Source organism: Pholcus phalangioides, unplaced genomic scaffold (genome assembly GCF_987345545.1).
Source record: "Pholcus phalangioides strain wild (caught in Gottingen) unplaced genomic scaffold, Ppha-v1.0 ptg000002l_1, whole genome shotgun sequence".
Lineage (NCBI taxonomy): Eukaryota > Metazoa > Arthropoda > Arachnida > Araneae > Pholcidae > Pholcus > Pholcus phalangioides.
In genome coordinates, this window is record NW_028301595.1 from 2,954,876 (window position 1) to 3,099,054 (window position 144,179).

Consider the following 144,179-nt stretch of genomic DNA (forward strand, 5'->3'; position numbering starts at 1 on the left):
TTCCAGGAAACAGATATTTTCGGGATATTATGCTGAGGTGAACTCGGAAAGAAAAGTCATCTTGTCTCCACCGGGACTCGAACGCAGGTCCTCTTGCACACCGGGTAAACATGCTACACTCTACACCACTGGAGACACGCCTTCCTTATTCTCTTAATTCTTCCTTTTTCCCTTAATTCTTCCTTTTTCCCCTTAATTCTTCCTTTTTCCCTTAATTCCTTATTCTCTTAAAAAGCCGTCTAATTCCAAAACTGATTAAAACTCGGAATAAATGAAATAATTAAAAAATTGATGAAAAATCAGAATTCCCCAGATCGCGGATGATAATTCAGAATTCCAAAACTGATAAATTTTCACAATTCCAGAGAGAGAATTGGTGAGAATTCCAGAATTGATTAAAAATTCAGAATTCCAGAATTGTGATGAAAATTTAGAATTCCAGAATGGATGAAAAATCTGAATTTATGAAGGAAGCTATATAATAACCGAAAACGCGTGGCCCGATGCGACCGCACCCTGTCATATACCCCACTAAGGGCAGCTGTGAATGTCCCGGACTGACATTCTCGATGATGTGCTTTTATAGGGAGCAATTCCTTAAATGCCAAAAAATTATTCGGTTACTTAGACTTTGTATGATGAAGCCTCCTCACACAGACAAAGAGACGGTAGTGTCTCACTCTACGTCTCCCTACCCACTAAGTGCAAGCTATTTATTCACTTTGAACGGGTCTGGCTCCCAGCCTGAACTGATAGAGATACACAATTGCTGGAACAAATGAATCATTTTAGAACAGAAGAGAAAGAAAAGTCGTTTATCGTAAAAAGACAAGCAAAAGATAAAGGACAATTGCGAAAAAAAAAGAAAGAAAACAGCTTTTCGCTGGGAGTAATTCGTTTTAAATTACACGGAGAGAGAGAGAGAAGCTTCCTCATAGACATTTCGGTGAGTATGGAAAATTAATATTTGCACCTAATCCATATAACTATGCAGTATATAGTATACAGTATGTGAATATTGATGTATTTATAGGAAATGTCACTAATGAAGGTCGCTGTGGTAGGAGGTGGCATAATCGGCTTGTCATCGGCCGTGAGGGCGATCGAATCCATACCAGGGATCCAAGTAACTGTTATTGCCGAGAAATTCAGTCCTCAGACTACGGGTGATGGATCGGCGGGATTTTTTAACCCTTACCTACTTGGAGATGTTGATCCGATAAAGCTCAGGTAACATCAAATATACAGGGTGTCCTGTAAGTGCTGAGGCGGCCTTTATCTCATCAACCGTCCGTCGAAGATGTATGGTTCCAATTTAAAAAAATACTCAAAAGCCGTTAAAAATTTACCCTGTACCAGTTTTGGGAGTGGAAAAAACCTAAATTTTTAGACAAACCCCCTCCCCCCCCCGTTCTATAATTTTCAATTAGAAAGTTGTTGGCCTGTCTCTTCCGAGGCAAAAAAAAAAAGCGTGTTTCTAAGTGCAATATTAGCTAAGATATTCGAATTCGGTCAACCACAAATGCAAATATTTTGCATATATGCTATTTTTGTTGGTTAACGAACCCCGAATCCCCTCACAAACTTTAATATCACGGTCGCTATTTTATACGGCAATGAAACATGTTTCGTTTGCAATATTAATGCAAGGAAATTTTTCTCAAAAGCTAAATTTTGTAATTTTTTTCCAAAAATTAACTTGTTTACGTAAAAGTGCATTTATGCAATCAGAAGTTCTTGTCTACGACCAATGGTTGAGAGGAGAAAGGTCTGAGCAATAACTTAATGAGCACGCTGTATAGCACCTATTGTACAGTATCAATTTTTTAAATGTATCAACCAAATTTTTCGATGTTCTATAAGAAAAATATTTTTATTTCTCACTGTAGGAGCTGGTGCGAGGATACATTTGAGTTTCTTTTCAACATATTCTTGTCCTATGAAGCGAGTTCCTATGGAGTGGGTCTTCTAACTGCTTATCAATTGTCGGAGCAACAAGTTGTACGTTCGACAATATTTTATTTGAATTTTGTTTTGCTCTGGGCTACTATGTACCTCGAGCATATCAAAGCATAGCGACATCTTATCAAAACCAGCCATTTTCGACCTTTCGCCGGAGAGCACTAAGCCCCCAATAATGTTCGACACTTACGCCTAGGGCCGTCGCATGCATGAACTCCTCAAGCAAAGTGGTGTTATGAAGCCCTCTATTTGGCTAGAAAGACCAACTACTAGCAGACACTTACTCTCGAAAAATCATAGCATCATATCCCATTGTTACGGTGCCTCTTATGCACCCGAGGCCTTCTGGGCCGTGTCCATGTGGGTCCTGCATATGTTCGATTTCTTACACACGGGATTTTGTCGGGTCCCTAACAGACGCGGATCCAGGACGATGAATCAGGAGAGATGATTGATCGTGTAGGTTCGTCCCACATTTTTAGGGACTTCGACTTCCGAAACCGAATCCAACCCCGACGTGTCACTGAAAAGCGATATCTGCCGTAAAAGTTTTGGGTCGGAATTTCATTATTATTCCTCTCTAAATGTTAAATTTTTATGCATAAGGTAAAAATAGTAAAGATGATAACATAAGCAAGCATTATACAACAATTGCACATCACCATATAACAATTATACCTCAATACAGTCGAATCCAGTTTTAAAGAATTCCTTTACAGCGAAAATCTCGTTTTAACGAACACTTTTCTAATCCCCCAGATAAATTTACATAGGAACAATGCTAGGTAATCTGGAATTCCTTTATAACGAATTTTCGTTAAAACGAAGTGATTTCTCCAGTATCCTGGAGTTCGTTATAACGGGATGCGACTGTATATACGGACTGATGCAAAGCGGGGCTGTGAGCGGTTCTATCAATATATACAACGTTATACAAACGGGGATTGACACATACTACATTATTCTATAAACAACATTATACATAGTGGACAATCCAAACAAACATTATACGACAATTATACATCGTTATACTGCATTATGTAAATGATCGTGGTCTTGCTGGTTAAGTATTTTATATATTATGAAGCTTTACTATATTTTTTATCCAGGGACTGTGTACCTCAATTTCTGCAGTCCCTTTGCTGCATTTGTGAAGAAGATTGCTCTGCCAGTGTTTCATATTGACAGTGTTTCACATATTTTAGGGACAGAATATTTTTTTGCCCAGATTATACGGCTCTTGGGAAAAGGGGCGATTACCCCCCCCCCCCCTCTGGATCCACGCCTTGTCTTTGATTAACTCTCCCCCAACTCATGTTGCATTCAAGAATTAGCATTACGATGATTTGTGTTGCTCATATGTTGCTCTTTTTTCCCCGCATGAGAGTGCTCTTCTTCTGATGATGAGCCCAAGACGGTGCTCGGGACACAAAAAAAAGTTTGAGACCCTTGATATAAATCATTCATTATTTGTAGGAAGAAGAAATTTTCAGTGACGTCTTCATACTGTGGAGGCAAATGACAGAGAAAGAGCACTCAATGTTTCCGGAGAGATATAGGTAAGGGATTACCGCGTATATATGCTCACTTACTTACCGAACGCGGCTAGGCTCTGTTTTTTGCGCAGTTTATAAGCATATTGCACAGGAGGGCGTGGTTTTGTGTTGAAAAAAATTCAACATACGTAGATAGTAAAAATATGCACAGATAAAGTTGCATACATACAACGAGCTAGAAAAGCAGAACATCTTGTACAAAAACATTGAAAAATACAGGGCATGTGCACTTAGAAATATCTGTGCACAAATACGTGCAACATAAAAACCACACATGAGCGAAACAGAAATGCGAAGCAAAACATGTATGAGAGCAAAAATGTTGTAAATATGTACATGCTATATATAAATGTATAGTCTGTACAGAAAAGCACTGGGGGGGGGGGGATTTCCAGCGGGAACTATGGAGATATGTTTAACATGAATATATACAGAGTGCAAAAATACATTTGTGAAAACAAGACAAAAACTTACATTACATACAAAAAATTACAAAACCTTTTTGTAAAAGGAAGACGTGCTATAGAATTTGATTGTAAAACATAGCATGTGCAAATTCACAGGTATATTACGTACAAGAAAAATTTGAGGCCCATGGCACAGGTTCCCGCGGCGGAGACGACATGTTTTAGACACAGGTACTTGAGATGTGAGGTACGTAGATGCAAAAAAAAAATAAAATAATAATATGTGCTGTAACTATATAACACTATAAGACGTGCCAGATTAAGTGGAGTATTTGCAGAGACTTGTAGGGCCTTGTCATGAATTGCATGCTTGCAGTGCGGGAAACATTTATGCAATGGTGCTACAGTGGAACCTCTCTTAACGGACACTCCCCGTCAATGGACACCTCTCGTTAACGAACAGAACACTTTTCTGATCCCGGTCCCGTTGGAATAGGACTTCACTCCTTGTTATGTCCTATTCCAACGGGTCACTCCCGCATTCACTCCTTGTTAGTGGACACTCTCGACAGAGGACAGCAAAATCAGGCTAACTCTAACTTATTAATTTTTAGTCATAAATCGAGAATTTGTCGTATTCAACTAAGATTATGTTTAATCCCAGGGCCGTGTTGGTAAATATGATAAATCGTCAATTAATTACTTAGTTAACTGAACATAAGTTACGGTCCAAGATAGCGAATTCCAATTGTAATGTTGGTTTTGCTTGTTGATACACGTGAAGAAAGCCAACATTAGATACAAGACTGATAATATAGAGAGAAACGATGTCACCCCCGCTTTTCATACGAAGTACGAAAGCCTGGATAACAAAGCGGAGATAGAGATGTTGTTCGGAAAGAAAATTCACATTCCTCTGTGGGGAATCGAACCACCAATCTCTCACTGTCCGGGCGAGTGTTCTAACCATTGAACTACAGAGGACAGACATTTTCAATCCTTAGAGCATATGTATGAATGCTAAACGGGACTGCGCATGGACAGCCTCCAAGCTCAGCTAATAGCCCTTACGACGTTAGCTGGCGACAGATGGCGACATATAGAGAGAAACGATGGCACTCTCCGCTTTTCATACGAAGTACGAAAGCCTGGATAACCAGGTTAGCAATTTACACGTATTTACAGGCTAATCAGAGAGCTAACAACTTTCTCGCAAAGTTGAAACACAACTGACTGAATCTCCTTGTGTCTCTATGAGCCTTTTCTGAGCCTGCCATCTTGTGAGCGCCGCACTATTTATAACCCCGGAGAAACTTCGAGAAAAAGAACATTTCACAAAATTCTAATTTACAGTTTCCTAGTCGACGGCGCCACCAAACGGACTGCCTGGAGGGGCGTTGAATCACTGTTTGGAGGGGCGGGACTTCCTAGATTTTTCTCTACACGCCCTGCCAGTTCTTCACCAATCACAGTCATTTCCGCCAAACCGAAACCGGTATCAACCGATTTCGATATTTCTGAGAGCCATTGAACGAATCGCGCCATCTATCGTCGATAGTTCGTAGCAATGTTAAAGTCTTATAAACGAGGTTCTACCGTATATCGTAACTCCCCATTGACGGACAAAATTCTTAGTCCGTTATCGAGAGGTTCTACTGTATTTATTACGACACGTCCATACGGTCGAATTGAAAAGAATACTGCGCGGCACCCTATGTGGTGGCATATTTTGAATAGTTGCTAATTATATGAATATGCATAAAATTTAGATTCTCATGCATGAATTATTAAAGGTACGGCGTAACCTTCACTACTCTCTACGCAGAATGTACGAAGCTTCTACCCCAGTTGATGAAGAGGTAATTCACACACGCTTCTATTTGCTGAATTTAATTTTGAGCTTTTTTTGTGGTGAATTCCCTATAAAATGATTTATTCGTATTGGCATTTTGAAGGTTTCAAGCTCAAGGAGGTCGGATCGAGAAACGACGCATTGGTTCCTTGACGGAGGTGAGAATGTGGAAAATGATTCCACTATTTATACTGCGTTTGATATATTACGGGAGTTGGGGTTTGTAATTATAGTGATAGTATTGGCTTTTTTAATGGTTATTTCTTGCAGCTGATTGGCCAGTACGACGCCGTTATCAACTGTCCCGGCGTGGAGGCAGCAAATCTGGTACATGATAATGATGTACGTCCCATCAGGGGTCAAGTCATGAGGGTAAGAATGACAATATTTTATGAGACTGAAACGAGATTGTGACGTAACACTATCATCTATTATTTGTGAACGGAGGCCAATTATCGCCAAAATTCGGGCTAGGTACGAAACAGATTCATGCTTTTCATCGTCTGTGGTCAGTAATATAAATGTTCAACACATGGGCACTAGCCAGACGTGAAGTGTCCAGCTACATACTGTGGCCCAGAGAAATGACGTAAATGATGACCCGTGGCGCTGTTTCAAGTCACTTCAACGACCTGTTGCGCTGTTTCAGATCATTTAACCTGTCTCGCAACAGTTTTAAAGCACTTAACTGACCCGCGGCACATTTACGGATAACCCAAGTAACCAGCGGCGCTGTTCCAGACAACTTCATCGAATGTCTCACGACACGTTTTCAAATCAATGAAGTGGCCCGCACTCTCCTAAATGTTGAATGCCCTTGCGCTATACGAACATGTGTCGCAACTCTTCTCCCATTTTCTTCACAAAATATTTGCCGCCCCCTCCGAGCTTGTATCAATGGGCTATAGGCCTCAGGGTTAAACAAGTGGTCACCAGTCATTTGAAACTCACACCCAGTATTATCCGAAAAGTAATTTTTGAAGGGTAATTTCACTCCTCTCCAAAATTTCAAGAAGTAATTTTGTAAAATGAGGGCCATTTTTTTTTTGAGGGGCATGAAATTTGAATATTTTTACTCCTCTATAGCCCCGTTCACATGTGCAAGATTGGGGGTCGCTTTGGTGGTAATTACCGGCCTGAAACATTTTCCCCCTCGTAGGGAAGAAAAAGGTGGGAGAGAAGCTCATCAAAAAATCAAAAAAAAGCCCATCTTTCTTGAGGTGGATTGCAGGTCAACACCGACCTTCTCTCCCATAATCCTTTGCGCCGCGAAAACTGCTATAAGCTCCTTCGTCAATCATCTTGAATCAATCACTTCCGTTCAATCTACGTAACCAGTGACGACTTCCGGAAAGAAGAGGGGGGATTACCGGCATAAACTTAACGTCATGTGAACGGTTTGTAGCAGGGGCGTCGGAAGTGTTTCGAACTTGTGGATGCTCGTCTTGAGTCCCATGTAGGAAATTTCGAGTTCTGAATCAATTCTGTGGGTGCTCGGACCCGTTTTACAAACTTCCGTGGGTGCTCGAGCACCCACAGCACCCCTGGCTCCGATGCCACTGGTTTGTAGCGAAAATCCCCGTTACCGGGAACTTCCCGGGATGTTTTATTGTACATGTGAACGGAGCTTATGAAGTTTGAAGGGGGTAAAATTGAATTTTAATGCGTGAATCACACGTCTAGATCTTAGAGAAGAAATAAGGGTAGAGAGAGGGAAACCCATATATATTTTTTCTCCGCAAAAACTCTGTTTTTTACAAAAACAGAAAAAAATTGTTTTTTTTCCCTTTAATTTCTTTTGCCACGTGAAACATGAGGTTTCCAAAAATCATCCTTACTCATTATTTTAATTAAATGAAGTTAATTTATACTGATTAAAAAAGATAATGTGAAATTTACACTAACCACAAAGAAAAACATGCTAAATTAATATCCAATTTTTTTTAAATTCTCAAATATACTACCAGTTATCATATTTAAAAATGAATATTTTTAAAATAAATTAGGGGACTGATTTGATTTGACTGTTTCTTCTCTGACTATTTCTTCTCTAATGTATAGATGCGTATTGGCGTACACTGCTCACACCTCACTAAACTCAAAATTTTGAATCTTGCAAGATCATATCATTCAACACGATTTTGTTAAGCACTAGATCAAAAAAAGTTCCATAAATTCACTAAATTTTTGGAAATGGTTGATATTTTTTTGTTAATTTATGAAACACAGAAAATAGATAAAATTATGAAAATGGGCATTGAATTAATTAATAATGGATGTGGGTATTTTCCAGGTGGACGCTCCATGGATAAAATACGCTGTTTCTGCGGATGATTTCTATGTTCTGCCGAAGTAAGTTGTTTGAATTAATAATTATATATATACAGTATTAATATAAAATATAGTTCGCGATTGAAAGAATTTCCGCTATGCCTCGCCTGATTCGAAGAGCGGAGGTGGTCCGATTGGCCAAGACGCTTGCCGTAGCGCCCCCAAGCGGTGAGGCAGCCTAGAAAGTTTTCCTACAGCAGTAACACATAATCGGCTGGTTAATAATTAATGCATTATAGACGAGGTTTGCACTGAATGACCAGTTTCAGATTGGGGTCAATCATATCTGAATCAATTTTTCACAGGATTTTGTTGACCGTAAAAATCGAACACGACTTTCACGGGATGCATATATTACCGTAAATTCGGTTATTATACATAATCACCGACCGTTTTGGTATGTTTGATAAATTTACCAAAATTTATGACTTTTTATCGGTGATTATATGCATAACATCCAAGCGTAGGTATGATAAACATGATTGATCGCCCTAAATTCATCACATTTGCGGGTTGTTATGCATAACTGCCATTTCGTATTAGTAAATATTATAAATTGATCTCATTGCCATGATAAGATTTATTATTCGGATGACAGTACGTGTGAGTCTAAACCGCAAATGAACTCTGACTTAACAAAGTTTTTTTCGAACACTCCCCCGAAATGACTCCCATAATTAACTCCAATTTGACAAATTCTGAAATCGGATCTCGATAAGAAACTTCTATTTAACGAATTTTACGACTGTGTGTACTCCGATATAATGATCTCTCATTTAACGAATTCTTCAATTTGACAAATTTACGACGAGTTTTTGTGCGTATGCAAACAGACCCCAGCCTAACAATCTCCTATTTAACGAACTACAGTCGACGCTCGATATAACGGCCCCGTCCCTCGTTACGTCGAAAACATACGTTATATTGGGAGGGTCGCTATATCGAAAAAAAACCATACATTATAGAAATTCTATAAAAACATTTGGGACTTATCTTACTAGTCATTGTAATGGAATGGGTCGCTATAACGTGGGGTCATTATAATGAGCGTCGACTGTATTACAATCGGATGCCGATATACTCGTTTGCGATTTTTTTTTTCATATTTATCAAATTCACTAGTTACACTTGGACATCATGCATAATCACCGTAAAAGCGATTAATTTCAAGTATTTATTTATTTCATCAACAAAATGTTAGGGTATTATGTATAATCATGGGTAAAAGTGATACATTATAGAATCCATCAAGTTCACAAATAACACTTGGGTATCATGCATAATCACCCGTAAAAGCGATAAGTAATTTTTGCTTATCAAATTTAACAAAAACGCTTGGGTTTTATGCATTATCGCCGGTAAAAGTGAAAAAAATTTACCAAATTTACCGAAAGGATCGGCGATTATGCATAATAACCGATTCGTCGAATTTCCCGGAATATATATTGTAATTTAATTTTAAACTCTAATTTGTATAGTATTATCGTAATTGACTGGGGACAAATAAATTATGTTATGTTATGTATTCATTAGTGCTCTCGTATAGGCATGGCCCTCCACAAGGGTAGGGCTGACAGGGCCCCGGGATGATTCTCATCGTTTATTGTTTTTACACGCTATATATTCATCGTAAAGGGACCCGTAAGTGTGGTATGGGGGTCCGCAAAACATCTGAGCCTGGGGGGGGGGGCCATGTGTATAGGTACAGTATTTTTATCTTTTCGAAATTCAGTCATGGCCCCGGACATAAATAGGGACAGAGCTGACAGAATTCCAGTACTGGGACCCCGGATGAATTCTTGTATTGTTTTTTACACTATAAATTCACTTTCAAGGGGAGCCCATGAAAAATCTTGACTTGAAGCTTGGCTCCCCGAGGGGGGAGGGGCATGATTACAGTATATAATTTTTTTTAAATGCTTGTTAATGGGTTTTACAGCAGTGACGAAGTGATCTGCGGTGGAACTCACCAAGACGGTGATTGGAACACGAAAGTCTGCCAAAATGACAGGGAACGCATCTGGCGTGGTTGTTGCGAATTGATGCCCAGTCTCAAAGTGAGTTTCATTACAGCTGCTCCAAAAAAATACTTGGCTCACTCATCCCCTATCTTTGAGCGGAAGTGTCAATATTTTAGCTCTAGTTAACATAACTGTTCCCTATCCTGCTTTTTTTTTCCTCCCCCACGATTTCCGAGACATCATTTGAAGCGGCAAACCTGTTCTCTTTGTTCAAAGATGGACGATGAGTCCGCCTCCCTTTTTTAGTTGCCTCAAGTTTAGTGACCTATAAGGTCACTATGGACAGCTTCCTATCAGGAAAAGGCTGCATGTTGTCATTAAAGACGGGGGTGCACAACCTCCGGCCCGCGGGCCAAATGCTGTCAGCCAAGGGGTTACATCCCGCCAGCGAAAGTCGTTCCGGTGGAAAATCAATACACAAGCACAACACAATTTAAATAAATAAGCTAACCATATTTCTTTAATAAAAATAAGGGATATCACCAAAAAGTTATCAGGACAAGTAAAGTTGCCAATCACAGTTGTCAAAGACAATTAAAGTCGTCATTTACAGCCAAAAGATTTGGCAGGTACAGTTGCAATTTACAGCCGAAAAATTGTTAGAAGGAACTGTCAAAGGCAAGTAAAATTGTCAGTTATAGCCAAAAAAAATGGTCAAAGACAATTAAAGTTGTCATTTACAGCCGAAAATTTTGCCAAAGGCTAATGATGTTGTCAATTACAACCGCAAAAATTTTTGGAAAGAATTGTCAATTAAGACAATTCTTTATATTGAAAGAATTGGCAAGTATATTGCAATTACTTGGCTTGTAAATATTGCTAGTTACAGCCAAAAAAAAAATTGTCAAAGGCAAGTGAAGTTTTCTTTTGCAGCCAAAAAAAAATTTCAAAAGCCGGCATTACACTATATAAGTTTTATGAAAGTTCTTTTATAAAACTTGAAAAATGCGACCAATGAGCGTATCGGTTACATTCGAGCAAATGTATATAATGGGCTCATTGGTTGTTTTTTTTTAAAAAGTTTTGAGTTTTGTAAAACATCTTTTATCGAACGTTTAAAGTGTAATTCCGGCCAAAAGGGAAGTAAGTAAAAATGTCAATCATAGCCAAAAAAATTTTCAAAGACAAGTAAAGTTGCCACATATCGATTAAAGTACTGAAAAATTGCCAGCCACGGAAAATGATGGGTACTACTAATCAAAATGTAATTTGTCAAAAAAAAAAAACCCCGGATATATTTAACAAATATGTGAGGTGAATAATAGACAGTATGAAAAAGGTCGCAACTAGGGGGGGAGGGGGCAGGAGGGTCTCTTGCCACGGGTGACCAAGCATCAAGTTGCGGCCCTGAGTATGACTACAATATCTCGTAAAATCAATTCCATTGATCACTCTTTGTTTACAGGTTTCTGACCCGCAAGCGGCAGAAATATCGCAAATGTGGCCCGCGGATTGAAAAAGTTGTGCACTCCCCGATTGAAGCGGTAGATAATTTTATGCCGACATTCGCGAGTGTACTTGGCTATGGTGGAGATGAATTGATTAATATCAATTCTTCTCCACCAGGATTATATACACTATAAAATCTTGATAAAATATCTTTTATAAAACTAGAAAAATTCAACCAATGATCGCATTGGTTACATTCGAGAAAATGTAACCGGCGATCTTACTAGCTGAATTTTTCGAGTTTTATCAAAAAGCTTTTGCAAAACGTTTATAGTGTAATATCGGCCTAAGGCCGGGATTACACTATAAAAGTTCTTTTATATAATTTGAAAAATGCAACCAGTAAGATTATGGGTTGCATTTGCTCCAATGTAACCTATGAGCTTTATTGGCTGGATTTTTCAAGTCTTATAAAAGGGATTTTACCAAACTTTTACAGTGTAATCCTGGCCTCACACGAAATTTTCACAATCTAATTTCGTCATCTTCGTCCTTACTTTTCCTGGGTTACACGGGATGTAATGTTTGTTCCTCACGTTTTTACCTCTGATTTTGTTTAGGGGGCCAAAATGATCAAGGAATGGGTCGGCCTACGCCCCGGCAGATCAAAACCAAGGATTGAACACGAATCTCTTCAAAGTCAAAGTGGCAAAAGGCTCGAGGTATGTTTATCGGATTTTTCTGCATCCGTCTATATGATCACTTTATATCCTTCTTTGGTGGACTTTTTGGGAACAATTTGGGTCGATATCAGGGATAGACTAATCTATTGCCCGACATGCTCGGAGCATGTAAAAATTTTGACCGGGCATGTATTCTTTTTCGACCACATACCCGACGCGGGCATATATGTATAAAATGTAACAATTTTTCGTTTTTTCAATTTTTTCATCGACGATGCTGCAAGTGGTTCCTACACACACACATGCGTGAAATTTCGCAGAAATGCCCTTCTTTAGCAACCATGATACAAATGTGTAGTCCAAACGTATTTTGATATATTTTCACTGGCAGTCGTGGGCAGAGGCGTACTCAGCATGTACTCAGGAAACCCGAGCTTCCCCTGTAAGCCGACCAAAAATTAGTAAAAAAAATTTAATATTTCTTTGAAAAAATTTAAATATCGAAACAAAATACTCTTTATATATGCGCTACATTAATCAATTTCTCTGTTAATTTAAATGCTTTTTAAAGGGTGGTAAATCAAAATTTCTCGGGGGAAAAATTCTTTGCCCCTCCAGCGGTCGATCCTGCGTACGCCATTGGATCATCGTGTGCTCTCGTGTACTCCAACTTGGCTCACATGGAATCATCTAAAACTAGGCTATTCTGGAAAACGGAAAACCTCACTTCCAGCGAAATAATATATCTTAATGGTATTTATGAAAGAGAAGAGATTTCTTAGTTTTTGCACAATTACGTAAAAAAATTAATTTTTCCAGAAAAACTTGTATGTAAAGTTTCCAAAAGGGATCAAAATTCTGTGATTGATTCTAAAAGTGCAGAAAATATTATATGTTGCATTCCTTTTTTTTTACACAAAAATATCCAAAAAGTTATCTATCACAAATTATGGGGTCTCTGATGCCACCTGTCAAATAAAAACTTAACTATTTTTTACAATTTAAAAAAAAAATTAAGTTAGTTGTTGGTTTCAAACCGGTATGTAGCATGAAAAAAAAACAAAATGTGTTATAATACCACATTATTAATTTTTATGCTGCATATCATTGTAAAGTTTATGCGCCAAAATACTGGTTACCGTATTTCCCTGCGTATAATCCGCTGTGGCGCATAATCCGCATGCGAAATTTGAAGAAAGGAAAAAAAAAAACATAATCCGCAGGATTTAAAAAATAAATAAAAACTTACCTCGTGTGTTTCAATAATCAATCTATTGGTACGCTAATTAACGAAATTTATTTACGAAACAATAACATTATTTAGGCCTATGAATAGTAGACATCGCAAAGCCCCGTTCCAGTGATGGTAACTTCGGCAAGTGAAATTTCCCTTTTGACTAAATTTTTCCCACACATTCCGAAAATTGTGCTGCCTTCTATCGGTGGAAGTATGTAATCAAGTATTTTACACTAGAAAAGCATTGTTTATTGTTTTACATTTATGTATATTTTTTTCAATAAGAATTCTTTTGTTTGCTGAACTCTCAAAATTTCCCATGTGGACCAATTTTTCCCACGAATATAAGAAATTTGCCACGAGTTACCATCACTGCCCCGTTCACATGGGAAATAGAAAAAGCGGATTTTAAACCCGCTTCTCTCAAGAATTTTCACCCCAATGACTGCTCCCCATTTCTTTCCTTAGGAAGGAAAAAAGTCGTCAAGCGGGTGCTAGAATTCTTCTCAATTCCAGGGCCGCAACTAGGGGCGGGGGAGGATCAATAGGGTCTCTTGCCCCGGGCGCTAGACCCGAGGGGGCGCGAATTTCATTCTGAAACCTCTCCTTCAACATTACAAGAGGGCGTCAAAATGCGCGCTTGCCTCGGGTGACCAAGCATCTAGTTGCGGCCCTGCTCAATTCTACCGCAATATTTTCACATGTGAACGGGTTCTGGACGAACAAAAATTGCGATGGAACATGGTGTCGCAAACCACGTTGAGAGGGTGAAAATAGCGAAAAGCGCACGCGCAGGCTCTGAGTCCAGAGGAGACAAAAGGTGGATGTCAGTTGATCGCTGAATGCATTCGTGGGTTCGCTCACTATATCTGACGTAAGCAGCATCGCGAAACGCATGCGCTGGGGCTGGGGTAGGATCACGCGCTGCGGACGACGCAAATTAGCGCTATCGCGGTAGTAAGCACGTGTAGCAGTTAGTTATCTGTTTCAATGACTATCGTGATGGCTGACTACACGAAAGAGGAATACGCTGATATGCATTTGATTTACGGTCGAGCAGATGACAATGGGCGCTTAGCACAGTGGATGTATCAACAGCAATATCAGCCTCAACAGCAATGAGGTGTTTTCCGCACCATATACCTTCGCATACCTGGTATCTTCGAGTGCGTCCGGGAATCGTTTTTACGCCGTTGTAGACTGTGCAATGATGTCAGCGGCCACCACTTCCAACAACTCTTGTAATAATTAATCAAATAAATTCTCTTGTAGTTATTATTGCACTTTTTGTCGCTCCAGCGTGACGTCGAGACCTGCATGCATTTTTCGCGATTTTCACCCTCTAAACGTGGTTCGCGACACCCTGTTCCATTGCGATTTTTGTTCCTCTTGTTGTCTACTAACAACCCTCTGAGTTTGTCAGTCCATTAGCAGAACAATCTGTATATATAAGCGCAACAGTTCCTCATCTAATTTGAAAGAGTCAGTGTAATCATCAACAGGATTCCATTTTCGGAGTCAGAATTACTAGTCCAAAGTTTCAAGTCCACATTTTCTGAATGAACTCTCCATAGTTCATATAGTCTATCAATCTTCCCGGGTCTCACTAACACACTGGCGTACTTCAGCATAGGAAGCTTGGCGCCTTTTGTTGTAGGAATGAATTCCTTCAGTCATCCACTTTTCCCAATAACCAATAGGCTCCAACTTTGCATTCAAACGACCTGTTGATTCCTGAATCTAAATTCTACAATTTCTTAGTCAAACCGCCAGGTATGACTGAAAGACAAGCGCCACGCCATTTTAGCAGGCGCCTTTTATGTTTTCTTGACTATGAGCTTCCATTGAATCAATAACTAGGAGAGCCATCTTTTAGCTGCTGATAACATTTTCTGCAGATTGTCCGCAGCGGTAGGTAATCCACATTTTTTAATATCTAACCACTTTTTTTAAACAGATAATCCGTGTGGATTATACGGAGGAAAATACGGTAATATATTTTTATGTTTGCCGTTGGATTACGCTTTGTAATTACCAAAACATAGTAACCGATATTTTGGCGCATAAAATTTACTCTAGAATGCACGATGAAAATAAAAACTGTAGTTTCACCACATGCTGTTCATTCTCATTCTGCACATCGGTTCATAACCACCAACCATTTTATTTTGAGAATTACAACAGATATTTCTAAGTTTATTCAATAGGTGGCAGCAGAGGTCCTAGCTTAAAGCGATTTCTCGTATTTATAAAAAGCAAAGTATAAAAACATGTGATATAAAATAAGATTAGGAACTTTTCCCCCAATTTTGTCTTCACTGATTTGCAAATTATTTCTCCCATTTTTACCAGTTCGTGAAAATTTTCAGTTAATTCCAGTGATCTACAATGAGGCAAATGTAGAAGAAAAACACATTGAACCAAACCGTACAAGGCCCAGGCCTCAGAATTCGAAATTGTTTTCTGAAATATTTTTTTCAAGATGTCCCGGTTTGTCTACCTCAAAGAAGAGGTAAACACATCGAAACGTAATATTAGTTGTGTTTTATTTCTTTTTCGTATTTTTTTTCTCAGGTAATACATAATTATGGACACGGTGGATCTGGTGTCACATTGTTCTGGGGCTGTGCCAAGGAAGCTGTTCAACTGCTGGAGCAATCTCTACGTGTACGTGCAAGACTCTAAAATCACAAAGACGTATTCTGATATTCAAGTCACAGAAAGTTTAAAGCAGGGGTGCACAACCTCCAGCCCACGGGCCAAATGCAGTCCGCCTGAGTCCCATCCGGCCCGGTAGAAAACTAGAAACATTATCCATACCTAGGCTGATCATATCTCCTCGATAAAAATATAGAAAATCGGGTTCATAGCAAAAATATTACCAAAAGCAATAAGATTCACCAGTTAGAGGCGAAAATAATTGTCAAATCAAATAAAATTTCCAATTATATCCAAAAAAAAAAAAATGCTCAAGGCAACTAAATTTGACAATTTCAGCCAAAAAAGAATTGTCAAAGTTACGCAGAATTATGGCTAAAAAAAAATTTCAAGAGCACTTACTTTAAGTTTCCAGTCATAGCCACAAAAAATGTTAAAAGCAAGTGACGTTGAAAATTGAATAGCCAAAACTAACTGTCAGAAGCAACTAAAGTTGGCAATTATAGGCAAAGTAATTGTAAATCAGATTTTCAAAGGATTATAAAGTTTTTAAATACCGCTAAAATTCCTGAAAAACATCCAGTCATAGGGAAATAGTGGGCTATATTATAATAGTACGGAAATACAAGTTAAATTGTAGCCAAAAAATTGTTATCAAAAGCAAGTAAAGTTGCCATTTATATCCAACAAAAATTTGTCGAGAGAAGTTGCTAGTTATATAGCCAAAAAGTTTCGTAAAAGTCAAGTAAAGTTGCTAGTTATATCCAATCAAATTGCCCAAAGTTTGTGAAGTTTCCAACTATAGCTAAAATTGCTGAAAAAACATCCAGTGACGGGAAGTAGAGGCATATTTCAAGTCTCAAAGAGAAAATTGAAATGCAATTCACTGAAAAAACTATTTATTTGACAAATATGTGACACGAATATATTTATATGACTGTAATGAATTATAATATAGATTATATTATGATGATTATATATGACTGTCGTTGAAATAACCCTAATTCTTAATTTCAGTAAAAAATAAAAATTTAAGCAAGCCTCGTTGAAACAACGGGATATTTTGCTCGTATGGAACTGGCTACGGAACTGGCTCGTATAATACGGGTCTCATAATCACCCCTATATATACACAGGTTTCTGGCCCGCTAGCCACCAAAATACCGCGTATTTGGCCCGCGGACTGAAAAGGTTGTGCATCCCTAGTTTGAAGGCTTTTCAAGGACATTGAAAAGAGCTCTGTATGGGAAATATTTTTCCCATTGATTTTCAAAATAAAGTCAATCGTTATTGTACTCTCTGAAATAATTTGCTATTTTTTGGTATTAATTTCTCTTTTCCCAAATATTATATCTGTTTCAGGTGACTTAGTTTTCTGCAAATAACTGAAAAATTGAACTAAAATAACCTCATGGAATTTGGTTTCTGTGCTCTCAGAATCACATGTGAGATAGAAGATAAGAGATAATCTTGAATGATGATAATTTATTATTACTAACACTGAAAAACGAAAGTTTCATGTGGGGAAAGAAATAGTTTTAATCGATAAAAATATCGATTTTTGTATATTATATCTTATCTCGTAATATAGGAAAAAAAAACAACACAAATTTCAGTTTTCATTTTGTCATTTCGACGAAAATGGCGTCGGATGTCGAATCTCGCAGCATTAAACGCAGTAAGTTTATTAGATGAATTCGATAATGTTTGGTATTTTTAAGTAAATTTTATCAATAATATTAAGTATCAATATATATAAAGCATCAATGATATTAATTATCAATGTACAGTGTCTTTATAATTAAAGTTCCACTTTGAGATGACCATAAAAGGAAAACTACTGGACAAATGTTACCAAACTTGGTAATAGTTTATAGAAGTCAGAGGATTCAATTTTCCTAAAAAAAAAAGTTCAAAAACTTAGGGGGTCATTCAAGTATTACGTCAGCATCGAGGGGAGGGTTTCGGATTTGCTGACTTTTGATGACGGGGAGGGGGGGGGGGTTTGAAGGTTGCTTACGTCATCAACCACCCCTTTCTGAAGATATGAAATATTCTAAGTTGCTGACGGGGGGAGGGGAGGGGGTGAAAATCTGCTTACGTAATACTTGAATGGGCCCCTTACCAGCGGGAAATGGTGCTGTATGCAATATTGTTAAACGAAATAATACACCGGTTTGAAATGCTTTAAATCGTTTCTAAAACGAAACTGTTTGTGAGGTTATGCAAAATCGCAATGGCTACATGGCTTACGGCAAGAGGAATTAAAATTAGAATAATTATGTAAATCACTTTTACACACGTCATTTGATTTTTCAGCAATAAAATTTAGCCTCCTCGTCAGAGCTCTCATTGTTACAAATCCACTGTGTCTGTAACCATGCAAGATATGTCTTCATGTCTAATTTCGTTTAACAATATTTCATACAGCACCATTTGCCGCTGGTGGGGAAATTTTGAACTATTTTTTTTTTTTTGCGGAAAATTGAAGCCCATAACCTCTTGTAAACTGCTACCAAGTTTTATAACATTTTGTCCAGTAGTTTTCCTTTTATGGCTATTTAAAAGTGGAACTTCAATTATAAATACCCTGTATAAATACAGTATCAATAATATTGAGAGAAAATATTTTATTTTTGTTCAAAATTCGAAAAAACTAATAAATAATTGAAAATAATAATTAATAAAATGAAAAATTACTAAACAAATAAAAATTATTTAAAAAAAAATAAAAATACTTATAAACAAGAATAAGTTTTTTATGATAGTTTGAAAGTTTTTCATAATTTATTGGGCAAAGATAAAAAATTTGGATTTTTTAAGGCATCTCATTATTATCCTTAGAAATTCTTGGGGAGTTTAAAACTTATCCCCATAGAATTTAGCTCGTTTGAAAAGTCCTTACAGTTTTGACACAACATCGATCTAAGAAGGTGATTCCTACATGAAGGATTTTGCAAGCCAAACGCAGGGTTATTACGATTACAGCGTTTAAACGCTTTAAATATAAAGTTGTAATTTAACTTATACTCAATTACATTTACCGTAATTGTCAACTAACGCTAACAAAAAAAAAAAAAAGCGTTTTAGGTAAGTAATAATTTTTCATAAAATAGACATCATAAAAATAATTACTACTGCGTTTGCATTGAAAACATCAACTGGACTTCAGAAAAATGAACATATGCAACTACTTCAGCTTTTAAAAGATAGATGGCGACTTTAGAGGAGGATTAAAAAAACGAGTGTGTATTATTATATAGTAAACTCTCGATAACAGGACTTACTTGGGAATCGAAGCTTTGCCGCTAACTGGGAATGTCTGTTAACACTCTCAGCGGCAATTATGTACAATTATGAGATATTTCACCTAACCTAATGCTTTGTATTTCGGCACAAGTGAAGGATTACAAACTAAAAAAGACTTAATTAAAAAGAAGGATTACGAGAAATTTCGCTTCGGCAATGACGAATCCAGATACTTTTTAACGAGGCTTCTTCTAAGGACATGCTTTGTATCCCTCCTCCCAGAGTCACCATTTGGGGGCGGCGCATTTATAATTTCTTTCATAGACTTTTGAAATTCCACCAATTTCGAAACTATTTCTTTCTTCTATATATTCTGAATTTTCCACAATTCTGAAACAATATTTTGCATTTATTCCGAATTTTCATGATTTTCATTTGCTGAATTTTCGATTCCCGCCTCTCAAAGAAGAAAAAAAAAATCTGGGGTTAAAAGGGGCCCTGCGCTGTGTTATTTATTTTTGCACTGGGCCCCCGCGTCTGGTAAGGATGGCCCTGCCTCCCCCCCCCCTCCGACCTGCCGATCAACAGCCAGTGGGCGGAGTCAGCTATTGTTCACGTTTTGATAACAGAGAAAAATAGACGTTGTTCAAAATACAGGGTGTTTCAAAAAGAATCACCAGATTTGAAATGCGTATATTACGAAAAATATTGAACGCACATAGACGCCATAAAGTTTTTTCTACAAACCAAATTAAAGGTGCTCAATACGTTTACATTGGAATGCATGGCATATGTCTATACGGTAGTCAAATTGGTCCCAAACCTTTGCGAGCATGGTTGCATCCACGGCTGCTGTGAAGCAAGTGAATGAACAAAATACATAGACCAAAGAAACAGGACCTAGAGAGTGACAGAGAGGGTGGAAGCTTGTGAATGACTAAAAGAATGACCAAGAGCATGAGTAAACGTGTAAATAATCAAAAAGAGTGACCTATAAAGGAAGGAACCATGTCAGTGAGCGACCAAAAGAGTGACTTAAGCGTGTGTAAATGTGAGTGATCAAAACGGTGTGCAAGCGCGTGAGGGACAAAAAGAGTGATTTATAGAGTGTGTGCGAGCATGAAAGTGACCAAAAGAGTGATTCAGAGACACGGGTGAACTTGCAGGAGTGGGGGGGGGGGGGGGTAAGCGAAGTGGGTTATAGCACAGGATGGTGAATTCGAGTAAAGAGTAGTCAAGATAATTGGACTAGATGGGAGAAGGGCGGCAAAATTCGTGTAGTCCACAGGCGGCAAAACCATAAATGCGCCTCTGTCGGCAGGGCCAAGTGATTTTTCTGACGCCCTACCAGGCAAGTTTACATGCTTACTCTTTCTGGTTGAAATTTTCAACCAGATCTGATTTTTGTGAGGACCCTCTTCTCTGGAGGGCCCCTCCCCGGATCGTGCCCATACATTAATATGGCACTGTCTGCGTAGCCACAGTGGCTACAGTACCGTAGTGAACCTGTAGCCAAGTTGATTTTGGCCCTCGAAAATTGTAATTTGGACCGCAATGTCTGAAAGTTCCCTGAAGATTCTTGGTTTTTTGATGTAGCTCGAGCTACGGAGGGTGCGCATATGGGAAAAAAACGCCTATTGTGCGTTGATTATGCACTGTTTGTGTCACATTTTATGTGTTTGGTCGATGGTGTTTTTGTGCAAAAATTGCATTTTTATTTTGTGTCGATTTTTTTTTTTTAAATTTTGTTATTCACGTTTAAAATGTGAAATGGAATTTTCGCCCACCTTGTATATTCCGTCTGTTCAGGACGAGACTTGACTCCCCGCCATATCGAAGAAAGGAAGCCCTGTTTAGTCGTGGTGATTCAATCCCCTTCCCTGATGGATTTTTTGGCTAGAAGTTACGACAATGAAATCCCCGTCTTCAAATTTGAATGCCTTTTATAGATTAGTTTTTTCAACGACATGACTTATACTGCCATCTACGGGTAGCAAAGTTAACTTCCCATATAGTAGAATTTCATCAATAGATGGCAGCATAAATTCACACCTGACAATTCTTTTTAATTTATATAATCAGAAGCGTATGTGTCACTCTTTTGAACATTCACGTGCTTCCGCACGCTCACATGCTTGCAAACTCTCTCGTTCTCCGGGCAGAAGCGAATTCGTGGTTAGAAAATCTTTCCGCTTTTCTGACTCTCATTATATGTAGGTATACTAATACCTACAAATTTTTTCTTAGCTACTCATTCCTAAAATTTAGCGCCCCTCTGAACTATATATATAAGCTCCTCCTGTAAATACGTTACGGTATATAATACATGACAAACAAAATCATTGAAATCAGTGAATTCAGTTGCATTGCGTTGCGACAATAGTTGTCAGAATCAATTTGCACATGCCCTTGCTACAGCAAGAGAAGACCATGCTTCCGATGCCCTTAAGCATGGCCCCCAACATCTTGCAGACGGGTCCTTAGGCTGGAATCTTCGACGGCCCCCCCCCCTCTAAAGTGAATTTATAGTGTGAAAGAACAAAAAAATGACTAGAATCATCCCGCGCCCCAGGGCTAGAGCCCTGTCAACCCTGGCTTTGTGGGGAGCCATGTCCTTAAGGCGACTACACACGTAATTGCAAGCTTGACAAGCATGCATGTTCAATCTTTTTATTTGTCACTATTGTATTAGTCACCTCTTTAAAAAGCCCATATGAATGGCTAGTTACTTAGTGGCCTTCTCTTGCTGCGGTACAGAAATTAAACCGAAGAAAATGTCACATAATTTACAATAGTAATAAATTATTATTAAATTATTAACACTCCCTTTACATTTATTTTCTGTATTAAGTATTTTAGTTCAAAATACTAAATTTAATAAAAATTTAAAAATTTAAATTTTTTAAAATTCAAAATTTTACTTTCAAAATTTATAATTGAAATCGCAGCTCACTCAAGAGTGAAGAATTCCAGAGCATACAGGGACAACCAATTTGCTCCAAGACAGTCTTTACTAGCAACCCGGGATAGTTCTCATCTTTTCCCAGCTCCGAAATGGACCCTCTCCAGAGAGGGGCGTTCCCATAACTCTTCTCGTGATCTGCGGACTATGTGTGTAGAGAATGAAAAGAGCCAGAGGACAGTTTTGTTTACAAATCTTTGCAAAATGAGTACTTATCGAGATAAAACACGAGACAACGCAGTCGAAAGAATAAAGGGAAAATATCATGGGAGTGGGGGAAAGTAGCTGATGATATGCTACTCAAAAACCCCAAACATTATATAATTTTACACAATCGAGAGACACCAATCAGATACGTTTAAATCAATAAAAGATGAGTTCATGCCAAAATTTTAGTGTAAACAAGTTCACTCGGTAGAACTGGCATCAGTCATAATAACTATAATCAAGAACGTCGGAGAAAAAGTTATAATGAAGACACGCTACGCACCATTTCTGTAACGTAATCACGTCAATTGCGATATAACTAGAATTTGATGCATTATTTGTTCATCCAAAAAATAAAAAAATAATAATTATAACAATAATAATCAATAAAATAAGGAAAATAACCATATTGCTGGCATTGCAAAAATCAGGAGAAAATGCTACTGCAAGCTATGCACAAAGAAGACAATGCAAAAGCAAATCATCAGAGAAACGTGAATAAATGATGATATAACTGCGATCAATCGAGGAAAAAAAACCATATAAGCGCCTCTGCATTGCGATCACAGCATCTGCAAAATCAAACGAAATTGATGTATTGTTTGTTAATAAAAATAATCATTTGAAAAAATATATATACATATATATTGATTGATGACCGCTCACGCCCAGAGCTGTTGTGCAAGACAACTTCCTCTCTTCAGAAATACAGTCGCAACGTACAAATTATATAATACACGGGAACGAAAAAGGGTAACCACACGCGAATAAGCGAGATAAGGGTTTTTTTTTTTTTTTTCAAATTAATTATATTTATACGCACAATACCCTGTGTGTATAAATATACACAGAATATATATATACAGTGTATATATAAATTTTTTCATCGATTACATTCTGAAAATCGCATCAATTCGTCACCCAATCCACGCTCAGCACGTCCAAATCGTTTGGCCTAGAGTGTACTGTGGGGATTCTAGGGTCATAATAGACAATTTCTCTAAGATGCGAGTGTTCAGAAGACCGCATCCTGTGAAATTGAGCATTTGCAAGCTCCTTGATATAGTCCAAGATTAGTGGTAGGTCAAGACCTTTTCTGGTGTTTTCCCCTCTTACATACCAGGGGGTAAACTGACGAGGAATGATGTTCTGCTGTGCCTGTAAACGTTTCATATTTGCAAGACTGGCATGAGTCCACACTGGGGCAGCATATGTCAGAATAGGACGAATAATAGTTTTTTGAAAAGAATTACTTTATTCCTCAACGTTAGCCAGGCCTGTGGGAATGTGATTCTGGATAACATTCCAACTGTTTGTAAGGCCTTATTTCTTACGTACGTCACCTGAGGAGAAAATGAGAGCGACTTATCTAATATACAACCTAGATATTTGACTTGGAGTTTTCTTGTTAACACCGTGTTGCCGATGTATATGGGAGTTCTTGTGAAACTTGTACCGTCTAGTGAAGAGAGAGAATATATTGACATTTTTGATGATCTAATTTTATATCGTTGTCTTGACACCAGTCTTCAACGTCTTCAGCTGATTCTTGTAAATTTTCACTACATTTTTCCCCCTTTTTTGTGATTGGTCAACAGGATGGCATCATCAGCAAATAGACCGAGCATTCCGCGCTGAGGAGCAGTTGAGAGAGAACTGCTATTTTTGACTTGAAACCTTCGATTGGAAAAGCAACTGTTTAAAAAAGATGATGAAATGTTTGGCAAATTTAGATCAATTAGTTTTGCCAGTAAAGTCGTGTGATTTGTTTTATCGAAGGTCTTACATATGTATCCAGAGAGAGAGAGCACAGATATGTTCCTTGTAGTTGAACGTAGTCATTATGAATTCGGTAACTCTGTGCAGCTGAGTAACGCAAGAATGCCCCCGCCTGAATCCGTGCTGCTCACTTCGAAGAATGTCGTTGGAGTATAGGGAAGTGTCAAGACGTAAAACATAGATACGTTCAAAGAATTTGGAAATGTTACTTAGTAGGCTGATAGGTCTGAAGTTTTGAGAAAAAAGGGGGTCAGTTCCAGATTTATGAAGAGGTTTGACAATAGAAAGTTTCTAGACATATTGGGAAAATAGCTTGTCTGAAGCATGGAGGAGAGAATACTTACTGTTGAATATATTAGTGAGGGATTCAAGAATAGAAAGAAGAAATTAAGAGCGAGATTTTTGAAATTTCGTCATGACCAGAAGCTTTTTTAGTTTTCAGTTAGTTAATCATGCTCCTGACTTCGTCAACGTTGATCAAACCGGCAGCACCCATTCCGCGCAGGGCGTCCGAGCGAAGCCTGCCCAGAAATCCTTGAACTTTCCCATGATGAGCTGAGGCTATATTTAGAGATTGCAGACTGTTTGGCATAAATTTCTTTTCATAGTTATCAGCAAACGTTTCAACAATCTCTTCGTTTGTATACAACAGTTGACCTTGTTCGGTTGTAATTTTGTCCACCACTGGAGATTTTCGTTCACAGATTTTCCCACGCCTTCCAAAGTGAGCCCACGGATGCTGTGGCTTCCTCAATGAAGAGGGCGAATCTCTCATTGACATATATTCAGTTGTTTCTTATTTCCTTTTCTAGTCTGTTTAAAGTGGTTCTGTCAGACCGTCTTTTAAATCTTTGCCAGAGTTTTCGGACCCGGTTTTTTAGTCTGATTTTGTCCCGCAATTCTTCAGAAATGCCAAATCTGTTCTCTTTTGCCTTGATCTTCCTGGTGGAGGCATATATAGCTGTTTTAATTTGTTCAGTCACATCAACTACTACATTTTCAATACAGTTCGTCGTCAATTCTGCTGAGTTCCACACTGGTAATGTTCCCAGCGTAGAGCGGAAGATTTCCCAGTTTATATGGAATATCCTTTGGTCTTGTTATACCAATGGTGAAAATGACAGAATTGTTTCAAAAGACATCCCATAGTCCAGACCAGACCAGAGTTGAACGTTTCCGTCGCTGCCCAGCCTTTGCAGGCTGTCTGGTGATTTACAGATCACCATGGGTGGTATGTGAAGGAAAAAGACAAGTTTGTGCATGTGTGTAAGGTGTATAGTGTATGTATGTATGTGTAGAGAGTGAAAGAGCCAGGAGAATATTGTTTACAAATCTTTGCGAAATGAATGCTCATTGAGATAAAACACAACACAGTCGAAAAACAAGGGGTCTTAAGAGAAGTAGCTGATGATATGCTACCCCAACTCAAAACATTATAAAATTTTACAAAATCGAGAGACACTAATCAGAGATGTTTAAATCAATAAAAGGTTAGTTCATGACAAAATTTATGTATAAACAAGTTTACTCAACATAATCAAGAACGTCAATGAAAAAGTTATGCACAGCTATGCATAATAAAGACAATATGCAAGAGCAAATTATGAATAAATGTGATTAATTGCGAACAAAAAAAAAAACCACTTATAAATGCTTCTGAATCGCGATCACAGAATCCAATATATAAAAAAAACAGATATTATATTGATAAATTGTTTGAAAAAAAATAAATGAAATAAAAAAATCAGGAATATGTTCTGAAAATTACATCAATTCGTCACCCAATCCACGCTTAGTAAGTCCATTGGCCTAGAGTGTACTGTGGGGATTCTAGGGTCATAACAGACAATTTCTCTAAGATGCGGGTGTTCAGAAGATCGTAGCCTGTCAAAATGAGCATTTGCAAGCTCCTTGATATAGTCCAAGATTAGTGGTCAGTCAAGATCTTTACAAATGTTTTTTCCTCTCATATACCAGGGGGGCTCTGGTAAACTGACGAAGAATGATATTCTGCTGTGCCTGTAAACGTTTCATATTTGCAAGACTGGTATGAGCCCACACTGGGGCAGCATATGTCAGAATAGGACGAATAATAGTTTTAAAAAGAATTACTTTATTCCTCAACGTTAGCTGGATCTGTGGGAATGTGATTCTGGATAACATCCCAACTGTTTGTGAGGCCTTATTTCTTACGTACGTCACCTGAGGAGAAAATGAGAGCGACTTATCTAATATACAACCTAGATATTTGACTGGAAGTTTTCTTGTAAACACCGTGTTGCCGATGTATATGGGAGTTCCTGGAAACTTGTACCGTCTAGTGAAGGGAATATATTGGCATTTTTGATGATTTAATTTTATATCGTTTTCTTGGCACCAGTCTTCAACGTCTTCAGCTGATTCTTGTAAATTTTCAATACATTTATTCCCTATTTTCTGATTGGTCAACAGGATGGCATCATCAGCAAATAGACCAAGCATTCCGCGCTGAGGTGCAGGAAAGTCATTTATGCATAGTGCAAAGAGCAGCGGTCCCAAACAAGAACCCTGCGGGACAGAGGCTCTTATTGGTCTAATAGTTAAGAGACAGTTGCGATTTTTTACTTGGAATCTTCGATTGGAAAGGTAACTGTTTAAAAAGATGATGAAATAGTCAGGCAAACCCAGGTCAATTAGTTTGGATAATAAGGTCGTGTGATTCGTTTTGTCGAAGGCCTTACATATATCCAGACAGAGAGCACAGACATGTTCCTTGTAGTTGAACGCAGTCATCACGAACTCGGTAACTCTGTGCAGCTGAGTAACGCAAGAATGCCCCCGCCTGAATCCGTGCTGTTCACTTCGAAGAATGTTGTTGAAAGACAGGAAAGCGTCAAGACGTGAAATATAGATACGTTCAAAAACTTTAGAAATGTTACTGAGTAAGCTGATAGGTCTGAAGTTTTGAGAGAAAAGTGTGTTAGTTCCAGATTTATAAAGAGGCTTGACGATAGAAAGTTTCCAGACATTGGGAAAATAACTTGTCTGAAGCATGCTATGGAATATATTAGTGATTAGTGAATTATTTGAGGATAGAAAGAGGAAGATTTTTAAGAGCGATATTTGAAATTTCATCATGACCAGAAGCTTTTTTAGTTTTGAGTTTGTTAATCATGCCCTTGATTTCGTCAACGTTGGTCAAACCGGCAGCACCCATTCCGGGCAGGGCGTCCGAGCGAAGCCTGCCCAGAAATTCTTGAACTTTCCCATGATGAGCTGAGGCTATATTTCGAGATTGCAGACTGTTTGGCATAAATTTCTTTTCATAGTTATCAGCAAACGTTTCAACAATCTCTTCGTTTGTATACAACAGTTGACCTTGTTCGGTTGTAATTTTGTCCACCACTGGAGATTTTCGTTCACAGATTTTCCCACGACTTCCAAAGTGATTGACCCCTTCCCTCATTGACATATATTCAGTTGTTTCTTATTTCCTTTTCTAGTCTGTTTAAAGTGGTTCTGTCAGACCGTCTTTTAAATCTTTGCCAGAGTTTTCGGACCCGGTTTTTTAGTCTGATTTTGTCCCGCAATTCTTCAGAAATGCCAAATCTGTTCTCTTTTGCCTTGATCTTCCTGGTGGAGGCATATATAGCTGTTTTAATTTGTTCAGTCACATCAACTACTGCATTTTCAATACAGTTCGTCGTCAATTCTGCTGAGTTCCACACTGGTAATGTTTCCAGCGTAGAGCGGAAGATTTCCCAGTTGGTAACCAGTTGATATGGAATATCCTTTGGTCTAGTTATACCGATGTTGAAAATAATAGGGCTGTGAGTTGAATTAAGTTTGGCAGTTGTTTCGAAAGAGATGTTGTGCCTAAAGTTTTTGGAGATTCCGTAGTCTAGAACATCGGGTCGATAACATCGACTGGTAGGATAATTGGTCGGAATGTTCGATGAATGAATGCACTAGCAGTTATCCATACAAAATCTTCCGAGAACTCTACCTTGTCTTGTTAAAGAGAGAGGTGAGAACAAGGCGATGTCAGAAAGAAGACTGTTTATTATACAAGAGAGGACACAATATACAAGCACACACACAAACCTACGCAGATAACTAGAAACGACCTGTTCATGGACATGCAGCGTCATCTATACACATACATATACAACATAAACTAGTGCGATTACATTTCTAACATGTCTATTTGTGGAATGGCTAAAGAATGTAGGGCTTTTACAGTTCCAGTCGCCAGCAATTAGTACCGGATTGTTGATATTAACGAGATAGTTCAGGAGATTGATATCAACACGGTTATTAGGTGGTTTGTAAATTGCACAAATGGTTATTGGTGATCTGTTGATGAAGATGTTTACTGCCAAAGCTTTCATTTCAGTTGAAGAAGGAATCGAAAGTTTTTGGTGAGAAATGTCTTTTTTAACGAACACCGCAATTCCACCACCCCTTCCGTGTAGACGGTCTTCACGTAAACTGATAAAATTAGAGATATTGGAAGTATGAGAAGGTTTAAAAAAACTTTCACAAACCAGTGCTACATCAATTTGTAGGTCATAGAGTAACTGTTTGAATTCTTGTAGTTCCTGTTTAAGCCCAGTGGCATTCCATGCCAGAATTTTCAGCGGTTTGCTGATAGTTGACACTGGTGTATTAATTTTTGAGCGCTGAAATAAAACCAATCAGCATTTGAATAAGGTTATGAGCCTTATCTTCAGGAATGCCCATATTGACCAAAAGTTCTCGCACAACATTGGAAAAGTTCTCGATGTTGTTCTCCTGTGAATTCTCCACTGTTTCATTAGTAGTTGAAGACATACAAACTGAATGTACAGACACATCAGTGACATCAGTTTCATCAATGACAAGGTAAGATTCTGGCATTTGCCTGTTTACAGAATTATTATAAGATTTGGGAAGTTCAGACGGCTTGACTATGTGATCGCCGAAAGGATCATCACGATTATTAAGATGTTCGTTGAATTCATGAATTACATCTATGAAAATGATGCCAAATTGATTATTTTTGTAATCTAATATTTTCACTTCCTCGGCTTCGTTATACTTTCTGTTCAGATCCTCGATCAGTTCGGCTTCCGTGAGATGCACTTTGCCCCATCTATAGCCACTTTGACATCCCATAATCGGAAACGTCATTTTTTAATATATAATAATTGTTTGTATAAAAAGTGACTGTTATGTATCTGGCAACACCAGAAAATAAGCAGTAATATGTTGTACGAAGGTGGCAACACTTCAAGGGAATGACGACATGCCGGGAATGAGATGTAAATATTGTTCCGTAATAAATTAGTTAAGAATTATCGTTCAGTCATGATTCACTACCGAAATGGCTCATAAAATACAATAAAGTTGGCGACGAGTGAAAAAAAATCATCAAACATCGACGATCTAGTAATCGTTTTGAGTAATTTCGTCTCGAAGCTAAACGAAACTCATCCAGCACCTTCAACCGGCGTCAATGTGAAAACGCTTCTTCAATCACAATCGATCTCTTCTGAATGCTACGATGAAGCTAACGAAAGTTTCGGGGAATATGTACAAAGACTCGAAAACTACTTCCAGCTCAAAGGACTCACGGATTCAACAGCAGACGTCGTCGAAGCCAAGAAAATGGTGTTAATCAACTATCTCGGATCTAAATACTACCACCTGCTTTCCAGTCTAACTTCACCAGATCTCCCTTCACCGAAGACGTACGACGACCTGCTGAAAATCTTGAAAATCTCTGCAAAAGGGTAAACATCCTGACGGAACAACACAAGTTTCTTTGCCGTACACAACACCCAGGTGAGCCGATTTCGAATTATATCGCTACATTAAAAGAACTTTCGAAAACCGTCGAATTCAAATCTAGTTGCGAAAATGCTGAGTGCTCAAAATCTGTTATCAACCTCACGTGTTCAATTTATACGAGGATTACAAGATGCCGAAATCCGCGAAAGAATTCTACAACAAGCTGAACTGACGTTTGACGAAACACTCGAAATCGCATTAGCGATTGAAGCTTCGAAAATCGAAAACAAAGAACTCTACAAGAGTAATTACGGTTCCAGCGTGAATAAAATTGCGGAATGTAATAACAGCGGGAGTTCGCGACGGAAATCGACTCCGCATCGACGCGACAGATCGACAAGTCGAAAACGAAACCTCAACTTGAGAGACATTGGGTTAGAAAACGTGTGTCTCCATTGCGGAAAAAGCAACCACCAGACTCAAAACTGTCGAGTGAAACACAAGCTTTCATGCCAGATTTTCTTCAAAAAAGGTCATGTCAGTAGAGTATGTATTACGGAGCTTCTGAAACGGAAAAATAAAAGTGGATTTGAAGGAAATAGTGTTCAATATGTGGAAAATCCAGATCACTTTCAAGTAAGCAAAATTTTTTATATATGCACTAACAGCTGAAAAAGACGATAGAATATTTGCAGTCATTCAATTAAATTGGGAAAAATTGTCGTTTCGAATGTGACTCTGGAAGTCGTGTGAGCATCATGAACATAAGTGACTACAGGCGCTTAAACCTAAATCTTCCAATCCTGAAAACAAATATATTTTTCCGAAGTTATACAGGTGAAATTTTCAAACCCATCGGATACGTCAAAGTGACTGTATGCTACAATGCTAAATCCAGTGAAGAAGAATTATACCTTGTCAATTTGAAGAGAGAACCTATCCTTGGTCGAAATTGGATGCGTAAATTGGATATCAACATAAATGACATTCACGATACCACAAGTGTCAAGAATATACCTGTGTGTGCTGTAAAAAGATCTGTTCCTAGTACTGTCAATGAATACTCTGACGTTTTTGAACAAACAGTGGGCAAGATTCCAGATTATATATGCTCCCTGAAATTGCGGAAGGATGCCAAATCAGTGTTTGTTAAACCACGTTCAGTACCATATGTTTTGCGTGAAAAAGTTGAAAAAGAACTGGATAACTTGTGTGATCAAGGGATCATAGAAAAAGTGGATCACTTAGTTATGTATTACTCGAAATTCATCAAGAGTGCATCAAGGTTACTTCACCCATTAAATAGTCTTCTCAGGAAAAGTATTCCATTCAACTGGACAGCTGATTGTGAAGCAGCATGGATAAAAATCAAGTCTGAAATTGCTAGTGACCAAGTCCTCATACCATTTACTCCAGAACCTCCAGTGACTTCGGCTACTGATGCTAGTCCACATGGTCTATCCGGAATATTATCGCATATTATGCCTGATGGAAGTGAACGTCCTATTATTGCATTCGCTTCAAGATCACTAACAGCTGCCGAGAAAAACTACAGCCAGCTCGATCGAGAAGCTACAGCTGTATATTGGGCATGCAGAAAGTTCTATGATTACATTTTCGGTCGAAAATTCACATTGGTAGTGGACAATAAACCAATGATGACTCTCTTGCATCCAGAGAAAAAACTTCCAGCATTGTCAGCTACAAGAATGTTGCGGTATGCACATTTCCTTTCCAACTTCACCTATGACATCAAACATCGAAAATCATCTGAACATGCAAATGTAGACTATTTGTCGAGAAGTCCCTTACCATTGACAGATATACAAGTCAACACTGTTGATGATGAATATATCCTGCAAGCATCGGTGATCAGACACATATCCACAGACACAATTACTTCTGAAGAAATCCGAAAAGAAACAGAATTGGATAATGATCTTCGTGAACTAAAGAAAAATGTGATGGATGGAACTTTATATGACCCAGAAATAACATTACAAGAAGGAATTCTACTTCGTGGACTGCGTGTAATAATACCTAAGACACTTCAACCAACCATCCTTCAAGAACTACACTCAACTCATTGCGGAATAGTGAAGATGAAAGCACTTGCTCGAAATTACTGCTATTGGAAAAATGTCAACTCTGACATAGAAAGTCTAGTGAAAAGTTGCAAGAACTGTTGTGACGTCAAGAAAAACCCACAGAAAGCTCCAGTGCACAATTGGGAAAGTCCAACAAGAAATTGGCAACGTGTTCACATGGACTATGCGGGACCCTTCATGAAGCATTTTTTTCTTACTTGTCATCGATGCAAAGTCTAAATGGCCAGAAATCTACTACATGAAGAAAGCTCCAGATTCTGCTATTACAATTCATTTCCTGCGAGAAATATTCAGTCGACATGGACTGCCAGAAATTCTCGTTAGTGACAATGCTTCAATTTTCAAATCACAAGAATTCATGGAATTCTGCAAACGAAATGGTATTCGACAACGTATGATAGCTCCTGGTCATCCCTCAACAAATGGACAAGCAGAACGTTATTGCCAAACCCTGAAGATAAAACTGAAATGCATGGAATTCGAACGAGGAACACTTCACGAAAAGTTATGTAAACTACAGTTTCGGTACAGAGCTACACCTCTTTCATGTGGAAAGACAATAGTAGAATTATTGTTGGGAGAGAATCTCAGAACAAAGCTAGATCTTCTCAAACCTACAAGTCCTGACTCATACAAGAACAATGCAACACAGCCAGTCTTTGACAAATTTTTCAAGGAAGGAGATAGAGTACAGTCAAGGAATTACACTCATTCAAGCCTATGGAAGTATGGAACTGTTGTTCAACGATTGGGTCGTGTTCATTACCTAGTTGAACTAGATGATGGATACATTATCAAGAGACATTTTGAACAGCTTTGACGGTGTGAAGTCAATCGACCGTCTTCAACTCCTATTCGACTATCTATTCCTATGAGATACTTCCCTCGGAAGAAATCTGTCACTTTTAGTGATCATGTAAGTCAACGAGAGATTCCTGCAATTTGCCAACACAAGACTTCATCTATGGTAGATGATTCAACTGAAACAGTGCAAACTTCAAATGTAACTCCTCGGTCAACAAGAACTATTTTTCCTCCAACTCAGACTACTCAACTGAGACGCTCAACTCGCGCCAGAAAACCAGTTCAAAGATTGAACTTGTGACTGTTCAAATGTTGATTCTTGTGTATAACTTTTGATTGTGTGTATCATTAATCATCTCTTAATTTAGTGTGGGAGAATTGTTATGTATCTGGCAACACCAGAAAATAAGCAGTATTATTATAAATAAGCAGTACGAAGGTGGCAATACTTCAAGGGAATGACATGCCGGGAATGAGATGTAAATATTGTTCCGTAATAAATTAGTTAAGAATTATCGTTCAGCTCATGATTCACTACCGAAACGCCTCATAAAATACAATTAAGTGACTGTATATAAAAAGAAAAGACGTTGACACAAACGATTTAAATTATTAGATTTTAGTAATTTTGAAGTTTAATAACTTCAAATGGGTCTTCATTACTTATTACGTGAATTTACACATGTCTAATACGAACTGACTTCGCATTGACACAAGTAGGTGGCAGCAAAATCTATATTCACGAAATTCAAATATATTGCATTGTTTTATATTCATTTATGGCCGTATTCGCCGACAGAGTTTAAATTACAATCGCAGGTTAAAAGATTAAAGATCGACACGGATTGATTAAAATCCTCAATTTAACCAATCCGTTTCGATCTTCCTTTTATCTGCGATTGCAGTTAAAACTGCGTCGGTGAATACGGCTGTTAGAGTCATCATTTAACTTAGAAATGAAGACGCGCATGCTCGAGCACCCTTGGAAAAGTCACTTACATATATTTTTGCAACACATGGCGTCACTTCATCACCCTTCCGGACCATTTGCGTTCAAACGTTGGTGGGTTGTTTTTTTTCTCGTTTCTAGTCGGATTCACATCTACAGCCCTACGTAGCTCCAACCCACGAGCACAGCGTGGGCTATTTTAATGACCGATTTTGCGTAGTCACCCCCTTCAAAACCGGTTTTATGCAGCTAAGAATCCGTAGTGCGGCGAGCGCAAACCAGGCTAAAGCCAGGTTTTCCCTAGAAGCAGGTTTCTATAGCGCGTGCAGCGTGAAATCGCTGATTGGTCAAAAAACCTGAATTTCAAGTTTTTAACCAATCAGCGTTTTCACGCTGCAGGTAACCTGCTTCTAGGAAAAGCCGGCTTTAATCTAGAGCGGGAAAAAACACCCCTCCTTCGTTTGTGCGTATTGAGTTTGAATGGGTAATATGTACAGTATATTATATGCAGGGGGTGACTTGTAAGTCCTAATGCGGTCTTTATCTCATCAACCGTTCGTTGTAGAAGTATGGTTACAGTTTAAAAATGCTGAAAATGTGTTCAGAAATCCCGTCGTACCAGTTTTTGAGAGCGGAAATACAGCATGTCAGAAAAAAATTCATGTTTCAAAGTGCAATATTCACCGAGATATTTGAATTCCAAAAACTGGTGAAAAGTTGGGAAAGAACGGCATAAACTAACTCCTTTAAATCATTTATGCTGTCCTTTGCCACCTTTTCACCAATTTTTGAATTCAAATATCTGAGTGAATATTGCATTATGAAACCTGAATTTTTTTTTTGTTGGGCTCAGTAGAGACAAAACAGAACAGACCGAGAACGACCAGGTTCTGTCACTTGTGCGATTTTAGCTCATTGCCCCGGAGGGTGTGGTCGTGCCGGAGAAAATTCTGAACTACAAGGAGGGTTATACATCGTGGAATACATGCAATCGTTGTGACAATATACATTCATTCGAGATTCAAAAATATAATTCACAATGTGCAAATGCAAAATTATCGTGGAACCTAAAGGAAAGGGACCCGATTCATGTCATTAGTGGCTCTGCGTAAGTTCCAGGTTGTTCAGTTCGAAACGTGCTGACCGGGGAAATGAACTGCTACCAGCATTGCGGGTTCAATTATTAATTTTAGCGACAAAACTTAAAGACGTGTCTTTATTTACATCTCTTTTCAAAGCAACACAATGACTGGATTGGACTCATCAGCTTGACAAACTAACTGTTGCCACTCACACGAACAGAAAAATAACAACAATTATACAAAAATTTCCGAATAGTATATACACAAGACTTGTCACAGGTCCTATCCTTCTGCTTCCGACTGGATATCTGTGTAAATCCTTCTTGTTGTCAGTCTAACAGCTCGGCTTAGAGCCCGAGTGGCATGGTGGTAAGATGTTCGTCTACCATCGTGAAGGTTGTTGTCAGCGTCCCGGGTTCGAGCCCAAGGGAGGATATCGATAAGATATTTTCCCTAACGAACTGGAGGCGACCGCCGAAAGACAGCGCCTTCACTTCCATCTCACTAATGGCAGTAAATTGCGATATGGCAGAGTTGGTGTTTGGTGAAGTAGTCTAGCGGTTCTCAACCTTTTTTGACTTGCGGAGCCCTTTTCAATACATAATTTTTATATCGGAGCCCTATTTGACTGGAGGAGCTTTTTTTTTGTACATAATTTTTACGGCGGAACCCCGTAGGACTCTTTTTTTTTTTCATTTATCTGTCAAATTTACTTATTTATTTTATTTTCCTTGAGTCGCCGCGGAGCACCGGTTGAGAACCGCTGGTCTAGCTGATCCCTGGGGGAACCACTGGGGTGTCTCAGCCCACCCTTTTTTCGTCATCATTCGAGCTCTCCATTAGCTTGGCCTTCTCTGGGTTGTCGCTCAAGAAGGTGATGAGGTTTACTATCCGTTTGGTTAGTTCCAGTCTTTCGAGTGTAAACTTTAATCAGTAGAGACAGAGCCACATTTTTCTAATTGGAAGTTAGAGGACGGAGACAGTATAAAAGTTTAGATTTTTCTATTTTGTGACACACAGCACTTTCAAAACTGCTACAAAGATATTTCGGAACACAACATTTTTTAAATCGGGAACTATACCTCTACGAAGAACTGTTGATGAGGTAGAGGACGAATCAGTACTTTCAGGACACCCTGTATATTATATTAACATGTAGAAACTGGAGTCATTGAACTGGAACCACTGCTGTCACCTATGAAATAGAAAAAAATACAACTTTTGCGATTTTCTTCAATTGAAATTGCTGACGGAATTTTGATTTATGTACCGCATAGAAAAAAAATAGATAAAATATGATATTGATAAATATTCTATGAGCAATAATATTAATAAAATTGCCAAATTTGCTGCAAAAATTTTAACAGTTGTTGCTTGTGTACGTTAGTAAGATGCACAATAATATAGTCCGGAAATTTATTAATTTATGTGAAAGTAACAAATAAACGATACACATATATACAATAAAGAATCTGGAGTAAAAATTGTGATCATAGCATATCATCCACAGATAATCAGTCCGTTATCGTAATAGTAATTATATAAATAATCAAAGAACAATTTTTGTCTTGTATGTGATAGAATCTGGAACTGAGTTTATCCAATCTAGAATATACCAATCTCAGCAATCAAGCTGTGATAAGATATGAATTGACGTCTATATGGCCGGCATCTCCATATCATGCCGGCACTTTTTTTTATACAGCACATTAATCAAAATTCGGTCATCAATTTCAATCCAAGTATCACAACAGTTGTATTTTCTGGATGTTATGCCGAAACTAATATTTGGAAAGAAAAGTGATTTGTCTCCTCCGGCAATCGAGTCCGGGTCCCCTTGCATACCGGGCAAGTGCAATAACTAATACACCAGAGACACACTTTTCAATCACTTATAACACGCATTAGTAGCGTGAAGAGCTGAGTAAAGACGGCTGCCTCCTTCAACTACAGTAATTCAGCTCTTCACGCTGCTAAGGGGCCGTTCAAGTATTACGTAAGCAAATTTTTACCCATTTTTGACACCCCCTTGTCAGCAAAAGTCAGCAAAACGCTGAACCCTCCCCTCCCTGCCAGCAAAGTTTCGTCATCAGCTCTGCCCCTCTGAATCCTAACTCATATTTTCAAAAAGGGTGGTTGATGACGTAAGCATTACAGGTCAGTGCAGGTGAGTGAATGCGCCCCCTCCCAATCTGGAAAAAAAGGATTTCTTACATATCACCACCGGTTTTCGGGATTTTTTGAGGCGTTCAATGGCATTTAAGCTCTTATACAAATACAAATACAACGCCACAACAGGCAAATTGCCCAACGAGGTGGCTGACTTAAGAACATCATGGATCCCGAGCCCCTACCTACTACTGCTACACCACACATGCACCCCCCCCCCGCGGAACCCCCCAACGAATCGGTACATGCGGGAATGTGCATGTACGTGTAGTGCAACCTGACGTAAAGTTTGTTTCTGTGTAATGCTTGTTATGTGTAGTGCTGTCATCTGCCCCCAGTTTTACTAACTATGAGTGAAGTGTTATGGTTGAATGATTTACCGTTGTAAGACTGTTGCTCACTGTGGCGAGACTTTTTAATGGGGAGATCGGCTCGCATTTGCGCCTTGAAGTTGGGAACCACAGAAAACCAACTTCAGCCGACCACGGAACCCCAGTTGAAAACCTATCTCCTAGATGAGTCGTTCCAATCCACTTACAGTCTGTTGTAGATGCACTTATTGCGTCATTGATTTCGCTAATTTCGAATCATAAACAGTCCCATGGGTCGCAAAACTCATCTTGTTGTTGATTTTGTGTTGCGGCTGAAAACGGTTAAGAACCCCTGCTTTAGGCGGTCCTTGGGGGGGGGGGATTTCAGATTTGGTGGGGGGGTCCATGAGCTTGAACGAAAAAACAATTTATTGTTCATTATCATTTGCTGTCAAGAGCTCCGTTACTATTCATTTTATTTCCATAGTGGGTCCGTGGCCTTCATCTCGTTGTCCATAGTATCCAAAGGGTTAAGAACCCCTGTTCTAGATCTGTTTTCGAACTGTCTCTTTCATACCAGTACAATTGAGCACGTAGGACTGTGGCTAAAACTGCATCTGTCTTGCTCAGAGGCTAATTGGGTGTTAGGACGGTGGTTGCGGACGTGTGGTTTTTACATTTAATTTTCATTATTTGTATACATTTTTGGAATGAAAATGCTTGGAACACATCATGTTGATTATGATATACGTTTTTTATAATTTCTCAAGGGATTGAATTCAAGGTAGAGGCGAAACTCGCCGTCGTCGGAGGAGGGATCATGGGCGTCTCTTCGGCTCTGATGATCATGGAACTGATGCCATTCTTCAAAGTGGTCATCATATCGGATAAACTCACTCCGCACACCGCGAGCGACGCAGCTGCTGGAATTTTCTACCCTTACCACAACAAGGACGTGAATCCTCTGCGATTCAGGTGATACAATTATACGTTCTTATGCACGCTTCCCGTGATTTTGCACCTCGCACGTTTCTTCCCCGGTATATTTCGCCCCTGACATTTAGACCTGGACACACACTCACTTGGTCACTCATGCAGTCAATCACACACTCACTTGGTCACTCATACAGTCAATCACACACTCACTTGGTCACTCATACAGTCAATCACACACTCACTTGGTCACTCATACAGTCAATCACACACTCACTTGGTCAATCATACAGTCAATCACACACTCACTTGGTCACGCATAGTTTAACGTGCACTCATACAGTCAATCACACACTCACTTGGACACGCATACAGTCTACGTCATACGGTCACTCACACAGTCAGTCATTCATACGGTCAGGGCAGGTGAAACCTCAGGTGTGAAATGTCCGGACGAAACGTACCAGGGGCGAAATGTCAGGGAGCTAAATGTCGGTGGCGAAATTTCCGCCAGAATGCTCCTATAATTTCATGTTATATGTACAGGGTGTCCCAGAACTCCAAAATGAGAGGAGGTGATAGTTTGGGTGAGAGATCATATGTGATGTGTATTTCCCAGGATTTTACTCTTAATATTTGCCGTCCCGACTGTTTTATTTAAAAAATGTCCCGTTTTCCTCGTATTTTTGATAATTTCTTTATTTAAAGAGAGATTAAAATCATTTCCCCTAGTGATAAATGTATGACTGTTCATCTCACATACAGGGTGTCCCATAAATTCGTAAATAGTTTCGAAATTCATGAAAATTGAATTAATTGGTAGATTCGAATGCGGTTTGCGCAAAAGTCACTCCAGCGAAGGGGGATTTTTTTTTTATTACAGAAAAACATTAGCTGAAATTTTTGTCGATAGAGGACTCTGTACGAAAGCAAATCCCTGGAAATATGTAAATCAGAGTCCTATAAAATGCAGGGTACGTGATTGTTAAACAGCTCGTTCCTGAATTTCCCTGTTACTGGCACTTACATAAGGCTTTCATGTTAGTGTTGACATCGGTTGATGAAGCAATATTGCTGAATTTGTTTTACCTCAAGAACAAGTACTCTAGTGCTGCGATATGCTTGTAAGCATTTGCCTGCATGCAAATAAACGTAGTTTTCCACGGAATTCTGTGATTTTCTATCGTGCAGCGTTCTCTATAGACAAAAATTCGAACTAATTTTTTTTTTAAAACTAATTTCTCTTGATATTTTGGTGATAATTGGCAGCATTGCTTATTTTTGGCATCACTCCTTGCAGCTTTCCGTATTTTTCTTGAGAAAATATGGTCAGCCTAGTGATAGAACACGTCAAGACAGACAATTTTTGCTACGGAATTTAGAGTCGTAAATTACTTTTATTTCCCGCGCTTACTGGCACAGGGCATCACTCCCTAGAGCTAGAAGGCCTCTGGAGTGTTTGCCATAAATGTCATTCCGACTACCTAGCAAGTTTGCCACACAGCATCGTATTTCGTTTCTTCTTATTTTGGCGTCGAATCTTCCTGATTGCCTCACAAAAGCCGCATAGTGATTGGATGTGGGGCATAGAAATCGCCAATTCTGAGCTCGATCATTTCTTTTCCTCACAACATTGATACTGGCACGAGCAGGGAATTTTTTTTTCCTGAATATTCTGAGGGGAAAATAGACTACTTATGGACGTCGCAGGCAGAGTGCGGAGGCCTTCTATCTCTAGGAGGTGATGCACAGGGCCCATTGACATAAAAAAAGAGAGGAAAAAGACAGGTGCTGAAGTAACACTGGGAGTGAGAGGAAGAAAAACATTTCCTACACACACCGTTAGAAAGGGGGAAAAAAGGAGAAGATTTCCCCCCCTCTGTTTTTGCGTTTGACAGGAAGGCGGAATTTTTCCTCGTGATGTGAGCAAGGTTGCCACATTTTGGTGACTTCTGAATTTGGATAATTCACATATCTCACGAATTAGTGAGTTGGGAAACCCTAGATTCCATTGGGTAAACTATTCGTCTTGACGTGTACAATCATTTCTTTTATTCTGGCTGAGACACCCTGTATACATGTTACAGTAAATGTGATAAATCGGTTGTAGTATAAATAATAACCGGTGATTATGCATAATAACCAAGTGTCGTTGGTAAATTTGATAAATACTTACGATTGATTTGATAAATACTTACTGATTGATTTGATAAATACTTACTGATTGATTTGATAAATACTTACTGATTGATTTGATAAATACTTACGATTTATCGTGTTTAACAAAGATGCGACACTTGGGTATTTGGGCATAATCGCCGGTAAAAGTGATTAATATAGGAAAATTTATCAAACCTAACAAAATGCTTGGTTTTTATGCATAAAAGTTACCAAGGTTATTATTTATAATAACCGCATTCGTCACATTTACTGTAACATCTACATACTTACATTTTTTAGATATTGGAGTCGGATGACTTTCGATTACCTTCTGGATATTTTCAACTCACCTTACGCCGGTTCATGCGGAGTCGGGCTTTTATCAGCTTACCATCTATCAGAGAAGCCTCTAGTAAGCACCAGTCACGTTTAATGAATGGAAATTGAGGATTTCATGAAAAAAGTTTTCAACATTATTAGCAACCTGATGAATGATATTGATAAATTCGTTTTTACAGGAACAAGACATTTTTGCAGATTTGTTCCTCAACAAGAGAGAATTGACGCAAAAAGAACTGGAAATTTTCCCTGACGAATACAAGTACGGTATCCAAAGTGTTATTTACTTTTAAATCCAGTCACTCACTCCCTGATTTACAAATACGTTCCGCGAGGAAAACTTCGTTTTTTTCTTCCATTGGCACAAAAATGGGGATACCCAACCGAAAGCATCGGAAGTGCTGACGAAAAGGAAACATTTATGAGGTAGAAATTTGCCTGGTGTCCCGCATACTTGGAATTGAAGAGGTACGGGATTTAAGGAAGGAGGGTCGGGTCTCCAGTATGGAAGTGCTCTTTCTCAGTTTACAATAGGACCTGGGTTTGAGTCCAGGTGGAGACCAGATGACTGTTCCTTCCGAGGTGAGCTCGGAAAGAAAAGTCATCAGGTCCAGAAAAATGTCCTTAAGAAGTATATTTCTGCATATGCCATGATCCCGTTCTATGATGGTGAATGGGTGTTTGGCCTTCACGCACAATCTGTTGGCGATAAATTTGAATGATCTGTATTAGACGTATAGGCGATAAATATGGTAGCCTTGTTCGCACGTTGAAAAAAAAAGGAAAAAAAGAAAGGAAGAAAGAAAGAGAGCGCAATAAGGATGGGGAGGAACATTAGAGACAGTAGCTAATTAGTAAGATATGTACAGGACCTTTCTTTTTCACCCTCACCTACATGCTCTCTTTCTCACTTCCATGTAAAGCATATAATAGAAGGATTAGTTCCGAGAAAGATACATTATATACGTATATGTAGGGGAGGAATGACTTGTAAAACGAGGAGGGGGAAAAACACACACAACTTTGTTTCATAGGGCTACAATAAAGCTTCGCGATGAGGAAAAAAGGGTTTGAAGAAACAGTCAGCTGAATTGAATTTATTCCACTGGCATTTGGACGCAATATTACGTCTCTGATCATAAAAGGGTTAATATATCCTTTCTATTATGAGAAAAGTTGTTGATTTGAATCGGTTTGAAATTTTTTTTTCGAGAAAATTTCAATTTCATTTTATTTCGATAGGCACGGAGAATACTTCACGACTATTTACGCCGAAAGTTCGAAACTTCTGAGTGCTATGATGGCCAGGTGAGATAATTTGATTATTTCACACTAAATTTCTAAGAAATTTAATTTCTTAAATATTCAGATTTCAATGAAAATCATTAAATTTCATTCAATGAATGATTCCTTTCATGATATCTCATCCATCAAGATTCAAAGAAAAAGGTGGAGAAGTTGAGCGTCGTAAAGTGAATTCTCTGACGGAGGTACAGTATAATTAGAACGAATTACGTTTAATTATTGAGAGGAAATTATTGAGGAAAAAATTAATCAATAAAATTAATTACTTATTGATTATCGTAATTAGTTAAATTATTAATTATTAATAGTTGAAAATACTTATTTATTTTAAATTTATTAAAAAAAACCAATTATATTTTTCTGACGTGTCTTGGAAACCTGCTCCTTGACCACCTTTTGGCACTCACATGCTTGAGCATTATCTTGGTAACTGACCTGGTCCCTCGCTATCTAGGTTACTCCTTATGCTTGCAAACTCTCCGTGTCAATCTTTTTGTCACTCCCATGCTCAAAACTTTTCCCCTTATTGGTCGTTCACTGAAATGGAACTCTTTGAGTCATTATTTTGGTCATTCACATACTTGTATACTAATTAGGTCACTCACGCATGCTTGCAAACTCTATAGATTACTCACCGACCTGGTTGGTCCTGCATCTCTAGGTGACTCTTTTGGTCATTCTCATGAATGCTCACTCTTTTGTTCATTAACATGACTACACACTGTTTTTGGTCACTCACATGCTTTCATATGCTCGCTCTGGCTCCTTCTATTGGTCATTAGCGTAATAACGTTCAAACGCCCTGGCTTAAAAAGAAGTGACTGAGAAACACTTTCTGGGTCACTTACTTGGTCGTTCACTAATCTGCTCCCACGCTTTTTAGAGGTCAATCATATGCTTGCATATTGTTTTGGTCACTCACGTCCTTTCGTACTCATTTGACAAGTTACTTCACGTGCGTGGAAATTCTATAGGCCACTCATTCACCCGATCCTTCGTCTCTAGGTCACTCTTTTGGTAATAACATGATTGTACATTGTTTTGGTCATTCCTATGCTTGTCCATGCTCTGGCTCACTCTTTTGTTCAGTCATGTGCTTGCACACTGTTTTGGTCACTGTCGTGTTTGGAAACCTTATAGCTTAGTCACTGATCTGGCCACTTACTCGGTAGGTCACTGCTTTGTTTATCGCCATACTTGCACATTTTCTTGGGCAATCGTTTGGTCACTCACTGGCCTAGTCCCTCGCCTGATCTAGCCAGAGGCGAATTTATGGTTCTGCAGTCTGTGGGGTGTACAGATGTTGCCATCATTCTGCCATTCTGCTGATTCCCTTACCACTAATTCCTGAACTTTGCAGCCTGCTCCGAACTCGCCGCCCTAGGATACAGTCCACTATGCCCTCCACTGTAAATACGCCACCGAGTCCGGTTGAACTAAATCTTAGTGAAAGCAGGGCACACTTTGAAAGCTTTGCATAACCCAAAGTTAAAATGCTCGGATAATTATTGATGGTGTCAATGGATGGACCTCGTTGAGCAAATTTACCTTCCTTCTCCTCCCTCCTGGGGAAGGGGCCATTGCAATTGGTAAGGCTCCCCTCGATTTACGCCTTTTTTCATTAGGGGTCATTCAAGTATTACGTCAGCATCGATGTGAGGCGGGGGTACAGAGCAGAGCTGACGAAATTTTACTGGCAAGGGGAGGTAGGTTGTCAAAATGGCTAAAAATCTGCTGACGTAATACTTGAACGGCCCCCTTAACGTCGTCAGTCTTGGAACGAACTTCTGACATAAGTCGGTGTATGAATGTACTGACGTAACATGAAAATTCAGCCATTTGTCATTTTCACTTTGAAATATAGAACATAGATGGCAGCACCAGTATAAAACGAAACAAGCATAACTCTGTCAACATAAATACGTCGAAACCACGCATACTGAATGCGGTTTGCGAAGGGGGATTTTTTTTGGTGCATAAAAAAAAAATTAAGTTCGAATTTTTGCAGATAGAGGACGGGTGCTGAGCAACCCCCTAAAAATTCATGAATATACAATGGAACGCGCTATTCCGCTTTCTGCGTACGGGCTTGAGTCCCGTATATATATGGGACGAACAGTGCCGTCTTAACGCATGGGCCCACCCGGGCACGGCCCAGGGGTCTCAGGAGAAGAGGGCCTCACAAAAATGAGAGATCCGGTTGAAATTTTCTAGAATTTGCAAGGTAGGAGCTCAGAAAAACCACTTTGTACGGGGGCCTCTTAATGGGGGACGAAATGCGATTTTGTGCCTCCTCTATGTTGTCTTCATGTCGGTGCCTCTGCTCACATTCTTGCACACAGTTTTGGTCAATCACATTGCACACGCTCTGTAGGTCACTCATTTTGTCATTCACATGCTTCCTCACGCTCCAAGTCACTTTTTTTTTTTGATCATTCACGTGCTTGCAAACACTCTAGATCAGCGGTTCTCAACCCTTTTTGACTCGCGGAGCCACTTTTAAGTAGGAGATACTAACCCCCGGCCCGGCAAACATAGTTCGCCATACGGGGTTCCCCGAAGGGAGCATTTATTTTCTCCACAAAAAAAAACAAAAACAACTTCACATCTTACCCCAGGGAGCAACCATTAACAACTCGTGAGCAGCAATTTAGTGTCCCTGGGGTTTATATTAATTACTTCACTTAAGTATTATATTTTACATTGTAATTATCACGCGGTAGATATATATTCAAATATCATCATATCAGTCCGTCAATCACCCAACATTCCACGAGATCGAAGAGAACTGTGATACAAGTTATGTTTCAGTCAATTTACGCATTATAACTTACAGTATTAGATATTAGCATATATTTTATATGCACTGCAATACATATGTTATCACGAACTAGAAGATTACATATTTTCGTAAAAAATCAGTATATGACATTAATTGAAAAAAAAAATTGAGTACATGTTATTAGAATTCACAGTATAACTCAGCAACCCAAAAGATGTCTTAAGCAACACTTATGTATATAAAAGCTGCTCTTTTAAGTCAAAACATTCAATGGCGGAGCCCCGTAGGCCAATTTTTTAATTATTCATCAAAGTTACTGATTTGTTTTTACTATTTAAAAATATTCATAATTATTTTTTTTAAATTTTACTTTTTATTTTTATTTTCCCCGAGCGGCAGCGGAGCTCCTGGAGAGTGCACAAGGAGCCCCTCAAGGGCTCCACGGATCACCGGTTGAGAACCGCTGCTCTAGTTTTTGGTCATTTACTGACCCAGTCCCTTGCGGTCTTGGCAGAGGTGGATTTATTGAGGGTTATACAAATTTCGCCGCCCTTCTCCCATTCTATTAATTTTCTTGGCAACTCATTCCTCAAAGTCGCCACACTTCTGAACTTGCCGCGCTGGACTATAGTCCGCTAAGCCCCCCGTAAGTACGATCACTGCTCCTACGTTTTAGAAAATTTGCCCCCTTTGTCCTCCTTCTCGGGTTTCCGGAATTCTTTTCACTCTGAAAAACATATACCTATCATTATTTTTTTTCCACACACATTTTTGGTACACGCTTTGACCAATGGCCGTCGAAATTCCCGGAATACAAGAACCTAAGTTGCCTCCAAACAGGGCAGATGATATTTTAACCACGGTCCAGCTTGATCCAAGATACTGCGAAAAAGAAAAAAAGGAAAAGAAAAAACAGTCTGAAAAAGAACTCTGGAAGAAGCATCCATTTTGAGAATACAATTATTTGCTCGCCAAGCAGGGCCGTCTTACGATCATGGGCCCTCGGGCCAAGTGATTTTTCTGAGGCCCTACCTGGGAAATTCTCGAAAAATTCAACTAATCATTTTTCTGAGGCCCTTCTTCTATTGAGGCCCCCCCCCCGGGCCCATGCGTTAAGACGGTACTGCCTCCATGGAGGGCCGTCGTAAGAGCATCATGGGTCCACGGGCCAATTGTTTTTTTCTGAGACCCTACATGAAAAATTCTCGAAAATTTTAAGTTGCTCTCATTTTTGTGAGGCACCCTTGACCGTGCCCGGGTGGGCCCATGCGTTAAAACGGCACCGTCACCAACAGCCAATGCCGTATTCTAAAGGGGTGGCGGGGTTAAAGAGAAGAAAATGATATGTAAACAACACATACACATTCAATGCTTGCTACTAGTGTGAAATCACCTCTGGCAAAAAAAATAAAGCTCCCGAAAGAAAAAAAAACCCTTCTGAGGGTAGAGAAAGGAAAACCTTTCGCCCTGCTCCAGGCAAAATAATATAACAAACAAATTCATTAAAAGCAAGGGTTTTTATTTCTTTTCCTTTATAAGCAGTTCTGGTTGGGGAAAAACTATTGTGGCGGTTTTTTTTGTCAGTGTAGTGGCGCCATCTGTTGATAAATCGGAATAAGTGACATTACCGAAGGTGTACGTGCAATCGTCCTCTTTTCTGTTTTCGAATCTAATAAAAAAAATTAATTAAGTTTATAGTAAGTTTTACAGTACCCCTAACCTTAACGTAAGCATCATTGTTCCAGTGCCATCTATTTTCCGAATTCTGACGCAACAAAGCGTCAGAATATCGCCTGTAGGTATTGTGAACGAATTTTGAATGTTGTTGTTGTCCTAAATTGCTCTCGATGCTCAGAGGCTTTTACAACGTGAAAGGAGTGTGACGTAACGTACATTTTAATACAAAAGTTAACTGCAATGCATCTTCATTTTCCACTAATGTGTGAATTTATTTTACAGCTCTTAGGCAAGTATGCCGTCGTGGTAAACTGCAGCGGTGTCGGGGCGAAAAAATTCGTCTCCGATTCCGATGTTTACCCTATAAGAGGACAAACGATGAGGGTAAGTTAAATCTTCCTCACAATGTTGAACCTAAATATGAATCTGTCTTGATTGGTTGGATGATAATAATAATTATCATTAGTAGCAAAAAATACTGTTTATTATGTGCTGCTTTTGCAGAAAACTAAAATTTTATTTATTAATATATTTTTGACAACATTACAATATAATAACGAGTCTAACTAAGAGGTAATTTGAGCCCAGTCCAGTCATTGGGACAGTCGGCATATATGTTTGTGCTACTCCATAGTAAATAGATTTTTAAGTGTCGCGTGTGATATGGCCGCGTATCTAGGAATGTAATTTGAACGTATGGGAAGTTACGGCGAGTGAGTCGAGAACGGGGTTCGTGAGTTACGGTCGTTAAAAGATTCGAAGAAATAGCACGTGGTTAATGATAAGTCTACGGAGCACTCCTGCTAAGTGGTTTTTACGCGGGAAAAGTCGCGTCTAATTAATCTAATGGACACAATTTTGATGGAATAGTGACAAGACCCAGGTAAAGCATCAACTTGTGTCAACGATGAATCGTGCTCGCCAAGACTGACTTCGCAAACCCAGTTTCAAGTGAATAGCGGTGGTGACTGGAAGTGAAAACAACGACGTTCAGATTTTTCCTGCTGCTAGAAACTTCGACGTGGCCGGCTACCGACAGACTGAATCCAGGTGAGGTTTTGATCTTGTGCTTGGACAACACAGGAGTGTAGAGAATCCTCAGGACTTTATTTTCCGGAACTTTTTTTGGGAGGTGAGTACCGAACTTTTGACTCTTGTTTTCTTTGGAAATTGATCAGTCATGGCGAGAAATTACAAATGCTTTTTGGGGGCTCAGGTTTCTAATGAAGTGGTTGCATGTCGGGAACATTGTGGGAACATAGTAAAATTCACTAAAAGAATGAAAGGTGAATGAAAGAACTAAAAGGTGGCAAGAGGCATTTTTGGGATGCCGTTCAGGGTGTTTTCACGGTGACCAGTTTAGTTCATGAAAAGGTGTTATGACAAATTCTAAATGTAACTGTAGTAATGAATTCAAGAAACTAAGATATTTATTTGTTGATTTTTGTGAAATTTAGAATAAACAGGAAGCTTTAGCAATATAGTGAGATATAGTTGACAGCAGTATTAAATTCTTTAGAACCTCATGTCAGCAAAAAAAGGCAAACAGGTTGCAGCGTATCAAGCACCAGTAGGAAAGCGAACAAGGTCGCCAATCAAAAAAAATTGCTAATGTTACCCAACGCATGATGGGAGATAGTGATGAACCAGAAAGTGAATCGAGGCTCCCCTGTTTGTAATATTTTTTCAGATAACGGTATTTCGATTGATGGTGCAATAGCATGCATGTATAATCCCCATAATTATAATTTTCCCAATATTATGAATGAAGATATATAGCTGTGAATAATGCAAACGTATCAGAGGTTGATACACAGACAAATGATAACTCACATACAAATAGGACTATTGCTGTTTATAACATTGGGAGGTCAAACAGTATAATTAATATCAATTTTCTGAAACCCGGATATGAACGAAATTTCCGGTAGTGAGGACGAATCTTTCGATAACAATGGCTTCTCAACAATTGTCAATAAAAAGGCTGTCAAGAATATGGTAAAAGTACGGGAAATGCCCCCACTTCTGATAAATAACTTAGAGGACTGGCCTAAGTTACACACGGAGTTACTCAGCATATGTAAGAAAAACCGTTTACAGGCTAACAAAAGTCCGACGAATTCAGGTTACAACTAGAGAGTCTCCAGGACTGATTGGCTGTAATGAGATTTCTGAAGAGTCAAAGTGTGCAATATCATACATATAGAATAGCGGAGAAGCAGATATTGAGAGTGGTACTGAAAGGTCTTCACTCATTGTGCAATGTAAATCAAATAAAAGAACTTTCGAATTTAATTGAATTGCCCACCATTTCAGTGAGTAGGCTAACTAGTCAGAAATAAGAAACCTTTGCCTATATTTATGGTGGAAGTAGAAAAAAAACGCAGAATTTCGAGTATATATTCAACATAAGAATCAACAATATAATGAACATCAAGGTGGCCATCGAACCGTACAAAAGAAGAGGAAGAACCATCCAATGTTATAGGTGTCAGCGGGTTTTCCATGGTCAAGCTGAGTGTAACAGTCACTCCAAATGCATGAAATGTGGTCAGGAACATTTCACTTATCTGTGCACGAAAAAGAACGAAGATGGTTAAGCATTCTGTGTGAATTGCAAAGGCCCTTATCGTCATGGTCCGGCTGCCCCAAAAATCGCAAGAATAGCAAAAATTTTTTAGATCACTTGAGTGACGCGCGGCACAGTTCCAGAGCATTTTAGTGGCCCCCAACACATTTCTAGAACACTTGAGCGGCTCGTAAACATTTCTAGATCCCTTCAAGGATCCACGGAGCATTTAGAGATCACTAACGTAGCTCTATGGAGGACTTATCAATATGGAGAATGTTAGTTCAGGTGCCCACAAACTAGCGAAAGGTTTTTCTCGTTTATGGCACACCGAATAAGATGCCATTAAGAATATTTCATATTTTTATAAAGGGTGGCTGATGACGTAAGCATCATTCAAACCCCTCGGATTAATGGCCGGATCAACCATTAAGCAAAATAAGCACGTGCTTAGGGCATCAAGAAAAAGGGGACACCATAAAAAGTTATTGAATTTGTTTTTTATGTACAATTTTTCTTCAGCCTAAAGCATACGACAAAAAATCAGAATTTTTGATTGACTGTAAAGTTTAAGAAGAACATTAAAAGGATGGCATAAATGCAGAAAAATTAATAATATTGTAAACTAGAGATCACGTTAATGCTGAGTTTTTTTGGAGAATGAGATTTCATACAATTTTCATGAAGTAAGCTTGGGCCTTCTTAACAGCATCATGTGGCCCTTGGGGAAACTGATTTTTGTGAGACTCCCCCCCCCCACTCCTACCTAGCTAAAAATATCTGCCTACCGATTAATTTGCATACTAACTGTCGCAAATTGCAAACAGATCTAATTGTCATGAGGGCTGCGTTGAGAGAGCTTAATTGCCTTGGTCTGTGTCCAAGAGACGCACGAATTAAGAGTAATAGATGACAGGAAATGTGCAAATCTTTGTGATTAGGGGGGGATAAAAAAACTGCATGATTTCAGGGGTGATGTAATGAATTCAAGAGATAATCAATTCAATGAATTCAAGAGATAATCAATTCAATGAATTCAATTGAATTCATATTGAATTCAATAATAATCTTATCATTAATTATTGTTACTCGTGCAAGCAGGTTCACGCCCTTCTGGTATATAACTCGCACCAGCATAGGCGTACGTAGAATTTTCTCGAGGGGGTGTTTTCAGATTTTTTTTCCTTCTGAGGGGGGTGGTTTACTTTTTTCCCCTGCAAAATAACACTATAATCTTGGCTCAAGGGGGGTTAGAACCCGAACCCCCCGGAAACGAACCTACGTCCTCTCATTTGCCGGATGAGCGCCCTAGTCTACAAAGCCAACGAATCCTCTTTCCTCACAGCTCGTCCGCGCTGAACAGGGCCGTACATGGACAGCTACAACTGTCAAAACCTTCGTAGTAATAGCAGAGAGTGACACCATCTTCGAATAAGTTGCCATCAGAAATTGTCAGCTTTGCCCTGAGTAAGGTCTGGCTGTTTTATGTACGGCCCCACTCAGCACACACACACAAGGAAAGAGGATTCGTTGGCTTTGTGGTCTTGGAGACTCATCCGGCAAATGAGAGAAAGGGGGGATTTTTGATTCCTCGCAAGGGCAGTTAAATTTCCTTTCCAGGATTTATCTTCGCATCAGCTGTCGAAACTATCGTAGTATTAGCGGAGAAAGACATCCTCTTTGGATAATATCAAAGACTTTGCAAGAAGGAAAAGAAAAGCGTTGGCGGGGGAAGACCTTCAATGTCCGCGCTTTGAAATATTCACACCATAATTCTGCCTTAGAGCCTTAGGTTAGTTACTTCTGAAATATAAAATTTCATTTGTTTTTTTTATTTATTCATATATTCAATATCGAGTAAAATATAATTGTAGAGACAGGAAAAGGGGGGGGGGGTCGCACCAAAGCCATTCGAGTGCTTAGGGCCCCCAAATGTGTTAATCCGGCCCTGTCAAGAAGAAGCAATCAAATTCGAGCAGCCGTGGCCATAGCTGCATCTTTGGCAGTGAAAACTTTGCATCGCCTACGGGATCCATGTGTTTCTCGTACAGAAAATGCTGTTTTTTTGTGAGTACAAACAGCACCTCCTGGAAATAGAAAGCCTCCGCAAGCTGCTTGTGACGTAAGTAAGTAGTCCATTTTTCCTCAGAATATTCGGGGAAAAAATTCCCTGCTCGGGCAGTGTAATCGTTGTGAGGAAAAGAAATGATCGGGCTCCGAATTGGCGATTTCTATGCCCCACATCCAATCACTATGCGGTATTTGTGCGCCAATCAGGAAGATTCTACGCCAAAACAAGAAGAAACGAAAGAGGATGCTGTGTTTCAAAATGTGGCAAACTTGCTAGGCAATCTGAATGACGTTGATGGCAATCAGTGCAGAGGCCTTCTATCTCTAGGAGGTGCTGGAGCAACTCGGTGCTCATCACGCACGGCAAAAGTTCTAGTTACGGCCCTGTGTAGCACCATATTTTCTTTTCAAAGCGGAACTATCGATGTTTAGTCATCTTGCGAACTTCACCTGTCGTTGAATTGCTTCGAGTCACTTTTGATGTATCTTCCATACTCATGATGTATGTAATCGTGTCGATTAACTTTAAGAATAGGCAAAGTGTAAAACTCTTTTACGTAAACCGGAGGTAACTAAGAAGTACGAAAGTCTGGATAACGAAACGGAGATCGAGATGTAGTTCGGAAAGAAAATTCACATTCCTCTGTGGGGAATCGAACCACCAATCTCACACTGTCCGGGCGAGTGTTCTAACCATTGATAGGAGGTAACTAGCATGCAGTATTGCGTATTCCGATATAAACTGAGAGATGGAGGTTCGCTGACCAATCTCGGTGGGTATTTTATATACAGGGTAATTACTTAATTCCTCGTTGCCGCATTTTACTGGCGAATTGTTGATCCGGGAGGCACACTCGAAGTAGGAAAAAGTACTAAAAATAACGTGTAAATCTAAGATGCGTCATTCATGTTGCAAGGGGGGGTCGAAAAGTTATTGAAGTATAAAAATTAACTTTTTCTATACGGACACTCGGTCCTAAAAAACCGAATTATAAAGTTGTTGCCCAGTTTCTCCTGAGGTCTACAAAGAAATTACACCTTTCGAAGTGAGATACCCGCAGAGATTACTTAAATTTATGGATAGGGTAAATGTTAGGAAAGAACAGCATAAACGAGGGAAAAAAGCTTTGTCCGTTAGTTTATGCTGTTCTTTTCCAACTTTTCTCCGATTTTTTAATTCAAAATCCCTGCAAATACACTCATGTCCATAAATTAAGGATAATTCAGAATCACACGGAAATCGAATTCTAAAGTAAAAATTTCACCTGTAGAGTTATCACACACATCTGCAAGAATGATATGCAAATTTCAGGAAGCCACCAGATGATGCCGATAGTACGTCACGATGACGAGAGTGTAAGAGGGGGGGGGTATATAAGGAATGGTGGCAAAGAAGTGAAATTGTTCACAAGAGTGAAGTAAGGCGCTCAGTGCCATAAGCGAATAGTTATGACACAGAGGACGCATGTGGATGATTTTTTACGCGGTAGAATTATCGGCCGCCTGGAATGTGGACGTACTCAGATGGAGGTATCCGAGGAACTTGGAATTGCCCAAAGTGTCATCTCTAGGCTTTGGCAACGATTCCAAGATAACGGAAATGTCAGTAGACGTTACAGTACAGGTCGCCCCCGAGTTACAACGCCGAATGAAGACCGGTATTTGGCAGTAACTGTCAAAAGAAGCAGACGGAGCACAGCATCCGACCTGTCTCTCTCGTCAGCTATCTGCAGCCACGGGTACCACAGTTTCAAGGCAAACCGTGTACAGACGTTTGGGAGATATTGTTCTATATGCTCGCAGGCCTGTCAGATGTGTTCCGCTCACGGCAACTCACTGTCGGCAGCGATTAGCCTGGAGTAGAGAACATGCAATGTGGACATCGTCACAGTGGGCTTGTGTGATGTTTTCCGACGAGTCCAGGTTTAGCTTGCAGTCTGATTCACGTCGGACTTTCATACGGAGAACGCCAGGTACCCATTACCACCAAGACAACATCATTGAACGACACCGTTAGGGTGGTGCAGCATTGCTCGTTTGGGGTGGAATTATACTGGGTTCCAGAACAGATCTGCATGTTCAAACCGGAACCATGAAACCCCAAATTTATCGGGACACCATTCTGGAACAACATGTACGTTTGTTCAGGGGTGCCATGGGCGCAGAATTTGTGTTTATGGATGACAACGCCCGTCCTCACCGAGCAAACATCGTAAACGAATGCCTTGAATCTGAGGATATAACACGTAAGGAATGGCGAGCATTCTCACCTGACTTGAATCCGATAGAGCATGTGCTTGGCCGACAAGTTGCAGCCCGTCAACCACCTCCTACATGTGTACCGGAACTTCGGAGAGCATTGCTTGCTGAGTGGAGTGATCTTCCCCAAGATCAGATCGATAATTTGATACTCATCATGCCTAGGCGTTGTACGGACTGTATTTCATCGCATGGGAGACATACAATGTATTAACCATGTATACCAACCATGTAATAGTAAGTTTTTGTAAAGGAGATATTTTTTACAATTGCTCCAGGGAGCAAAACTCGTAGTTTTTATGAATGGTATCATACATATACCATCGTTTTTGTTCTTTTGTTTAATAAATGGGCTTTATGAATAAGTAACGTTTGTTTTGTTTTTGAACCTTTATTTGCCGGAGCTGGCATTATCCTTAATTTACGGACATGAGTGTAATATACTTGGAAACGTAGAAAGTTTTTTTTGTTGGCACCAGGAGAGACAGGACAAACTTCCTAATTGGGTTTTAGAGGACAGGGATCCCGTATGAAAAGTAATTTTTTATTTTGATAACTATACAACCCCTTGCAACATGAATGACTTATCTGAGTTCTACTTTGGATACTTTTTCTGATTAGAAAGTACGCTTCTAAGGCAGGGATTCTTAACCTATGGGTCGCGACCCAAACTTGGTTTGCCGGGGTTTCCGAGACGGGTGTTTTAGATCAACTAACAGCCAGGGGTTCTTGAGCTATCGGTCACGACCCAAACTCTATTCGCAGGGGACTTTCGGGACGGGTCGTATGCTGGGATTATTGAGCCACGGGTCACAAACTAGACTTGATTCGTAGGGGCTTTCTAGATCAGTCGTACTTACAGTTCTGTTAGAAGTTCCCTTATTACATCACTGGTTTTACCAATTTCGAAAAACAAATAGTCCTATGGGTCTCGAAGCTGATCCATGTTGTTGTTTTTAGGTTGCTGCTGAAAAAAGGAAAGACTCAGCTCTAAGATCAACGGTTCAGCAGTAAAATGCGGCAAAGGGGGATTGCGTAAGCACCCTGTATAAATAGATTACAGAAAAAAAAGACATATTTATCATTTGTTGTCTTTTGTTGAAAGTCGGGGTTGGAGCTGTAAGAAAAGCAGCGAATACGTCATCATAGTCCCGATAGAAGTGACCATGAAATTCCTGGTGAAACGAAAAACTTTGCAACCAGTGTAAGAGAAATCTCTCTTCTCGATGGTTTCGATGAAAAAAATGTCTCTCCTCGTCAGCTTTTCGAGACCTCTCTTCATGAAACGGCTTCGAATGTCAGCTTTTAGCTTGATGCCCTCTTCGTGGACCTCAGCTCCCGCGTAAGTCATCGAGATGTACGTGAAGACGAGACAGAAGAAAAAGAGGTGATACAGTAAGCATATTTTCTCATCGATGCAGATACCTCCATACCCAAAAGTTATGTATATGGAAAAGAATATCAAAATAAATATTTTTATGGTAAGTATCATTATGGGATAGTTCAATAAATTTTCGGCTTCGTCCAGAACGTTGTCAACGATCTGATATCTATCCAGTAGCGCAAATACATTCAGGTTCATGTCACAGAGTTCCGTGCGAAACTCCCGTATTAGTTTCTTGCTGTCGTGGAATACAGTGACGCAATACACACAAAAATAATTGGGTAGTACCAAATGCGTCACACAAAGTGCTATCATACTTATGGCGTACACAACAAGAAGCGTTGTCGTATGATATTGGAGATCGTCCCTTTTAAGTTGAACCTTTATACCATATTCCAATTTTCCTTGGCTATACAGTATGGCGATATCTAATATGGGATAAAGTATCGGCATTGTGATCAAGAGAAACTGAACGATGTGTATTCCCCGTTGTGACTCTTGCGACGTCATGTGCATACGTCGCTCAGCGTTAAGCATACTTCGTAGCAGTTGGCGCATTTGTTTGCTTCTGCTCACGATGCTGTACCATATTACGGATTGGAATGGCACATGCACATAAAAAAATACATCAGTGAAAACATCTTCATCGAACATATACTTCGATACTGTTTCCACCATGGGATTAAAGCTGTAAATAAAAGCACTCAAGCACAAGAGCCACATGTGCAACAGACCCGTCTTGTAGCCGCTTCCAAAATCCAATATAGAGACGGCAAACGAAGCAAACTTCAAGGAAAATCCTCGCATTGTTTCCAGTTCGTTGACGAAGCTGCTTGTTGCGCTGGGAGAGTTTTTAGAATGGCGGTCTTTTTGACGAAACATAACTTGAATAGTCCTCGTTACTTAGAACAGAACTGGTTATCAAAAATGGCGATTATTCCTTCGACTATCTTCGTCTTTTATTTTTCAGCTAGTTGCTCATCGGTTCGTGTTCATCCAATAGCAAACAGCTCTACAAATAAGTTTTTTCTTCTTTTTTTAAGTTATCCACATCGATATCTGATGGGCTAATCAAAAAACGTCCGTGAGTGAAATCGAGTCTTTCATACAAAACACTATAATCATTAGATAAATTACTTTCACTTCGTACAGAACCAAATTTGTCCGTGCCTATTAGTATGATTGATGTTGAACCGAATATTACTGTTTAGAATATGTCCGACATTTTTGTTGTGAAAGAAGCAATTTTCATAACGGGATTGCCACAAGGCATGCACGTGTCGGCGTAAGTACAATAACTGCTATAGTGCAAATATATATTACGCTTTCAGTTCCGACGTTAATGTGGCCATAATAGTTAATACTTTATATTTTTGCTAACAAAATATACCAGAAAAAAAATAAATTTCTTTATTTAACGATCCAAGAATCGATCAACGTCGATACACCTCAGAAACAGATTTTTCGCTATCTGTGTTTGGAAAAGTACAACATATTGTAAGTTGAAACTGACACTGTGTCCATTAATCAACGCTGTAACGCTGAGTAGGTATTTATGTTTAATTTTAAATTTTATCTCATGTATCATGCGTCATAAATAAATAACATGATGAACACCATATGTCCTATGCCTGTAACAATAATAATTGGTTTATAGCGTGCACTTTCACATAAGCATCAAATCGATAGCACTATGATTAAGTCATCTTACGACAGAAAATTAACGTTGGGGGGTTAGTCTCAAAAATAGCGTGTCAAAAAAGAATGCAGTACGTTTACTCTAATATAAAGATCTACCGTTATTTTTCAGCAAAATGTTAAAGAAATCCTGTCTTTGCATATAACTTTTTAGAATAATAATTATACTGTTTATCCAGATTTTTGATTAATGGAGTGATTGTGTTTGAAATGTCTAAATACGTTCGTTAGTTAAAGGTTATTTTAGGATTCACACAGTGATCTTTATTACATGTACTACTACTCGTACATGACTTACTTTGCGTTTCCTTCGAGTACTTTCATTCATGAGCAGAACGTCATTTTCGGCAGCTGAAATGGCCTTCACCTCCCAATTTCGTCTTCATGAAACCCAGTAATTGGTTATGAGCCAGCGCTTTGAGACATATTCAGAAAACCACTCGAAAACGTGAATGGGTTGCCAGAAACCACATCGTTTCCCTTATCAAAAAAAAAAACCCCAAAAACAAAACTTTGTGTTTGTCTTTGCGTGGTAGGTACTGACATAATGAAATTGGTATCATCGGATTTGTCCTTGGAATAGCTAACAGGCGATACCAATGATTTACATTTGCGTTGCTTACTTCTCGAAATATAGCGCAAAACAATTTCATTACGAATGTGAGCCGCGTGCCTGGAATCCAGGCCGGAAAAGTATCAAAATTCGTAAGGGTGTCATCGGATTAGTCTTAGGAATAGCTAGCAGATGATAACATTGTCTTTTTTTTAGCGTTATGAACCTCCTGAGACATAGCGTAAAACAATTTCGTTACGAATACGGGCAGCACGGCCCCCCCACAAGGGTGTTGCTTACAGGGCTGAAGCCCTGTAAGTAACACTCTACCCGACTGTACTTGAAAGTCAGAAAATATGAATACAAGCGGGTTTTTGTATAAAAAGGGTGTTTCTGATGGTATGGGTGTTGGTAGGAAATGAGCATTTATAGAACTCCCATCAGGCTTTTCTGTTATCCGGCCTGCCCTTCCGCCACACTAAGCCGGAAAGTCCAGTGTCTACCGCTGAGATCTTCAACTTTTTTCCAGTCGCGAGCATTGCCTGTACCCATCGGCACCCTTATGGCAAGTTTAACATACGAATGCATGAAATGACGATGGTTTCAATCCTTGAAGGCAATTCCCCCAAGGTGTTTAATTGGAACTTTGATCAATTGCTGGCCAGCACGAAATCAAACACGAGCACCGAGCACTCTGGGTACTTCAGGGATCACCGTGGTGCTCGTGAGCAACGGGTTGAATATGACTGGTCTACTGTAATATCAGTTTCGGTGTCATGCGACATTGCGAACTTTATATGATGCCATGCTACGATGCTGGACAAAAGAAATAGGGAGGGGGTCTTCAACGTATGGTTTACGGAAATTTCGCCTCTGATGTTTCGTTCCTGGTAAATTTCGTCCTCGGAAATTTCGTCGCTGACAATTCACCCCGGACATTTCGCCTGCTCTGACTGTGTGAGGGACCGAGTGAGTGATTGAGTGACCAAGTAAGACTGACCAAGTGAGTGGGGTAGCGAATGACCATAAGGTTGACTGAGTGGGTGATATTGACATTTCATCACTTCTGGAAAATGATTACTTCCATTAATTCTGAATTTTCATCGATTTTTGAATTATCCCTTTCATGTCTTCGAATTATTCTTTTCAAAGAGATAATTATTATATATTTCTTTCATCACTTCTGCATTCACTTCATTGGTTCTGAATTTTCATTATTGTAATTCGTGAACTATTTCTTCCGTTTATTCTGAAAATTTCCATAAATTTTGGAACTATTTCTTTCATTTATCATGAATTTTTATTGGTGCTGGAATTACTTCTTTCACGTATATATTTTGAATTCTTATCAATTCTAAAATTGCCTATTGTTTCGGGATACGTTTCTCTCAGTTTCAAATCACCTTCTGTGCTGAATTTTTATCAATTTTTTTTTGTTTTATACAGTGAAACTTCGGTTAACGAACGGTTCGGTTAGCGAGAAATTCGTATGACGAGCAAAAAAATCGATTCGATTAACGAGCAAAAATTTTGCGCTTTATTTATTGTCACGTTTTTACAACTAAGCTGATGATTTTTCGCTTTCGTGCACACACGCGTTGTGGAATTGTAAGTAATATTCTTCCCTAGTGTCCAGGTCAGCGTGCCTCACTGGAAAAATTGAGTGTTCACTGAAAAAATTGAGTGTTCACTGAAAAAATTGAGTGTTCACTGAAAAAATTGAGTGTTCACTGAAAAAATTGAGTGTTCACTGAAAAAATTGAGTGGGACTATTATACGAAACTAAATGTCGCATTGTAATCGCGCGTATGTGCGCTTGTTTTTTATATAAATTCTGCTTGGCCAGGAGTTGACCATAGACGAACTGACGGACCTCCATTGCATGCAACAGCAAAGAGCTTATATTGAAGGTCTATTTTTTCTGAGGAAGAGAGAAGTCCCTCACTTTTCAAATTTGATTAGAGAGATGTGTAAAATGTGGGAATCGGTGCAAAATTCTGTAGAAAACTACCATTGAAATAGCAGTAAAGCAAGCAATAAATCTGTCCGACGACAATGAAATTTCCCATCTCCCAGAAATCATAAAAAGGGAGGCAAAAAGCAGGTGTCATTAGATACGTTGTTTTTAAAATCACACAAAAAGGATAAGAATGCAAAACAACAGGGAGTCCGGAAATCGTCCAACACGAGATAGTCCTCTTCTCTATCGTGCTATCGTTGTTTAGTGAGTTAATTTGTATACATTATATATATATCGTATCGCATGTTTGTTTATGGTGTTATTACATTATATATATATATACTGTTCATATTTCACTTGAAACCTCTGATTCTTCACCTCTCTTTCTGTGTGTGTGGCTCCCTTCAGCACTTGTCGGGGCTCCCCTTTCCATTTGTGGCCCCCTTTCTATCTGTGCCCCCCCCCTTTAGAGTATCCTAAGGCCACAAACGGGCCGCATGACATCAGGTTGCGAACTATATGACATGCACAAATAAAAAGAATTTCACTGGAACTTTTGCTGTCACCTATCGGATAAAACTGTTATCATTTTCCAATTGAAGTTGCTGACCTGCATCTGAATAGCGTAATAAAGTAATAACAAAATATTGTATCAATATTGATAATATTTTGAAAAATATAACATACGAGTGGCATTCCACTTGGTCACTCGTGGACCACCCCTGACATTTCACTCGCCCTGACCGTATGAGTGATCAAGTGAGCGAGCATATGAGTGACCAAGTGAAATGAACACCTCTGACATTTCACTCGGGACCGTGTGGGTGACCATGGGGTCACTAACTTGACGAAAAATAAAATAGTACAGTGAAACCTCTCTCTTGTGGATACAGGTGGGATAAAAAAATTCGTCCGTGAAAGAGGGGTGACCATTAATCAGGAGACGGAAAAGCATACTTTTATTATACTGGGGAATATTATTTGGCTGTAAAAGATGGGGTGACCGCATCTGAGGGGTGCCCGTTGAGAGGGGTTTAACTGCACGTGTTAAATCCCTGACCCATATTTCCTCGAGAAAAAATACGGAATATTAGGGTTCTAAACACGGAAAAATACGGGACAACACAAATTATGATGCCGAAATTAAGGAAAGTGGCCAATTACTGCTAAAATCGCTCAAAAATCGCCAATGGCGGGAAATTTTTGTAAAAATGAACTAAGCGGCACATCCACAGATCACCTACGTGTGTGACACAGTTCCAGAACACTTCAGTGGTCCGTGGCATATTTAGAGTCGCCTTGAGTGGCATGTGGCGCAGTTTTAGAGCACTTAAGCGGCCCCCAGTGCGGCTCTACATCACTCAAGTTTTACCTGCGGCACATTTCCAGCTTACTTAAGTGATCCGCGGCATATAATTACGGATCACTTAAGCTGCCCGGACACATTTCCAGATCACTTGGATCCGTGAAAAATTTAGGGGTCACCAAAGTGGCTCTGTAGGGGACTTATCAATAGGGAGATTGCTAGTTCAGGTGCCCACAAATTATCAAAAGACCATTCGTTTTTCTTGTTTTTGGCGCACCAAGTAAGATGCTATTGAGAATATTTCACATTTTCGCAGGGTGGTTGATGATGTAAGCATTATGCAAACCTCCCTCCACCCCCCCCCCCCGTTGTTATCAAAAGTCAGCAATTCGGAAACCCCCCAATCGATACTGACGTAATACGTGAATGACCCCCCGTGAATATCCCCTTAGGGGTGTACGACCCGGGATCCGGAAATTTCGCCCCTGACATTTCGTCCCCGTCACATTTCACCCTGGGACGTTTCGCACCTGATATTTCACGTACCCTGAACGCATGAGTGACTGTATGAGTGATAAATTGTGTGAGTGACCATATAAGTGGATGAATAACCAAGTGAGCGTCAAATCGGTTTTAGGAGTGAGTTAGTGACCGTACAAATGACTAAATGAGTGACAGAATGACTGACCACGTGCGCGACAGTATCTAGAGTGCGGAATTGACTGAGTGAGTGACCATGTACGTGTCCAAGTGAGTGACCGAGTGAGTGCTTATTTGAGTTTCCAAGTGAGTGACTGTGTGGTTCACTGTATAAGTGATATAGTGAGTGACCATATGAGTAACCGTAATAACGATCAAGTGAGTGACCATATGAGTTACCATAATAATTAACAAGTGCGTGACGGAATGAGTGGCTCAGTGAATGAACGTATGAGTGACCAAGAGCAAGTGACCACATGAGTGATCGTAATAATAACCAAGCGAGTGACAAAGTGATTGACCGAAAGAATGACCAAGTGACCATATGAGTGACCAATCGAGTGGCCGTATGATTGACCGGTTGAGTGTCACAAAAGATGACCCCCCCCCCTTCATCCCCCCTGTTATGGACCCTAAAAATTTTGAATCAAATTAATTGTTTCCAAACTTACGTTGCAGCGAAATTGTCTAACATAAGCTGGAGTATAACAGAGTCCTGTAGAAAAATCGCCCTCTTAATACGTACTCCAATGCATTTGTGACAGCAATAGACATTACTGTACTACGTATTATGCTTTGTGCAAATTTCTGCCGCATACTCACCTAACATATACACAAGGGGCGAAATGTCCTGTTTGAAATGAGATATCCGGTCCCACTCACGTAGTCGCTCACTTGGTCATTCATACGATCACTCACTTGATCACTCATACGGTCACTCACTTGATGATTCATGCGATCATTTACTTTGTCACTCACTTTGTTATTCTAGCGGTCATTTCTGCGGTCACTCATACGGTCAGGGCAGGTGAAATGTCAATCGGTAAATGTCTACCGATATAAAATAACTTACTTGATCATCCATGTCACTCATACAATCATTCATATGCTCACTATACGGTCACTCATACCATTGCTCATTCAGTCAGGGCAGGTGAAATGTCCGGAAGCATATGTTCAATTCACCTAATCACTCACAGGGTCACTCACAGGGTCACTCACAGGGTCACTCACAGGGTCACTCACTTGGTCAAGGCAGACGAAGTGTCACAAGTACATGTCCAACTCACTTTATCACTCATACGGTTACTTACATGGTCATTCTTACCATTAATCATCTGTTCACACTTACGGTCATTCATACCATCGCACATACGGTCAGTCAGGTGAAATGTGAAGAGAGTAAATTTCCAGTTCATTTGATCACTCATAGGGTCACTCCTTTGGTCACTCACACGATCAGGGCAGGCAAAATACCATCGGGGGCTAAATGTCCAACTTGATCATTCATACGGTCACTCACACCATCATTCACATGTTTACTCGAACGATCATTCATATGGTCAGGGCAGGTTAATTGTCACCAAATGTCCAGCTCACATGGTTACTCATACGTTTACTCACTTGGTCACTTGTACCATCATTCATATGTTCTCTCATACGGTCAGGGCAGGTGAAATATCGGGAGGTAAATGTCCAACTCACTTAATCACTGATAGGGTCACTCAATTGGTCACTTGCAGGGTTGCTCATACGGTCAGGGCAGGCAAAATGTTCGGGGTGGAATATTCGGGACGAAATGTCAGGGGTAAAATTTCCGGGGGCCAAATGTAACGGGGACGAAACGTACTAGGGGCGAGATGTCGGAGGCGAAATGTCGGGGGCAAAGATTCCATGAATCGTTGTAGCAAAAATCTCGTTTTAACGAACACTTTTCGTCTAATCCCTCTGTTAAGTTTACATAGAAACAATGCAAAAACCTGGAATTCCTTTATAATGAAATTTTTCATTATAACGAAGTGATTTCTCCGGTCTCTTGGAGATCGTTATAACGGGATTCGACTGTACTACAAAAAATGGTAAAGATGGCACATGCGTCGACCTGCTGTATCCAGTGGCTATAGATGAAATCTTCAGTGACGTCAGGAGTTTCACGCGCGGAGGCCTTCTGCTTTAGATGGTGTTAGCTGATCTCCTCATTAAGGCCAGACACATAGTGAAGCCGTGGCGAGATAAGAGGGAGGCGCTAGCCTCGAGAAAATCCATCGGGGTATTAGTAGAGGTGCCCGCACTTATTACAGGAGGTGGCGGAGAGTGAAAATGACCGGAGGGGGTTCTGAAATGAAAGGGTGTGATGATGATGATTCCTCCGCAGAAGAGCGAGAGAGAGAAAAAGGGAGAAAACGGGCCAATCACCAACGAGCAAAATGCCTTACCTCGTTGAGTGGCCTCTTTCTCTTCTTATCTCACCGCTGCACTCTGTGTTCGGCCTAAAAGCCTCGCCCACAGAAACCAACAGGCTTACAATGGTACAGATATTTAATCATTACGCTTCACGCACTTTACTTCTGAAGTATAGATGGCAGCACTGAAAGAAAACCAGACAAAACACTATATACCCACTCATACTTCCGGCACAACTCACTCGGTAGTAAATTGCCCACGGCGGTAGACGGAAGTTTGCTCGGTTCGAAACGATGAAAGTATACGTCGTTTTGTTTACAAAGAAACAAGAAACTGATCAACTACAAAGAAGACTGACTGATAGCACAAGAACAGTATAATGCCGTGGAAATCGAACGATTTAAATTGAGGATGAAATCGATTATGAATTTTATCGGATTTTTATTATTGATTTCAATATGCGATTTTATATTCGAATTAAGATTTAATATGGAATATATGGGATTATACGCTTGATTTCCGATTGTATACGTAGATTTGTGATCTCGCAACTGATTTTACACTTAGATTATGATTTTATAGTTGTTATGATTGTAATGTATTCTTTTTTATGAATAAATTGCCAGAGGTATCCAGTCCGTGAGGACAATGAGCCGATATTGCCATATGGCGATGTGGCCTGGGTATCTTTCGGTTTGACGGAGGTCGTGCACCCTGTTGTAGCGAGATTTACCGTTGTATCGACGAAAGATTTTACAATGGGTTGCTTTTCTTATTTCAGATGAATGTGTCTTTGAAATGGCGTAACACATACACTGTATGTTTATAATAGTGTGATGAAGATGTATTTATATGATTACATTTTGGTGATTCTATATTCACAGGTAAATGCACCCTGGATAAAGCACGGGATAATTACGGAGAAATTCTACATTATACCAAAGTAAATTGGAGCAAGTTTTTTGAAATTTACAAGAATTCTCATCAAATTAATTATTTTATGATTACATTTTCTAAAAAATTATAATTAATATTAATTATTTAAATTTGTTTCAGCTCTGACGTTGTGGTATGTGGTGGAGCTTTTCGACCGAACGATTCGGATACGGCCATTCGCAAAACCGACAAGGATCGGATTTGGGTCGAATGCTGCAAAGTCTTACCAAGTTTGAAAGTACGGTTAAATTAATACAGCCGGACCCCGATATAACTTACTCCGATTTAACCAATTCTTCGATTCAACTAACTTTTAAAAGTTTCTGCTTATATATTTGTGTTGATCCCAACCCCGATATAACGATTTTTTCTTCGACCGAACAAATAAAAATTTTGGTTTTAGTTCATTTGTTAAATCGAGATTAGACTGCATATGTTACAACCAAAGCCACTTCGCGAATTGGCCAAGAGTTTTGGCCAAAATCCAGTTGTCAGAAATGATTCGGGATTTCGCCGGCCAATTCACAAAGTTCGATGTGCTGATGTAAGACGGTCTGGTAGGCTCCAACTTCATTTTGTTCTCATCGCCGACGTAAGATGCATGGCTATACAGGGTGATTCAGAAAATATAGGAAAAACTTTAGGATGTCATAGTACACACCAATACAAACAATTGTCATTTAAGAATGCACAGGTCTAACATGAAACGCGTATCGAAACGGCCGCTCCGCAAACGTTAAAACGGCATTCTTGTTGAAATTATCGCGGGAAAAAGACCACCATGCATGCAAATGCAACCTGGGGAAGAAGAAGAAACCGTATGCAAATCTGCGTCACAGTGCATTAGACCGGGAAGCAAGAAAGGATCCCGTTTCGCACAACTGCCGATGCAAGCGCGCAAATGTTTCGGATTGGGCAACTGCCTGTGGGGGAAACGCTCACCGTACGTTCGTGCTGCCTCTGTGGTTCTTACATTTGCAGCTCCGTTAATGAAATACATGTCTCCTTTTTTCAGTATTCAGTATTCTATTTTTCAACAACGGTTGCACGCTGGAATAATTTCACAGGGTTGACGTCCGCGCTTTTTATTCACTGCGACGCAGATTTGCATGCGGTTTCTTCTTCTCCCCCAGGTTACATTTGCATGCAGGGTGTTCTTTTTCTCGCGATAAATCTCAACAGGAAGGCCGTTTTAACGATTGCAGAGCGGCCGTTTCGAAACGCGCTAGAGCGTTTGCGTTTCATGTTAGACCACGCATTCTCTGATAACAATTGTTTGTATTGGTGTGTACTATCACATCTTAAAGTTTTTCCCATTCTTTTCTGAATCACCCTGTATATAGCAGCTGCATTGGATTAGCTCCGTGTGGCGAGAGACAAAAACTATGAAAATAATTCCGTTGCGTTTGGTCGGAACATGATATGTCCAAAACACGACTTTTTGATCAAAAAGCAAGTCTTGCTAATTATAACTAATTAGAAGTGAGGCAAATGCACAAATACGTGCGTACGGCTACACATCATGCTGATGTATGACATTTGTATTTTTGTATATGCTTTATTTTTGATTTTTAAATGACAATGAAAATGCTTATATCTCCAAAACTGTGATTTTGGAGTTCTCGTGTTCTGACTAAACACCACAGAATTATATATAGAGGTTTTTTTGCCAAATTTCAGAGAAAAAAAAAATCGTGACTGTGATTTGATGGGTTGGCCATAACTAACGTGGACACAATTATCACGGAAAAAATACGCCAACTTGACGATGATCCCGAATCATATCTTTTGTTATCGGACTTTGACCAGGGTGTTTCAGCCACTTCGCGAACTGGCTGGCCAATGCCTAAAATTCGGACATTCACCTGGGCAATTTCAGGCTTTGTCAGTAACATATACACTAAATTGAATTAATTGAACTAAGCACTATACAACGAAATTTTTTTTTTCTTTGTTCCTGGGTAGAAGCCGTTCACAATTTTAGGGCACTTAAGTGACCCCCCAATGCGGCTCTACATCACTCAAGTTACCCCCAAACCTCCCCCGGCACATTCCCAGATTACTAAAGTGATCCGCGGTATAATTACGAATCACTTGAATCATGTGTGGTACAGTTCGAGAGTACTTAAGCGGCCCCCAAACACATTTCTACATCACTTGAAGGATCTACGAAACATTTAGATCACTAAAGGGATTCTTTAGAAGACTTATCAATAGGGATCTCTATCATTCATCGCATAATGTTTTCAAAATACTTCCTCACAACTCACATAATTCTGGTTTTCAGGTATTTGACCTTCAAAATAACAAAACTTCGCTCTTCTGTGTTCAAAAGCAAAGGTTTAAAACACGAAATTACTATTTTCTGCCCCTTTTATGTCCGAAGAAATTGGGAAACGAGGCCTTTTACAAACCAGGAACAAAAATTTTGTCACATAGTGTTATCCTTCTTTTAATCTAATTCGAGTAATAACAATTAACATATTAGTGATTTTATTTCTTACATTATTTGTTCGCAGAATTCGAAGTTCGTGAAGGACCGTGTAGGTCTCAATCCCGGACGTTCAAAGCCTCGACTCCAACAAGAGTTCGTTATGGAAAGAAACGGAGGGAGAATGCTGGTATGTGGCTCCGTATAAAATTGTCTATGATCTATGTGGTCCACGAGTTAAATCTCATAATTTCAGATATACAATGTAAAATTTATTTTATTTTTTGTAGGTGATTCATAATTACGGTCACGGTATCTCAGGAATGACTGTATTTTGGGGATGCGCCAAAGACGTCGTTGATATTCTCATGACGTTTTGCAAGAGAGGCCAATTATAGGTCAATGTTGGCCAATCGAAATGCGATGGAGATTCCAAGTTTGAAGAAGAACAATGTTTAGATTTCATGTAAATTTGTAATTTTTTAGAAATGTAATAACAACACCTGAGTAGCAAAAGGTCCATTTATGTGGGACGTAGTTATATTATGTCGGTCCATTATGCATTACGTCCATTTTATGTAGAGAAATATGAGAAATTAAAAGAATAATTTCAGAGAAAAATATTAATCCACTATTGAGACTGAATTATTTGGCTGTAATTAGATTATGCGCAGTCGAGTCACATTAATGTAACCACCATCTAATATTAGTAGCCTTGCGCAAGTCCGGATAGCAGCTAGATGGGTCTGGAAGTGACAAAATAAGATGCTGGAAAGATATCTGGGATGAATCGGACTGAAGAACTTCCAGGAAAAGTGGGGGCTTGCGCAAGAGTGGTGTGGTGGGTAAAGTCTCTCCGTAGAGAGTAGGCAGTTCTTTGACACGTTTCTGTGGTTTCCAACTCTGAGGCGCGAATGCGATCCGATCTCCCCATTAAAAAAGTCTCGCCACTGAAAGCAACAGGCCTACAGCGGTACAATATTCAATCATTACACTCACAGTTCGAAAAATAGATGGCAGCACTATTCCAAGCATTACACGGAAACAAACTTCGCGTTAGGTTTACTACAAGTACACACACACATTCCAACATATAACTTGTTTATTATAAGTTCCGCAGAGGAATATGGAAGAGGTGCATGTGTGGGTTAGGGGTCATTCAAGTATTACGTCAGCATCGTCGAAGAGGGGGGGGGGAAGGGAGTGGGTTTCGGATTTACTGACTTTTGATGATAAGGGGGAGGGGAGTTTGAAGGTTGCTTACGTCATCAACCCCCCCCCCCCTTCTGAAGATATGAAATAATCTAAGCTGCTGACGAAATTGTGCTGACGGGGGGGGGGTCAAAAATGGCTGGAACTCTGCTTACGTAATACTTGAATGGCCCCTTAGTAATTACAGTAGTCCTTCGACATGATACTTGCATAACACATGAAAATTCAAGCATTTACCATCTTCAAAATATGGAAGCCAGATCGCAGGACCGGCAAGGACACAAACAAGTACAACTCTGACGACAAAAGAAATACGTTTATGGCCAAACATATACACATACAACACACGTTCCAGCATGTACTGATTCGTTAGAAATCCCGCAGAGGTATGAGGTGCATGTACGGTCAAGTAGTAGTGGTTAGACGGTACGTCGGATTACCAATCGATGGCATTATAGTGGAGTAGTCATTTAAACCGAGGTCGTTATAACCGAGTTTAACTGTACATGCAACGTCAAAATATTTATTTCGCATGAAATGATTTCGTCTTAACGAAATTCGACTTTACAACAGGTTCTGACGTGCAAACCCTGCTGTACATTCGAACCTCGTTGAGACGAAGTTCTTTTACGAAATAAATATTTTTCACGCTGGACTTAATCAAATCGTTTTCTTGCCGGTAGATAAAATTTTCGCTTTCTGCGAGAGACATTTTTGATGTTTTTCCGACATCGTTTCGACGAGGTTCGAATGTATATGCTCCCCCCCCCCCTCCCCGCAACAATTTTCTCTAGCTTCTACTAACTATTTTTTACCGCATAGGGTGAGAGACTTTGATGCGCCTTACCAGTGCTACAAGTGCCTGGGTGCCCGGGCACCGGGCGGCAGGGGGTTCAGGAAAAAAAAAAGGTGTTCCAACTGCGGAAGAGAAAGTCATAGAAGAAGAGAATGCCCGAACGGGCCAAGCTTCCCAAACTGCAAGAAGGTAGGCCTCCATGGCGCAACGGCACACACTTGCCGAGTGTACCGTAGAGAGGCAACAAGATCAAAGAAGAGGAAGTAGAGTTGGGTTTTAGGTAATTTTTGTGTTCGATTGTTGTAGAGTTTAATTTTAACGGGGGGGGGGGGGGTATTTTTAGCTTAATTGGGGATTCTATTTATTTTAAGTTATATGTTAGACTTATATTTTATCGGACGTTGGTCATCATGGTCGTGCCCGAGCCATGTAACATCTGTAAGGCCCGGGACGAGAGTAGAATAAAGCGCCAAGCCGGACAGTCCTACCAATTAGCCCTGGAGGAAAAGTGCCCGGACCTCCCGTTCCTCGGTGCTGGGGGTGGGGTGGAGGTTGCTGTTGTGGCGTCTGGTCGCATTTGTCGAATGGCTAATAGCCGGGGCGAGGAAGCAGAAGATACACAAGCTTGCTACTTTACCGCACACAAACTCCAGTCACATATCGCCATACGGCAATTTCCAACCAGTGGAGTTCGGTGGGAAATGAAGGCGCCATCTATCGGTGGTCACTCCATGCTCGGCTGATAAACAATTAGTTTCGGACGTTCTTGTCCGGATTCAAACCCGTGGGTCTTAACGGTAACCTTCACGATGCAAGACGAACATCTTACCACTGCACCACTCGAATGCCAGCTTCGAGTTACTGGAGTCACCAACTTCCACTTGTGACGCTCCACCCGAGGGATTCCACTTGTATCACCTGTTGAATTGGAAAATTCCCTCTGTTCTGTGTAACTTGAGACATTAACGTGCATTATGCACCAGAAACAAGCTGCTGATGCAAAAAACGTACGAGATGTGATCGCAATAGTAAGGCTCGACTGTTTTTGAAAATGAAATAATTATCCAAAAAATAAAATTCTTTAAAGAGAAAATTATCAAGAAAGTTATACAATAATAAACTGAAAATTAACATTAATCACCATGGGGGAAAAATTACCAAAACGAGTACCATACCAAGCCTAATTTTTTTTTTGGGGGGGGGGGGACAAACCTCCTCCTTTTCTGAGCATAACTCTTTCCGGGGAGGGGGGGGGGCAAGAAAAAAGTCTGCCCCGGGAGTCTCGAGAAGGCACTCTGCAGTCCTGCTGGGCATGCAAATATCGGTACTTAAAACTGTGTGTGTGTTAATGAATTTAAAAATGAGAGGTATACACACATCACAATGATCAGATAACGTGTCATGAAGTGAACGATGACTTTGACCAAAAGCGGTCGTAAAATGATGATGATGTAAACAAGCAAAAACATGAGAAATGGCCAATGAACTATGAGACACTATTTGCACTCGGGCACTCAACCTTTTAACCAGCATAGCAGAAATCACTAAAATCCCTGTGAAATGTCACATCTTATTTTTATGAAGCAGGCTTACTTAAGATTTTCAATATAACATAGATAGGAAAATGTTTTTCCGTCTGAAATGAGCGTTACAAAATATTTGAGCTCATCATCACTAAAATAAAAAGCATTCAAGAAGGCGAGATATCTCGTTTATGCGGGCGAGAGGGTTAACGTAAAATACATAAAAACCCAAAACTTAAGTGACTTCACTAGCGCCATCTGTTCGCTCAGCGAGAAACTATAAACATAAGAATCAAACGAAATCATTGTATCGAGCGCAGTTAAAAAAGTAGGTCGTGTATTTCCGGACATGATCCGTGCATGCGAATGTATCTACTCTGATTATTAACTACCGGTACATAAGAGAAGCTATCTGAACATGGCAGCTTATTATGGAAGGGTAAGTCACCAATTTCTGGACATTAATTTAAAATTATTAAATTTCCATGCCATGAATGAGTCGGTAAATTATGCAAAAAGAGAAATAAATTGATGGAAAAATATCTAGTACACGAGAAAAAAATATATTATATCTGTTAAAAAATCAAATTATCTCTTAAATAGCACACAGAAGTTAATTATAACAGTTATTGCAATTAAAACAATTTTTGGAAATTTTTTGAGAACGTGATCTTACACAGAATTTTCTCATGAATTTTCTTCGAATTTTGCTATGACAATGTTGGCTTTGCCACATGACTGATACGTCTGCCGTAAAAACACCACTTAAATATGTTTACGACACGCTATAAACCATACACGAACTTTTTATTTTATGCTTATTAATATATAAAGTTGAATCCCGTTTTAACGAATACCGTTTTAGTGAAAAACCTCAATTTAACGAATACCGTTATAGCGAAAATCTCGTTTTAACGAATACCGTTGCAGCGAAAATCTCGCTTTAATGAACACTTTTCCAATCCTCCCGAGAAGCTTACATAGGAACAATGCGACAGCCTAAAATTTCTTTATAACAAAATTTCGTTATAACGAAGTAATTTCTCCGGCCTTTTGGAGTTCGTTATAACGGGATTCGACTGTAATTCACGTTGATTATTCAAGTGATTCACGTTAATTATTCATGTGATTCACGTTGATTATTCAAGTGATTCACGTTGATTATTCAAGTGATTCACGTTGATTATTCATGTGATTCACTTTCGTCGTTCATGTTATTCACACTTTCGTCGTTCATGTTATTCACACTTTCGTCGTTCATGTTATTCACACTTTCATTGTACATCGATATTCATGCATAAGAAATATTTCTTATATTTTATAAGAAAATCATCTCTATTTAGTGCACAAAAATTGAAATAACATAAAATTGTGAAAAAATAATTGAAATAAATTAATTGAAAATACAATATATTTTTTGCATTTGAATAAAACTAGTGAATTTTTTGCGTGATTTCTTGTGACGCATAAGTAATGGGAATTGAAGAGAAGTTATCGATTTGGCCAGTGTGTGGGTGTGTACGTCTGAAGAGGAGTGGTTCCAAGAGTCATTGAGATAATGGTCAGATAAAGAACTCGCCCCGTTTTTCGAAGAGAGATTGAAACGGAGTTGTTTTTGGTTACCACGGCAACTTACCGTAAATGGTCAACTCAGAGCCGGACGTTTGATAAGTGTGATTCCTGGCCTCTTTTCCCACTCTATTTTTGCAGCTCTTATTCTTGTTTTGTTTTTCTATTGGAGTTCATTTGCTTCGTGACGTTATCGCGTTTTGACTTTATCGATCACGAGTAAGACGGAACATAAATTTATATTATTATATCTGGATTTTCTAATACCTCACAAAAAATGTTTGGTATATAAAATGAATTCGTTTCATTAAGTGGTTTTGCATTGGTCAACATCAGAAACAATGGCTGATTTTATGAAACACTGCTAGCTCGACCATTTTTCAAGATACAGTAACGGTCAGACTGTTTTTCAAGCGGCACTTTTGGCTGAGGGTTGTTTTCATCGACACTTTTGACTAGTGTGTTTTTCAAGCGACAACTTTTGATTCAGGATATTTTGAGAAAATGTTTTTGGCCAGAGTAATTTTCAAGTAACAATTTTTGCCCGAATTAATTTTCAAGTGTGAATTAATTTTAATCCCGAATTAATTTTCATTTCTACAGTGTTATTCAATGCCTTTAAAGCGATACTTTTGGTCAGGGTGTTTCTCAAGCGACACTTTTGGAAACGATCTTTTGAGAAAATTTTTTTGGCCGCAGTAGTGTTCAAGTAACACGTTTTGCCAGAACAATTTCAAAATAACACTTTTTGCCATGATAATTTTCAAGAAACACTCTTGGCTAGAGGGTTATTCAGCACCGCAAACAGAAACGAAAATTTTCTGAAACACCCTGGGGTAGTACCTATTTCGGCACTCCCATCCGTAACTTTGAACGGAAAAAGGGTAAACCCAGTGCCCTTCCAGGTCCAGCGCATGGGGCATGGTAGTAACAGAATAAAGCTAACGGCAAGTCAAGTAAAACTCTGCCTCTTTGATTTCAAGGAAATATATAGCACAGAAATCCATAATTTCAAAATATACACTATACAAATACAAATACAACGCCACAACAGGCAAAATGCCCAACTTGGTGGCTGAGATCTAGATGATAATGACGGCAAGAGTTGATAGAACGTCAAATGCTATTTCAAGAGGTTTTTAATGGTCTAACTTACAAGAAAGATGGTATTTCCATTGTTGCGATCTACGTTCGATAGTAATTACACCAAGTACTTTGATATGAATGTTTGTATCAACCACATTCAAAGATTCATGAATTATGTTTATATTATGTGCATTGCTTTGCAGGGCACCATCCAACCTTCCGAAAACTTCAATTCTGAGAGAGCCGCGACGAAATTAAGAAAAGCCATGAAAGGAATCGGTGAGTTTTCATCACCAAACCGTCAAAAAAACTATAGAATAAAAAAAATTGCAAAAACTTTTCTTAATTTTTTTTTGCCACGAGGCTTACAAACGCCAGTAACCACTAACAAATATACGATTCGGAGAAACTGTTAGAATTATAATACAGGTAATAAAAAAAAAATAGAAGAAAATCAAATCAACATGCACAATAACAATATACGGATGCAATTGCAAGCTCTATATAGATGCCATAAGGCAGGGTGGCCAACAGCTGGCCCTCGACGTGATTTTGTGCAGCCCGTGACAGGATGAAAAACTATTATATTTTTTATATTACATAGTTTTGATTGACAAAGTTGTGGTTAATATAGAAAAAAAATTCTGATTTGACAAAAACAATTTGTATCATGTAACACACAAACACAAAACGTCCTTAAACATACAGATCACAGGACTAATTTCAGAAACCTACAGTGGAAGTTATGGAAGTAGCAGCAGCAGATTTTCCCGCGTAATCATCGGAGTTCGGTGATGGTATATGCTCAACGAGCAAAAAATTTTCATTTTAAGTTTATCATAAAAATTCAAATTAGTAAAAATATTCAGTCAAGTATTTATCTAGCACGAGAAGAAAAAGCAAACTAGAGAGAAAAGCATTGCATGAAATTCAGAATAATCAATTTCAAAATACCAAATTATTTTTTTTGTTCGATAAACTTTAGACGTTTTATATAAGAAGTAACGTTCCCCATTCTGGTTAGAGCATTAACATTCATAATTTCCTGAAAAAAAAGAAAGATTAAAAAATTTTCCTTAACAATAACTCATTAATAATAATTTATAATTAGTATTTAATTTGATGAAGAGATTAGTTAATTAGTTAAATCCCGTTAAAATGTGCATGCGGCTTATACACCACAGTTTTGTCCGTGGTACGGCCCGAGACACTGCGTCAGACCACTATGTCGGCCTTCGAACAGAGAGAAGTTGGCCAATCCTGCCTTAAGTTATCAATTCAAATATTAAAAGAAAAACAAATTTAACACAATGTATAAGTCAATAGATAAATATGCGAGCACACATCGACATGAAAATAGTGAATAAAGATTAAATTCAATAATGAAAAGTAATAAGAAAAGAAAAAATAGCAATTAAAATAAAAAAATAAGATCAATTATTCAAAGAAAAAATAATAATAATGTACAAACTGTACATACGAGTAATAAAACAGTAACCAAATTAAGTTTTTGGCAAAGATATTTTGTACATATAATTTCAGAATCTGAAGGACTGACTAAATCGGACAATACAGGCTGAGACGAAATTGACGGTCTCTTAAGTTCTCTTCTGAGATGAACCCTCTCCTCTTCGTCAAATTTTTTGCATGCATGACAGAAGAAGATGTATGGGATCTTCTTGATCGGTTCCACGTGTACACAACGAACCACTGGCAAGTTTCATTCTGGTGAGATAACTTTGAAACTAACCATGCCCAGTAATAAATTGAGTCAAAGTGAAAGTTGGTGGAGAAATGATGGCATTTTATTCTCGCTGGAATCGAAGAGAAGAATCTCTTTACCGGCTTTGCATTTTTGGAGCTGAGATATTCCGTGTTTCATTTATGTCGATTGAAATACGTATGGTGAGATTTCGGAGGTTTCGCATTTTCTATAGCATCAAGGAGTGTAGCGGACCGTGCGAGAGCACCTGCCCTCTCATTCCCAACGACGCTACAGTGACTTCGAATATGTGTGAAATCGACTATATATTTTTTCTCTTTAGGATCATTTACAAGGCATTATGTCGGATACAGGAAACTGGCAAAGTGAGGAGATATCGATGTTTCAGGAAAGGAAAATTCATCTCTGCCCTCAGGGGGACACGAACCCCGGTCTCTCATTTTGCGAGTACTACGAGTACTACTTCTACGAGTCCTCTACCAACTGAACTATGAAGACAGATAGAATTTCCTCTCCTTGGAGCGTATGTACATTATATGCTGAATTGCTCCGTGCAATGGACGGTGGCAACATTCTACTAATAGCTCGCAAATGACATCAGGGCCACGAGATGGCGGTATATGACGAAAGACGTTCCCGTGACAGCAGAGACGAATTTTATTTTCCTGAAACATCGATATCTTCTCACTTAGACAGTTTCCTGTATCTGTCGTATTAACAAGAGAGAGTGACGTCTTTCGTGAAGGCATTATGTCTCCACCACAAGTTTCTTTGTTGAATTTATATCACGCAAACTTTGCAAGGAAGAGAGAGAATATGAAAAATCACTGCACCATTATTATTACCAACACAAGATGCAAGATTTTAATTATAAAGAAGTTCGGCTTGAAAGACAGAACAGTTATTTTCTAATCTGAATTGACGAAACAGGAACTCATCCTCTTGCTTATAAACAACATAAGCGAGGCCTACTCTGCCATCGATTTTACTGCCATCTGTGTAACAGATGAGATCATACATTTAGGAAAACTCTTCGTTGTAAGTTACGGGTGCAATAGTAGCTCGTGTTGCTGAGTGCGGAAGAGATGGTGAAGAAACTCTACCCGAAGGAGAATTATCATCACAATTTCTTGAAACTATGTTCTTGGCCACGTTATCGTAGAGAATAAGGATGTCAATAGGTGTTTGTCCAGAAATAGCAAAAAGTGCCTCGTAGCTAATTGAACGATATCATCTAACAATTATCCAGATGGAATCTCCGCTGAATTTCATGACTGACCAATCGATATTTAGTTGGCTTTGCTGAGTATTCCAACTCCTTCAAACATGCGTCTACGGTCAGCTGTTTCAGCCAATCTGGTATATATCGTTGGCTGAATATCCCCCGATAATTTTTGTCAACTTTTTACACCATTCTCGCACACTTCATCATTGACATCAGCAGATTCAACGCACAATTTAAAAAAAAAAAATTTCGTAACGCACACAGAAACGATCCAACCAACAATTTGAAGCTTTGAAGTTTATGAGTCAGCGTTCTTCTGCAGCTGCTCCAGCTTCTTTTTATAGAATCGGGTCAGAAACGGGTAAATTCTTGCTTTTTTGTTGAAACAAACTAATCATACACAACTGTGCTTCTTCACACAAGTTCTTCTGTATTCAGAAATTTATTTTTCCTAGCTTGCTTTCCGTGTTTCAACCCCTTTTTTTGCCAATATTCCTTTGCTAAAAAGGGATTATATCTGTGTGTTCCCGACATTGTGTTCATTCGCAAGAATGTGAACTTTCATTTGCGTTTTCCACTGTATTCGATTATCTCATTTTTTTCTCTTCGGAATCTTTTCTCTTGGTAAGAAAGCGAAGTTTTACTGGTAAAAGCCATATTAAACAGTGTGAAGTCATGTAAAATATACGAGCTCAACCAGCACTTCTTAGAGATAGAAGGCCTCCGCACACTGCTTGTGACGTCAGTAAGTAGTCCATTTTCCCTCAGAATATTCAGGAAAAAAAAATTCCCTGCTCTGCCAGTGTCATCGTTGGGAGAAAAAGAAATGATCGGGCTAAGAATTGGCGATTTCTATTCCCCACATCCAATCACCATATGAGCCAACCAGGAAGATACTACGCCCAGACCTGCCAACTCTCCGGATTTAGGCGGGAGACTTCGGATTTTTCATCCTTCCTCCCGCTCTCCGGATTTTTTAAAATTTCTCCGGATTTTCGCGGAAAATTAGATTTTAGCGAGCTTTCACGTTGTCGTGGCGTCAATAATTACCGTCGTCGTTAGGGAAAACACCCATAGAGGACAGCCGTGGGCATTTCTATGGAGCAGCCGCATAAAAAAGTCTTGGTGACCGCATTTAAGCAACTGGCAAAGACTGTTTAAGTAGCGTTTATCGGCAATCATTTATCAGGGGCATGACCTTGGTTGCCGAAATTCCTGTATAATCGTTATTGTATTCCATTAACAGCCATGCGGTAAACACGAGTTTTTTCGTCAGCACCTTTGTATTTTGAAGTTTTTTAATTGTTTCCCCCGATTAAATATGTCTTCAGAAAAAAAAAATAAAACTTTAAGCTATATAAAGCTTTTAAGAGTTCATATACCCAAGATTATCAATCACTAATAGCATCCACGAAAGGAAACTTATGTTTTATAAACAGTATACGTAGATGTGATTTCTCTATTCTGCATGGAAAGACTGACATGAAATTATATTCTGCTCGGGCGGGGGGGGGGATGGAACTTTTTTATTCCCCCCCCCATCCCTACGGAAGAATCTCCGGATTTCTGAATTCCAAAAGTTGGCACGTCTGTACGCTAAAATAAGAAGAAACGAAATACGATGCTGTGGTTCAAAGTATGAAAAACTTGCTTGGTAGTCTTAATGACGTTACAGATGTACTTGGAAACCCGTGTAGAGGCGTTCTATCTCTAGGAGATGCTGGCACAACCAGCAAACTGACATCAGAATTGCTAAACATTAACAAAAACTTGAAGCAAAAGTTTCACTGAAAAGTAGTCAAAAAGAGGATGAAATATTTTATGAGGGATTCGGAATACATTATTTAAATGTATTCATGCAAAAATTCCATGCCTATTTGCATGGATATTTTTATTTGGCCGAAAAAAAGGGGTGACCGTTAAGAGGGGGTTTTAATACAATCGATATTATGGCACATGAAATTTACACCGTTAAGCAGCATATGAAGATGAAAAATATATGGTATCATAACGTATACTCATTTTCATGCTGCTCACCGGGTTTAAAATCAAAAACAATTTGTAATTGATGAATTGAAACAAATAGTTTTATTTTTACCTGGCAGGAGGCAGCAGGGGTCCCAGTTCAGGAGATCAGGAAATTTTCCTCCTATTATTTTTATTTTTTTTGCCGGTTCGCACATAAGTTCTCCCATTTATGTCGGTTCGCAAAATTGTTCACTCAATTTTACCGTTGATTTGGGTTATGACGGTACTTTAGCCCTACAAATCATTCCGGAAAGAAAAACATGGAACTTTGAAAAATAGAAAAAATTATTTAAAATTTATTATGTAAACAGAAGAAAATCCGAAATACTAAATAGGTAAGGAATTCATTCTGAAAACAATTACTTAATGATATTAATTTAAAACTTAATTTTTAAGAAATCCTAAAAGTTCACCTGAAATTTTTTCATCATCTTTTACGGGATGCTCAAATCATGAAAATCACGAAATGTCTTTCATTACATAAAAAAATAGCGAAATTCGCGCGAAATATTTTTCAACCAATCGCATCAGAATCTGGCCGTAAGTTATTTTCTACTGCGATTTTTATAATTGAAAAATCATGGTTGTCTACGGGAAATAATATGATTTCTAGTTTTCACCGCATTTGTTCTTCGTCTCACAAACTGATATTCAAAATGTCCATTGCGAACCAAATTACTCCAAATTTTACGCACTTGTTTCTTATGGTCTATTTGAGATAACTAAGGATCCCATTTTAAATCAATCATTATTTACTGCTAAAAATATGAATTAATTGTTGAAAAGGCTAAAAAACTAGTCTTTTGGTCGATTATTTTTTCCCACATACCGTTCGACACATCCTAAAATACATTCTTTTACTTGTTTGCGCGTGTTTTTGGTAGGACGATAAAAAATATGAATGGATTTCATCAAAATAGGAAACGCAAGGGACAAAATATAGCTCATTTCGGTTTCACAGTTGTTTTTTCAATAAATTATCCATTAACCGAAAACTTTTCCAAAAAGCATTTGATTAGATTCACTAAAATGCATTTACTGTGTACGTTTACGCTATTTAAAAATACATTAGTCAAAAACATTGAAGAAATATAATCATTTTAAACGTCACTTGTCCCCTTAAGTATCGAATAAATTTGATTTCAAAACGAAATGGAATTTCTGAATGCTCATAAATTTCAAACGGGAAGAAAAGTGGGGGAAGGAAAAATCTCTGATTTTACAGAAATGCATTTTCTACTCTTATCATCTTGAATTTGATTATTGATAGAATTCGTAGAGAGAGAGAAGGAGGGAGTATTCATTATGATTCATTATTAAACAGTGATTACCAAACTGAGGTATTTTGGAGACGAAGTTATACAGGGTGTCCTGTAAGTAAAAATGCGGCATTTATCTCATCAACCCTCAACCGTAGAGGTATGATTTCAATTTAAAAAACTGCCCGAAAGGCGTTCAAAAGTTACCTCGAACCAGTTTTGAGAGTGGAAATACAGTGTGTAACAAAATTTAAAAAAAAAGTCTAAATTTTTGTACTTTCTCCCCATGTCTTCTAACTTCCAAACAGAAAGTTGTCGCCCTGTCTCTCCTGAGGCCAACAGAAGAAATTCCAACTTTCTAAGTGTAATATTCGCTGAAATATGTGAATTACATATACCGTGAAAAGTTGGGAAAGTGCTTTCCAGCATAAATGAGGGAGAGGAGCGTTGTCCGTTAGTTTTTGTTGTGTTTAGTTTTTCTGTTCTGAAATAATGTTTCTGATTTTTGAACTCAAGTATCTCTACGAATGTTGCTCTTAAAAACATGAAATTTTTCTGTTCGCCTCAGAAGAGACGACGCAACAACTTAATTAATTGGAAGTCCTCTGTAGTCATTTCTAGTCCTCTGTCTCTTTAGCTGTCCTCTGTTTTGCACGACGTCATACTCTTTGTTCGAAAAAAGCGTGTTTGTACATCGCACCCTCTATGGTTCACGGATAGCGTGCGGAACCTTTATCTTGAAAAAAAAAGGGCATTCAGAGAGTGGACGAGGTGACCTATCATTGTTTACTGATAAAAGAAGACTGTTGAAGAAAGCGATAAGGGGTAGTAAAAAGGAAGTTGAATCTAGGTTGGTAGATAACATTGGCTCTGATCCAAAATCATTTTTTCGATACGTCAATAATGGATGTAAGGGGACAGTTGGGCCCCTCTCGATAGGAGGCTAAAGGGTAGAGAGCAATGTAGGCATGTGTAGTGCTTTCAACGACTTTTTCCGCGTCGGTTTTTAATGGAAATAATGATATTCGATATACGGGTGTTGCATGAGGTAATAAAACCCTCAACGATATTCAAGTAGAAGACGTGGAGGTCCTGAATATTCTAAGAAATGTATGTGCAAGCAAAGCACCAGGACCAGATGATATCTATCTCAGGGTCCTCAGGGAATGTGCTAATGAATTGTCGGGGCCAGTGGCACAGATATACAGGAGTAGTGTTGCTGAGGGTATCGTCCCAAGGGATTGGAAACTTGCTAACGTTGTTCCGATATTTAAGAAGGGTAGTAGAGAAGCGGTGTCAAATTATCGTCCAGTGAGTTTGACGAGTTCCCTCTGGAAAATTTTGGAAATTATCATCAAAAGGCAGTTTGTGAAGTGGATAGACGAGAATAATGTATTGTCGGATAATCAGCATGGGTTCAGGAAGGGGAAGTCATGTGTAACTAACCTCCTTTGCTTCTATGATCACGTGACTAAGGCTTTGGGTAAGAACAAAAATGTTGACGTTGTTTACCTTGATTTCCAGAAGGTATTCGATCGGGTCCAACATGGCAAACTCTTGAAGCGTTTACACGAGATTGGAAATGGGGGCAACTTGCTGAATGGGATAGAATCGTGGTTAAGAGATAGGTCGCAACGAGTTATGGTGAACGGGGAATTCTCTGGTTGGACAGACGTCACAAGTGGAGTTCCTCAGGGAAGTGTCCTTTGCCCCATACTTTTTATCGATAAACTCGATCAGGGTATCGATGGGATTACTAGCAAATTCGCAGATGATGTGAAGCTAATGGGGGTAATCGGGAATGAAAGCGATAGGGAGTTGCTCCAGACCAACTTAAACAGGATTGCAGCATGGGCAAATGAATGGAGCATGACGTTTAGCATCGATAAGTGCATGGTCGCTCATTTTGGTTCGAACAACCCACGGTTCTCTTACGAGTTGAATGGTGTCACTATCCCGGATGCAACTAGGGTCACAGATTTGGGAATTCTCATTGACGAGCGACTTAGGTTTTCTGAAAATTGTTCAGCGGTGGTCAAAAAAGCGAATAGAATGCTTGGTCTCATTTTCAAAAAGGTCTCTTCGCGTTCTCCTAAAGTCATGCTTCCGCTTTTTCGAGGCTTAGTTCGTCCTGGATTGGAGTATGCTGTAAGGTTTTGGAGACCATACCTACAGAGGGACATAGACTTGGTTGAAGGGGTGCAGAGAAGAGCTACGCGTGTCCTTATTGGCACACAGGGCTTGAGTTATGAAGAGAGACTTCATTTTTTGAATATGTTTACATTGGATGAACTTTTAGTACACCGCCAATCGGCTGCTTTTACAAGGGGACACCAGCATCGATTGGTGAAGGACAATGCAAGGTTATGGTGTCGCCGGGAATTTTTCTCTAATGGGGTTGTTAATAAATGGAATAGCTTACCCCCGGAGGTAGTAAATTGTAACACAATTGACACGTTTAAAAAGAAATGCGATAAACATGTTGGGGTAAATCGAGAAGCTATCCATTCTTAGAATAAGACAACCATAAGTATTCTTTATGGGCATTGTATAGTATTTTATCATGTGTATATATTGTTTATAATTTGTGTTAATTGCATTTTTAATTGGGTTGCTGTTTTTTTTTAAATATATGACATCCATATTTTTATGGGCATCTTTTTATCAGCCACCTCGTTGGGCATTTTGCCTGTTGTGGCGTTGTATTTGTATTTGTATAAGTTAGAGGACACGGGGACCGTATAAGAATTAAGATTCTCTATTTTGTGACACACACTGTGTTTTCAAGGTTACAGGGTAATTTTTGAACAACTTTTGAGCATGTTTTAAACTGGAATCATCACACCTCTACGACGGACGGTTTATGAGATAAAGGCCGCATTAGCACTTACAGGCCACCCTGTATAGGATTTATGATATTGGTGTGGGGCACTTTAGGATGGCACTCAAACGTCTGAAGATTCGGTAAAGGTGTGCCGTGAAAATCATAATTTTGGGATTATTGTGATAAAATAATTCTGTAGCAATTTTTAAGGGGAATGGTCATAGTTCATGTAATTGCAGGTACAGACGAAAGAGCGATAATCGATGTTATGGTTGGTCATTCGAACTGCCAAAGACAAGAAATCAAAAGGAAATACAAATCTTTATACGGAAGAGTGAGTAAAAGTATTAACTAATAAATTATTTTTACAGTAATCTCTCATGAAATACAACCTCTTTGAAAATATTTCTCTTTAAAATGCATTTCTTATTAAAATGAATTGTTAGGACTTGATAGAAGACATTCAATCGGAACTTGGTGGTCACTTCGAGGATCTCTGCGTGGCTTTGATGTCCAATCGAATCGAATTTTTGGCCGATTGTTTGCACGACGCCGTTCAAGTGAGTGTTGGGGAAAAAAATCGATGATAAAAATTATTATTTTTTAAAATGAAGTTATCATCGTCCTTTCAGTATTAGATTTTCATCCCTTATGTCAGAAAAGTACAATTATTACGCATTTTTCTTATCAAATTATCACTTTTAATATCAAAGTTATCTTTGTCATCATCCTTAAAAATTAATTGCCAAGTTTTAAAACACATTCTATTTGCATAAAGTTATATTTTTAGTATAAAATTTTATCACCGTGTTCCAAGTATCAAGTTGGCATCATCCTTTGAATAACAAATTGTCATTATTATAATCCTTTTAAAATTAAAAAGTTATTACCATCATCATTTTTTTCATCAACTGATCATTATCATCCTTCTTTTTACCAACTTATCATTATATAATCATGATTTTAATATCAAGTTTTTACCATCATCATCCTCTTTTTGAAAAGTTATCAATGCAATTATTACTTTTTTGTCAAGTTATCGTTGTCGTCATCCTTTTTAATACAAAGTTATCGTTGTCGTCATACTTTTAATACAAAGTTATCGTTGTCGTCATCCTTTTAATACAAAATTATCGTTGTCGTCATCCTTTTAATACAAAGTTATCGTTGTCGTCATCCTTTTAATACAAAGTTATCGTTTTCCTTACCTTTTTGTCACCAATTTATAATTGTCACCCCATTCCTTTAATATCAAAATTATCTTTGCAATCATCCTTTTATTACCAAGTTATCATTGTTGCCATACTTTTGATGCCAAAATTATCTTTATCGTCACCTTTTATTTCCAATAAAAATATAATTGACATCATATAATGGATGACACCATCATCCATTTAGAAAAATTTTACCATTTTCACATGAAGCTATAATTTTTAATCAAATTTATAGTTATCCTCTTGGTGCCCAAGTTATTTTTTCAACACACACACACCAAGTCAACACCATCATCATTTTATTATAATTTCGAGTACATTTATTACTTTTTTAGGGTTTCGGCACAGATGAAGATTGCATCATAGAAATACTCTGCACAAATGACAATAAGGTATGAATAGAATTTGCAAAAATTATAAATTGCTACTCCTAGAATACGATGACTATAAAATTTACTGCATTTCATTCCAGGACATGCAAGACGTCAAGCATTTTTTCAAGCAGAGTGAGTGTCCTCTCTCTTTAATCTCAATCACATTATTGATAAATTTCGATTATTTGCATTTTCTTCAAATACAGGAAACGAAGAATACAGAATTTCCCTTTTCAGAATACAGAAAGGATCTCGAGGAATGGCTGAGTTCGGACACGAGTGGTCTTTTCCGAAAATTGGTCCGATGTTTGGTCGCAGCCGAGAGGGAAGAATGTGTAGAAGTCGATTGGGACCTTGCCGAATTGGAAGCTCAGATGCTATTTGATGTGAGCGGTGTTCCACAGTACAGCGATGTAGGAACTACATCGTTGGAATGGAACATGGACAAAGCTGACGGAAAATCTAATATTTGACGGCTTCACCAAGAAGTGGTAACGTGGCTTGTTGATATTTGTAGCAACGGCACAGAACGTGGTGATCCAAGTCTGAGACACGCATCAGCTGGGTGCGGGTGATTGTTTTTAAGATGTATTAACAGCATTTGGCACAGAGGATGGTGAAAAAGCACTTTGGACCAGTAGATTTGTCAAAAACGCACTTTTGGCTAGAGTAATTTTTAAGAGACAAGCTTGACCACATAGTATTTTTAAGGCATAGTTTTGGTCACAGTATTTCTCAAGAGATACTTTTGAAATATGAAACTTTTTCAAACTGTTGCCTGTTGGAATATGGTTGCCTAAGAATGTGATCCTGAAATGTAGGCAAACTCATTTGCTTTGGTTTGGTAGATCAAATTGTCAATCACTCTTGTCTTGGTAGATAAGTTGAGAGTGTAATTTGGCTCCCCGTCGCTACAGTGGTGGTTGGATGAAGTTGGTTTTCTGTGGTTCCCATCTTTGTAGTGCAAACGCGAGCCAATCTCCCCGTTGAAAAGTCTCGCCACAGACAGCAACAGGCCTACAACGATACAATTATTCAATCCTTGAATTCCACTCATAGTCAGAAAAATTGGTGGCAGATGGCAGCACTACATATAACAAGCATTACACAAAAACAAACTTCACGTTAGCTTCATAACACGTGCCTGTCTATTCCAACATGTACCAATTCGTTAGAAGGTTCACAGAGGTTTTTGGTGCCAAATAACCGTCTACCCAACCGTCCATCTTGGAACTCGCACGCGAATTTGAACAGAGGGTCTCGTTTTGAACATACGCCACCGTATAAGGCTTGAATTTGACGAAAGACTTCACTTTCTGAAGTACCTTCTTTGCATAGGAATTGAATCATGCCAAGTTTCACTCGCTTCGAATCACAACTGAAACGGTCTCCTTTATTTAGCTGATGCATAACTCAGATTGATCACGTTCTGCGCTGTCACCACAAATACCACCAAATCATGCAAGGCTGCACAGGGCCGTCTTAACAGCATCACCCCCGAGAAGTGAGATATTCTAGGGTACTTCCTGACTGGTTGGGAATATTAGTATACCAATTTGCATAATTTATAAAATCACAGCCCCAGATCTCATTATAATGACCGTTGTGCATTATAAGGTCACAGGTCGTGATCAGGTGGTCTCTTATTCATAAACATGCCCCTGGTGTTGCCAATGCATCGAATCATTTCATTTGTTATCAGCTCTGTCCATGTCTCATTTAAACAAAAACATACATCTCTAAAGTAAACAACACGTGCATCACAAAAATAAACAATACATTCATCTCAAAAATAAATAGCAACTTTACATCACAAAAAATAAACAACACATAAACTGAAGAGCCAAAAAACTGGTACACAGGCATGCGTATGCAAATAAAGAGATATGGAACCAATCAGAGTACGGCGCTGCAGTCGGCAACGCCTATATAACACAACAAGTGTCTGGCATAGTTTTTAGATCGGTTACTGCTACTACAATGGCAGGCTATCGAGATTTAAGTGAGTTTGAACGTGGTGTTATAGTCGGCGCACGAGAGATGGGACATAGCATCTCCGAGGTAGCGATGAAATTTGGCTTTTCACGTACGACCATTTCACGAGTGTACCGTGAATATCGGAAATCCGGTAAAAAAATAAATCTACGACATCGCTGCGGCCGGAAAAAGATCATGCAAGAACGGGACTGACGAGAATCATTAAACGTGACAGACATGCAACCCTTCCGCAAATTGCTGCAGATTTCAATGCTGGGCCATCAACAAGTGTCAGAGTGCGAACCATTCAACGAAGACAACCTCATGAATCCATGGACCCTACATGTCAACAGGGGACTGTTCAAGCTGGTGGAGGCTCTGTGATGGTATGGGGTGTGTGCAGTTGGCGTGATATGGGACTCCTGATACGTCTAGATACGACTCTGACAGGTACGTAAGCATCCTGTCTGATCACCTGCACCCATTCATGTCCATTGTGCATTCCGACGGACTTGGACAATTTCAGCAGGACAATGCGACACCCCACACGTCCAGAATTGCTACAAAGTGGCTCCAGGAACACTCTTCTGACTTTAGACACTTCCTCTGGCCACCTAAATCTCCAGACATGAACATTATTGAACATATCTGGGATGCCTTGCAACGTGCTGTTCAGAAGAGATCTCCACCCCCTCTTACTCCTACGGATTTATGGACAGCCCTGCAGGATTCATGGTGTCAATTACCTCAAGCACTACTTCAGACATTAGTCGAGTCCATGCCACGTCGTGTTGCGGCACTTCTGCGAGCTCGCGGGCACCCTACACGATATTAGGCATGTGGACCAGTTTTTTTGGCTCTTCAGTGAATATCTCAAAAGTAAACAACACATGCATCTCAAACGTAAACACATACATCTCATACATAATGAAAATCGAGATTATGAAGAGTCATTATTATCCACTCACTCAGAGAGACGGTTTGGCGATTCTCCGGTATTTTTACTCTTTTCCAGGACGGCGTCGGGCAATTGGGAACAGATGAAGAGACCTTCACGAAGGTCATCTGCAACCGCAGCCCATCGCAACTGGCAGCGACTTTTGCAGCTTACGAGAGGATCGCGGGACATTCCGTCGTCTCAGCGGTTAAATCTGAGTTCTCAGGAGAAGCGAAAGACACCATGTTGGCCATTGGTAAATAAGCTGAAATTTTCGATTAAGAATAATTTTACGAGATGCCATTGTTTTATGTATTGAATACAAGATATAATCCGAGTTCTGTATTAAATATTCAGTCAGGTGTCTCCAGAATAAGAGTGCCTACTTCTCTACTCAGCTGAATAAAGCCTTGCGTGGTCTTGGGACGAATGATGCAGCACTCATTAGGATATTGGTCTCCCGCTCTGAGGTAATATTCAGCGTGGCACACTCATCCCTAATAAATTTAACGTATATATATATTTGCTGGGTTTCCTAAACTCACTTCCTCTCCAAACACGTTGAACGCCCAGCCATGTCTACTCTTTTGGCTGAAAGGCATCATAGTAGTAATTTCAGAAAATCGCCAAAAGTGGGATCTTTCGAGATTTATGTTGGAATTTTTCAATCAGGCAGGGATTAAAAATGAATAGAGAAAAATAACAATATGGTAAATGGATTCTTTTGCGTTTTCATACTAGGGTTGTTCGTTCCGATTTGGCACGGTGTGATTAAACAGGAATAAACGCAGATATGTCTCTGAAGCGTCCGAGTGGCGCAGTGGTAAGATGCTCGTCTTTCACTATGAACGTTACCGTCAAGGTAAACGGGTTCAAACCCGGCCTAAGAGTACCAGAAAAAAGTTCTTTGCCTACCGAACCTGGGGCAGCCACCGATAGATGGGGCTTTCGTTGCCCATCCATCTCCACTAGCTGGAGTCGTAGGGGGATATACGACGAATTGATGCGTGGTAAAATAGTAGATATATCTCTGAAGCAAGTTGGAACATATAACTTCTGGAAAAAAGAAACAGGTTACATCTTATACAATAGCAGGTTTTATTGCTTGGCTGGAATGCATTTCTACCCTTTGCAGAAAGTCGCCAAAAGCGGGATCTTTCGATATTTATACTGTAATTTTGCAATTTGACAGAGAAGACGAAAGATGAAAGCAAATAGGGGAAAACAGTATGATAAGTCAGTTTTACTTTATTTATTTATTTATTTTTTCAATTCCGTACTGGTGTGACCATACGTCCCGTATATCCCGGGACATCACTGCATTTTCCACGTGATTTGGCCACCCCGGCTGTTAAATAAAAATGTTTACTTTTTTCAAGTATTTATATCGAAACCAACTTAAATTTTCATAGTTTATTAAAATCAAGGATAAAAAATTCCCTTCCGGACTCAGAAATTATATTAGGATTATTTTACGACCATTCATAAGAATATTTTTCCTACATATTCGTCATACAAGATTCATTGAGAGACTGGTTATGAAGATCATCATCTCAACAAATAACCAGTCTCTCAATGAATCTTGTATCTACAAGTGGAGAGGACATTTCTATATTCGTCATATATTTAAATGCCATCTTTGTTCCGTAGAATTCATTTTAAACCATTGCAATTTCATTATCACTCCGTTCCCCGCCATCGTCGGTTTTTTTAGTGATTTTAGCAAAGTTGGCGACTTTGCTGTTTTTTGGCATCATTTTTAGCAGGGGCGTCGTAAGAGCATCACAGCCCCCCCCCCCCCCGGGCCAGGTGATTTTTCTGAGGCGACCTTGCGAATTGTCGAAAATTTGAACCAGTTCCCATTTTTTTGAGGCCCCTCTTTTCTTGAGGATCCCTTGCCGTGCCCGGTTGGACCCATGCGTTAAGACGGCACTTCTTTTTAGCGATAGCATTACTAAAAAAATCATGTTCCCAAGGTAATTTTAACGATTTTAGGCTATATTTGAGCTGTTGATTTTAAAACTGGTGATGCTTTGCCAGAATTGGCTCTAGTTTTTGAGATAATGCATACTCCCAACATTTCAATATACGTAGCCTGCAGTCAGTAATTTTTCCGTAGAATTTCACCTAAAAAAAAATTCAATTTTCCTATTTTGTTCAATATATTATTACACATCATGATCAGACATCAGTGGTCTTTATTTATTCGAAATTGAGCTTATATTATTGATTCAGATTACTTCGAATGGGATTTGTATGCTTCTTATGTATTACTACTGAGAGAGAGAGAGAGAGAGAGAGAAATTTAAGTTCCATTTTATCTCAAAACCTGGTGCTGATCTGACACAACCCATTATCAAATTCGTAACCAGCGCCTCAAAATTACTCTAGAATCACTGAAACATCTTTGAGAACAAAATCAGTGCTGAGCAGTGATAGCTGGCGCTGCCCCCATATTTCACAGTATTTGGGATATTTCGACATCCCGTATTCTTCTCGAGCAAATTTAATCAGCATGGTTGTTCTGATTTTGCGCTGTGTAACACAGCGATATCTGCATTTATACCTCTTCAAAGTGGGTTGGAGCGCATTATAACCCGTTGAAAAAGAAAACGGGGAGGGGGGGGGGGTACGCCTTATTATACACCCTTAAAAATAATAAGGTAATATTTTGATATACATTTATAATTGCATATTTAATCCAGTACGATTATAACAAACCTTGGATATAACATACGGTAGAGTAATCCTCGAAATTTGGCCCATTAACGTGCATATATTTTTACCTCTGTCATAACACATACCCTGCTTAAAACATACATCGTGGATGTAACGTACCAAAAAAGAATGCTTTAAACCATAGTTTCCCTTCCTTTTTGTCCCATCGCCGCCTTCTTCAGAAATGTTTTTTGTCCCAGCGCCCCCCAACGTAATACAAATACAAATACAAAAACAACGCCACAACTGGCAAAACGCCCAACGAGGTGGCCATAAAAATATGGATGTCATATGTTTCAAAAATACAGCAACCCCATTAAAAATGCAATTAACACAAATTATAAACAATATATACACATGATAAAATATTATACAACGACCATAAAGAATACTTATGATTGTCTTATTCTAAGAATGTATAGCTTCTCGATTTACCCCAACATGTTTATCGTATTTCTTTTTAAACGTGTCAATTGTGTTACAATTTACTACCTCCGGGGGTAAGCTATTCCATTTATTAACAACCCTATTAGAGAAAAATTCCCTGCGACACCATAACCTTGCATTGTCCCTCACCAATCGATACTGGTGTCCCCTTGTAAAAGCAGTCGATTGGCGGTGTACTAAAAGTTCATGGTCCATCCTATCCATCCCATTGAAAATTTTAACCACTTCGATCATATCTCCTCGACACCTGCGTTCATCCCATGTAAACATATTCAAAAAATGAAGTCTCTCTTCATTACTCAAGCCCCGTGTGCCAATAAGGACACGCGTAGCTCTTCTCTGCACCCCTTCAACCAAGTCTATGTCCCTCCGTAGGTATGGTCTCCAAAACCTTACAGCATACTCCAGTCCAGGACGAACTAAGCCTCGAAAAAGCGAGAGAAACGTAATCTCATTCATAGAATCCTATGCTATACCCGTAGCTTCTACCACCCCCCCTGGAACATTCCATCCCCCCCCCCCCAGGGAGCGTTGGGAATCACTGGTTTGAACAAAGAAAATAATTTGGATATAATATACTACAAAGAAAATCTAGAAAAATTGCATCAAAAACACACTTGTTTGTTCAACATTCATTGTATGTGGGTGATATCTTGACGTTTTCTCGCAAAAAAAACTAATTATTTTTAATAAACGAGAAATTACATTACCAAACTAGTTATATTTCTCATCAACAGATGACACTTCAGCGCTACCTGTAGGTAATAAATGTAACTATTTCGACAATAACGTTTTTGTAATTTAATGAAATGGCTGTCTTTCGGTGCAAACTGCATCAACTACCCTTTCGTCTTATTGAATTTTTACTTGTTTTTGTTACTTCGTGATCACTTTAGGGATGGCGGTGATAAAAGAACAATTGTTGTAAATCAACTCACTCACTGTTGTAAAACTATGTTAATTCAAGTGTATTACTCAAGTGATTGCTTCAAATTCGCAACCCCCCCCCCCCACCCCTACTCTTGTTACCACAACTGTATCTCTAAGTTACTCTTTTGGTCACTCACATGCTTGCATAACCTCCCACATCCTGGAGCAGTGCTCTTAGGTTGGATTTTAAAGGACCAGCCCCTGGTTACTGTTTTGAGCTCGCATGGCCCCCACAACCGTGGGGCTGGCAGGGCTTTAGCCCTGGTTCACCGGACAATCACCATTTTTTTTTCATACTATGAATTCACTATAGACGGGCCCATGGAAAGTCTGTCTTGGGAACCCGCCAAACATCCCAGCCCAGGGACTGCCACCCAGCCAGATGTGGGGGGGGGGGGGGGCATGGGCACTCACATGCTTACACACGCCATAAGTCACTCTTTTGATCCTTCACTAACCTTGTCTCTCTCTCTCTCCAGGTCATTCTTTTGGTCATTCACGTGCTCTCACACACTCTAGGTCACTCTTTTGAGCCTTAACTGACATGGTTTCTTGTCCTCCAGGTCACTCTTTCGTCACATGCTTGCAAACGCTGTATGTCACTCACTGACGTGGCTCCTCAGTCTCTATGTCACTCTTGTGGTCATTCACATGTTTACACATGCTCTAGGCCACTCTTTTGATCACTCCCATACTTTCAAACTCTCTAGGCTACCCGTTTCGTTCCTCATTGACCCAGTCCGTCGCTCTCCAGGCTGAGATGGATTTAAGGTTTTACTGCCTTCGACAAAATTTGCCCCCCTTCTCCCTCTCCCCATCCTACTAATTTTTTACCAGTCATTCCTCAAATTTGCCGCCCAGGCTGTAGCCCGCTCTGTAAATAAGCCTCTGATTGATTGCCAAAATATATAAAAGTATATAAAATGTAGTAGTATAAAAAACATACATTTCTTGAATCAACCACGGGAGGTATGTTCTAACCGAACTCGACTGTACTTCCACATGAGCCGCCATATTAACAGAATTCGTATTCATTACAGCTTGATCTGGAAGAAATCAAAGAAGCTTATCTGGAGGTGTACAAGAAAGATCTCTCCGAAGACGTCTCAGAAGATACCAGTGGCGATTTCCGGAAAGCTCTGTTGCGAATTCTACAGCCTTGATAATCCTCGTTATTGATGTTCGGCACAAAACTTGTACAATCAATGACTTACAGTCGGAATAATGTTCTGACTGGAAAAGTACATGTACCTCATGTAAAAAGTCTAGTTGTTGATCATCTATACAGTATTTTCGGATTATTCTTACTAAGTTTCAAAAAAGTAGCCAGTTGTAATAAAATCGTATCTGAGCGATTGCGGTAAACATAGTTTTTTGATTGGCGAGAAAAAGCTTCTTTTATATTTAGCAAGGCTTATTTTAACCACTTCGCGCACAAGCGTTCGGCAAGAAATTTGGATCATCTATATTTAACGAATCGGCGATAAATATGGTAACCTTGTCCTCCTTGACCGGACGGTTAAGGAGGACACGGTTACCATATTTGAAGACACGTTAGAAAAATAAAGAAAGGGGAAAAGAGAGAAAAAAAGTATAAAAGAAAAAAATTTAATACATAAGAGAGTTTGTTTAAAGAGTTCTTTTTCGCTCTTACATGTGCAAATACAAATACAAGGCGACAACAGGCAAAATGCCCAACGAGGTGGCTGAGGAAAAACAGGCAAAAAAACAAATATGGATGCCATATACATCAAAAATACAGCAACCCAATTGCAATATATATATATATATATATATATATATGTGTGTGTGTGTGTGTGTGTATACAAAAAGAAAAAGGTAAAAAAATTTTTTTAAGAGAGTGTGGAATAGAACCTATGCAGTGGGTCTTCATCAGGGGGAACCCCATGCATAGTTCGGAAAGTGTAGGCGTTTCTGAAGAGTGGCTATGCCTAAATGCATCAAAAATGCCAACCCTTGTTACCCGACGCCTGCCTTCTCAAAAACATGTTGGACGAAAAAAGGACAATGAAAAAATGTTAAAAATACAATATATATGTATAGATATATATATACAGTAGTATGCATCAAAGAGAAAATTAACAAAACGAGATTTCGAAGAAAAATTTCAAAAGTTAGAGTATCGCGCCACAAAAGGCTGCTTTATACACATAATCCGAAATTAAATATTATGAAAAGGCGAAAAATAAGAAGTTATTGAGAAATTGAAAAAGGAAAAATATGGATCAATGAGGAGGTCGTTCTCAAGGGGGCGCCCCTCACATTGCTCCAAACTGCAAAAATTTTTCTAATGATGGTAAGCCTAATAGGTATAAAATTACCGTCAGTTCCCCCGACATTTTTGCGATAAACAAGCTTTGGAAGTCAAACAGCAAAAATGAGAATACAAAATTAGAATCAAAATATGAAATAAATGAGTTGAGAACACAAAAATATATATACACAAAGTTTGTAAAAATTGAAAAATGAGAAAACTTGAAAAAAAAAACATACCAAACGTAAGACTCTTCTTAAAGCGTGCCGCCTAAATTGACTATTAGAATAATGTGGGCGAAATTTTGAAACCCAGAAAAGAAGATGGAAATCCGTTGCCACTCAAGATACTGAAAAATTCAGAATATGCTTCTAAAAAATCCTTAGCATTATTGCAAGTTTTTTTTAATTCTTGAAAATTGTCCAAAAAATATATTTTTCAAAATTCTAATACTAATATTAGAATTGAAATCAGTTAGAAAATTGACTTCAAATTGAAATTCTTTCCTTTTGTCGAAAATACCGATAAAAGCTATGTTATTAGATAAGCAGATTTTAAGATCCAGTAAGTCCGTAGATAGAGGGTTGTGATCGGTTTTCTTGAGTGTCAAATCCGTAGGGTAAATTTCATCGCTAAGATCAAGAAAATTCGCAAAATTAAAAATAATGAGATCATATTTTTTAGGATATTGAGAAAAGTTTTACCGCAATCACTATTATAGCAGTTGGTCCCACATGTGACAAATCGAAATTTGATAGGTTTTTTGTGAAACTTATAATGGTGAGAAATAGATAAGGGTAACGGGATGTGAAATTATTTATTTTAAGTTTTTTGAGAAAACACAATTTCTGTTGTTTATTTCTTTTAAAGGTCTTTCTATTTTTTTGTAAGTACAGGTGGTGTTATATTCATTAAGCAGTGAGTTCTTGCAATATAACTTGCAAATAATAGCAAAGTTATTGGCTGCTTTATCAACCACTGTGATAACAAATTTATCTCTTGAATGTTTTTAATTTCTTCAAATAACTTTTATTGTTAATTTCTTCAAAAGTTATTTACAAAAAAACGGGAAATACCGGGACTGTCCCGGGAAATACGGGACGTATGGTTGGTTACCCTACCTCTAAGTGATAACCAAAAAAAGAGAAAAAAACCGGGACTGCCCCTGAAAAAATGGGACGTATGGTCACATCATGGAAATTCACCATTCGACCTGATTGCTGTCGCCATCTGTCGATCAAATGGGTACATCTGTTTGCCATTGTTTGCGTGTTTTATGTATGTAAACTCTCGTTGTTTTTGAATAATAATGCCAAGACTGATAACTCGAATTTCTTCTTTCTTTAAAAATTTTCAAGTATGAGAGAAACAAACTTCCCGATAAAGTTTGGCAGTGTGATAGTGAGGAATTAAAAAATTTCGATGCAATATAAATAAAAAATTATATAGAGCGTAAACTAGAAGAAAAATTTTTGCTTAATGTTTCTTGTTGAGAATTTGAATAAATAAATAAATTAAAACAATAAATGAAAACATAATTTTTTTTTTTCGAATGATGGTTCGAAAACATCATTTGAAGTTACTTAGTTAGTGACTTTCTGAACTTAGTTACGCAAAGTGTATCATAGATGGCGGTATAAAACAATGCAATTTGTTTGGATGCATTGATTTAAAATTATGATGACCATACGTCCCGTAATACCCGGGAGAGTCCTGGCTTTTTTCTGTTTTCCTGGCTGTTACGACTTTCTTTTGCAAAAATGTCCCAGTTTTTTACGATGCCAACTCTTGACTATTCATTCTTCAAATGAACAGGCAAAATTTTCTTCCCAACTTGAAAATTATATTACGACAATTCCGACTAGAAATAAGGCGAACATAAAGCTAGTAATTATTTCATCGATGTGTGAATACTTTTCACGTTTTAAACGTTTAAATAACATTTGCATCTATGTTCTTAAAAAATAGCAAAATTAACATCAACAGCAGAGTTAGAGCCTAACGCTGCCTACAAAAATCACAAATGAAATTTTCCACAGTCATCTGCACCACTGCACTCTGATTGCATCCACCGAACAGAATGTTCGGAATTACCACAAACGACACCTCGTGGCGATTTCTCAATCTAACCTGAAAATGTACGAGGCAGCCCTTATCAGAGGCGGCGCCCGGTGTGAAAATAAGTTTGGGGCTCCCTTAGACCCGATTTTACATATTTTATAGGGAACGGGAATCAGCATCTAAACATTTATGCAGTGCCACATAAACATTCAGAAATAATTAAAGAGAAAAAATACCAGAGTTGATGTAAATTCCGAATTAATAGTGGTGTATTTACAGGGGAGGGGGCTTCGCGAGCTGTGGCCCAGGGTAACAAGTTCGGAGAGGTGGAAAATTTGTGGAATTCCATAAATCCACTTATGTCTAGACCACAATTGCCCAACTTTTTTCGTCCCATCACCCCCTTCAGAAGTTTTTTCTCCCATCGGCCCCAACGCAATTTAACCCATAGGATCCTATGTTATACCCGTAGCTTCTACCGCCCCCTGAAACTTTCCATCGCCCCCAAGGGGGCGTTAACGCCCACGTTGGGAATCACTGGTCTAGACTCTAGAGACTGAGGGAACAGGAAGGTGAGTGACCGAACGAGTGACCTAGAGAGTTTGCGAGCATGTGGGTGAACAAAAGAAGGTGCAAGCATAAGGTAAAGATATGCGTACGCAGAATTTTCTCAAGAGCGGGGGGGGGGGGGGTTCAATTTTTTTTCTTCTCGGGAGAAGGGGGAAATTTAAATTTTTTTCCCTGCAAAGTAATACTATAACCTCGGCTTGGGGGGAGGGGGTTTCGAACCCCCCCCCCCTCCCCTTTGCGTACGCCAATGCAAGCACGTCAGCGACCAAATAGTGACCTAGAGCGTGTAGCAAGAGTGTGAATAATAAAATGAATGACTAATAGTATATGTGCTAGTATGTTAATAACCAGAAGAGTGACTTAGATGGTAAGCATGTGAATGACCAAATATTACATAAAAATAACCATTTCACATTGTGTAAACGACCAATGTGAAAATAGTGACCAAGAACGTGGGCAAACATCTGATAACTAAATGAGTGACCAAGAGCTTGTACAAGCATGTGAATGACCAAATAAGTGAGCGTGTGCAAGCATGTTAATGACCAAAAGAGTGACAAACAGGGAGAGACTTTGCGAGTCAGCGGGCAAAAGTTACCTAGAGCGTGTGCAAGCTTATGAATGACCAAAAGAGGAACGACCTAGAGGGTGTGTGAGCATAGGAGAGACCAAAAAGAGTGCGCAAGCACGTGAGTGACCAAAAAGAGTGCGCAAGCACGTGAGTGACCAAAAGAATGGCTTTATACAGGAGCGGAGGCCAAGTGGGTGTGGTGAATTCGCCGTGGAATGAGCGATCAAGAAAATTAGATTTGAATGGAAGAAAGGCGGCAAAATTCGTGTAGCCCACAGGCGGCAAGACCGTGATACAGACTCTGCATAGAGATGACACTAAATTCTGTAAAATTCAAGAATCTGCCACTTTGAAAACAGATGGCAGCACACCTTTACACGAAATCCGCATAACATAGCCACACGCCAGGAAGCCACACTTTGAGACACTCAACACAATTTGGTATGCACTAATTGTTAGAAATTCCTCACAATGTGAACGAGGTTCTTGTACGGTTAAATAACCACATTTTTTCACAAGTTGTTTTGTGTGTATACAATCGAACCCAAATATAGCAAACTACTATTTGACGAACTATGGAATCGGACCTCGATATAGTTAACCCCTATTCAACGAATTCTGTCATCATTCCTCCAGGGCCACAACTTGGGGGGGGAGGGGTCAGGTGGGCCTGGTGCACCTGGTGCCAGACCAGAGAGGGATCTCCTATGAAGTTTAGTGGTAACAGCACTCGTCCGGGCCCGGGTTCGATTCCCGGTAAACCACCGATAGATGGCGCGTTCGTTTCCCACATAACTCTACCGTATGACGGTATATAACCGGAATTGGTGTGCGGTAAAGTAGTAGACCAGAGGCCGGGGGTCGCCAATTTCACCCTTTGAACTCTCCTTCGACATCACAGGGGAGTGTCAAAATGCGCCGCCAGATGTGGCTGACCAAGCATCTAGTTGCTTACTTCGATTTAACGAACTCCTTTTTTTCCAAGTTTTACTGTCGTACATCGATAATATAAACTCTCATTTAGGGGCCATTCAACTATTACGTATAAGCAGATTTTCAGCCATTTTTTACGATGGTGATCCATAATCACCGGTAAAAGTAACAAATTCATCAAACTTGCCGAAACGATTCGCAATTACGCATAACACAACCGATTTATCACATTTACCGTAATACATGATAATCATAATATAATTTATGAGTTTGAAAATAACCTCAATCTTGGATTTCAGTGAAAAAAAATTCAATACGTTCACTGAAAATAATGCGGAAAAATAGGACATTAATATGAAATAGAAAAAGCAGTAAAGAAAGCTAAAATACGGGACACATGGTCACATTAGCAATACCAAATGTGTAACAGAAGTATATGTCTCTCCACTTGTTAGTACAAGATTCATCGAAAGACTGGTTATTTGAATATAACCATCTATATACATGTGGCCATCTGGTGGCCTATGTCATTCACAAGCTATTAGTTGATTGTTGCTACCGTCCATGTACGGAGCCTTTCAACATATATATACGCTCGAAGGTTTAAATAGTCTATCTGTTTCCATAGCTTAGTTGGCAGAACACTCGTCCGCAAGCGAGAGCGCGGGGTTCGAGTCCCCGTGGGGGCAGAGACGAATTTCCTTCCTTGTAATCATCATTTCAACAAATAACCAGTCTTTCGATGAATCTTGTAAGAAGGATATGAGTAACTTACTCCGGCCCGGTGATTATGATTCACCATACGGGGGTTCCTCCGGAGGGAGCATTTGGTTTCTCAATGAAAAAAAATACGTACATACAAATACATGCGACTCCAGGGAGCTCCACTAACATCTCGCGAACAGCAATCTGGTGCTCCTGTGGCTTACAGTAAGTATTTTACATAAAAGAAAAAAGATAAGCATATTATTACATTAGGACTTTGTCAGCATATTATTACATTAAGACTTTGTCAGCATATTATTACATTAGGACTTTGTCAGCATATTATTACATTGGCATTTGTCAGCGCATTATTCCATTAGGACTTTGTCAGCATATTATTACATTAAGACTTTGTCAGCATATTATTACATTAGGACTTTGTCAGCATATTATTACATTAGGACTTTGTCAGCATATTATTACATTAGGACTTTGTCAGCATATTATTACATTAGGACTTTGTCAGCATATTATTACATTGGCATTTGTCAGCGCATTAGTACATTAGGACTTTGTCAGCATATTATTACATTCGAATTTCGTCAGCATATTATTACATTCGAATTTCGTCAGCATATTATTACATTCGAATTTCGTCAGCATATTATTACATTAGAACTTTGTCAGCATATTATTACATTGGCATTTGTCAGCACATTATTACATTAGAACTTTGTCAGCATATTATTACATTAGAACTTTGTCAGCATATTATTACATTAGAACTTTGTCAGCATATTATTACATTAGAACTTTGTCAGCATATTATTACATTGGCATTTGTCAGCACATTATTACATTAGAACTTTGTCAGCATATTATTACATTAGAACTTTGTCAGCATATTATTACATTCGAATTTCGTCAGCATATTATTACATTCGAATTTCGTCAGCATATTATTACATTAGAACTTTGTCAGCATATTATTACATTGGCATTTGTCAGCACATTATTACATTAGAACTTTGTCAGCATATTATTACATTAGAACTTTGTCAGCATATTATTACATTAGAACTTTGTCAGCATATTATTACATTAGAACTTTGTCAGCATATTATTACATTAGAACTTTGTCAGCATATTATTACATTGGCATTGGTCAGCATATTATTACATTAGGACTTTGTCAGCATATTATTACATTCGAATTTCGTCAGCATATTATTACATTAGAACTTTGTCAGCATATTATTACATTGGCATTTGTCAGCACATTATTACATTAGAACTTTGTCAGCATATTATTACATTAGAACTTTGTCAGCATATTATTACATTAGAACTTTGTCAGCATATTATTACATTAGAACTTTGTCAGCATATTATTACATTAGAACTTTGTCAGCATATTATTACATTGGCATTGGTCAGCATATTATTACATTAGGACTTTGTCAGCATATTATTACATTCGAATTTCGTCAGCATATTATTACATTCGAATTTCGTCAGCATATTATTACATTCGAATTTCGTCAGCATATTATTACATTAGGACTTTGTCAGCATATTATTACCTTAGGACTTTGTCAGCACATTATTACATTAGAACTTTGTCAGCATATTATTACATTAGAACTTTGTCAGCTTATTATTACATTCGAATTTCGTCGGCATATTATTACATTAGGACTTTGTCAGCATATTATTACATTGGCATTGGTCAGCATATTATTACATTAGGACTTTGTCAGCATATTATTACATTGGCATTTGTCAGCACATTATTACATTAGGACTTTGTCAGCATATTATTACATTGGCATTTGTCAGCACATTATTACATTAGGACTTTGTCAGCATATTATTACATTGGCATTTGTCAGCACATTATTACATTAGGACTTTGTCAGCATATTATTACATTAGGACTTTGTCAGCATATTATTCCATTCGAATTTTGTCAGCATATTACTACAGAAGGATATTAAGTAAATAATTGCCATAAAAAAAACAACGATACATTAACCTTTCCTCTCGCTTCAAATTGAACGAGAACAAAAATCAATTTCCCTCATAAATAAATTGAAATGCTATTGATCGGGAAAAAAAGCGTTTGATCGATCGATTCCAACAATAACTTCCGAGGCATATGTTCCACAAGATTACACGTCAAATACGGTTTTTGATGGATTAAAGCATGACCAACATGTATCCAATTGCGCGTAATCGAATAACCGGCAATTGATCGATCGGTAAAGGTTCTAAAGAAGAGATATTACAAGAGTGGATTCGGAAAGTAGGAACGAAAATTTTTTTTAAAAATACGTAATCGATTCTAAACAATCGATTTCCTAAAATGAAACAACTTTCTTCTCAAAAGAGAAACACAGAAAAAAAATATAATGTCTTCTCTTCTCATGGCTAATCATGCCCATAACTTAGACGCTTTAAGTCAATATACCGTCGTTGTCTCCTTTTAAAATGATAATAACACAGTAAATTCATGAAAAGAATGATACTTAATCAGGCCAAGGATAATAATATTCATGGTACAACAAACAGAAAATATACAACAATGATGGCCTGTGTGTGTGTGTGTTGCGTCTAAAGCAAAGAATTCTGGGCTCTTTATGATAATAATATTTCTCTACAGGACAGATAAGTTACGGTGAGGTGACTTTTCGACTCGACACGCCATCTTGGTTTTCCGCCATTTCTATTTTATTTGTTTCATTATTCATACCAAGGACTGATAATAAATCTTGACAAAATGAAAAAAATGAGGGGAAAAAATTGGTTTTTTTAATACAAAAATAAATAAATTTTGGCGATGGTTTTCGAAAAATGCCAGCCCAGCAGTGTTTTCTCCCGACCTTTTTCTGAAACGAAGGACTACAATTTCTGGAGACAAAAATTTTTTTGACTGATCGCAAACTTTTAGTGCATGGCAGTGGTTTTCTATGGTTTTCCAACTCCGAAGTGTTAAAAAAAACAGGACTTTTATTCATGCGCGGATCTTGGACGATGTGTCACGAGGGACGATTTGTGTATGTTTTTTTTGTATCATTACATTTTTTTTTACGGTACAGACAAATTTTTCCATGTTTTTCGGCTTTTGGGAGGGAAAATTGTTCCTATCCCTCCCTTCCCTCTACCACTGGACTCCATTCACTTCAGCTGTGAATGGAGAGGATGTAGGCATCTTCCGCTGTTAGTGAAGCCGAGGCAGATATCTTCAACCACGAATGGAGTGGAGGTAGGCATCTTAAGATTTGAATGAAGCGAAGGCAAACATCTTCAGCTGCGAATGAAGCCGAAGCAGATATCTTTTGCTTCGCATGGAGCAGAGGCAGACATTTTCAGATTCGAATAGAGTGAAGGCAAGCATATTCAGCTGAAAGTGGAGTATAGGCAGCAATCTTTAGCTGCAAATGAAGCTGAGGCAGCTGTGAATGGAGTGAAGATAGGCATATTCAGCTTCACATGAAACCAAGGCAGATATCTTCAGCTGTGAATGCAGCGGAGGCAGACATCTTCAGATTGGAACGGAGTGAAGGGAAACATCTTCCGCTGAGAATGGAGTAGAGGCAGTGGATCTTTAGCAGCGAATGAAGCTGAAGCAGATATCTTCAGCTGTGAATGGAGTGAAGGCAGACATATTCAGCTGTGAATGGAATGAAGGCAGACATATTCAGCTGTGAATGGAGTGAAGGCAGACATATTCAGCTTCAAACGAGGCAGATTTCTTCAGCTGCGAATGGAACGGAAGCAGACATCTTCATATTCGAATGCAGCGAAGGCAAGAATCTTTAGCTGCCAACATAGTGGAGGCAGACATCTTCAGATTCGAATGAAGCCGAGGCAGATACCTTCAGCTGCGAATGGAGCCGGATACAGACATCTTCAGTTTTGATCAGAGCGAAGACAGGCATCTTCAGCTGTGAATGAAGCAGAGGCGGGCGGGATCCGTATTTTTTGTGAGATCTTATCCGTTGCTTCGTTCAATTTTAGTCACACGATTCAGGTCTGTAGTCGGGGAGGGCAAATTAATGTGAGTAAATGACGTGAACATTTGTCCCGTATTTTACGGGACAGATATATTATATTCAATCGTATTTCTTGCTCTTCAACGATCGCCTCCCTATGGACTTGCTAATGCATCGGACATTCCTGCGTTTCCAGGACCAGTGAAATGTCTTTAATTTTCCCGATGGGCCATCATAAGTAGTGTTACCATACGACCCGTAAAATATGGGGCATCCTGCATTTTTTGATTGGACCGGCTGTGTTTCATGCAATTGTCCTATTTTATCAACGAAGCTCATTTTAATTTGTTATCTTTCCTAAGATTGTATAAACGACGATAATTTTCATAACTTATGAACGATGTTATATGATAATTATGACAAGGAACGAAAAATTATAGTTACGACTGGGAGAAACCCCACTAGATTCTCGATGGTTTCCAATAGCCCTTAATTAAATTCCATTAATAATTTTTCAAGAATTTTAGCGATAGTTGGTTATTTTGCCGCCATGGCAACAATTTTAGCGACATTTGGCGATGTCCTGTATTTTGCCGTATCCTAGATCCCGATTCCCTTTATTTTTCATCAAAGAAATGTAACTACCCCGTTTTAGAAGTCTCAGTAGAGTTTTGTTTGTTACGATTTGCAATATCCCTTGATTTTCCAGTAATTTCAGAAATAATTGGGCAATTTTTTCGAGATTTGCATGCTTTGGTGACAATTAGCGATATCCCGTATACATCTAGGATCGCAATTCCCGTGTTTTTCTCGATGAAATTTGGCTATTCGAAGTATGCAGGTTTAATTTTGTATTTGAACCCAAAATAGGGTAATATTAGTTTTCACAATGGAATAATTTTCCATTCAATTATGATTAAATTATCAAACCTACCGGCGGACCACCATCATCACGGACTACCTCTGGTCCACGAACCATAGGTTGGGAAACGCTGGCTTATATACCACTTGGTACATCTTCATGAAACAGGTTTATTTGGTCCGAGAGCCTAATAAAACGACACGATGATGAAAGGTGATTGGTCTGAATGTGACCTCCACCCAAACATGGCTCTTATTCGCCAAATGTTTCAATACAATGTAAAAAAATCTTTCTCGTCTTTTGTGTTAGGAGTCAATAATAGCTCAGAGAGAACGAGAGTACAATAAACTCCCTCTCTCGGCAATTAAATATTGTGTTTGGTGAAAGTCCATTTTGTTTTTTTTATTAACACACCAGCGGCTTCCGGATCCAAATAATAATAATAATGCGTTTCTTTTCCTGTGTAACATTTTATATCACTTTTCCGCGAACAATAGAGGGAGCCGGTAGCGATGAAAAGGTTAACGCTAACTATAATGATGACGATGATAATAATAATAAATAAATAAATAAAACGCATCGTTGCGGTATGTGTTGTATGGTGATTGAATTGGTTTACCGTACCGGAGAAGACAAATTGTTAATGCCCATGCTAATTATACATATAGCAGATGTTAATAAACTTTCTCAATGTACAACATGGGTAAAGTGTGAGTTTTTGTAAAGCGACATCTGGTGGTGGTTTAATATCAGGAAGATTTTGGTGGTTGTTTTATAGGATGATTTTGTTTTATATGTGGTACAAACTATATTTTTTCTTGTAACGCATCAAGTATTCATGGATTCAGGGTAATGTGTCCACTTAAGTAGTGTAGGTTTGTTAGACAGTTCCCGGGTTTTACATTCTATGAAACAATTCTAACAATGTCTCTATACCTTTGAGAGCCAATTTCAATTTTGGCAATTTGACGGTGCTGTTTTTTTTGAGAGCCATTTTTACTTTTAAAAAACATTCTAACGACAGCGTGTTTTTGTTTTTTGAGAGACGATTTCAACGACATTACTTTCCGAGAAACAAGTCCAACAGCAATGCTATTTGAGAGCTAATTTCAAGTCCTTTCCGAGAAACTATTCTAAAGACAATGTTTTTTTGAGAGCATCTTTCAATGGTGGGAAACAATACAGGGTGGGCAAAAAGTCCGGAGAAACTTTAAAAGTTCATAAAAACGGGAAAAAATACCAAAAATGCAAAACGTTTTGCAGGGTTAGCATCGCTAGATCACGGGACTTTTTTGTGACAGGAAAAAAAAAACAACCACTCATAAACAGCCGATAAGTGGCACCGACGTACACAAGTCAAAGAAAAGATACGCAAATAACGAACAAAATGCCTCCAAATCGTTAATTACAACAGTATGTGTTCCACATGACCACCACTACAGGGGATAACACATTGTAGGCGAGTCACAAATCCAGCAACGGCAGAGTCCAGCAGCTCCACATACAAGGTTTACAACCGTGAACTGATTGTGGATTAGGAGCGCAATTTCTGATAACCGTCTCGTTTGCATATTTCCACCGAAGTCGCTCGTATCAGCGCCACATATCGGCTGTTATCAGTTATTTTTTCCTGTGTTGAAATAATTTCTGTGACAGCGATGCTAACCCTGCAAATCGTTTTTTATTTCGGTTATTTCTACGGTATTCATTAATTTTTTAAGTTTCTACGGACTTTCGCCCACCCTGTATTAAGGACAATGCTTTTTTGAGAACTAATTTCGATGGCAGTGCTTTGCCCTGAAAAACAATCTCCTCAATAATATTCACCATGCAAAATCGCAAACTGTATACTTCACAGCATTGTTACAACAAAAGAAATATTACTGAGGTATTCTTACAAGGGCATTTCACGTATGCAAGTATTACAATGACATTAGAAAATTCAAAAATAACGTTTTTTTTATTAAATTGAAATTATTAATATTATTAATAATTAATGTCTCATGTCATATTGTTATATTTCTCAAGGTTTGTATCTATCAAATTATAGTGTTCGCGGGTCATCGTTCAATACAGGGTGGGCGAAAAGTTCTGAACATTTTAAAAATTAATAAAAAAGTCAATTATAAAAGTTTGTGGTCTGCAACCTAATATACAGTCGAATACCGTTATAGCGAAAATCTCGTTTTAACGAACACGTTTCTAATTCCCCCAGATAAGTTTACATAGGAACAATGCAAAAACTTGGAATTCATTTATAACGAAATTTCGTTACAACGAAGTGATTTCTCCGGTTACTTGGAGTTCGTTATAACGGGATTCGACTGCATATCAAGACGTGGAGTTCTTTTTTATATATATTTATAAAAAATGCACCAAAAACTCACTCACAGATGACGCTGTATGACAAAAATTCGACATAACACATGTAATGAGACATAAACAGTTCATAATTAATATTTATAACGATTTGCGTTACATGAAACTCCCACATTTAAATATGAGCGCCCTTTCAGTCATTTAGATCCAGCCGGAGTTATAAAGGTTGCTCATATTGAAATGTGGTTGTTTAATGTAACGAAAATTGCCCAAAAAATTAATTATGCACTACTTGTGTCGCATTTCACGCGTTGTGTTGAGTTTTCAGTTAGGCAGCTCCACCTGTAAGTAAATTTTCGAACTTATCTCATCACTTACTAAATACAAACTTGATGCATTGATAAGTATTTTTGGTACAAACAAACACCTTTTTTGTGTAAATTAGTTGATTTTAATTAATTTATCAAATGTATCCGGTACTTCTTAACAGTTCTGTGTTATTTGTTGCTAAACTTTCGGATTATTAAACATGACAATTAGTAATAATTAATAATTAATGGGTTTCCTTTCAACTTCGTTTCGTAAAAGGGTCTCATTGGGGGGATCCTGTTCCTGAATATTTCAACGGCAGGATTAGATCTTATATTTTCATTTTAGTGGACAGAACTAAGTTTAGAATTCGAGTCAAATCCCAACCTTAGGTATCGATGATATTGAGGATCAACGATTTTAAAAATCGATTATTTCACGAAAAAAAAAAGAATCAAAGATCATCACGAGAGATTCGTCTCTCGGGGAATAATGACTCCTATTAAAAAAAGAAACCTGACATCAAGTCCAGTCCGTTGTTGTTTTTTGGATTTTCCAACCTCACGTCGAGCACTGAACCGAGCGAAGTCAACAAACAACGAGAAAGAAAAGACATTTAAGAAGACGACGGTGGTTACGGGTAGGGGGTTAGAGACGGACGGCTTTGACCCCGACTCATCTTGAAACAATACACGGGATTTGTTCGGCCTTGAACTCGCCATTCAAAGAGCCTTGACCTCCCACGTTCCTTTTTTTTATATAAAAGAAAGCTTCGTGAAAAATCATATCGAATTATTAAAGACAGAGGAAAAAAACACGGTATACGCATGTATATATTCATTAAACAAGAATAGACGAGAAAAACAAAAAAATTATTATTGCTAATTATTGCCAGTAACTAATTAACGAAGGGTGCGTAAGATGAATGGACATCCCGGTGTTACGAACACTTCATTATTCCTCTTTTCGTGGACGCTGTACTCGATGTTCATCAATCCTGTCTTTTCAGCGTGTCCGAATATGATTCAATTAAAATCTATTTCCCACTGTTTAATTAATGATCAAATAAGTCTTGTTGCCGATTAATTATTCATTCATGTTTTACAGCGGGGATTAGTGAAACATCAATGTCATTGGAAACTTCTATCGAGAAAAATTTTGATTGCTTTATATCGGGAAAGATCCTAAATCAAAGGGGTCTTATGCGCGCATGGCCCGCGGCCCACTTTTGGCCCTAGGAGCTTTTGTTGTGGCCAGCCGGTCATTTTCAGAAAATAGTTGAAAACATTCAAAAACGATTAATTCTAGAATTAATGAAGGAAATAATTTCGGAATTGATGAAAACCCCTAACTGAAAGAAATAATTTTTGAAACAAATAATTTCAGAATTAGTGAAAAAATAACTTAAAAATCAATACAGTAGAACCTCTCGATAACGGACACCTATGAAGACCAAAAATTTTGTCCGCTAATAGGAAGGTGCGATGTACAGTAGAAGGTCGTTTATACGACTTTCACATTTACACGATGTTTGGCTTCGGTCGTTATTGGTTCCCTTACATTTTAATGTTAAAATGTACATTTATATGTGTTAAAAAGGCATCTTCAACCTGTTGCTCGCGAGCACCACGGTGCTCCCTGAAGCGCCTGGAGTGCTCGATGCTTGTGTCAGATTCCGTGCTCGAGAGTATTTGATCAACGTCTCAATTGAACATCCTGTGCGAATTGCATATAAGGATCATCCTGATTTCAGACGTGTATGCACTTGCCGAAAAAGTGCTCTTCTTTCTCTGATGGGTTCCGGTAGTGCTCGTGACAAGGAAAAGGTTGAAAAGCTCTCTGTTAAACACTGTAAAAGTGATACACTGGTTGTTATGCATAATCTCGGTAAAGAAAGTTTGATTCAATTTCACTACATTTATCACTTTTGCCGGCGATTATGCATAATTCCCAAATAAATTTGGAAAGTCTGATAAATACGGAAAAATTTATAACCTTTCTTTTCCCCATTAAACCAATTAATTATTTTTACCTGCACATGATGCGCGCACTGCACATATTTTGCAATAAAAATTAAATTAAAATAAATGTGAAGATTAAAAACAATCATAGCAACATTATCAGCCTGGGAATGTTGGCTTTCTTCACGCGTTATCAACAAACAAAACCAACATTAATATTCGAATTCACCATCTTGGACCATAGTTATGTTCAGTTAATTGAGTAATTAATTGACGGTTTACCATATTTACCAACACGAGTTTGGTATTAAACATAGTCTTAGCTGAATATGATGAATTCACACGGTTTATGACCAAAAATTATTAAATCAGGGTCTTCCAACTGGTGTTCCGCGGAACCATAGGGTTACGTGAGAGCTTTTTTGGGGTTTCGCGGAATCAAAAGGCACGGAACCCTGGTAGCTTCAAAATTTTTCTTGTTACTGTTTCACGCGGAGCAATTTTTTATTTTTATTTCTGTTGAGAACGGGTACTCTAAAATAATTCAGAGAAAATATTGGGATAATCGACCAGTAGGAGACAAACAATATTCTGCCCCGTAAAATATGGTCACGCTATGTGTAACTCATAAATATAGGCCTATATATATTTTGACACTTCTATCTACTGCAAGTGAGGATTCTTGTTTCGTAGAGCGAATGCAGACTTTTAGGACACCCTGTATGTTGAAGAAATATTCAAAATTTGTTAAAGGTTCCGCGCGAGCTTTCAAGTTGGAAAAAACCCTGCCCTAAATACTCTGGACACGGCCATTTCTCGCCGGAAAATGCTGAGAACTGTCAGAAATATCGCCAATTATTGGCCATTGACGGGAAATGTTACAGCAAGTCTGCAGTGACTTGAAATGTATTCATGGACGAAAAGTTGAAAACATGGCGCTCATATTTATGATGAATCTTCATTTATACACGGTGTCCCAAAATTGACGGGCCTACTTGAATGATGAATGAAAAAAAAATAACGGGGGACGACGACGATAAATATGCGCCATTTGCCGCACACACACACACATTGGGCTTTTAAAAACAACAAATTTTCAGAGAGAGAATGTAATTTCGAAATTAGTTACAATATTTTGGAACAGACGGCGTAGCAATCTGGCCCTTACTTGGGAAAGAATGACGGGCCCATTTTCTTTATACTATGAGGTTATTGAGGTTATTATCAAGAGGGCCCGTAAAAATCTCTGGTTTTAGGGCTCGCCAAACGTTCAGATCTTAGCAGCTTCACACAGGAATGTGGAAGTGGGGGGAGGGCTGATCAGAGAGAACCTCTCAGCCTCCATGCACATTTTATTATTGCTATTAAAATCAGGAATTCTTAATTTTTTGTGTTCCTCTTACCCTTCACACCAATAAGATCAATTTTCCGGACCCTTTGTACCACCTCAATTTTACAGACCTTTGTGCCAATAAAATGAATAAATTCTACTGGCCCATTGTCCATCAAACGATGAATACTACGGAGCAGGCCCATCTAAAAAAACAACACAGGCTTCGGGGCCGAAAGGTGTCCCGCCTAGCTAAAAGTGAATGCTTACTTATTAGATGCTAACCCATACAAAATTTACTTATGCAAAGTCATGGTGCAAAATTTCATTATCACAAGGCCCTGTAGGCCGTTCCAGGGTAGACGCTTCGTTAAAACAGCTCCGGCCCCGTGCAAGTAAAAAGTCCACGGGGTCCCTTTGCAACATGAAATAATACGGCAAGGTAAAAACAATGATTTAATTGATTTATCATTAAGTTCACGAACCCCCAAAAACACTCACGCTGAACTTGCTCCACCCATGGCTTGGGGGCCAAATGTGGCTCTCGGAGTCATCTGATGTGGTCCATGATCTCAACCCTAATTTTGTAAAAATTAATTAAGCGGCGCATTTCCAGATAACTTAAGTCACCCTCGGTGCAGTAACACGTCACTTAAGTGGCCCAAAGCACATTCCCCGGCTTTTGAGTAGCCCATAGCATATTCCTAGATCACTTGAGTGGCCCGCGGCTCATTTAAAGATCCTCGAGTGGCTCGCGGCAGACAGATATGACCACTGATCGCCCAGAGAGACCATCTTGGGACGGCACATTTCGGAATTACTCAAGTAACTTGCGGCACATTCCCAGATCCTAAAGTGGTCCGTCGCATATTTACAGGTAACCGTGGCATAGTTCCAGAGCACGTAAGTGGCCAAGCGGCACATTCTCAGATCCTTGGGTGATATGCAGCCTATCTATAAATTCACTTATGTGGCCCCGGCACATTTCCATATCACTCAAGCGGCCCGTGGCACATTTACAGAAACCTCAAGTAGGTTTGCGGTACATTTCACGATTACTTAAGTTAATAACTTAAGTAACGATTAATTAACTTGCGGTGCAGTTACACATCACGCAAGTGACCCGCGGCACATTCCCAGATGCTTAAGTGATCCGCCGCATATTCACAGGCCACAGCGACATAGTTCTAAAGCACTCGAGTGATCCGCGGCTCATCTACAGATCAATATAGCAGCCCAAAGCACATTCCTAGATCCTTGGGTGATACGCGGCTTACTTATAGATCACTTAAGTGGCCCCGGGCAGAGTTCCAGATCACTCAAGCGGCCCTTGGCACATTTACAGGCCACTCAAGTGGCACGCGTCAAATTTACAGGTCATTTAAGTAACCTGCGGCAATGTTCCAGATTACTTAATTAAGTGGCCCGCCCGCGTCCCCCCCTTTTTAAATCAATAAAGTATCCCGTACTCTCGTAAATGTTAAACTACCCTCGCTCTAAAACCTCTTCAAGAACCCTGATTTAAATCATTAAAAAATAGCAAGGTAAGCAGGCATTCAGGTAAATAACTAAAATTTCTGCAAAAAATTTTGAAAATGCGACTGCCAATTTTTTCCATATTTTCACGAAACATGATATTTTATTTTAATTTTTGTCCGATCGGTGTACGTACAAATCAGCTACCGTTCGTTCCACGGAACTCTACAACGAGGGGGGCCCCCGATTTTTTTCCATGTTAGCGGATGAGTGAATACCTTCAGGTGCGCTTTAACATGGAAATTCGGGCAGGTGGAAAGAGGCCTCCTTCAAGGAAGTCAAAGCACCTTCTTCGATTATTCTTGCAACGGAAGAAACAGAAAAGGAAATTGATATCGTGAGAAAGTTTTTGCGAAGTTAAGATTACGACACTGGCGAAAAAAAAAAAAGTCACAGAAAAAGAAAGGACTTTACACCGGAGGACTTTTCTTTGATATCACGCGTTGCACATCACGAGCAGAGACTGGATATAGTCTAATCCCGTTTTAACGAATACCGTTATAGCGAAATTCTTGTTTTAACGAATACCGTTGTAGCGAAATTCTCTTTTTAACGAATACTGTTATATTGAAATTCTCGTTTTAACGAATACCGTTATAGCGAAATTCTTGTTTTAACGAACACTTTTCTAATAACCCCGGATATGTTTACATAGGGGCATTTTTAAATAACCTGGAATTCCTGGAAATTTAGTTATAACGAAGTGATTTCTACGGCCTCTTGGAGCGCGTTATAACGGGATTCGACTGTATATATATATATATATACATATGGTGTTTCAGAGATTTTTCATTCACAGAACTTTCAGATTTGACGCGTATTTGACATCACAAAAATTGATGACCCGTGAATTGATACCCACCTCCTCTTTCACGTCCATACGAGGATGAGGTCCTAATGTATTATTTTGATAGAAAAGTCTTCAAGTTCAGTCAAAATCGACATCGGAGATTTCCCGAGATATTTCGTCGTTATACAGTCGAATCTCGTTATAACGAACTCCAAGTGACCGGAGAAATCACTTTGTTATAAAGGAATTCCAAGTTCTCGCATTGTTCCTATGTAAACTTATCTGGGGGGGGGGGGGTTAGAAACGTGTTCGTTAAAACGAGATTTTCTCTAAAACGGGATTTGACTGTATATGAAATGTTAGAAATTTTTTCAAGTGGTTTGTAGAATATGGGAAAAAGTAATCAGATAGGTGCAATTAAATGTAGCGCACAGGTTCTACAAATTATTTCTACTAATTCTGTGCCTTCTTTCCTCATATTTACTCATTTATTTGTTGCCGGTCCGCAAATTGTTTTACCTATTTATGTATTTTTTGGCCAGTCTGCAAATCATTTCTCCAATTTTCTTTTTGCCACAGTCCCAATTTTTTTTCTCTCCTAATATACACTGCTCAAAACAATTAGGGGAGCAAGCAAAAAAGTGAAGAAAACCGTGCGAGACAGCCACGTATTGGCGTACAATGGATAGTACACGCGTATCAATGCGCAATACAGAAAAAAGACGTAAAAAAATTTGGAATTAAGCTTTAATTCTTTGAAAATATGGAAAAAACATGAAAAGATGATTTAGGGCAACAATTTGGTTACATGTAAACGATAAAAAAACGTACTGTTTAGACATGATGCATGAGTTTTAATAGGGCGTGTGGTCTCCTCGAACAGCTAAGACTGCTGCACACCTGTTTGCCATGGATGCGATGAGGTTATCGATCAGACTTTGGGGAATACTGTTCCACTCCTCAAGAAGTGCAATCTGCAAGTCTCGGACAGTAACAGGCGGCCTTGGTCGCGCAGCAATGCGTCGTCAGGATTGGATTCAGGTCAGGAGAGCACGCTGGCCATTCCATACGCTGTATTGTTTCAGCTTCAAGCATGTTCTCCACCAGACGAGCTCTATGCGGTCGGACATTATCATCCTGGAAAACAAAGGAATCTCCAATGGCTCCAGCGTAAGGGATGACATGAGGTCGCAGTATCTCGTCTGCATACCTTCGGGCCGTCAAAGTGCCATTCCGAATGATATGCAGGTCCGTACGTCCGCATTGCTGATTCCACCCCATACCATCCAACCAGCTCGTCTGTGTTGTGACCTTTCACGAACGAATGCGGGGTTATTTCGAGTGCCCCTGTCCCTTCATACCAGAACACGTCGGGTGTCACACTCCAGACTGAATCGGGACTCGTCTGTAAACAGCACTTGGCTCCAATCATGTTGCTCCCAATCTCGATGTTCAGCAGCCCATCTTCTTCGGGCCGCACGGTGGCGTGGGGTCAACGGAATGCAGACCATTGGCCTACGTGCATAGAGCCCTCTCTCATGAAGCCGATTACGTACTGTTTGGCTGGACACCCTTCGTCCTGTTGCCAAGAGCAACCGTCTTTGCAGCTGCGTAGCATTCTCTGTTCTGTTTCGACGGGCTGTTAACCGTACATACCGGTCATCAGTTGCTGTAGTGGCGCGTGGCCGACCTTGCCCTGGTCGACGTCTAACATTTCCTGTTTCTTGGAATCGATTCCACAGCCTTGCAACAACACTTCTGGCGACTCCAACAGCGTCCGCGACACTACGTTGTGTTTGCCCGGATTCCAGTCTGCTTATAACACGCCATGCCATGGATTCCGGTAAATCACGTTGTTGAGACATCCTCAAGTCACCTTGTCTCAAAAAACAAATACTGCGCAATCGAATTTCACAGTTACGGCAGTAAAACAGACGTTTCTTCAACATCCCGATTTCTGCCCTTATCTCCTTTTTCTGGTTTTTGACGTCATGAACTTTGATTTGCATATGAAGTTTTCTTCTTCCGTTTCCTGCTAGGCTTTAAATTATGGATGATTCATTTTATGTTACTTATCGGTATACATCTTTGCCTAATTTTGTTAAAACCATGTGCTCCCCTAATTGTTTTGAGCAGTGTATATATATATATATATACAGTCGAATCCCGTTATAACGAGCTCCAAGAGACCGGAGAAATCACTTCGTTGTAACGAAATTTCGTTGGACAGGAATTACAGTTTTTTTTTTATTGTTCCTATCTAAACTTATATGGGAAAATAGAAAAAATGTTCGTTTATATCGGTATTCGTTAAAACGGGATTCGACTGTACTAACAAAAGAGATCAATAATGTTTGGAAAGAATAAAAAACTTTGTGACCATATAATCAAAACTATGTTCATTAATACTGTATAAAACATATATATATATTACACCAGCTTTTGGTACTGTTATCAATCATCAGCATTAATTACATGCTTTCTTCATAGTTTTTATCTACTTGGGTTTCAATGTAGACTTAAATGTTTCATCAACGTCCATTAACATTATTCTCCATGAGAGTCGGGGAGGAGCCTTCAATTACTGACGTTTTGGTTGAGGTGTCATTATAACCGAGGTCGTTATAACTTAGTTTGACTGTATTCGATTGTTGCGTATTAAATATTGAATTGGGTGGTAGGGAAATTCCTCTTTTACGAACACTTTGATTCTGTTAACGAGGCTTCGAAAATTCTCTTCATCCCTTCATTGATTGAGACGTTTCTAAAGTCTCGTATTTTTCCGACGGGTATTTGAAGTCTACGGCCCATGACATAGGATATTTAATTATGCACACCTTGTATATTTATTTACTGCCGTCTGATTGCACGGAGGCCCAACCGAGCACGGTCCGGTGACTTCATAAAAATGAGATGCGATTGAAATTTTCGAGAATAAGCATGCAAATTTGTAGGAAAGCATTTTCAGCCAGGTAGGACCTCCGAAAATTCATTTGGCGCGAGGGGTCCATGATGCTCTTCAAAAAGCTCTGTGCATATTTAGGAAGAATTCATCTTATTAGCAAAAACGGTCCGAAAAATTGATCTTATTGGTACAAATTCGCTGCTCGCGAAATTCATATTATTGGTACAAAGGGTCCCTGAAATATTGATTTTATTGGTACAAAGGGCTCGTGGAATTCATTTTATTGCCACAAAGGATCCCTGAAATTGATTTTATTGGCACAAAGGGTCCCTGATATTGATTTTATTGGCACAAAGGGTCCCTGAAATTGATTTTATTGGCACAAAGGGTCCCTGAAATTGATTTTATTGGCACAAAGGGTCCCTGAAATTGATTTTATTGGTACAAAGGACTTGAGGAATTCATTTTATTGGCACAAAGGGTCCCTGAAATTGATTTTATTGCTAAAAAGAAGTCTGTGAAACTCACCTTATTGGTGGAAAGGGTCCGTGGATCACGAAAGGTTAAGAATCCTTGATTCCAAGTGATGTTAATAAAAATAATAAAAGGAAGAAATGCTGAAGGATTCTGGCCACTGCTCCCCCCCCCCCCCACATCCTAGAGTGAATCTTTTACAAATTCATAACATAATATAATACGCATGGTGTCGATGAATCGGCTGAAATAAATGCCGTATACCGCAATTTTTCCGAAATGTTATTTCCCCCACCCTGAAAACTCGATGAGAACGTTTTCCTAAGTATTCCATCAATCATCGAAAAAAACCTGAATCACTTTTTATTCATTGTTTATGGTTAAGAATCATAAACATATTAATCAAATCATATTAATCCGGAAGCAGCCGAAGAGTTTAATTAATTAACATGAATACATAAAAAAGGGGGAAGAAAAGCAAATAGCCACCACACCTATCAGACGCGAATCCCTCAATAAATCAAAATACGTTCTTGTCATTGAATATTCGAGCCGCCATTTTTTGGTCCCTCGTTACATTAGGGGTTGCGAAAGGCGTGACGTCAGCTCCCACAGTTCTCCATCTACCGGTCGAAAGTGAAAGTTCTACAACGATGACGATGTGATGCCTGGAAGATAGATAATCCTTATACAGAGACCATGGCAATAAGAGAAAGTAAAGAAAGAAGAAGTCAGGAAGAACTTGTACCAATGATAATAGTAATAATAATAATAAATAACTATAAGACTGTATAAAGAAGTAGAAGGGGGGGGGGATTATACAAGGATGGAAAGAAGGAGGGCCAATAAGGAGGATGGGTCACCCGTCTGTTCAAGTTCAATGTCCTCCTGGAACAAGTCTTCTGAGTTGGCGGTGGGGTCGACCTACGGGTCACCCGCGCCCATTGCTTTGCTCGGCCATCCTTTCGGACTGGCTTGGCTTCTTATACTCGAAAGTCTTTTTTTTTCATATAGGAACTAAGGCCCCCAAGCTTGCGGAAAAAAAAAGAGAAGAGGCCCAGCCTATGCAGTAACAAACGGCAATAGTCTGTCTGAGTTGATTTGAACTCTATTCATTTTCCGGTTATATTTTATTTTACTTATAATTTCAGGGGTCCCTACCTTCGTCAAAGACGAACAGTCATTGGTAGGAAAAAAAAAAAAACTGAACAACAACGAGGAACCTTATGGAGGAAAAAGTGTTATTATTATTATTATTTTATTCTTTTTGTTACCGTCTCGGTAACTACCGCCAGTAAATTGTTTGGAGGGGGAAGCTCTTCGCTTGACCTTTATAGAATAATTTGCCCCCTTGTTGCTGAAGATGCCAAGGTTGGAGTCCAGATGTCTGTGCCATTTAGGAACAAGTTAAAAAAGACCATTGTTGTTGTCGTCGTAGTTGTTGTTTTTATTGCACGTCCAAGAAAGATTGTCGTAGTTGAATTTAAAGAGCGGCATGAGAAAGCTATAAAAAATTGCGATGCGGCCATCCGTTATACTGACGTTGCCACCCAGGAAGCAGTTTCCTCTTCTTTTTGGCCGAAGGTGTATTTTACAACATAATTTCAGTGGCGTTGGATGGGTTCCTTGCATGCTTCGTGGTGTTATAGTAGGTTCCCTCAATTCTTCGATTGCGGTTTAGTGGTTTCTTTGATGGTATCATAATAGGTGCATTACATTATTCAACTGTGTCGGCGTAGGCTCCTTATGCGCTACCATGAAGTTGGAATAGTTTCCTTATGCACTTCGGTGAAATTGGAATACGTTCCATTGGCATTTCAGCGGCATCAGGATGGAAGGAGGTCAATATCCAGAACGTTTAAAAGAGGGTTAATTGAGTTCGAATAGGTTTCCTGGATATTTGAGCAGTATCAGAATCAGTTAATTGAGTTGAAATACGTTTCTCGGTATTCAGGAGAGTCAGAATCTTTGGCCGGAGTTTCTTCTTCTTAACCACTGAGTGTATCTATGTATGTGCATAGTCTTAACGCATTTGTGTTGTTAGAGTTGTGCTTGTTCTATGTTCCTGCTGGTGCTGCCACCTGTGCCCCATATTCGAAAGTCAAGATACCAAATGCTTGAATTTTCACGCAAGGTAACTATCACGTTGAAGGTATGCCTGCTCTCTGCGGAGAGACTTCTTCAAATGGGAGATCATCTCGCATTCACGCCTTGAAGTTTGGAAAACCACAGAAAGCCAATTTCAGCTGACAACCACTGAGCCGTCAACGTGGTTCGAACCAACTGGATGCTTGCGATTAGAGTCCAACACGATGCCCACACGACCGACAGCGGCTTTGACTGAGGCTGTAAAAAAGTTTCTCGGATATTTCAGCAAGGTTAAAACGGATTGGCCTCGGAACATTAGCAGGGCCAGAATCGGTTACTCGGATTAGAAAAAGTTTCCTAGGGACTTTAGTAGCCCGAATATAGGTTTCTTGGATATTTCAGCAGCATCGCAATCAGTTGATTGGGTTAGATTGGGTTTCGTACTTCAGCGGGGTCAGGATTAATTACTTGAGTTAGAGTTTCAGGTATTTGAAGTAATCCTGATTGATTACTTCATGGTATTGAGAATCAGTAAATTGAGTTAGAATGCGTTTCTGTGTACTCCAGCAGCGTCATAATCGGTTACTCAAATTAGAAAAATATTCCTGAGTATTTCAGCAGAGTTAGAGTATATTGCATTAAGGGGTCATTCAAGTATTATGTCAGCATCGATGGGGGGGGGGGAGGTCTCCGATTTGCTGACTTTTGATGACAAGCATGGGGGTTTGGATGATGCTTACGTCATCAACCACCCCTTATGAATAATATGAAATATTCTTCATGGCATCTTACTCGGTGCACCAAATACGAGAAAATTCTTTCGCTAGTTTGTGGGCACCTGAACTAACATTCTCCCCAATTGATAAATCACTTACAGATCCACTTCAGCGATCTCTAAATGTTTCACGGATCCTTCAAGTGCTCGCTCAGGAATTGTGTCCGGGCCGCTTAAGTGCTATGGAACTGTGCAACGAATCACTCAAGTGATCCGTAATTATGCAACGGATCACTTAAGTAATCCGGGAATGTTCCGCGGGTAACTTGACTGATGTAGAACCGCACTGGGGGGCCGCTTAAGTGCTCTAAAATTGTGCCCACGTGTCACTCAAGGGATCTCTGAATGTGCCATGAATCATTTAAGTGTTCTGGAACTGTGTCACGGGTTACTTGATTGATCTTTGAATGTGCCACGGGCCACTTAAATGCTCTGGAATTGTGTCACGAGTCATTTAAGCGATCTGTAAATTTGCCGCTTAGTTCATTTTTACAAAATTGGGTTTGAGGAAACAGGCCACATCAGATACCATTCAGGGCCACATTTGGTCTGCGTGTCAGGGGTTTACCATATATGGCTTAAAGGGTGGGTCGCAATGAATTTCTTAAAGAGAAATTTTGAGTTCTTAAAAATAGCATTGAAAATAGCTATTGAGTTCATTTTGTTTTTCAAATAGTATTGAAATTAACTGAAATCGATTATAATAACATACAAAGGTTTTTTAAATTAAAAAAAAATTTTTTTTCGTCTGGGGGGGGGGAGGGGCACGAGCCCCTTATACCCCCCTCCCGCATACGTTTCTGATCCCACCAATATGCGTTAGGAGGTAGGGGGCAGTGCTGACTCAATTATGCTGACAAGGGTGAAGGGGGGGGGGGTCAGAGTTTTGCTGACTTTTGCTGACGGGGGGGATTAAAAAATGGCTAAAAATTTGCTGACGTAATACTTGAATGGCCCCTAAGTTCTTGAGTATTTCAACAGCGTCAGAATTGATCGCTTGGATCAGAATAAGTTTCCTGGGTATTTCGGCAGAGTTCGAATAGCCTTTTTGGGATGCTTCAGAATCGGTTACTTGGGTTCGGATATGTTTTCTGAGTATTTCAGCGGTATCAAGGTTGAACCCCACTGTCGCCATAGTGGTGGTCGGCTGAAGTTGGTTTTCTGTGGTTCCCAACTTCAAGGTGCGAATGCGACGATCTCCCCTCTAAAAAGTCTTGCCACAGAGAATAACAGACCTACAAACAGCACGAATTTAATTCAATCATAACACATCACTCACTTATAAACACATCACTCTGAAATATAGATGGCAGCACTGAAAAAATCAAATACAGCACTACATATGCACTCAGACTGGTAGGTACCCACACAGTTACACCTCCGGCACAACTCACTAGGTAGTAAATCGCCCATAAATGGTGATAGACCTGAGTTGTTCTCGGTTTGAGAGAAAGGAAGAAGGAAAAAAGAAAGGTATCAAGGTTAACTTCAGGCATGGCTACCCACATCCTACAGCCGGGCAATTTGATGGGCCTCTTCTATAATGAATTCATAGTGTGAAAGAACAACAAAAAATAATAATCATCACGGGCCCCAGGGCTCTAGCCCTGTCAGCCCTGCCCTTATGGGAGCCGTGACTTGAGATATGTACTTAAGTATTGTTGTTTTGTTGGAGTTGGTTCCTTGGGTATTTCAGTGATCTCAGAATAGGTTCCTCGTTAGAAAACATGTGATTATACTCCTCATTTACTTCAGCGAAATGAAATGAATACCGGTGAACTCTCTTGACTCATTTAATGGCGTTCAAAAGAAGAAGAAAGACACACCCACACCACCAGAACCTCTCTCTCTCTCAATGGGATGTGGACAATGGGCGTAGGCCACCATTTTACTGCCTTCAAAGCAAACATATTCCTCTATTGATGACGGACGTCGCCAATTGAAATAAAAGTTTCTCGGGGGAAGGGCCGTTATGAGTTAATTTTGTTCTCCATGTTTCCCTAGCGGTAGTGGTTGCCATCATCATCATCATCATCAGGAAGTATGTGAGTTCAGAGGCAGATTTTACGCAAATTTTTGCCGTCCTTTTCCCATTCTAGTCTAACTTTCTTTTACACTCACTCCTCAAATTAGCCCCAATGGGCTATAGGCCACTTTGTGTGCCCCCCCCCCCCCGCCGTCTCTGTCTTCAAGTCGCTGTTTCAGTCGCTCACATGCTTGAACACTTTATAAATAAGCCTTATTTTGGTAGGTCACTGACCTGGTACCTCGCTCTTTAGGTCATTATTTTGGCCATTCACATGTATACACATTATTTTCGTCACTCACATGCTTGCATACGGTATAGGTAACACTACCTTGCTCATAAACTCTTTAGGTCACTCTTTTTTTTCCTTCACTGACCTGGCCTCTCGCTCTCTAAGTCATTCCCATGATTGCATACTTTTTTTGATCATTCACATCCACTCCCACACTCTGGGTCCCTTCTTTTGGTCATTCACATGATTGCCCAATTTCTTGGTAACTCACATGCCTGCAAACATTCTAGATCACTTTTTTCGTCGCTTATTGACCTGCTCTCTTCTTCCCTAGATCACTGTTTTGGTCACTAACGTAATTGCAAACTTTATATATGTCACTCACATGCTCGCAAACTCTGTCACTCACATGCTCGCAAACTCTGTCACTCACATGCTCGCAAACTCTGTCACTCACATGCTCGCAAACTCTATAGGCCACTCACCGAAATGGTCCCTCGTCTCTAGGTAACTCTTTAAGTCATTCACATGATTGCACACTGTTTTTTCCACTCACTGAACTTTTCGCTTGTTCTGTAGGTCACTCATTCGGTTACTCATGTGCTTTCACACTGTTTTGAACACTGACAAACTTGGCCACAGTTGCAGACTTTATAGCTCACGCACGGAACTGATCTTTCGTCTCTAAGTCACCCTTCGGTTAACTCACATCGTTGCAAACTCTCAAGGTCACTCACTCAGCTAGTCCCTCGTTCTACAGGCAGATTTAGTTTTACCACCAGTGGGTGCTACAAAATTTCTGCCATTCTGCTAATTCCTTGACCAATGATTCCTTAAATCTGACACTCCCCATCCGTACTTGCCACCCTGAGTTACAGCGCGTCAAGCCCCCCCCCCCCCACCTCCTCATATAAATATGCCGATGCGCAGTCCGCACATCACTGCATACAGAGTAAGAGAAGATTCTTTAGCTAAAAACCGTAATAACATATTCCTATCTTGGTCAGTCAGCCGATGGAAATTACTTCAACTAAAAATGAATTATGAACCTATATTCACATAAGTAGAAGATAGTAAAATAATTAGAATCAATCTAGGGGTGATGATGAGTGAAAAATGCAAGATTTCAAAAAATGCAAAATTGCATTTTCATAGGATAAATCACAAGTGATGGTAGGGGAAAAAAACAGATACAGAGAGAGAAAAGAGTTTTTTGAAGATGGAAAGTATGGAAGCCATATGACATTTATGAAAAGTCAGAGAATTCGAAAGATAAAAGCATGGCCCCTAGGCTGGGATCTTTTGCGGGGCCCTTCGACCACACTTTCATGGACCCCTTTATGATGAATTTATAGCGTGAAAAAGGAAAAAAGTTGGTGAAAATCGTCCCGGGCCCCAGGACTGGAGCCTTGTCAGCCCACCCCTTGTGGAGGCCATGGATAAAAGGATGAAACTGGCTCTACGTGTAATGTCTGAGTGTGCGGAGGGGGCCAACCAAAAAAATGGCCAACCATTATAAAGGCACAAACTATTATACATACATTTGCAACATTAAAGAAGTGACAAACCATTGTAAAGGCATATACATGTCTGAAACGTACTGCTAGGGAACTACGGTAACCAAAGTAAACGTTCCGAAAGTGATTGAGGCCCAAAAAACCATTGTTGCCCGACAGTTTTTTGCTCGTTTGGGGCATTTGCCCTGCTCTGACGAAATTTTAAAGTAGCCTATCGTTCAAGTCAGGTCCCATTTGGTATATATGCAAAATTTGGCGACGATCGATCTAAAATTGTAGATTTGTATAGAGAACATACACACACACAGACACACAGACAGACAGACAGAAAATCAATTTTATATATATAGAGATAGATAGATAGATTACGCCAATAATGGTCTCCATGATGAGAGAGATGTAGACCCTTAATTAAATTGTATTGGGTCTGGCGATCTGCATCACTGTTCACGGTCACAGTGACACACCTGTTTGAGACAGAGACCTGTCATGAAGTGCCGTCTTAACGCATGGGTCAACCTGGGCACGGCCCGGGGGCTTAAAGGGAAGGGGGGGGCATCAGAAAAATAGCTGAATTTTTCGAGAATTTGACAGGTAGGGCCTCAGAAAAATCACTTGGCTCGGGGGCCCATGGTGCTCTTAAGACGGCCCTGTTGAACAGAATCAAAAGATAGTTCTATCGCAGATAAATGCTTTAAGGGGTCAAAAGAGACGGTCAAATGAAATTTTTTTATTACTAGAGCCCGGAAGTTTAGGCACTAAGGATGGCCGAAATAGGCAGGCAAAAAGGCATTTATAATTTTTGGAAAGAAGAAAAAATAACTATAAAAATAATTAAAATAGGCATTTATGGCACGAAAATTTCAAAAAAGGCATTTTTACCGAAAAAGTTTGAAAATAGGCAAAAAAAGGCATTTATGGCATTTTGACTGAACTTCCGGGCTTTACTTATTACTGTATATTTGCTGCTAAAAGTTTCTTTAATGACATTTCAGCATCAATATAATAACAATTTCTGGTCTCTTACTTTAGAAAATATGTGTTCCAACGAGCTTGTGTGTGTGTGTGACGCCTTATTTATACACCAAAATGCGCCAAACTAGAACGGTCATTTTCTGTCCCCTGCGTTTCAAATTTCACTGAAAAGCATAAATTTTTTTTAATTTTCCTCGGTAGGTATATATAAATAATTCGTAGCATCCATTTTGTATAATGAGAAACAATTAATGAATACATAAACCCTTTTCGTGGCATAAATTTGCAAATTTTTTTGCCAAAAATTATCATGAAAATAAAATTACACAGTAAAAACGCATGCTACAATTCACTGATATATTCCTACAGAGCAAAATTAAAATAAAAAAAGAAACTTTTCAATGAAATTCGAGACGCAGGGGACAAAAAATGGCTAAAAAATGACAGTTCCAATTTGGCGACTTTGGTGTATAAATAAGTTTGTTGAAACACATATTCTTTTTAAACTATGAGAACTGAAATTGTTATTATATTGATACTGAAATGTCATTGAAGCATTTCTAGCAAGAAATATACAGTAATAAAATAAATTTTCATTTGAACGTCTCTTGTCCCCTTGATGTGCACCTTCATAAAACGGAAACCTGTCTAAAATGGAATATTATTTCAATCTCTGGACGTTCAAATACAAATACAACACCACAACAGACAAAATGCCCAACAAGGTGGCTGATAAAAAGATGCCCATAAAAATATGGTTGTCATATATTTAAAAAAAAAATAGCAACCCAATTAAAAATGCAATTAACACAAATTATAAACAATATATACACATGATAAAATATTATACAACGCCCATAAAGAATACTTATGGTTGTCTTATTCTAAGAATGGATAGCTTCTCGATTTACCTCAACATGTTTATCGTATTTCTATTTGAACGTGTCAATTGTGTTACAATTTACTACCTCCGGGGGTAAGCTATTCCATTTATTAACAACCCTAGTAGAGAAGAATTCCCTGCGACACCATAACCTTGCATTGTCCCTCACCAATCGATACTGGTGTCCCCTTGTAAAAGCAGTCGATTGGCGGTGTACTAAAAGTTCATGGTCCATCCTATCCATCCCATTGAAAATTTTAAACACTTCGATAATATCTCCTCGACACCTGCGTTCATCCAATGTAAACATATTCGAAAAATGAAGTCTCTCTTCATAACTCAAGCCCTGTGTGCCAATAAGGACACGCGTAGTTCTTCTCTGCAGCCCTTTAACCAAGTCTATGTCCCTCTGTAGGTATGGTCTCCAAAACCTTACAGCATACTCCAGTCCAGGACAAACTAAGCCTCGAAAAAGCGGAAGAATGACTTTAGGAGAACGCGAAGAGATCTTTTTGAAAATGAGACCAAGCATTCTATTCGCTTTTTTGACAACCGCTGAACAATGTTCAGAAAACCTGCCGTTGCTCACAGGTTCCGATATAATTGAAATTTTGAACAAGAAAGTAAATTATTTTCTTATTAATTTCCAGTATCTCACGGGTTGCCATAAACGTCATTCATACTACCTAGCAAGTTTGCCACATTTTGAAACACAGCATCCTATTTCGTTTCTTTTTATTTTGGCGTAGAATCTTCCTGATTGGCTCAGAAATACCGCATAGTGGTGGCATAGAAATCGCCAATTCTGAGCCCGATCATTTCTTTTCCACACGACGATGATAATGCCACGAGCAGGGGATTTTTCCCCCAGAATATTCTGAGGCAAAATGAACCACTTACTGACGTCACAAGCAGCTTCTATCTCTAGGAGGTGTGGCTCGATTTCCCGCAGAGAGGCAGTCGAATTCTTCTCTCCTTCCGAAAATTCATCTTCGCAACAGCCAGTTGTTAAAAACCTTCGTATAGACAGACTGCCATGCATTCGCTTTGTTGTACAAAATTCCACATTGAAAACACATTTACATATGAATTCTTTATAACAAAATATTTTTGCGTACAAGCTCTTCAAAATAAAACTATTTATGATATTTATCATGAAATTTGATGACAACGTTTCAGGAATATAGATAAAAATCTTTAAAAAAGAAAAAGCAAATCCAAAAAGGCATTAGAAAGCTTAAGAAAAAAAAGCGAAACTCTGAAATAATGTCTAAAGGGCACGAATTCCACCGAGAACGAGATCAATTGGTTCCACTGTCGAAGCGTGACATTATTCATGCATTTTATGCGTACATTTTTCTTTTCTTTCATGTGCAAAACTGAAACATCCTACGACAAAAAAGTTATCTCCAGCTGATTGACTTTCCTCCATTTCCCTTCAATAATTGCGCTCAACAAAAAACCGAAACCTCCGAAATCAATTTTTTTTTCTGCTACTTTCTGCAATGCATTCATTTTCCATGACTTCCGTGAGGTTTCTATCAAGTAACATTCATTTCTTACTGATTATTTCCTGTTTTAATGTCTTCAGGAAGATGGTCATGGATCGGTGTTTTCACTTCTTGAGTTTTCGAACCCTTTGTGTACAGAAGTATTTGGACATCGATTGCTGGGAATACGCGGTTTGACTATCACTGGCCGACGATATGCAGTCCATCCCACCACTTTCTTCAAAAGAAACCAACGTCGGGGAAAAAAAACGTTGTGAGCGGGAAAACGGTCTAAACGGGAAATATCGATGAGCATTATTAGTAAGAATTGACACCACGAAAATGAGCCGTACTTGGCGGGAAAACATACCAAGTGGGAACGTTATAAGTGGGATACACTGTACTGAACATAATGCGGTCGTCTCACCTCCTCATCCCTGGAGTTCATATGTGCTCATCCCATGGCCGAATGTGGCCCTTGGAAGTAGGTTTTCGTGCGGCTCTACAACATTTAGACGCGCACGTTATTATTGGGAGGTTAACAATGGTTCGAGGGGCCTGGGTTCGAGTCCCGGCGGAGACGTGATGACTTTTCTTTCCGAGCTCGCCTCGGCATAATATCCGGAAAATAACTGTTTCCTTGTTAACACTAATGCTTATGGAAATGTTGTAGAGCCGCACAAAAACCTACTCTGATGTGTTTCATGACCACCTTAAACCTAATTTTCTAAAAGTGAACAAAGGGGCGTATTTCCAGATCTCTGAAGTGACCTGTGGTGCAGCTCCACATCGGTAATTTAAAGATGAATACACCGGGACACACATTCCCATATCTTTCAAGTGACGAGCGCCACATTTACAGATCATTCAAGCGTCTCGTCGCACATTTCCAGATCATTTAATTAGCCCACGGTACATGTAGGGATCACTCAAGGTGGCCGTGGCACGTTTCCAGATCACTTAAGTGACTCGCGATGCAGTTCCACATTTCTAAATTGCTCTCAGTACATTTCTAAATCATTGTGTGATCCGTTGGACATTTAAATATGACTACGACACAGTTCTGGAGCACTTCAGAGACCTGCGGTATATTTACAAGTCACTTAATTGGCCAACAGTATATTCACAGATCACCCAAGCAGCATGCGGCATATTTTCGGATCAGTTAAGTGACTTGCGCCACAGTTTCAGAGCACTTAATTAAGTGACCCGCGACACATTTCCAAAGCAATAAAGTGGTCTGCAGTCTCCAAAAGGTTGAGCACCCATGGTCTAGTTTGAAGTCAGTTCTGGTTCGCAAGGCTTAATTTCGCATGTGAAATAGGAGTTTTGCCCTCAGCTAAGGAATATAAGAGGGTTTAAGGACTGTAGCGTACCATATCTTCATCCCTGATAAGAACGTGGACCTGGAAATTTGAGTTCCTATCCTCTTTAGTCCTTAGTTGAATAGTCGGTACCAGCTGACGTCACGCGCGACGTCATTCCCCCGCAGATACATCGCGCAAGTACTCATATTTGTTTATCATTTATTTACACAAGAATCACAAAAAATATAAAAATGCAACCCGCACATACCAGTGACGCTAAAACAACACCATAAATGAGAGATCACTCACTTAAAATAGTGAAACAAGCAACTGAAATGTAAAATATACCTCTTCAATACAGTACGTTTTGCAAGCTGATGTCGTCCGCGAGAAGAAAAGTAGCAGGGTCGTATCGTCACACAAGTGCAACATCAAAGATATGAAACGGCCATTACTATATATACACTGCTGGCCACCCAAATTGCAACACCAAGAAAGACAAGAGATATCGCAACAATATTTATTTTGTAGATAACATGTTGACCAAGCATCAAATGATTAAATTTATAGACTTCTGTGAAGTGTGGTTCCTGCCAAAATCAGTAGCCAGAGTAGCCGCCATTGTTGGAGATCACCGCTGCCACACGCCTCGGCATTGATTCAAAGAGACTTTGGATGTGTTCTCGGGGTACAGCAGACCAAGCAGCTTCCACGCGTTGCCAAAGTTGATCTGGTGTGGCAGCTGGGGATGTAATCTGGGTCAATCGTTGAGCAACCATGGACCACATGTTTTCTATCGGCGAAAGATCCGGAGAGCGAGCTGGCCAGGGAAGCAATTCAATCTGGCGATTGACGAAGAACCTTTGGACAATGCGTGCCACATGTGGTCGCGCATTATCCTGTTGAAATATGGCTGTGGGCAAGCCCTGAAGGTAAGGAAGGACAACTGGCTCCAACACCTCGGAGATGTAGCGCTGGCTTTTTAAAGTACCGGCAATGCGTACTAGAGGAGTGCGAGAGTGATATCCAATACCGCCCCATACCATAATACCCGGTGCAGGACCAGTGTGGCGGTGCATAACGCAGCTGTTCAGCATCCTCTCTCCACGGTGTCTCCAGACTCGAATCCGACCATCGTGGTGCTGCAGACAGAAGCGTGACTCGTCAGTAAAGACAATTTCATTCCATTGTGCCGTCCACATCCTTCTTTCATCGCACCATTGGCGGCGGAGACGTCTGTGGTTCTGCGTCAAGGGTAGACGAAGCAATGGACGTCTTGCGAACAGACCACTCTGCTGTAAACGGCGTCGAATGGTACGCGCAGACACTGGATGATGCGGTACAGACTGAATGCTGTGCTATGGTTCGTGATGTGGCTGAGCGATCCGTCACTGCCATACGCACAATACGCCTGTCATCACGTGAAGTGGTGCACTGAGGTGGATGCGATCGAACACGTCGGTCCGTCGTACCCTCCTGCATCCAACGATCACATATCCGCATTACAGTTGTTTGGTTTCGTCCAACACGACTACCGATTTCCCTGAAAGATAATCCACAATCTCGGTAGGCCACTATCCTTATTCTGTCGAACTCGGATACTTGATCAAAAGATGATCGCTGTTTTCTACGAGGCATAATTGATCGTTTTTTTGAAAAAACCACAAGAAAAACACAATTGCCGTACTTCAAATCGTCCAAATCTCCAAGCCTTAAATAGCGCTTTGAAGTGGCGCCACAGGCGCGCGTGATGTGCGTCTGCGCTGAAATTCTAATCATTTGCATATCTCACCTCCGCTAATGCATGTTGTAAATTTCATATTATTTGCATGCTTCCTTCAGGGTGTTGCATTTACGGTGGCCAGCAGTGTATTTATACAGGGTGCATATAGGTAACATATGGTATATGGTATTTTACTGGTGAACCGTTGATCTTAGAGGCATACTTACAATCCAAAAAATGTACCCAAATAATGTGTAGTACTCAGATATGTCGTTCATGTTGTAAGGGGTTGTATAGTTATTAAAATAAAAATAACTTTTTACACGGACACCCTGTGCTCGAGAACCCAATTAAAAAATTGTTGACCAGTCGATGCCAACAAAAAATAAAATACTTAGCGCCGTGTTTGTGCGGATGAAGTGGCATTGTTAAAATCATCGGGGATTGTCAAACTGGTATGATACTGAAACTGGTCCACTGTAAGCCGTCAGAACCTCCGGATTATAGAAACTGCTCTAAGTTAGAGGGTTCTTGACCTATGGGTCGTGACCCAAACTTGGGTTGCAGGGGCTTCCAAGAGATGGGTCGTTCAAATTCACTTACAGTCACTTCTGTTATAAATGCACTTATTGCGTCACTGGTTTTACTGATTTTGAAAAAAAAAAACAAACAGTCTGATTGGTCGTGAAGCTGATCTTGTTTGTTTTTGGTCGTGGCTGAAAAAGATTAAGAATCCCTATATTAAATGAATAGCATTTTAGTAATGTATCTAGCAGTTCTTAAATATAATTTAATAGCAATGTGGGGGAGGTTTCTCTTTAGGAAGTCTTTTGTTTTTTCATCTAGGAAGAGCTTAGAGGAGGCGTGTGCAGATTTTGAGAGTCTGACAGAGGGCATGTGTGTTATGTTTCGGTTATACGTGTTTCGGTATACGAACACAGAAGTGTGGAGACGTTGGGAGCTCAGAGGAGGCATGTTGGGGTAAAAAAATCGAGAAGATACCCATTCTAACAAAAGACAACCATAAATATTTTTTATGGGCATTGTATTACAGTAAAACCTATCTTTTGCGGACCCCGACGGGACAAAAAAATTCGTCCGTAAAAGAGGGGTGACCGTTAGTCAGGGGTTTGAAATACATACTTTTATTATACAACTGTTAATTACTATTTGGCCGTAAAAGAAGGGTGACTGCATCTGAGGGGTATCCGTTAACAGGGGTTTTGCTGTATATTGAATCATGTATATGTATCACAAAGCGTGTTTGTACATCACACCCTCTATGGTTCACGGATAGCGTGCGGAACCTTTATCTTGAAAAGAAAAGAGCATTCAGAGAGTATAAAAGTGGACGAGGTGACCTATCATTGTTTACTGATAAAAGAAGACTGTTGAAGAAAGCGATAAGGGATAGTAAAAAGCAAGTTGAATCTAGGTTGGCAGATAACATTGGCTCTGACCAAAAATCATTTTTTCGATACGTCAATAATGGATGTAAGGGGACAGTTGGCCCCCTCTCGATAGGAGGCTCAAAAGTAGAGAGCAATGTAGGCATGTGTAGTGCTTTCAATGACTTTTTCGCGTCGGTTTTTAATGGAGATAATGATATTCGATATACGGGTGTTGCATGGGGTAATAAAACGCTCAACGATATTCAAGTGGAAGACGTGGAGGTCCTAAATCTTCTAGGAAATGTATGTGCAAGCAAAGCACCAGGACCAGATGATATCTATCCCAGGGTTCTCAGGGAAGGTGCTAATGAATTGTTGGGGCCAGTCGCACAGATATACAGGAGTAGTGTTGCTGAGGGTATCGTCCCGAGAGATTGGAAACTGGCTAACGTTGTTCCGATATTTAAGAAGGGTAGTAGAGAAGTGGTGTCTAATTATCGTCCAGTGAGTTTGACGAGCTCCCTCTCGAAAATTTTGGAAATTATCATCAAAAGGCAGTTTGTGAAGTGGATAGACGAGAATAATGTATTGTCGGATAATCAGCATGGGTTCAGGAAGGGGAAGTCATGTGTAACTAACCTCCTTTGCTTCTATGATTACGTGACTAAGGCTTTGGGTAAGAGCAAAAATGTCGACGTTGTTTACCTTGATTTCCAGAAGGCATTCGATCGGGTCCAACATGGCAAACTCTTGAAGCGTTTACACGAGATTGGAATAGGGGGCAACTTGCTGAATTGGATAGAATCGTGGTTAAGAGATAGGTCGCAACGAGTTATGGTGAACGGGGAATTTTCTGGTTGGACAGACGTCACAAGTGGAGTTCCTCAGGGAAGTGTCCTTGGCCCCATACTTTTTTCACTTTTTATCGATAAACTCGATCAGGGTATCGATGGAATTACTAGCAAATTCGCAGATGATGTGAAGCTAATGGGGGTAATCGGGAATGAAAGCGATAGGAAGTTGCTCCAGACCAACTTAAACAAGATTGCAGCATGGGCAAATGAATGGAGCATGACGTTTAGCGTAGATAAGTGCATGGTCGCTCATTTTGGTTCGAACAACCCACGGTTCTCTTACGAGTTGAATGGTGTCACTATCCCGGATGCAACTAGAGTCACCGATTTGGGAATTCTCATTGACGAGCGACTTAAGTTTTCTGAACATTGTTCAGCGGTTGTCAAAAAAGCGAATAGAATGCTTGGTCTCATTTTCAAAAAGGTCTCTTCGCGTTCTCCTAAAGTCATTCTTCCGCTTTTTCGAGGCTTAGTTCGTCCTGGACTGGAGTATGCTGTAAGGTTTTGGAGACCATACCTACAGAGGGACATAGACTTGGTTGAAGGGGTGCAGAGAAGAGCTAAGCGTGTCCTTATTGGCACACAGGGCTTGAGTTATGAAGAAAGACTTCATTTTTTGAATATGTTTACATTGGATGAACGCAGGTGTCGAGGAGATATGATCGAAGTGTTCAAAATTTTCAATGGGATGGATAGGATGGACCATGAACTTTTAGTACACCGCCAATCAACTGCTTTTACAAGGGGACACCAGTATCGATTGGTGAGGGACAATGCAAGGTTATGGTGTCGCAGGGAATTTTTCTCCAATAGGGTTGTTAATAAATGGAATAGCTTACCCCCGGAGGTAGTAAATTGTAACACAATTGACACGTTTAAAAAGAAATACGATAAACATGTTGGGGTAAATCGAGAAGCTGTCCATTCTTAGAATAAGACAACCATAAGTATTCTTTATGGGCATTGTATAATATTTTATCATGTGTATATATTGTTTGTAATTTGTGTTAATTGCATTTTTAATTGGGTTGCTGTATTTTTGAAACATATGACAACCATATTTTTATGGGCATCTTTTTATCAGCCACCTCGTTGGGCATTTTGCCTGTTGTGGCGTTGTATTTGTATTGTATTTATTTGTATGTAGTCTTTAGGTACGATTGCATTTTTAATTGGGGGTTGCTGTATTTTAGAAATATATATGACATCCATATTTGTTATGGGCATCTTTTTCTAAGCCACCTCGTTGGACATTTTGTCTGTTGTGGCCTTGTATTTGTATATGCAGAAGTTTTGGAGCTCAAAGGAGACAGACGTATGCGGACTTATAGAGCTTAGAAGAGACGCATGTAGACTTCGAGGGATAATGAAAGGCCTGTGGAGCTTTTGAGATTAGAGAACGGGTCTGTCTGCAGATGTTCGTAGCTGAAGGAGGACATACGCAGACTTTAGGAGTCCAGAGGAAACATATGAAGACATTTGGAGCTCAAAGAAAGCGCGTGAAGAGTTTAGGGGCTCAAAGAAGAGCCACAACAGTATTCAAATCTGTATTAACGTTACATAGACTCCGATGATCTGGGGTTAGGGTTGGTCAGGACGTCGTGCTCGCTCAACGAATTCCACTCATGAATTTCACTTCCCTGATAACCAGTCACTGTTTTGTAACTTCATCGACGAAATAGGAGTAATGATAATAATCATTACTTAATGTGCTTATGCTAGGTCTGAGTATCAACAACAGACCCATTATATCACCTTGAGATAAATTTATTGCCCTCGTAGTATTTGGCTTAACTGAATGATTTGGTAGCCGACACCCATCCATAATGCTCACATCGTCAAACTCGGTATATGGGGGAGACTGCGGTGATGTGTATAGGGACAGTGATAGATCCTTGGCGAGATATTCATCTGATATACTAGAACTGATGACTGAAACCACATAAATCAATGTTGAGAACGAATGCTTCAAAATGGGTTTTTTTTCCATGGAAAGAAATCTATTTTCGTCCATTTTGAAAGAGTTCCAGGAAGTAATGAAATTCCAGAACTTTCCCTTCAAGTGATTCTACTGAAATTTCGATATTTATCATAAAAAAAAAGGTTATGATGTATCACGGAAACCATCAGCCAAGAATATAAAATATGTATTACATATTTGCGAATGTTTATTTATTTATTTTTTGTTTTATTTCTTCTCCTTAAAAAGGCATTTGACAGCGACGGATGGCAACACTTTTTCCCTCTCTCTCTCTCGTCTTTTACTTCTCTGTCTCTCTCCTTATTTCTGTGGTTGAATCTCCGAATTCCGTTTGATGAATGAACTTTATAAATAAGAAGAGAAAACCAGTGCTCCTTGAAGGATTTCCTTGTTCTAGTGCGGCAGCCCATGAAATCGAATTGTTTCTAAAATAATGCCAAAAAACATAAGAAAAAAAAAAAATAAAAGAGGATTTTCTCTCGGGAGAAGAAAAAAATAAATAAAATAAAAGTCTTCCATTGGAACACATACAACAACGACAAATCATAATGACGAGTACCTTGACCTCCAATTCATAATGTTAATATCGTACGAGTCTGTCCCGCTTCGTAGTTTGACAATTGACAGACAAGACAAGGATATGTCACACTGTTTGCATTGCCGTCGCATGCGCTTGTGGTTCCTCTCTTCGAATCGAGATGAAGTGTTAGTCACTTTAAGGCAGCGTTTCTCAATTTATAGTCCGCGACGATGGCACAGGTGGCCCGGATTCAAACTGCAGAAAAAGTTCGTTAAAACGACGGAATGCCATCGTTGTAACGGATCTCTCGTTATAAGCGAATTTATAATTTGCTCCGTAACGTTATAAAATGTGGGAAAATGCTTCTTTATTTTCATTGAAATGTCTCTCAGATCGTTTCTTTCAAATGTTTACGAGTGAACAGAACTCTAGTCACGAAATTGAATTTTTGGTCTCGCTGCAGTTGATTCTTTAAGATATTTTCGTGTAGAACTTCGTTTCATCAAAGAGATTTAGTCGATGAATCCTCATTTACTCCTACTACAGAAATAGAATTGACGGACCTTATTGCAAGTTCTGGTCCCGTGGTCTCTTAGTCTTTGGACGAGACTGAAGGTGAATAAAATCATCACATAACCCATGTATATAGTGGAGAAGCCCAAAAATGAAATAGCCCAATAGAAAGAAGGGATTAGAACAATTTGACACACACTTTTCTGTATCCATTCTTCGTTAGAAGTACCTCAGAGTAATACTTAGGAAGAGCATGTGCCATGATAAGAGTCATCGCATTGAATTATTGAAGAGAGAAGAAGAAACTGGCATTTTCCAAAAGTCGTAAGATTCTCGTTAGTAGCCACACTCGTTATAACGGAATTTTACTGTATTCTATTGTTGTAATTGATATATTAGGGATATTCTTCAAACAAAAATCAGAACTTCACTATCGGGATAAATCGAGAAGCTATCCATAATGAGAATAAGATAACCGTAATCTGTTTTTATAGGTGGTGTATTATTTATTATTAATTACTAGTTGTTTTTTTCGTAATACTGCATATGCTCTTATATTGGGCTGCTGTATTTTGGTTATATTTAACATCCATATTTTTTATTGTCACCTCATTAGGTAATTTGTCTGTTGTAGCCTTTGTGTTTGTATTTGTATATAAATCGCCATTTAGTGATAGCATCCTTGATGTCTTCAATTTATTAGGTTCTAAATATTATTCTTCCGAGAGTCTAACAATCAACTACAAAAAGGTCTCTTACACCTCCTTGTATAGTAAAATATTTCACGCTTCCCACCTCTCACTTAACCCAGCTTTAAGGTGGTTCAAAACATTGTTTTACCGGAAATTTTACCCTGTGTGCACATGTCTGAATACGGCCATGGCAGTTACTCTCCCTCCATCGGTATAGGAACTAACGACGATCGAAATGGACTCCATCTCTAACATGCTACAATGAGTATCGTGCCTCGACAATATGATCTGATATATTTATTAGTACTCAATACCGATCTGTCATGATCATTGACGATCAATATTTCCCGTGTAATATGTCCATTTCCATAAGCATTTCTGCCAGTTTCGGAGCATAATTCAATCATTTCAATGAATGATTCATTTCTTGAAAACGGTTTGGAAGAATTTGTTGTCTACCGGTTAGACAAGTGAGGAAACGATCGATCAAAAATCAAGATCACAGAAAACATTTCGAAAGAGTGAAATTCTCTTTCTCAAGTTCGAAAATTTCTCCAAAAACCATATATTTTTTATAAAAGAAAGTTAATGAGTTCTTTGAATTCCTTTAAAACCGAAATTTACGTGACGAAGAGTAATGACAAGATCTTGTCATGGAAAAAAAACCCACAAAAGCCCATAAAAAGGGATGACAATGAAAAATTGTATAGAAAAAAAATGATGGAATTTCATTTCCTGGGAAATATTTTGAAAACAAAAATTTAGCGATTCTCCAAGGTCATGATGGCAAATTCTTCTGAATTAGAAACTGATTGTTCCTTATAAATGATTGGTACCGTTATATTCTTATTAAAGTACATCCTTACTTGGGCAAAAAATACGTGATAATTATATCTTGAAGGTTAATGAACTCAATTGAACCTGTGTTAGAAAGAATTTTGAAATCATAGTAAAATTCATTTTTTTAAACAGAAAATTTATTATTTTACAAAATTAACATGGTTAATTGCAAAACTATCACAATATAAATAAAAATCATGTTAAATATTGATGAATTAAAAATAGGAAAATTCGAATGGATGAAAAGAAAATTTAAATTATTTTTAAAAGTTCAAATTTTTTGTAGAAATGCGGTGATTAATAGAGTCGGCGATAAAAAAATCTAAATTGTTAAAAAAAATGAGGATTGATATAGTCCTAAAGGGAAAAAGTTAGCACAGAGAAACTGATGATTTATAATTGAGGAAAGTAAAATTTGTGCTATATTAGGAAATTCAAATTAATAAGAAGAAAACCATTATAAAAATAAGAAAATATTAACCAATGAAAATTTACTGGAAAATGAGGCCAAATTTATGATAAAAATTGCAAATCAATAAACAATATTATGAGGTAAAAGAATTGAATAAATGATATTTCTTAAAAAATAAAGGTATTTATACTAATAAAAGGGATGAAAGAAAAATAATGAAATTGAAAAAAAATGATTTTAAAAAATTAAATAAAAAATAGCAAAATACAAAATAACTGCTAAAAAATGGAAAAAAATCTAATGAAAACTAAAGAAGTTTCATAAAACGAAATTAGAGGGTTATATAAATAGAAAATGGGAAAAAAAGTCATTTAAAATGAAAAAATTACGAAAAATTCTTGAAAGAGAAAATAACTTAAAAAACACAAAATAAATTAATAAAAAAACTGAAAAAAACACCAATTTTTTCATCATGATAGTTATTAGTTGATAATATAATAACTATAATATTGTTATTAATAGCAGCAAAATAATTCCCAATCACAAACTGTACTGGAAATAAGAAATTTATTTATTCTAGGAAAAACGTTTAGAAATTTAAAATAATTAATGAAACACGAAATTCATAACTGAAAAAAAAATAGAACTACTAAACATCTAAAAGTAATGGCGAATGACTTGAAATCTAATTTAGACTTTAAATTCAAAGGAAAAAAAATTGAACTTAGTAAAAATTTTAATTGATTTAAAATAAATTATTATTCGAAAATATCATTATGTACTAATAAGAAAAATGAAAAAAATATTTATTAAATTTTAATTAGTTTAAAAATATGTATCATGCTGATTTTCCAATTAGAAATTCGTATTAAAAATTTAAAATTTTTTATAATGTTCAAATCGTAAGATATCTAGTGATTCCGGAACAGTGTATCACTACGATTTCGACTGTAAAATACAGTACTGAAGATATAACAGAGTTGAATTATGAATCAGACAACACTGCTCAACAAAATAAAAAAATTCTTCATGTTCCTAAGAAAATTTTAACGGTTTTTGGATTCACTAGGACTGCTGATTTTAAAACTGGCAGTGGTTTTGCCGAATCGACCCTATTTTTTGAGATAATGCATACTATTAACATTTGAATATAGTCTGCAGAAACTAATTTTTACGTCGAATTGTTCCTTCCAATTCATTATTTATCTTTTATTCAATATAATATTACATTTATATCATGATCAGACATCAGTGGTCTTCATTTATTGATATTAAGTGTTTATTATTGATTTATATTTTCGAACAGCTTCAATGTGATTCGCATGCTGCTTATGTATTACCATTGAAGTTCAACTTTCACTTTATCTCAAAAACTACAGCCGATCTGAAAAAACCAATGCCAGACAAAATCAGAAAACCAAAATCACTGAAAAAGTCTTCTGGAAAAAAATCAGTGATGAGCTGTATAATGATTCCCATTCAGTATTTCTCAACATTTACCAGAGCCATCGAAACTTATATGCCGAAGTTTGAAAACCTATCTAAACAATAATGAAATTGAATTTGTTATTTTTAATGTAAAAAAATTAATATATATATGATTCATAATTTGATTAGTCATTCCAAATTAATAATAAAATAAATAAACCAAGATGTGATTTCTTATGGCTCCATGATGCAGAACCATTACAAATCTCTTCATTTCACGAAAAACTAAAGTTGTAAGGCGTGACGAAAATACCATTAATTGACCTTATGAATTTTTAATTGAAAAATCAAATAAGCAATTTTTGATAAATAAAAAATTAAAATTCAGTTAAAGTCAAAGGGTGAAATCAAATCAAATTAAATTAAAATCAAATTGAAATCAAAATGAATTAAATTAAAATTAAAATCGAACTCTAATTAAAATTAGAAGAAATAACTAAGAAAAAAATGGAATAAAATTAATTTTTATGAAATTTATTCCATTCTCTCATTGTTTTTCTGCATTTAAAAAAAGGTAAATCAATATTACAATATTAATAAATGTAGATGTTATTCTAAATTTTTTGTCGAGTTATTTTATTTATCAAAAGTATTATTTTTTTAAATATATAATTATTTAAAAGAATTATATAATAAGTAAATAGAGATGCGATTTCTTCAAGATGATGGCTCCGTGATGCAGAACAAGGAAGTAGTCTCCATTCCACGAAAAACTGAAATCATAAATCTTGAGTAAAAGACCATAAATTCTCTGAATTTTTATTTGAAAAATCAAATAGTTTTTGAAAAATAAAAAAATTAAAATAAAATTAAATTAAAATATCAAATCAAAATAAAATAAAATCACAATTAAATTAAATTACATTTGAAATTAGAACAAATCACACAAGCACGCACACAAGAGTAAAAGGGAATCAAAAGCATAATTTAAAAGAAAAATGACTGAATCAATTATTAAAATAAAAGTTCCTGTGTTTAAGAAAGTAAATTAATATTAAAGTAATAATAAATAATAAATATCCACGCCGATAAAACATCAGGAGTACGGAAATTAGTTGAAATTATCATTTTTAAGGGGTAATATCTTGACCATGAAGAAACATACTATGCTCTAATACCAATACGATTAAAAATAGTATTTAACCATTGATTTATTTCAAAATTTTTATGCATGTTTTTCATTGTGTGTGCTGTCCTATGCTGGTAAAAAGCTTTTACATATCTTGGATACTTAATTTTTTTGTAAATTTTCAATTTAAAACAGCTTGCGCTCAGGATGAAATACCATGACATCAATATAATTGAATAGAAATTGATTGAAAGTCAAGGAAACTGTTCAGCTCGTGAAATGAAGCAAAAGTTTGAAATTTCATTCACTCAATCTTATTTAAAATCAAATTTTAAAATTTCAAAAAATTTTTTATTTAAAATTCATTTTAAATAAGATTGAGTCAATAAAATCTCACACGTTTGCTTCATTTCATGAACTGAACAGTTTTTCCTATATATATTTGAATCAATTTTCATTCAATTACATTAATGTCAGGGTATTTCATCCGGTGTGCAAGCTGCTTTTAATGCATTTTTTTTTTTTGAAAATTTACAAAAAATTAAATATCTTTTAATAAGCCTTTAATATCTTTTTTTTCTCTTTAATATCTTTAATAATTAAATATCTTAAAACTTTTTACCGGCATAGGATAGCACATACAATCAAGAACATGTGCAAACAATTTTGAAATAAATCAATGGTTAAATAATATTTGTAGTGATATTTCTATTAGAGCATAGTGTTTCACCATGTTAAAGGTATCAAGTCCCCTCTTAAATGTAAGAAAAATTATTAATATTATTTATTTGAATAATTATTTGAAAAATAATAAAATGAATAAATCAAAATGCGATTTTCTCCAAGATTGTGACTTCATGATGCAGAACCAGAAAAAACAAAAATTTCCATTTCACGAAAAACTAAAATCGTAAAACGTGAGTAAAAGGCCATCATTTGGAGATATTCAACTCTCTTCCAATCGCTCGTCTGGAACAAGGATGACAGAGAGAGAGTCTTGATATTTTCTTAATATTATTTTATTCTTCGCCTTTTCCATTCTTAAAAATAAATAAATAAATATAAGATAAAGAATAAAACGCCACGAGAAACAACAGCAACCACTAAGCGCAATTTATGGACGTACAAAAACGCACAGGCGTATAAAAATCAAGCAGCCATTTGCCCTTTCTTCCACGTCTTGAGTTTTTTCAAGGATCTTTTCCGAAATCCCTAAAATCTGAGAAAAAAAAGTAAAATAAATAATAATCACATGAGCACGTCCTCAAGAGGGGAAAAGAAAATTGCCTAAACGAAATACATCACGGGATTTATACTTTTATGGTCGTATATAAAAAAAGTATATATCACTTTCTTAAGGATATCCTTATGCATGTCATTCATGCTGTACGATCCCGACGACTTCATTGATTTATGACGAATTTATGATTTTATATTTAATATATCTATTGCATGTCCGTCTTCTTTTCGAATAGTTATTGATTGATTTGATTCCACTGAGATAATTTCCCTGAGATAATTTTTTTTTTAATGGAGGATAAAATTGAAATTTATGAAAATAAAATTGTTTATTTGTAATAAAAAATACAGGAAAATATTTTTAAAAAATGAAATCATTTAGAAAACAAAAATTATTGGGGGAAACATGAAAAAAAATTAATGAATGAAAATTAAGAAAAATAGGGAAAATAAATGAAAATTAAGAAAAATAGGGAAAATAAATGAAAATTAAGAAAAATAGGGAAAATAAATGAAAATTAAGAAAAATAGGGAAAATAAATGAAAATTAGGGGAAATAAAAAACTAAATTAAGAAAAAGTAAAAAACTAAATTAAGAAAAAGTAAAAAAATAAATGAAAATTAGGAAAAAAAGTTAACGCAAATTATTCAGTAGAAAATAAACAAAAAATATTCAGTAAAACAAATAAAAATTATTCAGTAAAAAATAAATGAAAATTATTGAATAAAAAAATAAATGAAAATTATTGAGTAAAAAATAAATGAAAATTATTCAATAAAAAATAAATGAAAATTATTGAATAAAAAATAAATGAAAATTATTGAATAAAAAATAAATGAAAATTATTGAATAAAAAATAAATGAAAATTATTGAATAAAAAATAAATGAAAATTATTGAATAAAAAATAAATGAAAATTATTGAATAAAAAATAAATGAAAATTATTGAATAAAAAATAAATGAAAATTATTCAATAAAAAATAGATGAAAATTATTGAACAAAAAATAAATGAAAATTATTCAATAAAAAATAAATGAAAATTATTGAGTAAAAAATAAATGAAAATTATTCAATAAAAAATAAATGAAAATTATTGAACAAAAAATAAATGAAAATTATTCAATAAAAAATAAATGAAAATTATTGAATAAAAAATAAATGAAAATTATTGAACAAAAAATAAATGAAAATTATTCAATAAAAAATAAATGAAAATTATTGAGTAAAAAATAAATGAAAATTATTCAATAAAAATAAATGAAAATTATTGAACAAAAAATAAATGAAAATTATTGAATAAAAAATAAATGAAAATTATTGAATAAAAAATAAATGAAAATTATTGAATAAAAAATAAATGAAAATTATTGAATAAAAAATAAATGAAAATTATTCAATAAAAAATAGATGAAAATTATTGAACAAAAAATAAATGAAAATTATTCAATAAAAAATAAATGAAAATTATTGAGTAAAAAATAAATGAAAATTATTCAATAAAAAATAAATGAAAATTATTGAACAAAAAATAAATGAAAATTATTCAATAAAAAATAAATGAAAATTATTGAATAAAAAATAAATGAAAATTATTGAACAAAAAATAAATGAAAATTATTCAATAAAAAATAAATGAAAATTATTGAATAAAAAATAAATGAAAATTATTCAATAAACAATAAATGAAAATTAGGAAAAATGAAAAATAAATGAAAATTATTGAATAAAAAATAAATGAAAATTATTGAATAAAAAATAAATGAAAATTATTCAATAAAAAATAAATGAAAATTATTCAATAAAAAATAAATGAAAATTATTCAATAAAAAATAAATGAAAATTATTCAATAAAAAATAAATGAAAATTATTGAATAAAAAATAAATGAAAATTATTCAATAAAAAATAAATGAAAATTATTCAATAAAAAATAAATGAAAATTATTGAGTAAAAAATAAATGAAAATTATTGAGAAAAAAATAAATGAAAATTATTCAATAAAAAATAAATGAAAATTATTCAATAAAAAATAAATGAAAATTATTCAATAAAAAATAAATGAAAATTATTCAATAAAAAATAAATGAAAATTATTCAATAAAAAATAAATGAAAATTATTCAATAAAAAATAAATGAAAATTATTCAATAAAAAATAAATGAAAATTAGGAAAAATGAAAAATAAATGAAAATTATTCAATAAAAAATAAATGAAAATTATTGAATAAAAAATAAATGAAAATTATTGAATAAAAAATGAATGAAAATTATTGAATAAAAAATGAATGAAAATTATTGAATAAAAAATAAATGAAAATTATTGAATAAAAAATAAATGAAAATTATTGAATAAAAAATAAATGAAAATTATTCAATAAAAAATAAATGAAAATTATTCAATAAAAAATAAATGAAAATTATTGAATAAAAAATATATGAAAATTATTGAATAAAAAATAAATGAAAATTATTGAGTAAAAAATAAATGAAAATTATTCAATAAAAAATAAATGAAAATTATTCAATAAGAAATAAATGAAAATTATTCAATAAAAAATAAATGAAAATTAGGAAAAATGAAAAATAAATGAAAATTATTCAATAAAATATAAATGAAAATTATTGAATAAAAAATAAATGAAAATTATTCAATAAAATATAAATGAAAATTATTGAATAAAAAATAAATGAAAATTATTGAATAAAAAATAAATGAAAATTATTCAATAAAAAATAAATGAAAATTATTCAATAAAAAATAAATGAAAATTATTCAATAAAAAATAAATGAAAATTATTCAATAAAAAATAAATGAAAATTATTGAATAAAAAATAAATGAAAATTATTGAATAAAAAATAAATGAATATTATTGAATAAAAAATAAATGAAAATTATTGAATAAAAAATAAATGAAAATTATTGAGTAAAAAATAAATGAAAATTATTGAGAAAAAAATAAATGAAAATTATTCAATAAAAAATAAATGAAAATTATTCAATAAAAAATAAATGAAAATTATTCAATAAAAAATAAATGAAAATTATTCAATAAAAAATAAATGAAAATTATTCAATAAAAAATAAATGAAAATTATTCAATAAAAAATAAATGAAAATTAGGAAAAATGAAAAATAAATGAAAATTATTCAATAAAAAATAAATGAAAATTATTGAACAAAAAATAAATGAAAATTATTCAATAAAAAATAAATGAAAATTATTGAATAAAAAATAAATGAAAATTATTGAACAAAAAATAAATGAAAATTATTCAATAAAAAATAAATGAAAATTATTGAGTAAAAAATAAATGAAAATTATTCAATAAAAATAAATGAAAATTATTGAACAAAAAATAAATGAAAATTATTCAATAAAAAATAAATGAAAATTATTGAATAAAAAATAAATGAAAATTATTCAATAAACAATAAATGAAAATTAGGAAAAATGAAAAATAAATGAAAATTATTGAATAAAAAATAAATGAAAATTATTGAATAAAAAATAAATGAAAATTATTGAATAAAAAATAAATGAAAATTATTGAATAAAAAATAAATGAAAATTATTCAATAAAAAATAAATGAAAATTATTCAATAAAAAATAAATGAAAATTATTCAATAAAAAATAAATGAAAATTATTGAATAAAAAATAAATGAAAATTATTCAATAAAAAATAAATGAAAATTATTCAATAAAAAATAAATGAAAATTATTCAATAAAAAATAAATGAAAATTATTCAATAAAAAATAAATGAAAATTATTGAGTAAAAAATAAATGAAAATTATTGAGAAAAAAATAAATGAAAATTATTCAATAAAAAATAAATGAAAATTATTCAATAAAAAATAAATGAAAATTATTCAATAAAAAATAAATGAAAATTATTCAATAAAAAATAAATGAAAATTATTCAATAAAAAATAAATGAAAATTATTCAATAAAAAATAAATGAAAATTATTCAATAAAAAATAAATGAAAATTAGGAAAAATGAAAAATAAATGAAAATTATTCAATAAAAAATAAATGAAAATTATTGAATAAAAAATAAATGAAAATTATTGAATAAAAAATGAATGAAAATTATTGAATAAAAAATGAATGAAAATTATTGAATAAAAAATAAATGAAAATTATTGAATAAAAAATAAATGAAAATTATTGAATAAAAAATAAATGAAAATTATTCAATAAAAAATAAATGAAAATTATTCAATAAAAAATAAATGAAAATTATTCAATAAAAAATAAATGAAAATTATTCAATAAAAAATAAATGAAAATTATTCAATAAAAAATAAATGAAAATTATTCAATAAAAAATAAATGAAAATTATTGAATAAAAAATAAATGAAAATTATTGAGTAAAAAATAAATGAAAATTATTGAGAAAAAAATAAATGAAAATTATTCAATAAAAAATAAATGAAAATTATTCAATAAAAAATAAATGAAAATTATTCAATAAAAAATAAATGAAAATTATTCAATAAAAAATAAATGAAAATTATTCAATAAAAAATAAATGAAAATTATTCAATAAAAAATAAATGAAAATTAGGAAAAATGAAAAATAAATGAAAATTATTCAATAAAAAATAAATGAAAATTATTGAATAAAAAATGAATGAAAATTATTGAATAAAAAATGAATGAAAATTATTGAATAAAAAATAAATGAAAATTATTGAATAAAAAATAAATGAAAATTATTGAATAAAAAATAAATGAAAATTATTCAATAAAAAATAAATGAAAATTATTGAATAAAAAATAAATGAAAATTATTGAATAAAAAATAAATGAAAATTATTGAGTAAAAAATAAATGAAAATTATTCAATAAAAAATAAATGAAAATTATTCAATAAGAAATAAATGAAAATTATTCAATAAAAAATAAATGAAAATTAGGAAGAATGAAAAATAAATGAAAATTATTCAATAAAATATAAATGAAAATTATTGAATAAAAAATAAATGAAAATTATTGAATAAAAAATAAATGAAAATTATTCAATAAAAAATAAATGAAAATTATTCAATAAAAAATAAATGAAAATTATTCAATAAAAAATAAATGAAAATTATTGAATAAAAAATAAATGAAAATTATTGAATAAAAAATAAATGAATATTATTGAATAAAAAATAAATGAAAATTATTGAATAAAAAATAAATGAAAATTATTGAATAAAAAATAAATGAAAATTATTGAATAAAAAATAAATGAAAATTATTGAATAAAAAATAAATGAAAATTATTGAACAAAAAATAAATGAAAATTATTCAATAAAAAATAAATGAAAATTATTGAATAAAAAATAAATGAAAATTATTAAATAAAAAATAAATGAAAATTAGGAAAAATGAAAAATAAATGAAAATTATTGAATAAAAAATAAATGAAAATTATTGAATAAAAAATAAATGAAAATTATTGAATAAAAAATAAATGAAAATTATTGAATAAAAAATAAATGGAAATTATTGAATAAAAAATAAATGAAAATTATTGAATAAAAAATAAATGAAAATTATTCAATAAAAATCAAATGAAAATTATTCAATAAAAAATAAATGAAAATTAGTTAAAATAAAAGAATAAATGAAAATTAGTTAAAATAAAAGAATAAATGAAAATTAGTTAAAATAAAAGAATAAATGAAAATTATTGAATAAAAAATAAATGAAAATTATTGAATAAAAAATAAATGAAAATTAGTTAAAATAAAAGAATAAATGGAAATTATTCAATAAAAATTAGAAAAAAAATTGAAATTAGGAAAAAAAATTATTTAATAAAAAAAATAAATGAAATAAATTACTTACTAAAAAAATGAAAACTTAAATTGGAAATAAAAATTTTTACAGTGAAATTTGTGATATTTCTGATTATATAAAATAAAAATGAAGTAATTAAATTTTAATATAGAGAGGAAAAATTGTGTTGAATTCCAATTCAGAAATTTTATTTTTTATTTTTATTTAT

The 144,179-nt window shown here is 37.5% G+C and overlaps 3 protein-coding genes across 4 annotated transcripts; all 3 read left to right on the forward strand.

Moving 5' to 3' along the window:
* The first annotated feature begins 752 nt into the window (after positions 1-752).
* Positions 753-17,391, forward strand: LOC149089070 (D-amino acid oxidase-like). The gene is made up of 11 exons (XM_089237178.1): positions 753-946; positions 1,034-1,230; positions 1,890-2,001; positions 3,439-3,521; positions 5,719-5,784; positions 5,881-5,935; positions 6,048-6,149; positions 8,071-8,129; positions 10,048-10,165; positions 12,139-12,240; positions 16,013-17,391. Exons 1-11 carry the CDS (start codon positions 779-781, stop codon positions 16,121-16,123), a joined length of 1,173 nt encoding a protein of 390 aa, XP_089093304.1. The 5' UTR covers positions 753-778; the 3' UTR covers positions 16,124-17,391.
* A 325-nt stretch (positions 17,392-17,716) lies between these two features.
* LOC149089071 (D-aspartate oxidase-like) lies at positions 17,717-67,333 on the forward strand. The gene is made up of 11 exons (XM_089237192.1): positions 17,717-17,774; positions 38,238-38,442; positions 40,861-40,972; positions 41,079-41,161; positions 42,142-42,207; positions 42,335-42,389; positions 46,946-47,047; positions 64,230-64,288; positions 64,402-64,519; positions 66,801-66,902; positions 67,003-67,333. Exons 1-11 carry the CDS (start codon positions 17,738-17,740, stop codon positions 67,108-67,110), a joined length of 1,047 nt encoding a protein of 348 aa, XP_089093318.1. The 5' UTR covers positions 17,717-17,737; the 3' UTR covers positions 67,111-67,333.
* Positions 67,334-70,550: 3,217 nt separating this feature from the next.
* LOC149089072 (annexin-B12-like) lies at positions 70,551-91,916 on the forward strand. Of its 2 annotated transcripts, none has more exons than XM_089237206.1 (10): positions 70,551-70,682; positions 73,102-73,177; positions 82,197-82,291; positions 82,404-82,517; positions 83,507-83,563; positions 83,644-83,677; positions 83,783-83,931; positions 86,538-86,715; positions 86,817-86,929; positions 91,595-91,916. In XM_089237206.1, the coding sequence occupies exons 1-10, from the start codon at positions 70,662-70,664 to the stop codon at positions 91,715-91,717; spliced, it is 960 nt and encodes a 319-aa protein (XP_089093332.1). In that variant the 5' UTR covers positions 70,551-70,661; the 3' UTR covers positions 91,718-91,916. The 2 variants fall into 2 exon arrangements, with proteins under 2 accessions (XP_089093332.1, XP_089093339.1); XM_089237213.1 differs by having other exon boundaries at positions 70,565-70,682; positions 82,203-82,291.
* Positions 91,917-144,179: the final 52,263 nt, after the last annotated feature.

Coding starts and splice junctions, on each gene's coding strand:
- LOC149089070 (XM_089237178.1), top strand. CDS start 779: ATGAATCATTTTAGAACAGAAGAGAAAGAAAAGTCGTTTATCGTAAAA. Junction 1,231..1,889: donor GTTGATCCGATAAAGCTCAG/GTAACATCAAAT, acceptor TTCTCACTGTAG/GAGCTGGTGCGAGGATACAT. Junction 2,002..3,438: donor AATTGTCGGAGCAACAAGTT/GTACGTTCGACA, acceptor CATTATTTGTAG/GAAGAAGAAATTTTCAGTGA.
- LOC149089071 (XM_089237192.1), top strand. CDS start 17,738: ATGGCGTCGGATGTCGAATCTCGCAGCATTAAACGCA. Junction 64,289..64,401: donor AAATTCTACATTATACCAAA/GTAAATTGGAGC, acceptor AATTTGTTTCAG/CTCTGACGTTGTGGTATGTG. Junction 64,520..66,800: donor AAGTCTTACCAAGTTTGAAA/GTACGGTTAAAT, acceptor ATTTGTTCGCAG/AATTCGAAGTTCGTGAAGGA.
- LOC149089072 (XM_089237206.1), top strand. CDS start 70,662: ATGGCAGCTTATTATGGAAGG. Junction 83,564..83,643: donor TCTGCACAAATGACAATAAG/GTATGAATAGAA, acceptor ATTTCATTCCAG/GACATGCAAGACGTCAAGCA. Junction 86,716..86,816: donor AGACACCATGTTGGCCATTG/GTAAATAAGCTG, acceptor TTAAATATTCAG/TCAGGTGTCTCCAGAATAAG.